The 110,000-nt window shown below is 46.0% G+C and overlaps 4 protein-coding genes across 10 annotated transcripts; 1 reads left to right on the top strand and 3 right to left on the bottom strand.

The window, feature by feature from the left end:
• Window positions 1–6,203: 6,203 nt before the first annotated feature.
• On the bottom strand, window positions 6,204–9,960 carry prdm14 (PR domain containing 14; the record flags this gene model as incomplete). The annotated part of the gene is made up of 8 exons (XM_083665161.1): window positions 6,204–6,379; window positions 6,551–6,770; window positions 7,377–7,478; window positions 7,762–7,964; window positions 8,209–8,479; window positions 8,697–8,857; window positions 8,945–8,998; window positions 9,342–9,960. 8 exons carry the CDS (start codon window positions 9,958–9,960, stop codon window positions 6,204–6,206), a joined length of 1,806 nt encoding a protein of 601 aa, XP_083521287.1.
• Window positions 9,961–12,147: 2,187 nt separating this feature from the next.
• On the bottom strand, window positions 12,148–67,198 carry ncoa2 (nuclear receptor coactivator 2). 7 transcript variants are annotated; one of them, XM_083680169.1, is made up of 22 exons: window positions 67,115–67,198; window positions 53,724–53,810; window positions 45,010–45,117; window positions 43,435–43,607; window positions 40,293–40,396; window positions 37,096–37,273; window positions 35,629–35,814; window positions 33,392–33,493; window positions 32,363–32,503; window positions 31,968–32,115; window positions 29,709–31,149; window positions 24,128–24,326; window positions 23,770–23,973; window positions 22,676–22,903; window positions 21,969–22,101; window positions 21,460–21,628; window positions 20,911–21,210; window positions 20,022–20,099; window positions 19,284–19,791; window positions 17,238–17,415; window positions 16,940–17,141; window positions 12,148–15,548 (listed from the first exon to the last, which is right to left on the bottom strand). In XM_083680169.1, exons 3-22 carry the CDS (start codon window positions 45,096–45,098, stop codon window positions 15,537–15,539), a joined length of 4,773 nt encoding a protein of 1,590 aa, XP_083536295.1. In that variant the 5' UTR covers window positions 45,099–45,117; window positions 53,724–53,810; window positions 67,115–67,198; the 3' UTR covers window positions 12,148–15,536. The 7 variants fall into 7 exon arrangements, with proteins under 7 accessions (XP_083536295.1, XP_083536294.1, XP_083536298.1 ...); XM_083680168.1 differs by having other exon boundaries at window positions 53,724–53,813; window positions 67,054–67,173; XM_083680172.1 differs by having other exon boundaries at window positions 19,521–19,791; window positions 53,724–53,813; window positions 67,054–67,173.
• Window positions 67,199–69,295: 2,097 nt separating this feature from the next.
• Window positions 69,296–76,488, bottom strand: tram1 (translocation associated membrane protein 1). The gene is made up of 11 exons (XM_083687584.1): window positions 76,215–76,488; window positions 74,705–74,768; window positions 73,545–73,666; window positions 73,267–73,383; window positions 73,094–73,152; window positions 72,537–72,621; window positions 72,291–72,361; window positions 71,961–72,065; window positions 71,462–71,605; window positions 71,071–71,222; window positions 69,296–70,837 (listed from the first exon to the last, which is right to left on the bottom strand). Exons 1-11 carry the CDS (start codon window positions 76,335–76,337, stop codon window positions 70,764–70,766), a joined length of 1,116 nt encoding a protein of 371 aa, XP_083543710.1. The 5' UTR covers window positions 76,338–76,488; the 3' UTR covers window positions 69,296–70,763.
• Window positions 76,489–78,979: 2,491 nt separating this feature from the next.
• Window positions 78,980–82,497, top strand: xkr9 (XK, Kell blood group complex subunit-related family, member 9; the record flags this gene model as incomplete). Its single annotated transcript, XM_083681781.1, has 3 exons — window positions 78,980–79,290; window positions 79,984–80,195; window positions 80,608–82,497. 3 exons carry the CDS (start codon window positions 78,980–78,982, stop codon window positions 81,228–81,230), a joined length of 1,146 nt encoding a protein of 381 aa, XP_083537907.1. The 3' UTR covers window positions 81,231–82,497.
• Between the last annotated feature and the right edge of the window lie 27,503 nt (window positions 82,498–110,000).

Below are 110,000 nucleotides of genomic sequence, written 5' to 3'. Positions count from 1 at the left end.
GACAGAGAGGGAGAGAGAGAGAGACAGAGAGAAAGAGAGATAGTGTGTGTGTGTGACCAGTATGAGTGAATGAGTTGGCATGTAAGTGGGAGAGAGTGTGTTTTTCCATCTGTATACAGAGCAGGGGGTCCTCCTGCACAGGTCTTCTCCACAGGCCAAGTCAGCATGTCGTTGTGTCTCTAACACTCCCAGAGGCCAGCAGTAACTAGCGCTCCATTCAGCCTGCCCCCCCCCCCACACACACACACACACCCCACCCCCCAGCACAGTACCTACAGTCCTACCACAGTTAGCTATCCTGCTGCTCGCTTTATCACACAGTGGAATAACAGTGGAGCACAGACAATGGCTCCGCGCATAGAGACACACCAATAGCACGCCAGGGCTCTTTGTATGGGGGTGACGCATGGGGAGAGAAGACCTTCTAACACTTTCTAACATCCCGAATGACAATACAGGATGTCAACCTACAAGCAGATTTATTTTCTCTCAGAGAGAAGAGGGGCACTCAAATCCACCTTAGAGAACAGCTCAGCGGTTTAACTGGCTTTTTGGTTTCCGTTTGATTGGCTGTTGATCGGAAGTGACACAACCGTTCTTTCATCAATCACCTCTCTATAGAACAATACAACAACAAAAAAAAACGAAATCAGAATCATTGTTGAAGAATCAAAGCCATTGTTGATTGGCTGATGGTTTGACTGGGATTTATGTTGAAATGATTGCCTTACACATGTTTTGCTCTGTCCTCCTTCTCTTCTTGCGAAGCGAAAGATGGGTGTAACTATCTCTATGTGGGGTAGATTGCGTTGGCCCACCCTCTCTGTGCTGGGGGGGGGGTAGCTGAGACTTTTACCTGAGGTATACTGAAAGGGTGGGGGTGAAGTGTGTTGCCCCGTGGGACAGGGCCACAGTGGAACCCCACACCAGCCCCAGTGGAGCAGGGTAAGACCATCTGCCCCCATGCATCCCCCAGTATACATACACACTCACACACACACACACACACACTCTAAACCCCCCCCCCCCCCCCCCCCCCTCCAAAGCCTCCCGTGTGGCAGTATGGAGGGGGCTTTGCTCTGTTTGATCTGCCATTCATTCAGTCAGCTGCATGCAGGGCATTGAGCCACTCTGTCCAGGCTGGAGATTAGTGGCGCCCAGCTACTGTCCACTGTCCCTATGGAAATCACCAGCAGATAACAACACCAACATGAGCCATGAGCCCAGGAGCTCTGAGCTCTGACAGGCTGTCCCCAAGCTGCTCAGCCATACCCCCAACAGAGCTACTGGGGGAGCCACTTCAGGAGGAAGTAGCAGAGAGATTCAACTTTATTCAAACTTTATTGATACAGTTGTTTATTTTTTTATTGTTTTTATTGTTTTTACCAATGTTGGCCAAAACAAACCATAGAAGGTTCTCCTTCTGTTATGAATGCATCCGACGAACATGTTCGCTTTTTATACGTCATCATGCTTACATCAGCAGGTCAATAATCAATCAGCACAAACAATTACATAGTGGAGTGTATTCTTCTTCTTCTTCTTCTTCTTCTTCTTCTTCTTCTTCTTCTTCTTCAAATGTCATTTTCCAGTGGCCACAGTGACTATGAGGAGCAGATGGAGGAATGGATGGAGGAATGGATGGATGGAGGAACAGAGGGCCCGATAGATGAAGGGAAGAGGGGACAGAGAGATGGAGGGATGGATGGATGGATGGATGGATGGATGGATGGATGGATGGGTCTGGTTATTACTGAGTTTATGAGTCCACTCAGCTAAGAGCCTGGGGGTAGTCTGGAGTGATGTAGTCTCTCTCAGCCTTAGTCTACACACACACTGCATACCGCCAGCTATTAGAGGATCAATAAGAGGTAATAGATCAGACCGCACTCAGCCTCCCTGCCCTACCACACACACACACACACACACAATGGTACAGCTACACTCACACACACACACACACACACACACACACACACACACACACACACACACACACACACACACAGACAAGAGAGGAGAAGAGAGGAGAGGAGAGGAGAGGAGAGGAGAGGAGAGGAGAGGAGAGGAGAGGAGAGGAGAGGAGAGGAGAGGACTGAACTGAACTGAACTGAACTGAACTGGGGTGGAGACTGTAGGAAATGATACTTTGTTGTTTTGAACACTGTCATGCAACTCTGCCCTGTATGAAAACAGTAATCCATTCCGCCATTAACAATGTCAATGTATTCTAAATGCATTCAATCAATCAAAGAGTCCATAAGAACCACATTCAATACTGTAAATGTCAATGCAAGCCTCAGCAATGCAGTTGATCAATTACAGCCCAAATTAGTTCCACTTCAATGGAAAAAGTGTAAACAAAAGTTTATTCCTGTAAATATTAGGGGTATTTAATATTCCTATCCAGCTTCTCTGCACAGTGTGTGTGCGTGCGTGTGCGTGTGAGCGTGCGTGCGTGCGTGCGTGTGTGCACATTTGGCTCAGTCTCCCTCCTCTAATGTTGGCACACTCCTGAATCCCTAAATGTCCGACAGAGATTCAGATGTTAATTATTAATAACAATATTGGATCATTCAGATTTAATCGACCTCTGATGGGGCACACAATATAGGGGTGATAAAATATGAAGTACATTGTGGTCCAAAATCATATTATGATTGTCTCTCGTATTTTGGAGTGAGTTATGACTCCACCTAAGAGAACATTAACCTGAGGTAACCTCAGCCATAAAACATCAATCGTCCACCAAAGGGAAGATATCATTAATATCACATTAATACAGATATCAATCTGACTGATAGCTCTCTGGAGCTTATAGTGGGCCAGTTAACGAGGTTTAGTGTGAAATCAATGCGTATAAACGACCAGATAAAAAATTCTGCCATGCGGGAGCCTCCGCGCTCTAAATCAGCCAATCAGAAAGGTGCTAATAAAAGCAGCCTTTTAGCACCGCTACGCTAACAGTGTAGTTTAGCCCTGGCAGCTCTCTCTCTCTCCCTCTCTCTCTCCCTCCCTCTCTCCCTCTCTCTCTCTCTCACTCTCTCTCTCTCTCTCTCTCTCTCTCTCCATCTCTCTCTCTCTCTCTCTCTCTCCCTCTCTCTCTCCCTCCCTCTCTCCCTCTCTCTCTCTCTCACTCTCTCCCTCTCTCTCTCTCTCTCCATCTCTCTCTCTCTCTCTCCTCCTTCTCATCCTCCCATCCCTATTCAACCACCCTTCAGTTCTATTATGAGACGGATAACCCATTCACTACCGCTTCATTGTATATATAATAATAATAATAATAATAATAATATAATATATATGCCATTTAGCTGACGCTTTTATCCAAAGCTACTTACATTGCAGTGAGTGCATACATTTCAGTATATATGGTCCCAGCAGGAATCTAACCCACAACCTAAGCATTATTAACACCATGCTCTACCAACTGAGCCACAGAGGACCACATTGACGTTCAAAGGTTGTATACACAGGGTGGGTTGACCCAATGAAGGTTGATTTAGGCCCACAGTTGTTAAAGATCCCATATTTCTACCATTTGAAGTGAGAGTGGGCTATTAAACAGTCGGCTGTAGGCTGACCCCTGACCCCAGGGCTGCCGCCCATCCATTACTGTGTGTAACCAGTGATGGAGAAGTTCCATGCCAGGGGTCCTATTGACGGATGCAGCAACTCACTCCCCCAATATCTCAAACACATCTTCTTCTCCCTCTCTCTCTCTCTCTCTCTCTCTCTCTCTCTCTCTCTCTCTCTCTCTCTCTCTCTCTCTCTCTCTCTCTCTCTCTCTCTCTCTCTCCTCTCTCTCTCTCTCTCTCTCTCTCTCTCTCTCTCCACCCCCCTCATCTTCTTGCCACGCTCTTTATTTTTCTGGTCTTGTTCTTTCTCTTTTTCTTTCACTCCCTCCCTCCCCTCTTTTCTCTCTCTCACACACTCAAGTAGAGAGAGAGATCTGCAGGACACCATAAACCAGTCAAACAGTGAAATGAACAGCAGCAGCGTGTCCTATGCTGAAACCCCACTCACACACACACACACACACACACACACACTCACACAACCACAGCCATCTCATTTCAGAAATTTAGGGGGTAATTCACATCAGTGATGTCGTGGATGGTCTCAATCACAGTACAGCAATACCAGTCAACTCCATATCCATCTCACATCTACTGTACAAATACACTGATCTCTCAAGACATCCACTTTCATTTTCCAGTATTTGATCAGAGTGATGTATGCTGTTGCTCCTGTGTCTACAGTCTACAGGCTCTTAGTGTGAGGGGATGACAGAGAGGTCAAAGGGGACATAGCAGAGCACAAAGACAAAGACTCTACACTGTGTCATCTGTCAGACCCCATGCTGCCACCTCCACAACCGATGGTGTCCCTCCTAATCTGTCTCTGTAACTCTCTCTCTCTCTCTCTCTCTCTCTCTCTCTCTCTCCTTCTCTCTCTCCCTCCTCAGCTTCAGGAGTACACATTTGGGACAGTTGGTGACAGTGAGGGACAATCAGAGGGCAGCAGATGTCATTGGGACAGCCTTTGTGTCTGAAGCGGCCCATTCTCTCCACCCACAGACCACCTCATTGCTGCACTCCATTGTCATTCATTTGGTGCTGGTTTGTTCATTTTCACTCTAGGGATAAACCCCTAACACATCACGCACACACACACACACACACACACACACACACACACACACACACACACACACACACACACATATACACACACAAAAAAACACACACACACACACACACACACACACACGAGCATGGGCACACACACACACACACGCACACACACACACACACACACACACACACACATGACAACAGGCACACAGACACACACACACACACACACACACACACACACACACACACACAAACACACGCAAACACACAGGCACACACACACACACACACACACACACACACACACACAAGCACAGGCACACACACACGGTCTTCAGTCAAAGAGCTTTTAACCAAATATATATGTTGGGAAGGACTACCCCTGGGCGCATCACATACAGTAGAGATCCAAGGATTGTTTAAACACTAGTAGCACCCTGAGGTGTGTAAAGTCACCGCTTACACAATTCAGGTAGAATTGCTAGATTTATGTCAAGGATTATTATGATCAGCTGGAGGAGTGCTAGATTATGCTTTAAAATAATTAACGGATGAAAGCCTAAGACACGTAAATACTAACGAATAAACATTTTTCGTTTATTTCCATATTAGTCGTAATAATTCTTACTTCGAAATATCCTGAATATTAACGGGTTGACAACAATAAAACGCAAAAGAGAAATAGATCGGTAATCTGCCCAATATAACCATCCGCTTGAATTTCGATGTAATTGGTCCTCTATAATATCTAATAATAGAGTTGTGTTCACATAAAATTAAACTATAAAGAAGCATCGTGACATACTTTCATTTGTAGATAAGGATGGAATCGAAAACTAGGTTTCTGTTTAACTGTAAATTAAATTTCAAATATAAATTATCCGTAAATACTGTATGATTTAGACTAGGTAATAAACATAACTTAATACTGCATAGTATCACTTCAAAATCAAATGAATCAGCGTTATTTTCATGCTCAGAATTTTTATTAGATAATTAATATTAATTAGAAAGCATATGCTTTTAACAAATACAGACACATACATCGACTGCTTTTGCAGCGTACTAGAAACCGTCAAAGTAAAAAAGCAGACGTAGGATGAATAGAGGTAGTAGGATTCACATTATATGCAAATAAAACATCACGTTTACAAAGACAAACACACGTTGATTTACTTTGAAAGCATTTTTAAATTCTTATTATTACACAGCATTTAGACAATAATAATAATAGCAATAATAATAATTCTAAAGTAATTGCGCTCACATAGTGTAGGCCTTTGTGAATGCGTTTCTGTATCATGACTTGCACAGGCTAATTAACTGCAATAATGTCCAAATATATTCAAATATGAAGAACAAAAGCTTTCAGCCACAAACACAACGTAAACGAAACCGACTCAAATAAATAGATACATTTGGAAAAACAATTTACAGTGTAAAATACATGAACGTAATGATATTAAATAAATATGATCGAAAACATAAAGCGAATTCTCTGGGAAGCTTCCTTGTGTAGCAGCGACTTTATCTTCACCAAATATTTACTCTGCATGTTGTTGACTAGTTCCAGGGCCGATATTCTGGGTTCAGAACCGCCAGTCCAGTGTAGGGGAAGTTCTCTTCCGCGAGTCTTTGCGTCCTGGAGCAATCCTTGCTCGTCGAAAACATAACTTTTTCATCCATAGAGCCATTCACAGAGATTGAAGGAGGGACCGCGGTTTCCACAAGTGGTCGTTCTGTCAGAAAACAACAAAATCTACATTTAGGACAAACATCGAGTAATGATGGTATACTTGTGATAAAATAAGTAGGCCTATCTTTGAATATTTCACTCCAGTATTTTTGCGCACACAATATGACTATACACGTCCTTTTAATTTAAATTGCAAACAATTAAATGTTCTTACTTTTGTGACTCTGCATGTGTAATTGGAGTTCTGGCAGTTCTTGGAATGTGTTTCCACACACATTACAGGGGTGCGGCTTGTCTTTGGCGTGAGTCCGCCTGACATGGCTGTCGTGGGCGGCGTGCGAGGCGAAGGCCTTCCCGCAGTGCTTACACTTGAATGGCCGCTCTCCAGAGTGCTGGCGGATGTGCGTGCGCAGGATACTTGAAGCAGTGAAGGCCTGGAGAAAGGAATACAGAAGTGTGTTTCACTTAAAGAAAAACCCCAGTAGAGAACGTGTTATTTTCAGCAGTTTTTTTTGCCTGAAATTAGTCTACTGTAGGCCACCATGACCCCATTCAATGGCAACAACATGTTGACTGTTGCACAAACAGACTGCCACCCATTTTTGCATGTCATTGAAATAGATGAAATTAGATTTTGTATTTCATTTGATTGAATTGTTGATGAATGTGTCAAAAGAGGAACGCACAGTGTCTGTTTAGCAGAGAATTTGGTTAAACAAACCATTCTTTGAGTACATAAAAAAGCGAGGAGAGAGCAAACCAACAAAGACAACTTCTGCTCCTTCTAGGGCCGTAAATTAAAAGTGTAATCTCGGTGAACAAAAGGGTGGGTGTACATCTGGCCATAATTAGCATGTAAGTGTCTCCGCGGAGCGTGCCTGCATCGGGCGATAATAATGAGGGGCTCGCGCCAAATGCACCATGAAATGAGGAAGCTCCTGAATGGGTGAGCTCGAGCTCTACTGGGTCTATAGGCTATGCGCGCGTGCGCTCCCAAAGAGAATACGTGCACAAGGACCGGCACGGGCACGGGCACTCACCTTATTACAGTAGACACACTTGTAGGGGCGCTCTCCGGAGTGCACGCGCATGTGTTTGTTCAGACTGGAAGACTGAGAGAAACTCTTTCCGCACACTGAGCACTGCAGACCGAGAGGAGAGAGGTAATACATATGAGCTTGTTGTACATATTGTGGAATTATATTGGGATACATCAATAAAACAAATGAATAAGGAAAAATAAGTATTTTTGTCAGAGACGAAGGCGATTTATCTGATAGCCCATGCGCAATGCTGCTTCAGCACCACCCAATAATTAGCATCAGGGCGCTGCTAATCGAACATCGCGCGCGCGCACACACACACACACACACACACACACACACACACACACACACACACACACACACACAGAAGAAGACATACCTTGTGTGGTCTGTGTTTCTCGTGAACGTGTAAGATGTGGATGCGCAGTCGATCTCTCTTCTCGAAGGATCTGTTGCAGAGGTGACATGGGAACTTCCGGTCGCCCTGATCCACGCAGCGCGTGTACTTCAGATGCTTGTCTCTGTAGTACCTGTAGGCGAATACTTTCCCGCATCGGTCACAGTTGAATCCCTCCCCAGAGTCTAAATAAAAGAAAAAGAAAAAGAGGGGTTGACTTAGTATGTTGTAATAGCCCAGAAATTAACACATTTGATAACTTGGATAGACTATAATATAATAGAATACAATTGAATAACCTAAACCCTGCTCGGGAGACTGCTGGTTGGGAACTAATAGTCCATAATGAAATGTCTATTTGATATAGTGTATGAATATATCAACATATAGGTTATCATGAACGACGTGCTACAGCAGAAATATTCTGACCTTCAGGAGGGAGCAGGGTGTTATTCTCATCTGTGGAGTCTTTCAGAGTTAGTGGGATGCCTAGGAACTGCACGTAGCAGTCCCCGTACCAGACTAGCAGCTCTTGGCCCGGACGGACCTCCTTGCAGGCCTCGTAGAAGATCTTGCCCTTGCTCTGAGCCGCGATCAGATTCTGCTCCTCCGGGAACCGAGCACATTTCACCAGGGACATCCAGTTCCCCGACGCACCATGGCCGTCCACAAAGTGACTCAAGCGGCCATTCTCAAATACCTACACACACACACACACACACACACACACACACACACACACACACACACACACACACACACACACACACACACACACACACACACAGAGAAGAGAGAGGGAAAGAAGAGAGAGAGGGAGAGTTATTATGTTATTATGTGAACTTTGATGTGGCTACAAGGCAAAATATAATTATTTTGCAGTTAATCAAGCTGTTTAATCGAGTCCAATAACTTACCTCCCACATCAGCGTGTTGTCAGCGTATGTTTTGATCTCGCTCGTATTGACAAGTTTTCCCTGGAACGGGCCGAACCGAGTACCCTTAGCAATGGTGCTTTTGTTTGCGAAAACTCCGTAATGTGACACACTTCCATAAGTTGTTTGGAGGATAGATAACTCTGCAAATAAAATCAAAGTCACATGAAACCTCACACTCTTGCTCTTATAATTAAACATGGTAACTCCTAAATAGTATAAGGACATACCTTCGGGAAGTTCGAGCGCTCCAGTATCCAGTGAGAGATGCTGTTTTTCAGAAACTGTAGGAGAATATTCAAGTTAATGACTGTTAAACATGACAAGATACACAGTAACGAGTTTGAGAAGGGCTGCTTTCACATAGCCTCCAGTCTAGACTAAATTGCACTTTTTACGCAATATCTAAAGGTTTTTGTCATGAAGATTTCATTAAATAGTTATTGTTTGAGAGTCATGATTTAAAAGTTGTACCCTGTATTCAAGAGGTAATTCCTATAGGCATGCAATCATATAACCTGCTCATATGTTCATGATAAGTTGACTATTAGACCATGAACTAGTGGAACAGTGAATCAACCGATTGTGAAGTTGCATAATAAACAGATACAAGCAACTCATGGTTACCTGAGTTCGCTGGCAGGGCTACTCCTGAGATTGCGTGGCCCGCACTCTCCTCCTGGCTCCTGGAGTAACCATAGAGTACCGTGAAGAGATCGTCCTCGCTGAAACTATAAGTGCGCGTTTTCTCCGGTGATAAGTCGGTGCCCCGGTGGCGAAATAAGCGTTCCTTTGGCGGTGAGGTCGAGGGAGCGGAGGACCTTTCGCTCGATGGGCTGCTGAAGTCTGAAAGTGGTCCAGTAGCATGTTCTGTCACCACCGCCGCCAGATCTTCATGCTTGGAGTAAACGGTATGTCCGGGCATCATCCGGTTAAAGTACGGGATGCTGGACACGTTGAAGATTTGCTCATGGAACAGGGACGCTTGATGGCTACTGTGGCCAAAGAACGAAGGGGTCCCGCCGGCAAAGTTGAACGGCATGACTGCTTGGGTGTCCGTGACCAGACGGCCGAGCGACTTGAGTGGATGGAGGAGGCTGTGAGTGCCAGTGAAGAGGTCCATGTAGTGCGTGCAGGGCAGCGGGGCAGGGTAGTAATTCGATCCGCGAACAGGGCTTCCTTTCAGAGGGTTGGAGTGGTAACTCTTGTCCTTCACCGCGGGGATTCTGGACAGGGATACCGACATCACAGCATGTGGGGTAGCCAATTTGGGATTATTCAAATGATAAGAGTTGGAGTTACCTTGAGAGAGAGAGAGAGAGAGAGAGAGAGAGAGAGAGAGGGGGGGGGGAGAGAGAGAGAGAGAGAGAGAGAGAAAGAGAGAGAGAGAGATTAGTTTCACATCAATTCAGAGTTCAATTGTCAGGACTGTATCAAGATTTCGTATAGGCCTACCGTAAAACAGGAGTATTACTTTTTTTGCAAATTAGTTAGGCATTGGACAAATTTCAATGGGCTTATAGGCTAGGGGAACAATTCAGAATGGATGTGTAAAATAAACATAGCCATACTGATGTTTCACACATTTTACACATGGGAATTAAAGTTAGGCTATTCCATTTTCTTACATTTATTATTTCGATAACATATATGACTATTCTATTTCTGAGTGTAATCACCGAACATTCCTGAACGAAATGTCATCCATTCAGAATTTCCACATTTAGGCTATGCATTGGATTATTTAACGAAAGATAACTAAGCTATACTCTTTCTCCCAAAATATGTGTCATGCCTTATTTGTTGTTGTTGTTTTTATAGATGGTATAGACCAATAATTGTATACCTTCATCGTTAAAAAAAATCATGACAAACCGTTTTGGCATTTTTTCCATTTGGCCGAACACAAACAACTAATGGTTCATCAATATCTTTAAATTGGTGTCCTTGCATCTTAACTAGCCGGATGACTTGTAGGAAGCGCTCCCCAGTACAATAGCCAACAACCGAGACAAATCAGGGTCATGACACTCAAATTAAAGAACACCGGGTCAGAGGCAAAGGTCAACATTAATGAAGCTATCATAACTCTTTAAAAAAAAAAAACAGTTAAAAAGGTTAACCAAAAATCAGTAGCCCAATTCAATACCAAAAATCGGCAGCCTATAGGAATAAACCTGGGAATAGAATATTAGCCTATGTCATGAATATTTTCATAGATAAACTTAAAGAGGATATAGGCTATATTTATATACGATATAAGCTACATATTTGTGCCTTAATTTAGACCATCACAAATATTTAAGTAAAAGTCCCAGTCATCAGTGAAATGTGTCACTTACCTCGAAAGAGATTCTTTATGAATATGAAGTATAGACAGTCAAATCCATCCCGTTCTAGAACTTCTCTTGTAGACAAAAGGCGAGTCGCCTGTTATAATGGTTGTTGATGAAAAACGAATGCAAACTATAGAAGAAAGAGGAGCAGTGGTGTCTGTGTTTCTTGCTCAATGTGTTACTGGGAGCATACAGCAACTGTACGCATTCATAAAATAGAGATGCGCGCTGCTCAAGCTAGTCTACTCTCTCGCGCTATTGGTCAGGAATCTACTCACTCCAAGAGGATTTCACCTTTTCATGGTACAATTACAAGCCCCCCCCCCCCCCCCCCCCCCCCCCCACACACACACACACACACCTTCTCTCCACCCACACACACACGATGATGATACAGGGTAATACCATCAAATTAAAGCTTAACAAAAATAACAATAGGGCCTACTCATAGGCTCCTACCGGTTTTTGATAAGAAACAACATTATCTAGGGTGGAAACAATAGAACATTCGATTCGCTGCTCTTTGATTAATATCTTCTAGACATAGGGGTTTGGCCATTCATTGAAGACATCGCTATTGTTCACAGAATTATATTGCGTCAATATGTTTAGCCAAGTCCGCTGAATTAAAATAGAAGCCTAAAATAGTCCACGAGAAAAGCACTTTAGATGTACTACAAATATAAACGTTCAAACGTTTAAAAATCAGTGCAGAAGGACGCAGTTTTCACAAAGATTCACATGCTATAGATCGAATACGTGAAAAGAAAATCCAATCTATTAGTTTCAAATAAAACATTTGCCGTTATACTTTCTGCACTAAAGCAAAACAGATGCACAAAGTTTAAAATTAAACAGACAGATAGGCCTGATGACACCTGACGAAGACTGTTTTGAAGTCGAAACCTTGTTGTTTTGTTCGGTGCAGAATTAATGCACTGGGTAGCGGACCGTCTTTCTGTCCGGACCGTCTTTCTCTACAAGACAGATAGGCCAACCATGGCCAATTTTATTTGGGAGCTTCACCCCTGATTAAAATACTGTAACCCATTATCGCGATTCACATCAAAACACAAGACACTCCATTAAATGTTGCAATAACAGAATTCTTTATTTACAATGGTATTATTCAACATCAAATTGCAAATAGCATCAGCGAAGCCATATTAGTTGACAATTTGCATAACTGTTTAAACTTCTCTCGGTATATCTAACTTTGCATAAAATGCTCACACTAAGATTACAAACATTAATGCGGGGTGAACAGTGTGATGTTTCATGTGAACAACACGGCTGGAAAAATACATCTCGGAGCGCGCAACACTGTAAGCTTTCTCCAGAAAGTCCATAGAATATATTACATATTGCTTCAATATCCCATTGCATCATCTTTTTCATACACAGCTCAACAAACAGTTCTGTGAGGAAAAAAAAAGAAATTATACAAATAATACAGCCTTCAACCGATCACAGACAGAACAGAGAAACTGAGCAGTGAGAGAGGGATAGTGCTAAGTCTTTCTCCAGCAACTATGATGAGTTGAGCAATGATACACCCATTCAATATTGTACACGATTCACTATACAAATTACTATACAACTTTTTTTAAATGTACAAGAAGAGAACAGACGAATCTAAGGCAATATGCTAGGTTTTTAGCATTTCAAGGTTCTTGCATTTAGCTCTAAGAAATTGGCAGACTATACAAAAAAGGACATCTAAAAATCTCCAAAATTAAAAGGTAAAGAGAGGAAATATTTAATTGTAAATGGATTCAAAGCCTGGATGATATTTTCTTGTGGGGCAAATAGTTGGTTTGCTCCTAGTCCTGATACAAATGCTAAAAAACACATTGCTACCGCATGGCTTATAGTCATTTCAAAATCTTAACAATCTTTGGAAATTTGCAAAGGGGGTGATAGTGATTACTTTAAAACGGTTCTAAAATGTGTGTTCATCATAAATGTCAATTTATTCTCATCAAAGACAGCGTTTATCAAAAGTGTGATCGATCAGTTGTACAGCAAAACAATGGGAACACATAATTTGCAGAGAGAGCCCACACACAGCCAAAGTGCTACTGTACCTCAGCGTTCAAGGAAGGACTTGCCATGAAGTGCAGATCTAGCCAGGTTACTCTACCCCAATCTTAGTTCACCGGAAAGAAACAATCAAAACTGACCACAAACCAGGTTTACGGGCAACTCATCCTAAACCCTAAACCCTTTTAGAGAGCAAGGCTGAGCACGTTAGGGGTCAGAATTTGCCTTGTGTCTGCTGAGATTAAACAATTCATTAAGAACTGGAATTTAAACCTATATTCCACACTATCAAAGACCAGCCCAGAGGCCAGTGATGTCAATACATTCAGATTGTATCTTAAATCTCTCATCAGATACAGTTATGCTGTAAACTCTGTAATCCACATGAATACATACTGATCATACACACAGTGAAGAGATATGGTGTATGTTTCTCTAAACATGACTCACTGTGTGGGGCAGAAAATATGCTGTTTAATAGGTCCTTTATCATTAAAATAATCAAAGGCTGGTTGAGAATTCAGAAACCCAATTTTACAAGGCATGGGATATTTGGCTTGTTCCACGTAATATCTGGCTTATCAGCAATATCAAAATTTCAGGATTGGAGGAAAATGAACTTTGCGGTCAGACAGTGACTTGCCTTTGACCCAACAAAGGAGGTCAAAATACCTGTTGGGGGCTAGGGAATATGATGTCATTGCAAATGTATCTCCTTAAAGTTTTACTGCCTGAGGTCAAAAATATGGCTAAGTGGCTGTCAGAGCAGGTCATAGGACCAATGTAGTCTTGCACTCTGAACTCTGCTATAGAACTGTGGCTGGAGTCAGAGGGCTTGTGTTAATAGAGGGGTAATACCCGAGGTTCACCACGTACTCCCGTCTCTACGCCTAGGCCAGCGCTGCATAATCAGAGAGGAACGTATGGATTTAGACTTTTTCAATACAAACTGCAATAAAAAAGTATTTGTGTTTTAATACTGAGTCCGACTGCGGAGCAAAATGTGCCTCCAGGAAACTGTACAAAAATTACAAAAACAAAAAAACAAACAAACAAAGATTCTCAAGTAATCATTATTGCTTGTTTACATCACACCAGAACAGTTTGTACCTAGCAGCTTGTATGAAGCACCTCACTCCAAACAACATAGAAAGCACACTTCCGTATTTTTTGAGTTACTGTATGGCTGTGTTGAGTTTGTCCTGTGTTTTTGTGGTGTTCTATGCTAAAGGCTGAGAAGCAAGCGATAATCTGTACACTGTATACACAGCACACCCCTCCACCCGCACCAGAGCCTGAGCAGAGCCTGACCATCCCACCCCCACCCCCCACCCAACCCATACCTGTACCATACCAAGGAACCTGAAAGGTCCAACTCCTTATCCTAAACAAACAACAATACTGCTCTCCTTCAAGACGCAGTTAAGACCAGACAGGAGAAAGAAAACCCAAAGAAATTAAATAAATAGGAAAGGAAACTTTTGTGTTATTGGTATGTACAATCTGTCTGCTTTCTTGAACCACATGAAAAGAGATTTCATATTGTTTTCTGAAACTACTGGACCAAAGTCAAATCCATATTCCAATGCAATAGAAGTCCTTTCAGAAAGAATACAGCCATTGAGGTTAAAATTACAAAAGTGCCTCTCACACTTTGAACCACTTCAGAAAATATTTTTTTCTCATTGCTACTACAATAAAGAATCATCTAAAATAATAAAAGGAAAATAAAAAATAAAAATAAAACTTAATTTAATACACTATAAACCTCTTGACTAAATTAGTCTAATCATACAAACCATTATTTCACTCAAACCATTCATCTGCAGTGTTTTTCAAGATCAGTTTGCAAACCATATCTTCATTCTACATCTTTATTCTCACTCATAAGAAAACAAACAAAAACAAACAGCAAAAAGGCAAAACCGGCTAAAAGTTGGAGGTCCGTCGAGCTGGTTTTTGCTGCCACCGTGGAACGTAGAATATGAGAGAAACCAGTAGAGGGTGGGAGGGGGCAAGAAGAAAAAAGAAAACAACAGTGTACATATTTTTGAGATGAGATTGCAAATGGCCGCTGTCCACTGAGAGGAATACATTCATCAGACGAGGGATCCCACTTCTGCCACCATTAAGAGTCACCCAGGGGGAGGCCCACAGTAAGTCACACTACGGTGAATGCAGCTGGACAGACAGACTGGCTCATGGGGCTCTCCTTTAGGAGGGTTAGGCGTGTTGAGGACTCCCATCCTTCCCCCCTCCCCCCTTGGTCCTGGGTGTTAGGAGGCACAGCTGATGCCAAGTGGGCAAGGATGGGCTGGGGGAGCAGGGTCAGGGCACTGCCAGGTCCATTCAAGGGGCCGTTGGTTGGTTGGTATGGTTGAAAAGCATGCTCCTTGAATCCTGGCTTTTAGCATCGAGGTGCTGGCTGAATGCTCCACAAGGGTCAACAGTATTTCTGCAAAGAGATGGGAGACACAAATTCAGATTAAATAGTTACAACAATAACTAATCTCTTAACCTACTGCTGTTACAACACAGCCAATTTAACATGGAGAGCATTGAGTACTAAAAACCAGTTGGACTAGTCTCAGACATTCACAGGTAAACAAGTGCAGAAGGTTTTAAAAGAGCACACTATCAAACCTAAAATGAGTCAGGAAAAATAAATCACCTCAGTTTGCACTAATGGCCATGGGTTAAATAATTCACATGATTTAAGTGCTAATCATTTCGATAACCTGGCATGGGAGTAAATCAAGTGACAGATATACTGGTACCTTTAGAATTATAACAACAGCTTGAAGTGCACCCAATCAAATGGCAGTACACCTTGGTTAAATATTGATATTGTTTTATTAGGCTTAAAAGCATAAGCAGCAACAGTCTATCCCACGTCTTTACTATGCTAATGAGAAAAAGGAAGAGAAATGAACCACATTGACGTGATGACAAAGAGTGTATGTAGATCACCAGTAATGGAATGCTGACAGTGCATGGAATTTGTTCAGATATCTTCCACTTACTGTTGGCTGAGTAGACTTGTGAAAGGTCTGTGTGTGTGTGTGTGTGTGTGTGTGTGTATGTTTTGCCAGGAGAGGAGGGGTGGCTTGTCTGATGAGACACAAAGGACACTGTTTTAAGTCTGCTACAATAGCCCTTGGATGTTCTTTAAGTCCACATAAACCTCCCCTTTGAAATGCAGCCTCCATGTGAGCTAATCAGTCTGGCCCTAAGTGCACACTACTAATTACATCATCGTCTTCTGAGCCCAGGTCAAGCACCAAAACTTTGGCTAGCAGAATTACATAAGATAATTAGACTAAATTATTCACAAGCTGGTTGTGAACTGCTCAATAAAGTATGCCTAGACACTTAGGGTCTTACCATAAAGGGCAATCGAAATGGGATAAGTAAAGAAATGCATTACTTTTGTATCTAGGCCCCATATACGCTTGTTTACTGCCCAAACCCCTATAGGTTGTATGTTGTGAACTTCAAAGTGCTTCATGAGTCATAGAAAGTTTGAGTTGAAAGTTGTCCCCCAGAGAGACGCTGATTTAAAGCCGGACTCTCTGCTGTCAGCTTTCCCACCATTACTGACATGTCCACTCGAGAGTGGTCTGGTCTGGCTATGGGTACGGAATGTTCTGCACTGCAGTTTGCCTATATACAGTACATCTAGTCTAGGGAACTCTACTGACCCCTCTCATGAATTTTGCATGGCTTCTTCTGGGTTTATGTATGGCTAGGTAGTTAACCTGTTCTTGTTCCATAGATAACAGCAGGTTTATGTATGTTCATGTATGTTGTCTGTATGTGTGTATGTCAAAGTATAGTTCTGTTTACCTGTTCTTGTCCCAAAGTGGACATGCCTGGTGAGGGCCCGGCGGACATGGTGGTGACGCTCATCTGGCCCGCCATCTGACCCATGCCAGTCATGCTGCTGGCGTTAGTCGCCATGGAGACGTTGAGGTTCATGCCGTTACCGTTGTACATGGCGCCGTTGGACTGCGGCGCAAACTGAGGCGGCGACTGCTGAGCGAACATGCTGTCAGACGGGGAAGAAGACGCAGGTTAGAACCCGAGGCAAAGGAGTTCCCCAAACGTTCCCACTGTCGAACTGGAGGGTCGACGAGCGTCTCACCTGTTCCCGCCCATGTTCCCCTGCGGCCAGCCGTTCATGTCGGGCGAGGCCTGGAACGAGGCGTTCCCCTGGCCCTGCTGCATCATGGGGGACTGGGCGTGGGCCATCCTGGGGGACAGCAGGGGGCTCTGGGGTGTGGCTGGTCCTCCGAAACCCCCATCAGGCTGCTGACTCATACCTGTGGGGGGGGGGCGGTCGAGGGCAACGTTGAGTGAGAGGGTCAGGGATCAAACTGTCCTGGACTAGGGCACAGCCTCTGACACTCACACTACAGTACATCAACTACCTGCTTTTTTTTATTATTTTTTTTAACCAGGGAACTGGGTTAATTCTTCATACTGATATGTGCTCCATGTTTTAATGTCTCATACATGCAATCTCTACAGCACAGTAAGTGTGATTGTACTGTCGTGTGTTATATATCCTGTATCATTAAGGTTGTATGTTCAAGCCTTAAAGACGGTCACACATTAGCAAAAGTCGACAAATGGTCTCAACCAAATAAAAATTAAACAAGTAAATAAATCACATACAATAGTGATACCCCACAAGAGAGGCCTTACACATACTGAAAGGTACGGTACAGAAAACAATCCAAAATGAATTCTAATATATAATATATAATATATATATATATATATATATATATATATATATATATATATATATATATATATATATATATATGTATATATATATATATATATATATATATATATACAGACATATGAACACACATGCAACCAGGTTGAACGTATAGCAGCTAATGATTGTAAATGATCAATCGACCGATTGATTATCATCTTGTTTCACAGAATCTAATGTTCCAACTAGGGACTGATGCTGTAAGTTAATGCATCTGACTCTTCATGACTCAATGTGTCAATGTTTAACGGTATCTGTCCCTACTCAAATAAACTATTGTTAAAAAAAAAAAAACAACTGCTGTTTTGATTAAATGTCAAAACAGTTAAATCGTCACTCCGTTGTCAGGTCCATCGCAGATGGTTAGGATTCCTAAGTGATCAGAAGTCATAAGAAAGGATGTTAGGGTTTGGGCTCAGGATGTTAGGGTTTAGGCTCAGGATGTTAGGGTTTTTGGGCTCAGGATGTTAGGGTTTAGGCTCAGGATGTTAGGGTTTAGGCTCAGGATGTTAGGGTTTTTGGGCAGGCATTAGGAGGGAGCACTACATGCACGTTAGTGTGAGCAGCCAAGGGAGTAGGGTAGAGAGTGAGGGAACGAGGTAGTGTGCAAATAAAGGAGGGAAGGGAGGGAGAGAGGGAGACTGGTCTCTAGAGGAGGAAACAGCTCTGAACCAACCCGCTGGCCAACACCATCAGCCAATCAGAGAAGGTGTGAGGGATTGATCACACACGTTACATGGCGCTGCAGGACAGCATTATCACACACAGGATTATCAGATTAACCTGGTATTATATGGATCATCACACTGGTGAGATAAAGGGATTATTAATTAGATTTACGCCTTTCCTGATACAAAAACCAGTCAGAAATAATAATTATAATAACAATAATAATAATTCTCTGACACATTAAGCTGCTAGAGTCGCTAAAATCTATTCACAAAAAGCACAGTAACCTACTTCAAGTATAAGGCACCACAGAATTAGATGGCATTTCTATGGTACGAGCATCTACTGCCCTCTAGGGGAACTGACGTGTTATGGTCTAATTCTGAAGAGACCATTTTGGAAAGGCTGTTGTACAATGATGGGGAGTAAGACAGTAATTCAGAGATGATTGATCACTGGAACCGACTGTTAATGATCATTTTTGTAGATCATTATTTGATTTCAATGATCGTTGTTGATACATTTAGTTATCAATTTAGTGCATCATGGTCAGATGAGGGTGAGCACTACTTTAAGCATGTAATGCTGTGCGACTGGACGCACGCGCGCACTCACGCACACACACACACACACACACACACACACACGAGAGGGAGGGGGAGAGAGAGGGAGGAGGGTACAGTAACAGAAGGGGTTACAGTAACAGAGGGGGGTGTGGGGGGGGTCCAGTACCTGAGTTGGGAAACTGAAAGGCACTGTGCTGCATTTGGGGGCTGACTACGGCCCCATACTGTCCGCCCATCATGTTTGTGTTTCCCATCATCCCCTGGTTAGCCAGAGACATCTGGGAGGAGCCATGCAGGGCGGCGTGGGCGTGGAGCTGGGGGTTGGGGGGGAGAGAGGGCAGGCTGGGAGAGATGGGGGAGGAGAAAGGGCTGGTGGGGGGAGGGGGTGACGCCAGGCCTGTACCGGTACCGTAGCTGGGCGGGTAGGGGAACTGCTGGGGGTTGCCCTGGGGGATCCGCGGGTTACTCATGCCTCCGGATAGGCCTGTGGTGGCGGCGGTGGCGGCGGCGGCCATGTTGGGTGGTAGGTTGAGGCCCTGGGCGCGCATCACCATGCTCCTCTGCTGCTGGACCTGCTGCTGCTGCTGCCTCTGCTGGTCCAGCTGTCTCTGTCTCAGGTGGTTACTGAGCAGCTCCCGCTGGCGCTGGGCCAACATCTGAGCATTGATGGTCCCCTGGACCGAGAGGGAGGGAGGGAGGGAGCGGGAAAGAGTGGGAAGAGTGGGGAACGAGAGAGAGAAAGAGAAATAAAGAAAGAGAGAGAGAGAGAGAGAGAGAGAGAGAGAGCAAATAACAAGTTAGCGTGAGAGCTCCATGAACACCGGCCGCGTGAGCGAGGACAACAAATTGTCGTCTTAAAAACCGATACACTTGACCACGTTGTTTCCCCGTCCGGGTGACCCACCTGGTTGGGAGTGTTGGGCCTTAGAGGTAGGTTCATATTTGACACGCCACTCATCTGATTCATCATTGGCTGGCGGTTCTGGGGAAAGGGGGTGTAAGGAGGAGAAGAAGAGAAAGAAGAAGATGGGTCTTTAGAGAACAGGGAAGCAGCAATGTGTTCAGACCTGTCCAGACATTCCCCTCGCTGGCCAGCAGATGGCAGCCAGAGCGGCATACCCCACCTGCGGTTCAGAGCGGTGACCTATTAGACCACACGTACGAGGGGACGAGACAGCGACCTGCCAAAATGTCATTCCCCCCCCCCTCCTCAAGTTCACACACACTATCTGTGTGTGCAACGCAACCGCTATCGATCAGCCTCTTTCTCTCTCGGTGTGGTTGCATCAAAGTGGAGAGGAGACATCTGGGATCAAGGTACACCATTGCTGCTAACACAGTGACATCTACGTAGGTCAGAGGTAGACCACCACGGGTCTGTGTGGCTCACCGTCACCTCGGATGACTCCACGCTTCTCTGTCTTGGTGCTTCTATGAATATGCTGTCATTTATACCATTAGCCTTGTGTGTGTTTGTGTGAGCTGCGTGTGTGTGTGTGTGTGTGTGGTAGCTGTGTGTGTGTGTGTGTTAGCTGTGTATGTGTGTGTGTTAGCTGTGTATGTGTGTGTTAGCTGTGAGTGTGTGCGTCTTAGCTGTGTGTGTGTGTGTGTGTCTTAGCTGTGTGTGTGTATGTTAGCTGTGTGTGTGTGTGTGTGTGGGTGTGTGTTATCTGCGTGTGTGTGTGTGTTAGCTGTGTATGTGTGTGTTAGCTGTGTATGTGTGTGTTAGCTGTGTGTGTGTTAGCGGTGTGTGTGTGTGTGTGTGTGTGTGTGTGTTAGCTGCGTGTGTGTACCTGCTGTGCCTGTAGCCTGTGCTGCAGCTGGAGCCGTAGTGTGTTGGGCTGGCTAGGGACCACCCCGGCGGGCCGCAGCCCGGGCCGGGGCTGCATCCTCAGCATGGGGTAGCCCGGCCGCGGGCCCATCTGACCGGCCATGGGGTGGAAGCCAGGGTCCTGCATGGGACCGGGCCCGGGGTAGCCCCTCTGGGCCAGGTGGGGGGGCAGGGGGCCGAACTGCTGGCCGTAGACGGGGGGCTTCTGGTCGAGCATCATGGAGGGGTCCTGGGAGAACTGCTCCTGCTCCACCGACTGACCCTGGAGAGGACAGGAATACATTACACACACACACACACACACACACACACACACACACACACACACACACACAGTAGAAGATACAAGAGGCTGAGAGGTTTAACAAAGAAAGAAACAGAGAGAGAGAGAGAGACAAGGGAGAGAACAAAGAGAGGAGAGGTAGGGAGGCAGAAGAGATTCAAATTGATAGTGGGTGAAGAAACAGAAAGTGAGGATTGAAGGAAGTGGGAGCTAGGTTATTAATCTCACCTGGCCTACCAAAGCAGGGATGCCCAGGGCTCGGTCGATCTCCTCCAGGCCGTCAAAGTCCTTGAGCACGGTGTAGAGCTGAGAGAGCAGAGCCCCTTCGTCTGACGGACCCCCGTCACCAGGCCCTGGCCCACACAACACCTCCTCCTGGGGGTTTGAATACACAGACCTGGGGGGGAGGGGGGTGGAGGTTAGGGCCATCCAAATATCACTTGTGGTTATAGTCAATAATTCAAAAAGAGAAAGAGTTAATAAAAAAACACTAAAATACCTATATCCACAAGTAGTGCTAGCCCCTTTATGTGTGTTTCTCTGTGCATATAGCAGTAGCATTAACCTTGTGTGTGTGTGTGTGTGTGTGTGTGTACCTGCTGCGTCTGTAGCCAGTGCTATACTGCTTCCACACAAAAATGTAGCCGATTTAGATTCCCGAATGAACCGACAAATGTGTCTAGTTTCTGTGCAGGCCAGTAAACACATACCTTTAAAAACACATAGAAAACATTTACCTGTTCTGGTTCCCGAAGGGGGTCTGCTCGATAGGCATCATGCTGTCTGGCCACGGAGCCGTCTGGTTGGGTGGAGCCTGCTGCTGGGAGAACTGGTGGGTGGCCATGCCCATGTCAATACCAGACTGGGCTGCTATGGAGATGAGGACCACTGGTTACACTTCATTTCTTAAAGGTTTTTTTTTTTTTTTTTTGGTAGGGCTGTCCCACTCGTGTATTTTATTTGTATTGGATAAAGATGGTATAGAAAGACAAGGCGGAGAGGGTATGTCTGGAGGGCATGGGCCGGTTTCGAACCCTAACGCATATTGTATGTGTGCGCTGCAGGTCATTGTGCTAGGCCACTGGCCCGTACCGGGCCACGAGACTTCATTTCTTAAGTGTGTCACGAGTCATTCCCTAGATGGCCTGCAGGTGGCAGTCATCGCATCTCTGTGAGTCACAGATTTTATCAGGTCACCGACTTTGTTTTGGTTTCCTGTGTGTGTGTGTGTGTGTGTGTGTGTGTGTGTGTTTCTATGTTCTCTAACAAGCCACACACACCCCCGGGGTGAAAGACTGGACTGTGGTTCGAGGCAGGGTTGTTTTAAACATGGTGACCTATGATGAGATGAGTAAATATACGTATAAACATTGCCGGTTGGCCGACACCGTTAAATAAAAAATAAAAAATGACACTAACGAAGTAGGGGCAGCGATTGGCTCACCATTGGCCATCATCTGGGACTGCAGCATCTGCCTGGGCCCTGGTTGGCTGTTGGACCTCATGGGGCCTCCGGGGCCAGCGTTGGGGCCCATGCGTGTGTGGAGTGCCCCCTGTTGGCCGGGAGCTCCCTGAGGAGGGGCAGAGGCGGAGCCGCTGTGACCCTGGGGACCCCAACCCTCCTGCTGCTGCTGCTGCTGCTGCATGCCTGCCCGAGGACCACCCATGAGACCTGGAGGGGAGGGAGGGAGGGAGGGAGGGAGAGATGAAGTGAGTGAGTGAGTATGAGAGAGAGTGAGTGAATGTGAGAATGAAAGTGAGAGAGAGAGAAGAGGAGAAGAAAAGCGGAAGAACAGGGGCAGCATAGGAAGAATTTCCCTCTGCACTTCTCTATCTGGAGCTGCAGGGTGGTGACCACGCAGACAGCATGGTAGAGAGCTGCAGGGTGGTGACCACGCAGACAGCATGGTAGAGAGCTGCAGGGTGGTGACCACGCAGACAGCATGGTAGAGAGCTGCAGGGTGGTGACCACGCAGACAGCATGGTAGAGAGCTGCAGGGTGGTGACCACGCAGACAGCATGGTAGAGAGCTGCAGGGTGGTGACCACGCAGACAGCATGGTAGAGAGCTACACAAGCGGGGAACCTTTGCTTAGGTGTGTACCCTTGTGTGTGGGTGACCCTCAGGCTTCCTGCCTCAGGAAGTGACTCACTCCTGCAGTGACGTGTCACAGCCCCCCTACCGTGTCAGAGTGAGAGTGGGTACGTAATGGATACCGCGTACGAACAGCACTAGTACGTCACATGGGTTTAGCGTGTCGGACCGCACGCAGATCTGAATGCATGAGGAGGCGGGTGCTGGTCTGCTCACTCTGGGGGACGGCTTTGGTGACGCCAGAGGGGGGAATTTAAATTTGAACTGATGACGAGAGAGGAATCGACTCGTTGAGGTTGAAGGTTCCTGATACGGTGGGAAACTCACCGTATCAGGAACGACTTTATGACAGTATGACTTTACTGTCATAACGCCAAACAACCCATTCACTAACAACAACCCCCCCCCCCCCCCCCCCCCGTTTCTCCAGCAGACTCCACCCACCTGCGTTGACCAGATTGGTCTGATTGGCCATCATGGTGTGGTTTCCCACCATGCCTTGCTGCTGCTGCATCAGTGTGTAAGGGCTGGTGGTCCTCATGGGGGGGTACGCTCCCGAGGGGGGCTGGGAGGACAAGTTCATGTCCAGGGACACACTCCTCACAGGCAGACCTCTGCCTGGCTGGCCTGGTCTTGGACCGCCAAAGTCTGGAGACACACACACACACAAAAAGGGTTGTACGAGATACAGTGACAATGTATCGTCATGGATGATAAAATACAAAATGGAAGGAAATACAAGGTCAAATAAACTGCACCAAAATTCTTCAGTGACACACAGTAAACCGTGTGTGAGACTCACTGCCTGGACCCATGCCGGGCATGCCCCTCTGCTGCTGCTGCTGCTGCTGCTGCGTTGCCATGGCAGGGTTGGTCTCAGCGGTGATTTGCAGGATGTCGTTGATGATGGTCTGCTTGTCCAGGGCGCTAGGCAGGGACACGGGCCGCGGCTCACAGAACAGCTGGGGCAAGTCCTCCAGGATGTCATCCAGCTCTGACGACTGGAGGAGGGGGGGAGGGAGGGGGGGGGGGGGGGAAGAGGGTGAGAACACACAACACAAACACAACACACAAACAATTATCTAAACAAACAAAATGTTGTGTGTACGGTAGAGGCACGCACGCACGCACACACAGACACACACACACACAGAAGAATATGACCATGACACAAGCAATAACAAAATAATTTCCAGGAAACAAACAAACTTTGAACAGGGGGGAGGTCAGACACGTGTGGCAGTAGCAGTAGCAGCAGCAGCAGAAAGCCCTCCTTTATCTGGGAGAGGGAGTGAGAGAGCAACAGCAGGGCTCTGCTCTGCCATGCCATTCCTACGGTCTCTCAATCTACCCCTGGCTGAAAATGCACCACTTTCACCAAATCTAGGCCAGAGACTTCACATTGACTTAAAAAGGAGGTTATCAGAATAACACACCACTCTCACTGCTTATCGCTGCCACTCTCTGGGCACAAAGAAAACAAGTCCATTTGCTTTTTTTTCTTTCTTCTCCTTCTTCCTACTCTTGGATATTTGAACAACACATATTAGGAGCAAAGCCTGATATTCGTACACACATTGTTGTCCCACATCTACCGACAGACACACACAGACACACAGCTAGTGACTGGAGTACAACAGTGACACTGGCTCCATGGTTTGACATGTTTTAACTTTTCTGTTTTTAGATGAAGAATACCAGTGAATAACAACGTGGTATGAAGTGGTTGGTTGTTGCCAAAGCTCCCACTGCCCCCCTTCCCCCCCAGTGCTACCAGAGTCTGTCTAGGGCAGATAACGTCTCTGCTACAATTTGCCCAGCTTTACTCCCCCCCCCCCCCAGCCCCCCACCACACTTTTCACTCTGTCGTCTCTGTGTCTAAAACAGAACAGTCTAGAAGATAGAACAGTCAGATGAGTCTTCATGTCAAGATAGGATAAAACATTTTGGGGGGGGGCTGTGAGTAAATAAGTTGCAGTGTCTGTGAGCCGCCACTAGAGGGCATTAGACTGGATGTCTCTGTTACAGCTCACTATGACAAACACAGGCACTAGCAGGGCTGCTAAATGGATTAGGAATGGAGGCAGGACTGAAGTAGTCCCTGGACCGGAACACGGTGAGAAAAGCCTAGACATGGCCAGATGAATAGAGACCCAAGGTGGTGTTTCAACAGTAAAGCCTCCTTCTGCTTATGCCGCAGCTTAACACACACAGACACACACACACAGGTATATCCAGTTGCTCTGTCCAGAGCCCTGTCTGCTGGCTGTGTTCTTACAGACACAGACACGCACACACACACGGGACACGCACACGGGACACGCACACACACACGGGACACGCACACACGCACGGGACACGCACGGGACACGCACACACGCACGGGACACGCACACACACACACACACACACACCAGTGCTTGCAGACAGGATGTGGGCAGGGAGAGGAGCCCTAATGAGGTCAGGAATGATGTAATGCTCCTGAATGCTCAAATCTCCCCCTCCCCTCTTCTCCCTTTTTCAATTCTCCCCTCCACTCCTCTCTTCTCTCCTCTATCCTCTCTCTCCATTTCCATATCCCTCTCCTCCTCTCTCCTGCTTCTCATCTCATTCATCGCTCTCTCTCTCCATCCTTTTTCTCCGCTCACCCCCCCCCCCCCCCCTCCCCCTCCTCCTCTCTCTCTCTCTCTCTCTCTCTCTCTCTCTCTGCATCTCTGTTTACAGCTAGCAGTAATGCACTATATAAACAGTAGCGACTCCTCAACTGAGTTATTGGTCCATTGGAGCATATAACATCATTAGAAACAACCGTGCATGCATACAATTCCCAGTTATTAAAAATGCATGATGAAAACACTGAGCAGATGGGATCCATGTTGAACTCCCTCTCTGGGAAGGTCGTTTCTTGATCTAACCGTTGTTATGCCAGTTAAGTAGGCCTATGTAGACCTTGTAGGCAAGCAGGCCTACGTCACTTTCTCAACAATGACTCCGCCAGTTAGGGAGATGTCATCCAAGACCTCGCTGTGGATTAACTCATCATTTCTTTCTATCTTTCAAGAATCAAGCTTTAAATCATTATTTAAAAATCAGGTCCCCTTCCCCTTCCCCCCCCCCAAATAAATGATTTTCTAATATTCATGTCCCTTTTCTGAAGGAGGACTGTGCCAGTTTGACTAGGGGGGTCATGGCGTCTCTGACCCAGACCGTGCCAGCTTACAGGAAAGGAGAAACGAGAGCGCAGCGGGAGGAAGCAGAGCTGGCAGTGAGTGACCAGCCCTCGTCCATTAAAAAACTAAACAACATCAGGGTGTTTTTTTCACAAGGGAGTCCCGACTCCTTCTAGTGCTGGTGACCCACCTAAAGCCTCGCAGATCGGATTCTGACCTTGAAAATAAAAAGACCTGTAAGGCTACGGCAACATACCACAAATCAGTGTATATAGTACATGGATCCAACCCAGCCACAGCACATTGGGGGATGGGGGGGAGGGGGGTGGACCGAGGTATGAAACCCATCAACTAGACCTGACCCGGTGTTTGGACAACAGTTAAAATGTCAGCTATGCACACACAGCCCTCTGGCTGTCTTGACAGAGTCAGGGAGGCTGCTCTAGGGGGCGCTAGCAGGGTCATAGAGGACACTAATGAAGTCCTCTTCCCACCCCCCAGGAACACCTGTCTCTGGCTAAGCTCCGAGCTCCGGATGCCAGGAGAGGTGAACATGTCACCTCTCCCTCCTCCCCCCCCCCCCCCCCCCCCCACCAACAACTGCTCTGTCTCATATGAGGACAGGAGGTCAGGGGGGTTGATAGGCCTGGATTTTGTATCGTAAAGAGACACAGAGGTGGGGGGGGGGGGGGCGGGGGCGGAGAGGGTGCAAAATATATATGTACAACCTTAAGAGGGGGACAACACAAATTTTTGCATTAGGGCTATCTAATCTAGAAGGACAAAGAGACACACGCACGCACACACGCACGCTCTTTTAAAGTAGGTAGGCAAAAAGAGGGGGGAGACCAGTACAGACTTGGGTGTTTCTGCTACCTTCTGCTCTCAATCCTGTTTAGGAGGCCTAGGATAAGTGGAGGAGCGCAGGCACACCCTGGTATCACAGAGATAACACTGTCTGTTACTGTCTCCCCAAGGCCCAAATGGAGCCCTCCAGGCCAGGCTGCTCAGAGAGGTGAGCTAGGCCCCCGGCTCCAGCCCCGGCTCCAGCCCCAACCTCAACCTCAACCACCACTCTCCTCTTCTCTCTGCTCTGATTTCTCATTTAGCTCTGCTCGATCCATCAATAATTCAGCACTCAAACAAAGACGGGGGGGGGGGGGGGGGGGGGGGGGGGAGGGCGCGGAGAAAGAGGGAGGGAGGAGGGCAAGAGAGGGAGAGGGATGATGGAGGAGGGGGGACGTTAACAGTACGCTTTACACACGTGGCCAAGCAGCGATTCTCCCATTAAGAGAAGACACCCAGACACCCACTCACTCACTCGCACAAGTGGAACAGCTTCTAATGAAGTCACAGGCATACTTAACGTCTAACAGCTCCCTCTTTCCGAGCTGACAAACAAATGTGTATCATTTCGAGGGAATATTTTTCTTTCTATTTTTTTTTGCCTGCCGGTAAATTGGCATTCACCAAAACGCCCCTCCCGCTGTAAAAATGCTTTTAAGTGCTTTAATCACTCTCCAACTGTGAAAAGCTGGGAGTCCCCCCCCCCCCCCCCCCCTTTTATTTTTGACGGTGGTAGTTTAAGACATGCAGAGGGGAGGATTTAACAGCACAGCGACTCGTACACCCTCTACCAGCGCTCTCTCCTCCTCCATTGGTTGTCTGCTCTAACCTAAGGACTTTGCTCTGCTTAACCTCATTCTGGCTCCAACCAGGAAGCCCCTGGTGAGTGAGCCCTCTTGGATCTAAAACCATCTTTGATCTGGACTCTCTCACTCTCTCCCTGGCTGCTGCTGCTGCTGCTGCTGGTGCTGCTCCTCCCCCTCCTCCTCCTCCTCCTCCCCTTCTCCTCCATCGCCATGGTAGCAGTGGGGCCATGCAGTAGCATATGGCTCATCATTTTCACTGTGCCTGCCGAGGCTGGACACTCCTGCTGGGGGAATCTACACTCCAATCATCACTCTTTCTTTCTTTCTTTCTTGCTTGCTTTCTATCCTTCTCCCTCTCTCAGCATCATCATCATCATCTCACTCTCTGTCTGTCTAATCGGCTCCCTCGTTTCCCTTCTGCATACGGACCCAGACAGACACACACACACACACACACACACACACACTCCAGTCCTCTCCTCCCTCCTCTGCCTTTCACATTCGATACCACCCCCCACTGTCTGCATGGGAAAGCAGAGCTGTTTCCAGGGAAATACGGCAGAGCGAGAGCGCTCAAGAGAGGGGGGGGGGGGGGGATGGGAGGGAGGGAGAGAAAGATGGGGAGGAGAGAGAGAGAGAGAGAGAGGAGGAGAGGGAGAGGGAGAGAGAGACTGGGAGTGAGTGAGAGAAAGAGAGAGAGAGGACGAGGAAAAGAGTTGTTCCTAATGGCTACAGTACACAGGCTTCTCTCCTACTCTAACCATGAGGGCAGAGAGGCTGCAAACGCCCGCCCCCACAGAAAAAGAAAAAAAAACTGGCATTGTCCACTTCCTCTGTTACCTGGCAATACCGAGTCTCTCTCTCTCTCTCTCGCCAATCCCGGCCGTGCCGGCCAACGCCACTGAGATCAAATACCCAGAGTGCCGCGGGGGCCTTTTCCAAATGTCACAGTTGTTTGAAGCCGGCTGATGGTCTCTCTGAGCCCGTGCTGCCTAGACAGCGGCCATCACAGAACCACGCCTAGGGTGTGTGTGTGCGTGTGTGTGTGTGTATACTGTGGACCATCTTCTGCAGTCTGGACCATTTATAGCGTGTGTGTGTGTGTGTGTGTGTAGCTGTACCATCGTGCCTTGATCTGGGGCTCTGTGGAGCCAGCATCAGCTCTCTAACCCAGATTAACACGCAAGCAGCCAGATAGGGAGACAAGGCAACCAGGGCACTCAACACAGGCCACAAAGTTTGGGGCTGCGCTCGGCCAATGGGAAGGCTGGTTACACAGGCCTCATTTAACAGCAAATGGGCCACAAAACATGCCCCTCCCTCTGTAACACCGACGGTCTCTTTTTCTCAATCTAGAACACAGTCCCGAGACCATCAGGGTAGATAGAGGAGGGTCATGTTGTCTAAATAGTCCAGGATATGACGTCACAAGTGTTAAGTGTTAAGAGTAAAAACCTAGACAGAGAGATGGATGGATACTCCATTGAGCTGCCCTGCCCTGCCTCCTGCCCTGCCCCCTGCCCCCTGCCCTGCCTTGCCACAGATCTTTAGAACCACCCACCTGCTCCGCCCGGTCGTAGCCCGCGTCCTGCTTCTCCGTCTTCACGTGGGGCATCTTGGCCCCCTCCACCTTCACCTCCCCGGGCTCCATCTTGGCCGCCTTGTCCTTGAGCATGGAGTCGTCCTTGTCCAGCAGGTAGCGTAGCAGGGCGTTGTCCTTCTTCTTGGGGCTCAGGGGCTCCTGTTTGGGGGTGAGCTCCGCGCCCACCGAGCTCCCCTGGCCTCCGCCCCCCCCGCCCGCCTGGTCCGTCTGGCCCATCTCCTTCCCCGTGGCCTCGGCCGTGAGCTTGGCCAGGTCCACGGGCGAGGTGCTGTTCTGCAGCAGCCTGTGGAGGATCTTGTGTTTCTCCTTCAGAGAGGTGGCGTGGCCGCCGGGGGTCCCCGCGGTGTGGGGTCCCCCCAGGCCTCCCGCCGGCCCCCCCGAGAGGTCCTTGCCGTCCCCTCCGTTGGGGGACAGGGGTGTCTCCAGGGGCTCCGTCTTGGTGGTGAGCAGCTGCAGGAGTTTGGTGTGGCCCTTGTTGTCGTGGAGGCGGCTCTGTGCGTCCGGACCCCCCTCTGCGGCCCCGTCCCTCTCCTCCTTGGGCTCGGCCAGGCCGCTGTCTGTCTGTCTCTGGTCACACGGACCCTGTCCTTGCTCGCTGTGAGCACCAAATGAGTCACCACCACCACCACCGCCGCCGCCGCCACCACCACCACCACCACCACCACCGCCTCCACCGCCTCCACCACCACCCAGTTTAGATATCATATGAGCGTTGGCTCCTGACCCTGCCGTGACACCGGCTGGGGAGCCCATCTTCCTGTCAGGTGACCCCATGGTGTTGGCGTGCGGGTGCCCATGCCCGTGCCCGACCCCGTGGCACTCGCTCAGGGCCTGCAGGGCCGACAAGGAGCTGCTGGTGTAACTGTGGCTGTTAGCATGACTGTTAGCCGCTCCACCGCTACCTCCACCGCCACCACCACCAGCCCCACTCCCACTGCCACACATCCCCACAGGGGAGGGCGAGTGCAGGCCTCCGACCACACGAGGGCTCCCTGCCCCCCCTGGGCTGACACGGTGCCTGGGGGACAGCATAGAGTTCTGTTGGCCCTGGTGGGGGCCTCCGGCTGGGCTGGGGCTGCCGCGAGACGGGCTGCTCATCCTCCAGTTGGGGCCCTGTTGGGGAGGCTGCATGCCACCGGGATGGCCGTGTGGCTGGGGGCAGCCGTAGCGGTAGCCCTGCATGTGACCCCCCATGGGCCCTGGTTCTCTTGGGCCTGGAGGGGAGAAGGGCGTGCTGTTGCTGCTGCTGATGGTGTCCTGACCTTGGGGTCCACCACCTGAGAGACTGCCTGGGGTTGGAGGGGTCATGGAGGGGGCCGACGTCATGGGTTTGGGGCCCATCCCTGTCCCCTGACCACCAGGGCCCATGTCCTGGCCCATACCGCATACGGTCTGCTCCCTGGAGACAACAACACAGAAAACGCATGTTATGTTTACGCATTAAGGCACGAGAGAGGCTGTGTTTTATGGTGAATAAAGTCACAGCTGAGGGGCGTTGTTCGGCCTGCTTTGTTTTGGAAACACTGTAACAACGGTTACAAAACAAAACAGAATTCGGACAAGAAAACAATGCTGGAAGTATTTGTTTTGTGATAGATGGTGGTAACAGAACAGGTAAAACCTGTCAAAGATGTTAATTTATCAGGGAATAAAGCATGGCTTCGAACGCCTCTCGGCCAATCGCAACGCTCGTTCTGATCAAACTGTTGTATAAATGTTGATTATATAAGTCAGACACAGAGACAAACACACACAGGCAGGGTTTAACTACCACACAAAGACTTCACTGTGGCTCCGAGGGTGTGTGAATACCAGTGAATCAGAGATGTCATGTTGGAAGAATAAAGACCCCCCCCGTGTGAAGACCCTGATTCCCCTCCGAGGCTCCCAACAAAGTTTATCCACCCCCTCACATGCGCGCACACACAAGACTCTACTGTCTCTGCTTCAGTCCCCCCGTAACACTCCTCTCCCATGACACAGCTACTCACAGCACTGATGGCATGCATGCAGTCACATGGGCGCACACTCATACTCACACAGGAGGTGTATGTATATGAGACCAATCGAGGAGGAGTGCTGTGGGGCATGAACAGGCACACACAGGCACACAAGCTAGCACATGCCTAAGCTCTCTCTCATTGTCTCTTACAAGACACAGACAGACACACACACACACACACACACACACACAGAGCTGTAGGTGGGCACACATACCTCTGTAGTATGTGTAGGGACATGTAAAGCTGGGGTTCATTGGTGGCAGGGGAGCGCACCAGCTTGCTCTTGGTGTGAGCCGACACGATGGTGCCGTCAGAGAGGGAGAACCGGTAGATGGGGCTGAACGCCTGGCCGTGTCTCAGCACTGCACACACACACACACACACACACACACACACACACACACACACACACACACACACACACACACACACACACACACGCCAATATGAAGGGTTAATAGACCACACACACTGGAATACGGACCTCTTCAGCTTTACGGGCACTTTAAAACATGGATGTGAAAGTCAACATGTTGATCATGTGCATTGTGTCGTATTTCAAGGCGATAAATGATATCCTGAGTTAAATATGGGTCAGGGTCGTCTCACCCTCCTGCTGGTGGCGCTTGGCGAAGGACATCTCCCCGTCGTTCTGCAAGTGGAACCTCTGGATACACCTCCTGACCAGGTCCTCCCAGCCGGGCTTCATGGACGCCCGCAGCAGACTGGTGTCCAGAGACGTGATCTTACCTACGCATGCACAGGGAAAACAGTCAGGCCACTGTGTGTGTGTGTGTGTGTGTGTGTGTGTGTGTGTGTGGGACGGTTGGTCTTGTTGGTGTGGGTGTGTGTGTGCGTGTGTGTGTCAAGAAAATGTAGCTGGCACGGTCGCTCTCCCCTACATGCTGTTCGACAACGTAATGTAGTGTAGTTCCCTGTCAGCCTCTTCCGGCATAAAAGGAGGCAGTGGTGCGTTTAAAGGGTTGACAGGCAGACTGCAGGGGAGAGTGACAGCCGCTGGGACTGACTAAAGACCTGTCACCTGAACAGACAGGTACTAGGGAACAAGAACAGTACTACACCTAAGACACACACACACACAGCCTCTATCCTGGGAGATAAGCTGAAGGACTATGTCTACCAGCGTGCGTGTGTGCGTGTGTGTGTGTGTGTGTGAGAGAGACACACACAGGCACTGCCCGGGCTGTACATCAAAGGCTAGGTAAGAGACAGACAGCTGTCTGCACCTACGTACATGCCAGCACTCCCAACATGTACTTTACCACCCAGTGAGTAGAAAGAGGAGGGAAGTACAAAGTGGTGGATTCCCTTCGGGCTTTTACCAAGGATATAATCAGTGTTCAAATTGTTTGGGCTGTAGTGTGTTAAGAGACTTGAGAAGAGGCATGGTTAAAAAAGAGCTAGCTACAGCTTTGGCAGTGCCCAAGCTGGTTCTTGGTCTTGATGTCTGTTCGGGTGGCACAGCACAGGAAAAGCAGGTAGGTCTAGAATAGGTTTTGCTTGCCTACACAGTATCAGCCGAAAAGACCTTGTGATTGGCTAATGCCGGGCCTGGTCAGATGATGTGGCGATAGAGCCTAGCTGCTGTGTGATTGGTTGGTTGCTTGAGTTGGTTACCTTGGAGGTCCTGGCGGGTGGTGAAGCTCTCGTGCGTGGGCAGCATGGGTCTCTCCTTCATGGGGACTCTGCGTGCCACACAGATTAGACACGACTGGAAGTCTATAGAGAGAGAGAGAGAGAGAGAGAGAGAGAGGGGTGGGGGGGGGGGGTGAGATGGAGGGAGGAATGGGGGGGAAAGAGATATAGGGCACAGGGAGCATGACGAATGGAGGGAGGGGGGGGAAATCGTGAGAGAGAGTGGGGGAGTGGGAGAGAGAGAAATTGAAATGTGTGTTATTGCCAGCCTGTGCTCCTTTGTGAGGCAGCAGAGCTGGAGCTGGCGGGGGGACATGATGAAGTGTGACCTTTGAGGTGTGTGTGTGTGTGTGTGTCACTTTGGCTGTGCTCCCATGCGGGGCCACCTCCCACTGATGAGCCCTCCCCTGCTCTCACATTAAAGGAGACAAACCCACACCAGACAGTCGACCGACACACGCACGCGCACACACACACGCGCACACACACACACACACACACACAAGCATGCACTGACTGACTGTCAACTGACAGTGACCCCAAAAAGTCTGCCAGCCAACTGTCTCTTGCCAGTGTGTGAAACACAGACACAAGCACATACACAGAGGGTTAGAAGAAAGAAAATGAACACGCACGCACACACACACACACACACACACACACACACACCTCACTCCCTGAATCCCACATCTCACTCCCTGAGTTGTAAACAGGGCCTCTTGGGTGGTCTGAGCCTTAGATCTCCAGGTCTCTGCTCTCTCTCCTTCCCTCACTCTCTCCCTGGCATGAGGAGACTGCTCAGTACACCCATTCTAACACAACAAGTAGACCTGCGCACACACACACACACACACACACACACCTCTGGCCTGTGTCCTAGGTGGTCTCTCTGCCAGGGTATGGCTGGCAACACAGCTGGCACAGAGAGAGAGAGAGAGAGAGAGAGAGAGAGAGACCAGCGGCCACAAAGGCTAGAGGCTTTAGTCTCTAACCACCTCTCCTCGCTCTAAGAGGGCCACGCTCTGCCAAGACACCAACAACCATCTCACCTTATTATTGATCGACTGTCTGAATCACCTGGTGATACTCACTTCAAGTGAGTAAGGTACGCACGATAGAACTTCAACAGCTTTACTAAACCACTTGCACCTGCTAAGCAAATCTTTGAGATTTATAAAAAAAAAAAAAAAAAAAAAAAAAAAAAAAGAGGCAAAAACCATGTGTGCCTGGTATTATTGCCTGGTTTATTCTTAATTGCATTTTTTTTCAGCGATTGAGAGATGCACCCAAAAGAGGTCAGTGTTTTGTCTGCTACAGACGGGTTCTAACCTGAGGCCAGACGTGAACCTGTTGAACTCTGAACCCGGGAGTAAAAGAAGGAGCGAAAGAAACAAAGCTCTCTCCCATCTCAATGTTTAATAATAATAATAGTAAAATAATAATAATAATACATCAATGAGGTGGAGGTTAGGAAAAGGTCAGGGAGAACAGGAGGGTTTTGCAGGCGGGGATTGGGGAAAAAGAGGGTTATGGACTCATGCTTTCTCTTGCTTTCTCCACAGATCACAATTAGTCCACAATCGTTCATTAGGTTCACAACCGTTCACAATTAGTCCACGAGCTCAAACAGCGTGAAAAACCACTATCAATTAAATGCTGTTGAGCTCGTAATTCCATATGTGGGGCTGAACAGAAATTATATACCGTGTGTCTAAAATCATTTAATTTAGTGTCATAAGACATTCATGTGGAATGTACATGAATTATGTATGGGCTTTAATGAAAGCGTCTCAGAATCAGGCAGCCATCCTATGCAGACATGTAGGGCGGTGGAAAGGCTTTAGGGGATGGGAGCTGTCATGAAATCCACATGTATACATTTCTAATGTACCTTCTTTGACTTTGGGCTCTGAGACGGCGAAGCACTGTGTGGGGGTGCTATATGCACACTTCACCCCCCCCCCTCCTCCTTCTCACCGCTTCTCCCTGTTAACCCATCCATTGCTCCTTTCTTCTTTCTCTTGCTCCCCCTCTCCTTACATACCTTCTATCAACCATATCTTCCTCTCCTTCCCTCTCTCCCTCCTCTTCAATGAACGTGGGCTCAGGGCAATGCAATGCATGGTGTTGTACCATACCCTCTTTCGACCCTTAAATCCATCCATCCTTCCTTTCCGTCACCCTCTCCCCCCCCCCCCTTCGCCCCCAACCCTGCGTACCTTCTCCCTCTTCCTTGATGGACTTGGGTTCGGACACGGCGAAGCACTGCATGGTCTCGTATTTCTGTTGGGCCTCGTGGTCGTGCTGCTCCTCCTGGTTGTCGCTATGGGGGTTCACCAGCATGCGACAGTTAAACGTGTGGCTGTTCCTCCGTGGACCGTCGCTGGACCACGGAACACCGTTCACTGGAGAGACGGAGAGAGAGAGAGAGAGAGAGAGAGAGAGAGAGAGGGGGGGGGGGGGAAAGTCATTATTGTGACTGAAACCTACCCTGGCGAAATACCCTGGGGGGGGGGGGGGGGGTATGGCTTCTGTTTTGAATTATTTTACTTCATTACTTCATATCCATCCTCATTTAGTTTAGTAGTCTTTCTCCTTGACTCTAAAGGGCACCCTTTTTTTTATTTTTGTTGAAAATACTGCAAGCACAGCACTGCTTCTCGTCCTTCCCTTCCAGTCATTAGTGTGTTTTTGTAAATACTAGACAACTTGAACTTCTGCAGAACGGTACTGGTTGTTCAGAGTAAGCATAACTGAGAGGATAACAGACAACACTTGCAATGAGAGACACAGCCCGAAGGAAGAGACAGGACAAGAGTGTGTGAGAAAACACTTGAGGGGTAAAAGATCAGTCTGATGAACACTTGGAACCTTGAGCTCTATGCCACGGAAGACCTCTAAAACGACCTTGCCGATCTCCACACACACACACACACACACACACACACACACACACACACACACACACACACACACACACACCATCTGGTTCATGATCTCATTCAGCACGCATTGATAAGCCCCTGTATCTGGGACACAGCCCCGCTGCTGATCATTTCCAGGGTGCTCTGCAGTGCCACCCAGCACAGAGACATGAGCTTCAGAGAAGCACTACAGAGACATCCTGATGGGGGCACTGACATACATTACCACCGCCTCTTGTGGGGAAGAAAGGAGGAGAGAGAGTGAGAGAGAGATGGGGGGAGAATGGGAATAAGAGAGGGGAGGAGAGAAGGAGTAAGAATGGGAGTGAGAGAGAAATATGAGTGGGGGGGGGGATAGAAAGGGGGCAGAGGAGAGAGCAATAAAGATGTAGGGGACAGGAGCGAGAGAGAGAGAGAGAGAAAAAAAGGCAGATCAGAGAGCCAGGGAGAGGGAACATGGAAATAAGAGATCAACAGGGAGAAAAGGAGGGCAGTACAAATAGAAAGCAAAATGGAGAGGGGAGGGAGAGGCGCAAGGGAGAAAGAGACTGAGAGAATAATACTGACAGGAGTGAGAGAAGCGGAAAAGGGAAGAAAATTAGAAGAAAAGAATGGGGAGCAAGAGAGGGACTGAGCATTAGTGCCAAATGGGAGGGGAAGACAGAGAGAGACACAGAGAGAGAGAGAGAACTGGAAGGAGAGCAGGAGGTGATGATGGAGGGAGAAGTAGAAGGAAAGAGGAGTTACGAGATGTAGACTGACCCAGACTCTTGGGCAGCAGGTTCTTGATGAACTCGGCGTGGTCTCCCACGTGCAGAACACTGTAGACGCTGGTGTTCATGAGCTCCTCCTGGTTGTAGCGCAGGTACTGGGTCACATTCTCCGACACAAACACGATGTTCCCCTCCATGTTCACCACGAAGAAGAAGCCATCCAGGGCCTGAGGGACAGAGGCAGGGAGACGAGAGGGTTTTTAGACAATTGTTTTCAATCGATTTCAATGGATTGTTTGGGCATTGACTCACAAGAGCAGATAGAGCAGAGAAAGAGAGGGCTTGACAGAGCACCTTGTGAGGTGTTGGAGATGAGTATGTCGAAGAACTACAAGTACATCTCCCCAGAGACACTGTAAGGCACACAAATCATACACATCAATACCAGTATCTGAATGTGTTCCCCCCCCTACGGAGGACTGTTTTATAAAAGCCTCCGAATGGTGCAATCTTCCGTTGAAAGGAAAACATCAGCTTTCAATGGATTGCTTTTTTTAAAATAAAATGCTGGCCTTTGACGTCGTTAGCAGAAGGACAGAACATTAGAAATTATTGGAAATGAAAAGTAAAAAAAAAAAAAAAAAAAAAGCATTATTAGAAATACAATGGGCATGATAATTGTTGTTTTGATATAAAGCCACGGGGGCTGAAGGCATGCAATGAGATCTCTGGTGAGTGCCGAAGCGCTGAGGCCCAGGAACTAATTGAGTGAGCTGTGTGACAATGGTGTGACACTAACGATCAAGCAGCAGTACATTGACTCTCTAATTCTGCTCATCCACAATGGGAGTGCTGTAATTACCACAGAAGAAAGAAAACGACCCGTTCTGTCTCTCAAAATCCCCATTCCTGGTGTTCCCCCCCCCCCTAGATTCTCTCTCAAACTAAATGCTAAGGACTCAAAATCAGCAACTAGAGGCCACCAAAACCAATCTTCTTCCACCGAGACCAATTGAAGAGAGAAGGTTTTACGAGGAGGGTGGTGGAGCGAAGCAGGTGGTGGCGTCTTTAATGGTCTAAGTAGGAGACACTGCACTCCCCTGCCAGCCTACAGACTTCAAGTGGTGTTGTGTTGAACGGAGGCAGCCGAGCTATGCGGAGCAGCTGCTCTTCCCCATGCAGAGCCGAGAAGGACCGAGGGACAACGTCGGGAGAAAACCTGGTGAGATTCCCCATTATTTCCAGCTTGGCTGCCACAGAGGCTTGGGAGCCTGCAGGCTGATGTTGGGGGAGATAAGGGCAGTATTTGCAGGAGGGGATAATTGAAAAAACACAGCCCCGGGTCAGCTATTAAAGACAAGATGGTGTCAATGAGGCCATCAAATGGCACTAGCCCCCTGGGGGTGGGGGGTGTTTGTAGCTGTAAAAGGCACACATGGCTGGCTGGCTGGCTGGCTGGCTGGCTGGCTGGCTGGCTGACTGGCGTCAAGATGGGAGGCTTGTGCCAGCACTTCTCCTCACGTCTCAGGAAGGAAGAGGAAATGAGAACTAATTCTGAACAGGCACTCCGGGCCTCCCTATTGGGCACAAACACAAACATGAGGCTGGAGCATGCCGAGTAGGGACTGATTAAAAGGCTCCTCCCGCTACTGCCTGTCTGAAAGGATGCTTTTTGCATAATGTTCGACTTAAAATGATGTTTATTTTTTGTCTCGACAACAATTCACTATTGCATTGGTCAAATGAATCCAAATGCAGAAGAGGAACAGGTCAGTATTTCTGTGAGGAGAGATCATGTAATGGACACGCAAGGCAAACAGATCTAGAGCAAGCAGTCTCCAGAGCCCACCTTTATTCAGACATTTAGTCTTATGTAACAGTGTAAACTAGCTCTGCAACTCTCTGATTTCAAATGCCCTGATTCAACATGCATTGCGACATGAATCAACATCGCTAAGCAAGTTGCGAGGCAAGCAAACACACACACTTTCTCTCCCTCTCCCTTTCTTTCTTTGCCTCTGACTCCCTTCCTAACTACCCCACTCCTCTGCCAGATGAGAGTGTTGCGTAACCCAGTGTACAGTACAGCGGGGCCCGGGGACTGTCTGTCTGTTTGCTTGCTTGCCTGGCCAGTCACAGCCCCTGCTGGGAGAGAGGTTGTTAGCTTCTCTCCCTCCCTTCCCCGAAGACATGCTAACAGCGCTAACGGAGACAACTGAGGGACACGGACTTAACCCTTTTTGAGTACACTGCCTTATAAAACAGGCCTTGGGCCTGGGGTTAAACCACAAGCATGCTGTTTTCACAAGGCCTTGTTTGTCAGTCAGTGTGACCAAAGCTGGCACAAGACCGGGCATGCCGGGGCCTTGGTGAGGGGGTCAGAGTGCACATGGGTGAGTTTCCTGCAGACAGCCTAGTGTCTGTGTGGAGTGTGGAGTTTTAATGAGCTCAGACGGAGGGGTCCGGGGCTGCGTGGGTGTGAAACCACCGGTCCCTGCTATCGTTTGTGGGCTGCTAACAGATGGGAAAGCAGGCAGGCAGGCAGCTACAGCAGCTATATTTAGGCATGAGTTGCATGTCGATTCAGTGACGCTGGACCTGGAGAGCTATAAATATTCCCTGACAGGACAGATCTTGCAGTGAACAGAGGGAAGAAGGGAGTGAGAGTGAGAGAGAGGGGGGGGGGGGGGGGGGAGTGGGGGGAGGCTGAATGGACTGATTCATCCGCCGGGCTGTTGCTTGCTTTGCCATTAGACGTCAGCACTTCAGTGGCCCTCCGCGGGACAACAGGGCCATTGCACAGCCCAGTGATTTACAGCCAGTCCAGGGCAGAAACAACCCGCTCTCCTCCTTTATCTCACACACACACACATACGCACACATACGCACACATACGCAACAACGACAATGTCGTCTATGATGGATTTACAGCGTGATGCTTTTTCATTTGAAAGCTTGAAGGGATAAAGAAAGATTCATGGAAGGGTATCCCTTTGATACAGGAAAATTCATTCACTGGAAACACTTAAGGTTTAGAAACGCCAATTGCCACGCTTTGAGGGTAGCATCCTAAAACAGTGTCTAGGAAGAGGAATAGGCTGTACAGTAAGTAGATACTTGAAACTTTCAAGTGTCAGTACTCAGTATACAGTTAAACGTCTTGTGGAATACCCCTTTATAAAATGCGTAGCCATTAGCTCGACATCGTTGCCATTTATCCGGCCACAGAGAAGAGACGCCACCCACCTCCAGCATCATTGGTCCCAGGGCATCTTTGTCGATCAGGCTTTGGCCCGTCGACGAGACATCAGCCTTCTGCACCTCCTCCTCATTGGCTGCTGCAGCTTTTTCTGTTGGAGAGATAGCCCAATCAGAATCACCAAACAAGATGACACAGACATACAGGAAACAGCATGCTCTTAAGTTAATAAAGGATATACATATATTCAAATGGGGAGGAAATATTCAATCCAGTTATGAAAAGCAAACATTTTTCCCTTGTGTGTGTGTGTCTGTGTGAAATCCTATTGCTACAGTTCTGACCTCAAAAACCTCCCTCTAACATCTCAGTTCACACCACACAGAGTTCACAATACATGCTTAAATGACCACACAAGCAGCCAACTGTAGCAGGCACAGGCACTTAGCAACTGGTGAGGTGAAAGGTTACGGTAAATGAGTGTGTGTGTGTGTGTGAGGGCGCACGCAGCTGCCACGCCGGTAGCAGCCACGAGATGGATGTCATCGTCACCGCACACAAAAAAAAAAAAGAGCCATTATGGAAAGACGGAGAACATTGGCCTCCTCCACAGAGTAAACAAGTCCTGTTTGAGTGGTTAAACAGGAACATCCATGCTACGCTGGATAAACCACTCTACGTTCTCAAAAAATACATAACCTAAAAAGCCTCATTATGGAACTTAGCCTATATCAAATCATGTTGTGATTTCCATGGAATAAGCCCACTGGGCCAAGTCCACGTCTTCTATGGGGGTCAGATGAGGTTTTTCCAGAACTCACAGAATCAGAATCTCACCTACAGGTCCAGCTACGTGTTTCTACGGTAGTATGTGTGGTATGGGGGTTTGCCCTCAAGGTAACACAATGGGACATACTGTACTGTACGTACAGTAGAACTACAGTGAATCCTATCCTCTACCTGCGACACTCCCCCCCATTTCCTCATGTGAGTGATTGGGTTAATAGCCGTGTGGTGCAGCCTTATGTTCAGAGCACAATCTGCCCTACTTCTAGAGGAGGGAGATGATGATGAGTCTATATACAGGGGGCCTGCGGGAGGAACGGCAGCGCCACGTAGAAGAGCGTGTCACACCGCGCCAGTGTGCCGTGCCACCATATGGTGGAGAGGGAGAGGGAGAGAGATTTAAAAGGTAAAAGCTCAGCCCCATCAGGAGGACTTGGGGCCAGGGGGAGTGGGAGAGAGGAGGAGGAGGAGGAGGAGGGAAGGAGGGAGGGACGAGTGGAGGGGTGGAAGAGAGGCGGCCGAGGGAAGCCAGTCGTGTGGTGACTGTGCGTTGCAAACACACACGCACGCACATTTTTTCGATGGAATCCGAGTGGGGGTGTGAGAGAATGGAGGTGGCGAGGGTGAGGCAGTGTGCTTCCCTGTGCTGCACAACTCTCACACACACACACACACACACACTCACACACATTCGTCTCTTTCAGTGTTAATGGTGTGTGTATCAGCAGGCCCTCTGCAGGCCCAGCGGGCCCCAGTCAACCAGCCCAGCTGCTCTGAGTACAGGCCCATCACTCACTGTCCTACACTGAGAGCACGGCCTCACTCCCCCTGTCTCCTCCTGACGCCCCCACCCCCACCCCCGCCCGTTGCCCCTCCAACTACCTCCACTGCCCCACTAGGGCTTCCCGCTTATTAAGAAGCACAACAGGCTCAACTGAACATGCCGATGCCTGAGAATACAGTGAACTTTGAACGGAAGTGCGTGTGTGTGTGTGTGGGCAGGGGGGGGGCTGGCAGATAGAGCCTCGGCATTTCCCCTGGCTATAAAATGCTCCGCTATGCTATTAAATAATAGACCACATCAAGTAATCAATTACCCTGCATACACTGTATTAAGACAGAAAGCTCTAGACAACTCAGATAAGTAACTCAGCGTAAGTGGAACACAAATCCACCATGATTTCAATTAGGTGAATGTATGCAGACAGCACGACATGAGCATACAGAACTAAATTAACCGCTGCCCCTAGGAGGGAGTTCTTTGAAAGGCCATCATCAAAGCGCATCACATCCTCTTGAAGAGCTCCAGATTAAACATTCAGCTGCTTGTTGTGCCACATTTGTGTGATTTAGGCTAAGTGGCGGGGGTGGATTCATACATACTAGTACGTTGACATTGGTTAATTCCAACCACTACATTCATGTTTAAGAGAATCCCATGCTCCAACATACAGGATGAAAAAACACTATTTCCACACAGCTCACCGTCACACACATGCACCCCTGTCCCTGTCCCCCCCCCCCCCCCCCCCCCACAAAAAAAAGGAAAAGAATAAAAAGGAGGTCCAAATGGAAGTTGAACAGTACAGCGGATAAAAAAGGTTTCCTTCTTTCATGGACAAAAACAACAAAAAAAGAGGTGAGGAGGAGAGGAACGGCTGCTACCTGAAGCTGTAATAAGGAGTTGGTTCTGGAGTGGAGTAGGGAACAAAGCAGAACACAGCACAAACCAGGGCTTATTTAGCCCTTTCCCTCAGTGGTCGATGTACAAACACACATTACTGCCTTCTGAGGGAGGCAGGGGTGTCACTCCAGCCTAGCATGAAGAGGGGAGGGAGGGAGGGAGGGAGGGAGGGATTGACAGACGGTAGCCAGTGTGCTGTGTGCGTTTTTGCATCACATTGCTCACCATTACATAACCAGGGGCCTGTGAGTCACAGACAACCTACACCATCAGCCAGTCTGACTCACTTACAGAGGCTGAACACTATGGCTAAATCAACCCAGCACCTACCTACCCACCCAACAATTAAACACAGCCTGAAATCAATCAAACACACACACACACACACACACACACAGTCAGGCTTGTAGGTCTCTATAGGTTTCAATCGAATATATTGATTGGCCCTTGATGTTGAACGGGGAGGCCTTTGCACTTAAGAGCACCTCAGCATGGTGAGGGGCCTTGGACAATACTCTAGGGGAAACGCTGCAAATTTGGTGGTGACTAAGCATCTATTTGGCTGGGAGATATGGCTTGGCGCTTGATGTCTTCATAGCTGATCCAGTGGCCTTGAGAGAGTAAAAGAAACGATGGACAGACACAGACACAAAACCAAAAGGTGGCCTAATAACGATATCGGCCAGAGTGGCGATGTTCAATAGTTCACTCCTAGGTACCTTGCTCCTTTATTTGCCGAATCTGTTTCACAGTTTCCTTCAGGATTGCACATTTGTCAGGCTTGACGTTGAAGTTGTCAATGTCGTTGAAGTTGGCGAAAATCAACTCAGCGAGCTCCTCGATGTATTTGTTCTCGTGCTCGCGGTTTCTCTTCTCGTTGCTTCGCTTGGGGCTGCGGAGACAAAAAGGAGAAGCCCAGTGTGAGACAGTTAAAAAAGAGGAGAGACAGAGAGGAGAAGTCCAGTGACACAACGCAAGGATAGAGAAAACAGAGACAGAGTGAGACAGAGAGAGACAGACAGAGAGAGACAGAGAGAAAAAGAGAGAGGCCAGCAGCTCCACATTCCTGATTCAGCTCACAGCAGGAGAGAGGGGAGACAGAGAACACAAAGGGAGACATCAAAGAGGAGAAATCTACAGGAACTACAGTGTTCCAATGTCATCACTCATTTCTGATCATTCAAGTACACAAAGAGCCTATGAATTTTCTGATCAAAACTAAAGCACTGGGAAAATGGAGCAACTTTGTACGTCTATTGGCAATTTTTCCGTTACGTGGAGTACTTATAAGTAGATCCTGTGGAGAAAAGGCTACACTTCTGGCTCATGCTGAGAAGTCATCATACAGTACCCACTCCTAACCTTGACTTGGGGCAGACAAAGGGGGGAGTCAAACTTTAACCACACACAAATCTAAATATACATCTGGCCCCTTCAGCATTTTTTTTCCTTTTCTGTTTGCAAGCATGGAAAGTTGCATCAATAAAGATGACACATCTCTGTTGTTCTATGAATGAATTATGTAAATGTGGAGTGTTCACTTCTCTCTGCTGCAGGTGAGAGGGTACAGTCAGCTATTCATAGGATCTAGACTTCTGTGGGGCCCTTTTGCTCTATTGGGTTATGAGTAACATGCTGGAATTGGAATGCATAAACAAAGGTGAAACCATCCAACTGAAGTCAATCCTGAGCGTGAGTCTAATAGTCCTGAGCTGTCAAACAGTGTTACTGGAGCAGTAACCTCATTGAGACCAGGCGTTCCTAGTTTGGAAAGCCTGGTGAAATCCTTTTTCGCAGAAAGGGGGTGGAAACCTGTTTGACACATCGCCACACGTCAAACCAATCAAATGCCTTCATCGACTAGATTTTGCACACTTCTAGAAAAGACAGAATTTGTTTTAGGTTTTGTTCCATTTTCTTACAAGCTAGCAAATTAAAGCTAGCAAACAAAATAGTCCTACTGAAAAAGAAGGAAAGGCAAAATAGCCCTCGGAAAAGAGGACGGCACATCACAACAAGCACTCAACTACAGGCATGTGGGGGAAGGGTTCTCGGAATGTAACATCCAATGAAAGTGCGACCATCTCCCATTGCTCCATCCTGGTTCAATCCAAGCCAAATCGGCTAATCTAAAAAATCTCCAGACCTCCAAAAGGAGGCGTCAGAACAACGTGATCTGGAGGAATGGCTACACGGGAGTACCAAACCAACAACCACCGACATGTGGCCGTCTCACCTTGCTCATAAGTACACTGTAGTGAAGGGTAGAGGGGAGGATATAAGAGTCTTCTTACCTGGGACCCAGTAGGTCGGAGGAACATTCTTTGCGTTTCCGAGACTCTGCCCTCGCAGGGTCAGAGGGGTTTTCACCGACTCCACTCATCCTCAATGCATATCAGCGTCTGTGAAGAAAGAACACACACACACACATTTTTAGACCGAGATAACGCAACAGGCGAGCACACAGTTGTTTGGCCTTAACTGGTTTCAAGAGATAACGTTGGTGTTGGCAGGCAGACCTGGATGCTGATTTTGGGGGGGGGGGGGGGCTGGGGTGTAGAGTCTAACATGGGCTAATTGCGGTGACACACACACACACGTTGTTACACAGACTGCTACACACACGCGTGTTCAGATGTGTGCCTGTGCTGGGGGGGGGGGGGGGGGCACTGGTTGATCCACTGCAGGAGAAACCAGTGAAAATGGAGCGGAGAAACGGATTCAATTATTTCCCTCTGATGGCACATCGCTCCCCAGAGAGACAGGAAACGAGAGCACAGTGAGACAGAGAGGAGGAGGAGAGCTCCCCACTCACCCCTCAAACTGTGTGCTCAACTACACAGGGAGAAAACCCACACTTAACCACACGGGGCTAAATCACAGCAAGGGCGGCCATGTGCACAAACAACACTGTCCACAAAACAAGACGTGTAGCCTACATTTATGACACAATTCTTCGTCTGCCTTCCCCATTTCAGCGAGGCTCAATATCCGCTCACTTGGGTTTGTTAATTTCACGTTCCTGTGTCTACCAATTCCCTTTTGTCCCCTTTGAAGAAAGAACAAGAGCATTCATTCACTACCCCTGTTGATCCACAGACACACTTGACTTCATTAGAGCTGCCTTGGTACATGGACCGTTTCACTCCTGCAACACAGGCCCATTAATCAGCATTTGTCTCCCTCTTCGTCATTTTCCTAGTAATAAAATGTCATGTTAACCATGGAAACGTCCATCTGGTCCTTTACCAGCACACTGTGCTGTGATACACTCTGAGCCTCACTCTCTTAACCATGGGAACGGCCATCCGTAGCACACGGTGTTCAGTGCTCGGCCGTTACGTAACGCAAGACAGCACAGCGCAGTGGCCGTCTCGCTACGGGGCTGGCTGAGCTAGCGTTAGCGTAGTGTAGCGACAGACAGCCTGCAGGTCTAAACTGCCGCTGTGCTGGATTGCAGTGGCCTACTTAAAGCCTAATGGCAGGGTCTGTGCTCAAATGGCTGAAATCAAAGCAGTGGTGAGGGAGGCAGAGAGGGGGGGGGGGGGGGGGGGGGGTGGCATGACTGTGAAGGGGAAACACATGCAGGGGGCTCTGCTGCTCTGCTTGGTGGCTTTGAATATGCCCAGTGAATGAGGACAGATGCTATCGCCGCTTCTCGGCCTGAGTGAACACTGTGCAGACAGAGAGTCTATGGACTCATTAGGGAACAAAGAGGCAGAACAAGATACTGATAAACAACAATAATTTGTCATCATGGATAGCGATGCTACATGAGGGTGTCTTGACAGTTTGGTGTTGTACAGGCCTGCTGTACAAGTTTAAATAGAGGATATGCAGGTCTTTGACGATAATGCAGAACAAGACTGTCGAGCTCACATACTGTAAGCAGCACTCTCAATCCAATTGGTTGTCTCCCGTCTCTTTCAGTGCGAGTCACGACGGGGCTGTTGAATCTAATAGGCACAGCCAATCCCCCCCCGCCCCCTTCAGCCTGCAGAGCTTTGGAGCTGTTGATGCCATTGGTTGCTCCGTTCTCCTTCACTTGGTGGCGCCCGAGTGGGGCAGGTGCTCATGGCAGGGGAGAGCGGGCCACCCCGACTGTGGCGACTGGGCACGTCTCAATGACAACATCAGAGACAGTCATGTGGTGGGGCCCTCTACCCTGTGATAGGCCAGCTCTAATCCTACAGTACGTCCTCCAGCCGTACTTACGTCCTAGTAAGTACAGTACCATTACTGCCCTGTACATGTCATTGAGTTAATCATCTGTAGGCCAGCCTATAGGGGAGTGTTTAACAAGACAAGTCATGGACCAGCATGACAGTGAACACAGTGATCATGTGTTGTCGTTCCCCGATCGCTGGAGATAAGCAGTGCATTTCTTTTTGCTTTGGTCTTCCTAGTGTCAAGGAAAAAATAACAGTTACACTAAAATTAAGATCTTTAATTGTCCCCTGTGGACCTTGAGCTGTTTTCTGTACAAAAGACTCATTCAATAGAGTAGTGCATGAGAGACTGTTCACAAAAAGGATTATGTCTCGCAAGATATGACCCAGAGGTATAGGCCAAGTACTAAAGGATGGTTCTGAGAAAAGGCATGGGAATGGTGCTTTCTGCGTCTCCTCTCTGCTGCTGGAACGGGATTGGTGGTCAGAGACTAGGCTTTACCATAAATGGCGACGGGGGGGGAACGCACAGCAGATTCGAGAAAAAAGCAAATAACCCTGCTAGCATGGGGAGGAGCGTGGAGAGTTCAGGAGATGTAGACTGTAAATAAAGCCTGGAGAATAAACCCATTTTCTCACACAATATATACTGGAACACACTTGAGATGGGACAGCTTTACTCATGAAGACAGATCACAGCTCTGTTCTACAGCTTGACTCATAAGCATGGAACTCCCAATGAAGGCGTGTCTAATGGGTGTTGCAGTCTCCATAATTACTAACTCAACACTTTTTAGTCAGGTAGGTCACAGGGACTGAAATTGAAACTGCAGTCAAGAGTGTACCGACTGCAAGTCAGCAGGTAGAAAATCAAGGAGATGTGCGTGCGTACAGCATCTCGATACCACGGAGTGGCTTCACGGTGTGCAGAAGACTATGCTCAGTGTAGTGGAGCTCATGGTTTCGACAGACGAAGAAACCGATTCCCTGCCTTTTTTTTCAACACACGCATCTCGCTCCACGGCTTATCTAACAAACAAAACAACAACCGCAATGGCGTCAAAATTGAGTCAGCACTCGGGTTGATGGTGAATAAATCAATAGTATGTCATGTTCTAACCAACATGACCGACTGACTGACTGGAGATCAGACTAACCGAGGTCTCAGGTGCTCGCACACACCAAATTCACTTACAGGCAGTTACTATGGTAATGGAGTCACCCTAATTGCCACTGCTGTGCACACACGTACATACAGTATGAGCGCACTCGGCCACGCAGACATTTACTACAGCGCTGACGTCTATACAGTCTCCCACTACTACTGCTGCTTCTGCTGTTGACGTCTTGAACAGCAGGGTGATGGCGGTGATGATGACGATGGTTGGCGTCTAGAGGCCCGGTGCCGCGTCCGCTAATGATACACACTGCTGAGAGTAATTAAAGACTGTTCTTATTGAACAGGTTAAGGGTGATGATGCTCAGTTTAACATTCTCTCAGGCATTTGGTGGCTATTAAAAATACAGATAAATGTGAACCCGTAGTTCATGCGACAGAAAAGTCAGACAAGGGAGACAGACTGTGCAGCCAGTGCACTGATACACTGCATTAATTATTCACACACACACACACACACACGAGAAGAGATGAGCAGACCAGCCCTCCACAGGGCTAGCAACCTTCACACACTCGCCAGAGAGACAGACTGTTCCAGCCTTCATCCACAGCTTCACATGCAGAGCCAGGTACTGCCTCCTCACTCTGGAGGGGAGGGGGAGGGAGAGGGAGAGGGAGAGGAAGAGAGAAGGGGGGGGGAGCTCAAAAACATCAAATCCACTCCTCAAGGTTTGTTCACCACACACTGCCACAATCTAAAGCAAGCCTAGTGCTTCCACAATGACCAGAGGTTTGAGTGTTGGTCATATTCAGCTGGCTCGATATCAGCCTGTGCGTTCCTGCATCAGTGACACCACTGAGGTGATGTTCTAATCACCTTAGGTCAGGCTTAGGGGTTAAGCCCCATCCATGGCTAGGCTAATAGAATTACACCTGTGGCCGTGTGCATCCACTTAACCCCGTTTCACAGGAGACGGGGGGGAAGAGAGAGAGAGAGACAGGTCAATGGAAGCATAACTTCATTAGCCTCCTGATGGATTGGCACCTCTTAAAGAGGCCTGCTGCCACTGACAGTTTATCATCGCGTCAGCTCAGAGTTCATTAGAGATTTAAGTCACGGCGTATGTCAGTGATAACCTTATCTCAGACTGGGAATTATATAGCTCAGACTGGGAATTATATAGCTCGGGGGTTAGTGGTGGCAGGATTCATATGACACGAGACGGGCCATCATTTCACACCGATAGTTTCTGAATGGCCTTTATTCAGAAGTCAATTGCCCCTATGATTATGCCCTAGTAGAAGCACACTAAATCGTTGAGTGTCATTTTTCCATCAATCTCTTGGTCACAAGGGACAGTAGTGGTGTCTGCTTTCGTTCTGAGTGGATATCCTCCCAGTAAAATTGTGACAAAGATAAGCAAAATACTTATCAGTCAGTCTTAGAATATAAAGTGAAAAACATAAGTAGGTAAGTGAGATTACCAAAAAAATGCATGACAAATAAAATGTAGATATTCCTCAAATGATATTAGGCTTCATGAGACTTCTACTCAGCTGGAGCTCAAGTCCATGGCTAGGAACTCAAGTAGCCATAAGCTAAAGGTTTCCAGTCACACAACAGACTACCATTTACATTAAAAGACCCAACCTTTCCTGCCCCCGCCCCCCCCCACTCTCTTTCTCTCTCTAAGCATTTCTCTCTTCATTACTGCCCTTCTTCTCTCCATCATTACCGTCTGACTGCTTTAAATGAAGGGTTGTTACGACCATGGACAGACACAGCTAGCCATGCCATGATCCCTGAGCACTCAACAAGCATATGTACTGTATAAAAGCTTTCAAGCAGTATTTTTTGAAAGCATAAAACAACAACAAACAATATTGAAATACCTGGTTTAGGAATACATTGGAAATTAGTGTAAAAGACAGACGATACAGAAATGTGACGCACACAAAGCCATCAACCATAATGAAATGAAAAAAAAAAAAGATTGACTTTGAGTGTCTGGGGTGCTCTTGATTGACATGGTTGAAGGTTTGTGCGTGCGTGAGAAGATCTTAGGTGACACTGGAGCAGACTTCTCTAGTCTGTGAGGAGCCGCTTAGTCTGGCCTGTTTGGAATGCAGTGAGAACTCTAGAACCAGGAAGAACGAATGCAAGAACCCTTCTGAGGAGGAACAGTAGAACTGGAAGCCTGTGGGGGGGGCGGGGGTGGGGGGGTTCTGAAGGGAGATACAACATCATGACAGCTCCGTCTCCTCACAGAACCTCCCCTGTCAGAACCTCCCAAACTACTCAACAGCCTCCACACTTGTGCTGGTTTGAGGTAATATTTGGGAATTATCCAGAAAGAACCAGTTTATCTAAACTACAATGGTAGCAGCCAGTTTCACAGATTTTTCAGGAGCCAAGTACAACCGCTTTTTTAACTGTCATTTAGGCCTAGGTTTATGTACAAGCCAAGTTGGACAAGTATAAAACAGCTAGGCCTACGTCCATCTGCCTCAGGGACTAGCACATTAAAACAAATACTTCTCGGTGCGCCTCCTAATAAGCATGTTTGACTACTTCTAAACCGTTCTGCTCAACTGAAGTTCAGCTGCCTTAACCACACAAAGACAGTGAGCTGAGCCAATAGTGCCGGAGGGGGGGGGGGTCTTAAAAGCACTGAATCACCCATTCCAGTCATACTACAACAGCCTCTGCCAAGGAGGGGGGCATGTGCCAATGTACCATGCCTGTAATCATGTGGGTTAGGCGGGCTTAGGGGCCCAGAGACACACCCTGTGCTTATGGGGCCCTGCTCCCCCGTGTGTGTGGGGCATGACTGTGCATTAAGCGGCATGTTAGATCAAAATCAAGAAGGGGGGAACCTTTTGAAGTCTTTACAAGGCACCGAGAACCTTCTTGAGAAAGCACTGTAAAAACTGCACTGATGGATACTGAACAATGTTCTTCTTACCCTGACCCCAAATGGCTCCTTCTCCCTCCATATGGGAATCGGGGAGGAGTGAATGACTTGTGGGAGCTGCATCACGGGCTATCATTTATTTTCCCAAATGGAGCGAGATCCGTCATGGGGGTCAGTGGGGCCCCAGCGAGTTCCCTGTGCTTCTCGTTTTACAGTTCAATATTTGCATGGGTGGGAAGAGCAGCGGGAAGAGCCAAGACACACAGAGACGTGTTGGGACACTGTCAGCTGGTATTAAAGACAAACACGGCTAATTAAAAACATTATCGATTTCCACAACAGGGGGGGGGGGGGGGGTGCACATAAACTCCCTGGCCTCGATTTGGTTACCCCAAACCAGATGTGCTGATATTAGCTCTGGGTGTTAGAGAGGAAAGGGAGGGGGGGAGGGAGGCGTAGCATGAGTTTCAAGTTTGGGGAAGCTTCTTTTTTAAGGGGGTATGGGGATCCTCCCCCAGTGAAACGAAATGTCAAAATTCTACACTTTTTGACATGACAACAATAACTGTAGGGGTTGTTTACAATCATAATCCATGAAATCCAAGAGAGTAAAATTGGGTCTATTAGAAACGCATTTTTATACTCATGCAAAATTACGTTGGTAAAGGAGATGAATGTGATTGTTGCAAGAATAAACGCCTCTGCTTAGTGTGAGAATAAATCATTCACTTAAGATTATAACCACAGGAGTAATTGGTACATTTATTTCAATTTATTTTTGGGGAAGATTAGCTATGGGACACTACGCCAATGGAGAATGCTTCAAGAGTATACAAACCTGACAACTAAATATATATTATAATTAATAACACTAAGCTGACTGACATGTATGCCTCAGTGTATGGACATGACATGTATGCCTCAGTGTATGGACATGACATGCATGGCTCAGTGAACAGACAGACAGAGGAGATCAATGAGAAATAGGTGGGGGCAGGTAATGAGAAAGGAGAGAACACAAGCGAGGCCGAGAGGGAGGAGAGGGAGGAGAGGGAGGAGAGGGAGGAGAGGGAGCAAGGAGAGGAAGAACAGTAGGAGCATAGTAAAACCAGGCCACAAGTCAAGCTTATCCATCTCTTGTCATCTGCCATATTGCTTTTTCATTTATATTGTCATTTCAGATCGGTACAGATGAAGGAGGACAGCAGGCCTATTTGAGATTGAGAGAGAGAGAGAGAGAGAGAGAGAAAGAAAGAAAGAAAGAAAGAAAGAAAGAGAGTGCCATACATACACACACACACACACACACACACACACACACACACACAGCTCCCTGTCTCCAAGCTCCACTCAAGAGCTCTCCACTCCAGAATCACTGTGGTATAATGGCCTTAAAGTGCCAGATTGCAACCCAGAGCCAGCCCCCCCCATTTACCGAAAGCTGATCACATTCATGAATCTTTAACACTGACAGTCACTTCAGGATGCCACAGGGGGAGGGCCTGCTGTATAATAAACACATTAAGCTGAGGAAGTTGGGGAGGTTGGAGGTTGGATGGGGGGGGTCGAGCAAGACAGAGTAGGGACAGCAAAATTGATTTTACTCCCATAATTCAGCGACTCTCCACAACAATAGAGTCACCAATTCATCCGAGGCTCAAAGGAGGGCAAGAGAGAAATACAGATGTCTTCATGAAAATCTAATTAGAGGAAAAGGTTAAACATCTTGGTGCCTGAAAACAAATGTGTTATGCTGTCAGTGTCAGGTATCATAGAATACATCATCCACAAACGTAGTGTGTGAAGCACTCTCCCACACAGGGCCCAGGCCAGGGCTATATGAGGACACTAGAGAAGATATTTCAGCTGCTTTAAAACATTTTTTTTAAAGATTTCTTAAGACAAATTATTATGAGAAAAATGCTGTGCCATCAAAAATCGCCGCCAAACTCTGGGCTGGCCAAAGATCATAACAACACCTCGAATCTTACATAATCTACATTCAGAGTTAAGTAACGTCCTCATGCGGCATCCAGATGCAGACTTCAAACACTGCATTCCACCTGGGACGGTCTAAATCCTGCAGAGCGCCAGGAACTCCTGTATCCATTACAAATTGTTAGAAAAAAGGTGGAGACTATTTCAATCATCTACAGTCCTCTAATAATGCAAGGAACAATTGGGGAGGGGAAGGAATCGTGAAAAAAAGAAGAAGAAAAAAGAGAGCGGGGGAGAGAGGGAGGGGTAGAATTCACATTAGCTACTATTGTGTGAGCTGTAATGTTTGCCATGCTGAGAGTGGGCAAGGAGCCTGTGTTAGTGTAACCAAGTGCAAACTGTCCATCGTCACTTGTCCACTAATGAGGCCATGCCAAGTGTGATCAGGCCCTTGTAAGCTGTAACTGAAGCACGCCGCCAAGTGTTTGCAGTGTAAACTGAGGGCCATGCCCACACACACACACACACACACACACACACACACACACACACACACACACACACACACACACACACACTCCCTCTGTCATCTGCTTCTAATGACAGCTGACAAACTACTAGCCCAGCCTCTGATGAGATCGACACTACTGATCCTCCCCCCCACCCACCCCGCCCCAAAAGCCTTCCCCTCCCCCCCTTCTGTCTCCTTCTCTCTCAAGGAAAACCACCACCAGTGAACTAGGAGGCAACGCTCAGCAATGCAGTTAGACACGGAGGGAGCAAATAAACACCAACACCCATGTGAAACCGGATCCTTTGGTGGAGCAGGATGGGAGGGGCCAGGGGTTACATAAGAGGAGCCGGCTCACCTTGGCTTCAGTCCAAAGAAGAGTCCCTCAGGGCATCGCTGCAGGGAGGGCAACGCTGGGAAATCTTTAAGCATCATCCACTTCTCTCTGCTGAGGAAAAGGGAGGAGGAAACAAACTGTCAGGTTTTCACATCTACGTTCAGGTTTCTGATTTTTGAGCACTGGTTTGAGTTGAGGAACCATACATTCTTCACCTGTGAGATAACAACCTAGGAGAGCTTACACACAATATTTCACCTACTGAGAGACTGATGCAGAACCAATACTCAGAATTTAATTCAAACTGTAGGCGAAGTTAAAGAAAATCACACTCATCTGTGTAGGCTACAGGGCCTGTTCCATCTCCCGCGAGAGCTGGCTGGCTTATTAGATCTTAACATGGAGCACGCCTTTTTAATTACCCCCGCCAACTAATTAGTGAAAAAAAAGGATTTCAATCATATCCCTGATCTGAGAATTAGCCGGAGAAAAATGCAACTTGCTCTACAGCACGTGGTCATTTGGAAAAGCTGCAGGTAGCTTCTATCGAACAGTTAACAGGGAAAAGCCTGCACTAAAAAAGTATTGACCCAAAACAACTTCTTTACTACACGGCAACACAAGCAAAATATCTGTTTGGGATGTTTTGCTCACATACCTGCCAACTGAGCAAGCTGGGGAATGTACTCATGTCATGTACTGACGTAATAGGAGGCAGAAATCCCCTTTTGAACTCGGCACAAGTTCAGTCAGAGAGAGCTATGAATGGCACTACGATATTCAGCATTCAGTACAAGAACACAACAACCAGAACTGATTGACATGATCCAATAAGGGGATATGAAAAGCAGTGGTCCTCATTCACTTCTGAAATGTTGCCTAAAAAACTAAGTCCCATGATGCACAATCAAATTCCGAACCCACACACCCCTTATAAGGGGGCAGAAGCAGATATGACATCTGGCTCAGTACTTGTCTAAAGCCTGTTGACCATGTTTAGAGACCGGCTAACACTGTTATAAGGAATCTGTTGAAAAGAGAGTTGCGATTTTGCCATGCCAAGTATCTCTCAAAACATAGTCAATGGGCTTTAGCTAGCTCTAGTACTGAGCCAGATGCCACTTCCGACTTCTGCTCCCTATGAATGCCACCAAGGTCAACCCCTCAGTCATGTGCAACCAATCGAGTGAAAGTGAGACAGGCTCTATTCCCGCCCAGTGAAAAAGAGGGTCATGAGTACTCCAACAAACCGTCCAGAGAGCTGTGGTTTAGGGAATGACTCATGCTGCTTTTCTGTTTGTTAGTATTTTCTATGAAATAGGCCTAGTACGCTTCAATGAATTAGCATTACACTTCAGTTTAATTCATCTATGGTCTAACAAAAACAGTTGTTCCAGTTCAAATTAAAAACCAGCAAATTAAAAATTTAATTTCATGTAAATGGCTGTTTGTTGTGTGAATTGGCATCTAATGATATTATTCCATCTGGTGAAAAGCTGTTAGAGGCTGGTTGTTTGTGAGAAGGGGGGTGGATTGGAGGGGGTTTCCCTGACTAAGCTTCCTATGATCTGAAGATTCAGTACGGTACCGGGGAGGCCCCACTTACTTCTACCATCACTAACATGCTCAGAAGTTCCTCCTATCAGACTAAATATCACTTGCATTCTGCTTCAATGCTAGTTAGGTCAACCCTCAGAGTAGATTTGCATTTAACTCAAATATAATTGACTAGCCTACATTCAAATCTGGTCCAGGTCATTGTATTTTCCCATTTTCAAAAGTGAAGGGAGAAAACTAATTCCCTGTTTTTCCCCTTCCCCATCTCTCATCCCGTCTCTCGACCTCATGCCCCCTCTTTCTCTTCTCATCCTATAGAGGAATTTCCTCCGCCTTGTCACATGCTGAGTATCACCCAGGCACATCTCACGGTCACTGCCATGATGAAGTTCCTGGCCCCTGGAGTGGGGTGGGGCCTGTCCTCAGATTTGCTCCTTAATCTGGAGGTGTAGGATCAACTTAACCTCCCCAAACACAAATCTTAGATCAGTGTTCAGTAACAACTTGAACCCTACTCCTGTCAGATTTGAAGCACTCCAAGAGAAGGCAGAGAGCTCCTTTACTCTTCAAGAGCTCCCTCCACCTCCTAAGCTGCAGCACACTTGGCTGAGGCGCAGAGAGGTGTGTTTAACACCAGGTTTAATCTCAACAACCACAGACAGCGCTGCCAGATCTGACACGGAACTGAGCTGACTCACCTTAACCGTTACACTGAGGTGGGCTTCACGTCAAACTTCAGTGCAGTAAACAGCCTAGGCTGTATTTTTAAAGAATATTTCCTATGAAATGATAAATGGATCATTGCTTTCAATTTGTCTTTGTTTTTTTTCTGATTGATTTGCCTAAAAATGAGTTATATTGATTGTTTTGATGGCACTCAGATTTGAAGATGCTTAGCCTATAGTTGAAGATTTAAGAATACACTGCAATATCAAAGTATAGCCTACTAAATAGTTATATCAGAATTCCCACAATGGTCATTCCCTGTAGCCTACCTCCCTGCCTGCACACGCACACAGTCGGTTTAAAGCGCTGACCAATGTGCTCACAATCCTGCCATCTGTAGGTATTTAACTGGAGGTCTAAGTTCAACAGGCTTAAAAGTTCAAAACCCCTTTCTACACCAGCCAATTAAAACACAGCTCTGAAGAGTTGCTGTCCATTTTCACAACCGTGTCATGAAAGCTCATAAAGGAAATTTGATTTATTTTTTCCCAGATGCTAAATGTACTTTTTCTCTACATGTCAAATGCACCTGGCTCAACACATAATTACACTGGCGATCCTCATGTGAAAGTGATACTTTGACTTTCTGAGGAAATGAAACTAAACCACATCTGGGCTCACGTAAGAAGGCTAGAAGGCTCATAAAGACAAAGCCTATAAGCCACATACAGCAGTGATACCCCAAGAGAGTCCTCTGTCGAGCCCAACCATGCCGAAGGGGATGTCACTTCAAAACCCCGCGTGGCTGTGTGTGTGTGTGTGTGTGTGTGTGACTTTTGATCAACATGTTCCAGCTCTGTCGCTTCCTCCCTCTGACAGCTCCCATGTCTCCAGTCAGATTCACTTAGAGGGGATGTGATTGAAGGTGAGCAGGATTGTCCAAAGCCAGAGCCGGCTGGGGGTGGTGGCTGTAATCCTGTACTTTCGCCTGGAGCTAGAGGAGAGACAGCAGGTGCCGCGGCTTCTGACCGGCTCTGTCACTGAGGGCTCGCTAACGAGGCAGCCGGCTAATCGGCCCACTCAAGAGGCTGAGGATTAGACTGGGGTGGGGGGCCAGCGGCAGATATTTCACCCCTGCAAGAAATTGACCATAATGGCCAGGTCACGGGGGCTAAACGCCAATGGAGCCCCCAATGGCTGCCTTTTCAATGGCGCCCTAATGGCCCTCAAATTCAATAAGACGTTGGAGCTCTGACGTCCAGCCTAATAACACTGGCCTGCCCTGTTGCTTACCAATCCCTGGCCCCCGGGTCATATCGAGGCTTCTACTTCCTGGCTCTAATCAATAATCAATACTTTCTACCTAGGGGGCCTTACACAGTAATCACAGATTGGAAGGTGTTGTTGGATACAAAAGATCTGTCTATAGCTAAAAGGTTAGGCTATGTTAGCTTACTGATATAATCTGAACTAGTTCTCAGCTGGGCCAAGGCAGCATGGTGTAATAGCACATAGGTATGCTGTACGATAGTATGCTACTACAGTACGCTACTACTGGCTTCCAGTCTTTGGGTTTCAACGCTCTGCTAAAACAATTGCCTCATTGCTTTAGCCGTGCTAAGTCGAGCCAAGTGCCTGCACATCTGTTGCTCCAATAGGAATGGAGCCAGCTCATTTTGCCTTGAGTACAAGGGAAGGTAAATACAGTGTGTTAACAGACAATGTGTGTGTAAGAGCAATTACAGAACCAGACCGCTGATAAGATGGCTCATAAACAGCGAGTCACAATGACTGGACTGGGCGTTAGTTTCTGACTGAACAGAAACGGGACTGAAATTCAAGCACATCATCTCACTGGGGAATTTGTGACTTTGCTTACAGCTTTCCTTTTCAGATGTTGCACAACTCATCTTATGACCAAGCACTCCTGCTCAGTTTTAGAGGGAAACCGCGCGTGCGCACAAACACACACACACACACAATTGTTGTGCTCACACTTGTGTACTGCACAAAAGCCCTACACATTCACATGAATCAAAGTCAAAACTCACACAGCCAAAAGCAGTGATGCTCTGCCTCTGACTACGTCTGGCCTGTTAATGCAACAGGCTTGTATTGAAGCAGCCAGTAGGGAGAGGAAGGGTCTGAAAGGTTTTCCGCTCCATTGAAACAGCATGCTCAGTAATAAGCTGTGGAGCATGTTCAGGGGATGACTCAACTCCAGCATTGCCTGATTAGGCCTACCACTGCTCTTCTCCTGGTACACATAATTGAACCAGACAGAGCAAAGTGAGGTACTCTCCTCTCTCTCGCCAATGTTCCCTGTGCCACATTTACGCGTAAATAGTCCTGCAGACCTTTTTTCTAGCCAGGTGAGACACAGAGAAAAGAAGATGTTTTCCTCCCTTAGCTAAACACCGTTGACCCCAAATGGAGTCACTGTCATCTGTACACTGGTGTTGAGTTTGATAGCTGAATTTTCCATTTATTTTGTTCTCATATCAGTAAAGATGCAGGAGAGGAGACTAATAGAGCCGGACATAGCCCAATATAGCAATGTCTGCACCAATCTCTGTGGCCAGAGTCCAGAGAGGCTACCTCAGCCCCTGTAGGCCAGTACAGCACCAATCTCTGTGGCTGTAGTGAACCGTCATGGCTACTGCATCCCCTCTCTATCGCGTGCTGCATTTGTTTTACTCTGCTGCCAGATTAGACCTAGCCGGGTTTGTTTTGACGACCCATAATTCCAGGTGCCAAAACCACAGATCTCTGGAGCAGAGGGATGAAGTGAGGCTTTTGTGTGTGTATGTGTAAAGAATTATGGGTCACGTACTAGTGTTTGAAACATGACTTTACTAATGAGGCCAACATATATTGAATCAATCATTAAAAATCATCCATTAGAGAACACTGCCTAACTTTATGCTCAGATAGCATTCAGCCTTTGTGCAGTACAACAGTGAGCCATAAAATAACCCAAGCACCAAGCCGTCGTAAAGATGTCAGTTCATAGCAAAGCATAGTTTCAGCAAGCTAATTCATTGAGCCTGCTTTGTGAAACGCGCTCGCTCCCCCCTCCCTCCTCTGCTCTCTAGCCCTGCGCAGCCTTAAGGCCGATTCATGCTTCATCGACAACAACGCAACAAGGGGTCTGTGTAGGTTTGAGAAGGTCATGCAACTGTTGCAGAGGAGGTTGCACAGGTGGTCAGGCACCTCTCTCTCTCTCTCTCTCTCTCTCTCAGATGTTGCACACCATTAATTGGTTGGTTAGTGAATGGAGGCGGGGATGAAGTACTTCTATCAGTAGCTTGCTGGCATCATTGAAGATCGAATTCATCGTTCGTTCAATTCAAGATGGTGAAACAAGTTTGTGCGAATGAAAAGAAAGTTGGAGTAAACAAAAGAAAAGTGGAACCGTGGCTGGAAATCAAACAAAGCCCACCTTCTTCGTTCTGCTCACCTGGCTGGGAGTATTCATAAAGCACGGGGAGACCGAGACAAACTCTCCTGAGGTAAATACAGGCAGCCTTTGTTTACTACCTAGCTTTGTTTGTTAACTAGCCACTTCTGCTACCCTACTTTGACTGCAGCTGTTCTCAACCATTAATTATGTAATCGGTAATATGAAAGCCAAATGTGTGTTCCATCTAGTGAACATGACACCACTGCGCACAGGCTGCGTGTAGGCCACGCAGAAGTATGAATTACAGAGGGCTTGCGACAGTGTTACGCAGCACGAACCGCGTACTAGTCGCACAGGTGACGAAGAAGCATGTAGAGGCCCTTTAAGGAGGCATAATAACTGCCGGCTAGTTACCAACCCGCGGACAGATACTAGATCAGTCAATCTGCAGCAGGAAGGACGGAGCAGGGGAAGTGGCCCCGTGTCATCAGGAGAGCTGGGAAAGACCATCTCATATCTGGGGGGCAAAATGACAGGAAACCCACTAACAAGCCAGTCAGAGGCCATCGTTGGGTTCTTGGTTTGTTGTCATAATGTCATCGCTCTAATTGAATAAATTCAACCAAACAGAGACAACAGTTGCTTACAGCGTCTTGTGTTTGAGCCACTGGATGAACATGCCTCCTCCACTGATGTTTTAAGTCTGTTCAAAAGGACAACCGGCTGGCCTTAAAGACACTTGATCTGGTTCAAAGCAGGTAAAGTCTGACAATCGCTGACGAGACTTGTTCCCTCTCTCTCTCTCGCCCTTTATCACACAGACACACCTCTCTCTGCTTGACAGTGAGCATACATAGTGTGTTAGTCAGAGGAAAACCTATAAAACATGTCACTGTAGGAACACCGTCAAGTCAGCATGAACGAGAGAGAGAGAGCGCTTGTGACTTTTGCAGTCCCACCTGGTATAGTGGTGGTCAGAGTTTGACCCTCTCACTGTGCACGGAGAGGAAAGCCTGAAACTGAATCCACACATTCCTCCGGCTTTATGACGTGAGAGAGAACCACCGCTGTTTCCCCTGGCAGCTCTACCTCAAACTCAACCTCAACCCTACAGCCAGCACACTGCAACCTGGCCTCACTGACTGACACACACGCACACACACACACACACACACACACGTACACACGTACACACACATACCCAAACACACATGTAAAAGACAAACAGCCAGGCAGCTTCCTGAAGCCCGAGCTCTCTGTGCCAAGGATTACACCCTGGGAGCGTTGCCAACCACATGCTAGCATCCTCACTGGCGCCCAGTGCCACAGGCAGACGGCAGTGGAGGGCACACTGGACGGGACTACGTATCAATAGTAAAAGGAACATTTGTCTCCACGACTTAACAGCAAGTTATTAGTTGTCTAAATAGTCAGGAAATAGAAACGAATTTGAGCAAATAATCAAGAAAAAAGCCTTTCACCATACCAGGAAGCAATAGTCGGAATGATGAACTTCCTACAACGTCCTTAGGGCTTTGCGCCTCTCAGCCAGCAATGGAGGCACGTCTCAGCTCAGAGGCATGTTAGTAAACACAACTGATGGATGCATGCGCTAGTGTGGTGCTCATGGATGTAAACAGACCAGGCAGTAGCCAATTCTGAAACAGTAAGCTCACTCCTCCCTGAAGCTCCTGGTAGTTTTCGAAACCAACATTTACCCCCAAATACATCACTCAGGGTAAATCCTCAAACTAGCGACACCTAGCTTTTGATCTACAGAACGCATCTGGAAGCTGTTTTTTCACTTGCCCAAACGTTTGTACGGTGATCTGAAAAGAAAAGAAAATTGGGAGGTGAAGTGTCCCTTTAAGAGAGAGGCTTCCTTTCTTCATCTCCTTTCCTTCCTTGATCTCCCCCTATGCTATATGAAAACAGACTACGGCTTTGAGGCAAGCTGGCTGTGTGTCAGTGAAGTTAAGCCACTACCTTTACTTAAGACGCATAAGAGAGATAGCAGAAGCAGCAGCAGTCGTGTTCTTAGCTCAGGCACGTGACCTTCATAGCCTCCTCGCTGCAAGTCAACCTAAGGTAAGGGCACCTTCTTAGCAAACGAACGAGACGACGACAACATAATATCATCTGCCCTAGAGAAATCAATATGCACTTTACTGTGGCTGACCTGAGTGGGGGAGCCTTGGCCGCCCCTGTGAGTTTCAAGATCAACACATCAATGGTTAGTGTAGCCTCCCTGTATCTGTTAGCATACTTGTACCACAAGGCCCTGGCAAGATGTTAACTGCACCATCACCGCAAAAGGTTCCTGGTTCAGAGCCCACTTTCGCCTCAATTGAAAAAAACACTTGGACGGTGTCGGTAATGCATTGCCTCCCCTGCCGTAGATCTTATACCTCTGGCGAAATGCACCCCCCCCCCTCCCCCCCTCCCTGGATGAAATGAATCCAAGATGAGGTAGTGTAGGCAGTGGAACACAACAGCTTCAGCAACCCTTCCCTCTGCGCTAACCTGGGTGGAGAGACCGAACCAGTGTACTGACAAATGGCACAGGCTGATTCTGGGTGAGTTTACAGGCTTTATTCCCCCCCACCCACCCACCCACCCACCCACCACCACTGACAGATGGGATGGCTGATTCCGGGTCAGTTACAGTACAAGCACAAGCGTGTCTGATTGGAGGCGGAGAGGAAGTGGAGCCCCAGCCTCTTCTCCTCTTTCCTTCTCCTCTCTTCTACCCTTCCCTCTCCCCATCTCTTCTACCCTTCCCTCTCCCCATCTCTTCTCCCACCTGCTCTTCTTTCTTCCTATCCTCCTCTCCTCTCCAGTGTGAAACCCGGTCATTACCCCCACAGCTCATCCCTCACGCCCACCAAGGGCCTGTCACACTGTTGTTACCATGACAACACACACAGACACGGCGCGAGCACTGGGTGAAATGCCCAGCGAGACAAGACTGTGAGATACAAGAAGGGGAGGGGTTTAGTGTGCCTAATGTAAATAATACACCACGGGCTACTGTCAGACAATATGCAAGAGCGACCACAACAGCCTTAGGCTACCTGTTTAAACCCTACCATCTATACTGTTTATATATAAAGTGTTACATGATAGGCTAAAATACTGGGTTATAAATACTATTTTCCAAATCTACATTTACTTTCAATCATATATTGAGTTGTACTCGATTATAGTGGGGGGTTTAAAAGAGGAGTAAATTATCTGTATCATTAGGGGCCAAATCAATTTCAATCACTGAAGTGTGTAAGGCTAGGGGGCCTGCTTTCCTCTGATCAGGGTTCATTCTGTCTCTCCTTACCAAAGGCCTCAGCAAACAGCAGGAGCTCAAGAGTCGGAACATTGGGCCTTTGTGTGGAATGTATAGATTTGAGCAGCGGCAAGTTGCAACATCATTTTTGGAACTCCAGATTTCCTCTAACTGCTGCTGACTGGTGTCATTTGACACCACCTCTTAAAGGGCCCAGGGCACATGAGCCTCCCTGTGTGAGAGACTGGGGGTATGGTCATGTTCAGTAGCACACACAGCTAATCACTGCCGACAGGAATGTCATCATTTTCCAGCCTGGCTCCAATGAGTCCAAGTGGTGTTAGACTTGTATTTTCCTCCAACCAGCAACGCTGCAGAGAGCTTACAGAAATAGGCCTAGTGTGTCTTGATGATACCACAGTAGCAGTATGATTCAATACACCCAGCCCATCGGTAGTCAAGTCTTGAATGGTGTGTGACGATGAAGTGTCATATGTTATCTCTGGTGTGTTTGCTTTTCTAAGCTCCATGCAGGACACATTTAACAAAGCTACGTCTGACACCAACGCTTACGCTGCCTGCTGCAATTACAATCAAGACAATCTCCCGCTAATATGGAAGCAATCTTCTGGCAAATGAAATGGTCCCTCAGAGCAATTAGCCGATTTAGGCTAATTAGATGGGTTTCAATGAGCACGAAGATTTTTAATTTGTTGAACACACACAAGGAGGCACCGTTATGAACAATTAATTGAAAAACAAATACAGGCACCGTTGTGGTATAATAGTGGTAACATGGTTAAGAGAGCAAAGGTCACATGATTAGAGTGTCACTCAGACGTGACGTAACACAGCAATCAATCACAGGGGAAAGGTTATCTATTACAGGATGGATCGAAGCACACTGAGAGAGAGAGAGAGAGAGAGAGAGAGAGAGAGAGAGAGAGAGAAAGAGGAGGGGGAAAGCAAAGATGAGCAAATAGCAGAAAGGGAGAGAGACAGCAAGAGGAAGAATATCAGGGTGACAGAAGCAGGAGAGAAAGGGAGGGACAGCGAGAAAAAGACAGAGATAAATGTGAGAGGAAAGGGGGGTGGGGGAGTGAGAGACCAGAAGAACAGAAGAGAGCACGAGTGAGAGAGATTGTCCCAGTCATGTGATGAGCTCAGCAGTGCTTTGTCACACAGGCCTGTTGCTAGCATTCGGTCGCTAGGCACTCAAAACCACACTCACTGGTCCCAGGTAATCACTCTCTAACACACAGAAAATGTAGTGCTGGACAAATGCAACATCTTCATTTACTGGACATTTAAGAAATGTACCACCCACGGTGCTCAGAATTATGGTAATTCATCTAAACAATAGAAATTAGCCTGTGAAGTTGTAATGAAATAAAGCCGAATGATGTTCTTACACCAACAACATGACATGTTTGATTGAAAAGAAAAATAAAGTTCCTCATATTAAAAAACAATACTTAAATAGGAAATAGTTTAGCTACAATGTTAATTGAAAATAGCCCCTCTGTGCTCTGCAGTCATTTTGCTGCCATCAAAACGTTTTGCGGGGCATGAAAATATTCAAGACGGGCGTTTGAAATGATCTAACCAATCCTAAGCTTCAGTTTGAGACATTTGACAAGAAGGCGATTCATGCGACCTTGTCATAATTTTCTGATGATGGTCACAGTTCATTGTCTTACAACTGATTTCTTACACACTGATATTGTTTTTTGTCTCCCTGATCATTTGGCCGACAACAATTTTATATATCGTCTTTTCATTATTGTTACCGGCCAAAAGCCTGTGTTTGCCGGCTAAGGGAAACCCTGACGCGCACGCACACGCTCGTGAATAAACACACCAGTAAACTGATTGCTATAGGCCTGCAGCCTGGCATGATACAAAACACATCTGGATACACAACCTTCACAAAGAATAGGCTTTACAAACCATTTTAAACTGTTACACTGTAGCCGATGTAGGCTAACTAGGTGCCTCTGTAGCGTAATTGAAACCAGCCCTGTTAACCTCAAAAGGGCTGCCGCAGGGCTCATTAGAACACTCCCCACCATGTCCTCAACTAGTGCTCTCTACATGAACATAATAAGGTCACAAAGAGAGACAATCCCTCCTTGAGCTATCCTAGCTCACACACACGTTGACATGCACCCACACGCAGGCATGTAGGCACATTGACACGCACCCACACACACACACACACACACTGACAGACACAACTATCCTATCGAACGCAAAACTCACAACCTGGGTCTACATTACTCCGACCACACAGTGGAGTCTGTGGGGCGGAGGGTTGAGTTCTCCTCTATCTTAAACCACAAAGGGATACTAACAGCCTCAAGCAGTGTGTAAGAGGAACATTACAGCCAATCCAAGGCCATTCAGTGGGGAGTGTTTTGGTCTATAAATAGAGATAACACACAGGAGGACACTCACCAGTCATCACCACATGAAATAAAAAAACAAATAAACAAAACAATTACCTATCCATCCTGCTAAAGGGTGCCTTGTTTTTGCTTTTTCCAATCGCAAAGACATAATGGAGCATCATGTTGCTCTTGAGCAGAGCATAAATTTAAAAAAAGGGGTGGGGGGAGTTAGCATGCTTAAGCCTAATTAAGAGGAAGCCTACTTCATGATTTCCTTGCATCGCCTGTCAAAACTCCACACCTGCCTCAGTTGTTCCCCAATTCAATTAGATTTGAGCCCTGGGAATTGTTGTTGCCTACTCTGACCGACTAACATGGAACATCTAGCCACGCACATTCAGTTAGACAACGCGTCATGCTAAACTTCATGCCTGTGATGTGACAGGAGCCCTGTGCACCGTCAGGTGGAGGGAGTAACAGACACTGCTCGACTAGTTCCACAGGCTGCGTTCCACAGCGTTAAGGGAGAGAGGAGGGTTGATACACATCAAAGTGACACCAGCTGTCTGGCAGTATAGTCCTGGATCAGCCAAGCAGCAAAGCTCAGAGAGAATGCATTCACTAAAGAGCACAACAAGGCAAGTCAGACCTTAAAATCCCACCACAGCATTACATCACTACTGAGAAGACATCAGTGAGTGTGAGAGCTGAAGTGTGGTTAGGAAGAAAACCTCCATTCATTGAAGCCTCTGCTGCCCAAGGTCCGCTTGAATAGTTATGATTCTGAAAGCCAAATTAATTTATAACAACACCAGCAGGGGTTGCTATGCTGACCCTAAACTGCCCTTTGACTTTATCTGGGCATTTCATCTCAGTTTAGGCTACTAACACTCAAGGACAGTGTTATTCCAGCAAGGAAATCCCAATACGGATTACACATTTACTGTAAAGAGATCAAGACACATACTAAATAATTAACAAGAGAACTGAGATCAAGCAAGTATTTCTTCTGACAGTTGTTTTATGATACATGCTGAGTTACAATTTAAAATGTTACCACATACTGTATTCAGCCCTATAAATATGAATAGAATAATTGTAAATGCATTGCCTGGGGGGTGTACGCCGCTTTCATTAAAAAAATAAAATAAGCCCACGAATCCCATAACATTGAGGCGCTACCACCAAATCACTAAACGTCATGTGCTCGTCGAGATGGGCAGTAAACCTGACATTCAATAATAACCAACTTCTTCCTCATCTGTCGACAGCCTCCGTACTTCAGAACGTTTGAACACTCGATGAGGATTTGTCAGGGATCGAAGCCATCACGAGACTGATACCGTGAGATGCCAAAGGAACTCAATGTTACTTTTGGGCTATTCACACAGCCAGAACGCGCTAGTCTTGCATTACAACTTTGCCACCGAGTAACATTGTAGCAACCATGATGGTACTGAAAGAAAGCTGACTCACTAAACTCGCTGATATAGGAAGCAGAACGTAAACAACGTTGTTTATTTGGTGGTAGCGAGAAGGAAGATTCGAAACATCAGCAATACTATACCAGCGCTAAATTTAAAAGCCCGCTCAAAACATAGTTAGCTAAATAGGGGGTCTTCTCTGAAAACATTCACTCTCGATGTCCGGTGTGGTTGCTAGCTAGCTTAGCTGTGCTAGGTCGCCCGAAAGAATCGGTGAACTTCAGTCACTGACATGCACACTCAGAAAACAGCAAAGTATTGCAGGTGCATGGAATTAATATCTGAAGGCAAAGCATATGTTGACCCCCGCCCTGTAGTACACGAGTAGCGAATTCAGGGCACACGCATCTAGAATAATACAATTTACCAACAACTCGCCAAAGTGGCAGGCAAAAATGTCTAGCTATCCCTGTGCAGACGGACAGGCAGCAGAGCAAGCTTTGCTTAGCAAGCTAACGCGCAGTGGTACTGACACACAACCGAGATTGAATCCCTCGCAAATTAGGGCACACATTTCACATCAAAAACACCGTAGACTACCCAAGTAATGAAAACCCACATGCGTACTTACAATTTCAAACTTTCTGAAGTCAGTACTTTATTAAATCCCGTTTGTTAAAACCAGCTCTGACCTTCGGATTGTTGAAACAGCATTACTGCTAGCTAACTGTGCCGCCGCCATGTTCCTCCTGCTCCCTGAAAACCCAACGCTGACTGGCTGCTTGTTTATCTCGCTAGCAATCCTCCCCCACACATCACGGGCACCAGTGTATCTACTCAGTTACCGGGGGTCTCCAGCAACCCTGCGGCGAGTAACCTCAAAGTGATGACATGTGTAGCCTATGCATTATCATGAGAACCCGTGATTTAGCAGAGCATACTAGATTATAACAAAAACAGCTACTGAATTGACATTTAGTCAATCAAAAGGCGTATAACCTACTTTACAGCCGCAATAGACATGTATGTATGGCCTGCCATAACATAATATTTTCTGCTGAAATCATATTCAAATAGAATGTTGAACGAATGGATTGAAATTGTAGGACTGTCCAATAGGTTAAGCCTATAGTGGTTTTAAATATGGAAAATTGCACCATGGGGTAAGAATGCATATCAGACAATGACCATTGCTGCGATTAGATAAAGCGATGAGCAAAGCAGAAAGACCAGGCAGAGCATTCTGGAGCCTGACTCAGGCCTAGTGCCAGAGAGGACTGACTGACATGGTCTCAGAGTGCCTCTGTTATGCAGGGTCCCTTTCTCTCTCTCTCTCTTTCTGTATCTCTTTCACTCTCTATTTCTTTCTCTCACTCTCTTGCTCTCTCTCTCTCTCTCTCTCTCTCTCTCTCTCTCTCTCTCTCTCTCTCTCTCTCTCTCACACACACACACACACACTGCAAATCCAGAGGCATAAAATGACTCAATGCCACTCAGTAGGCTATATGATAGTCATAACAGGAAGAGCAGACAAAATGAGTAAATTAATCTTATCTCAATGAATGTGCTAACAGTCAGTGTCATAGCAGAGTAGACCTTGTACAGGAGATGGCAAAACATACAGCCTTCTTTGATAGCAAGAAGCACATCAACACAGGGAAGACAGTTTTTATAAACATCGGATGTCACTTTATCTTTATCCTGCGGAAAAGACAGAGAAACATACTGCTTACACACAACAAGCAAATGCTTTTAGTCTGTCATAAATACTAACACATCAGTTGTACGGCCATGTCGGCAACAGATAAATCTACAGTACAGCATCCTCCTCCCACCTTTCACCCACCGAACAGCAGAGTGAGACTTCAATTTGTGTGCCTGTATAATACAATAGAATACTTGTACATCTGGGGTTTTACTGTAAGACTGTTTTATGTTTATCTGCATATTGGTGTGTTTATCTATCTCAGGGGATCTCCAGCAACCTTGCGGCGAGTAACCTCAGTGACGTTAGCATAATAAAAGTCCCATATTTTATTGAAATTCATTTGATTCCATTATGTTTTCTTTTTAGGAGCACAGGCAAATGAGTGTGCAGCAACACATAAGGAAGGCAACTAATATTTCTCTACACCAAATTAATTAATAATAAATTGACCTTACACGTTGTCAACAGGGCATGCTGTTTAACATGTGTCTAGCTCTAAACATGTGGTTAAAAAGTAGGCTATGTAAAGAAATCATTCAAATCAGTAGCAGTATAGTGCAAACCCCTGGCCTACAATACAACTATAATTGTGTTTATGCAATTGGAGTCTCTGTTAACTAACCCATTAGGTGACATACATACTGTATCTTGCTGACATAACTTAGAGTTAGGCCTCATTTTTTTCAGTTTGTGACTGAAAAAAAAAAATAGTAGAGGATGGATCAACATTGCTCCTGGGCTGGTAGCTAAGTAGGTCACTTTGTTTCCTACAGGTTCTGCTCTGTTTGGCTGATTTATTCCAACACATCTAGCCTCACTGTTTACAGGTTTCAACCACTTACTAAGATGGAAGATAGTCCGATGACACCATAATATCAACACATTGATATCCTGCTCTAAACCAGCATGAACATCTCGGGAAGGCCACCACCTTGTTTGGCCAATTCTGTATTTCAGTTACAACTCACTAATAGATGAAGACATTTTTAAGATAAAATGCGAACCATGGCGCCATCGTGTGGTTTGCAGTGGTTTACACTCTTGGAGGATTTGTGTTGATCGTAAAAATACCACCCTTTACCGATATGATTGTATACACAAACCTTCCATTGTCAGTAACTATATTTTTGTATAATAGTGTCTGAGATCAATTAACGAAGAATAATGTCTGTGTAAATTATTTTAATAGCAACAAGTGAGCATGTTAAAAGGAAAAGACCAGGCGTGTATTTATGCAATGTCATGCTATAGACCTCTCATTTGGCACGTACTGTGGCGGGGACATAAAACAGAACACACAAGTTTTCCTCATACATAATCCAATATGTTTTTACGACAAATTATATTCTTGTGGACATTTTCAAAGGAGACAAAATATACAGGGCAAAGTACACAACAAACCATTCCTACTGGGTTGACCATAAACTGGGCCATGATTTAGCATAACCTTTCCTAAAGACATGAGCATCAAACTCTGAGATTATTGTGTTGATAAGGAAATATGCTTCCAGCTTTACATGGTCTCAAGTAAAAGCAGCTAGTGAAGGTAGAAAGTGGAGCTTATTCACCAACATTCTAGAACATTACATCATCCTGAATGAGCTCTATTCTGCAACAGGGTACCCTGACATCTTTGCTGGCATGCTTCCTTTGTCAACATTGCTCAATGCTGGGCAGAGAATCTACCTACCATAGCCATGCCCCTGTTTAAATATCATGAACATTCAGTCAATCCTCCCTTCCTTGGAGTAATCACTGCTCTGGCAGTGACTGGGTTAGCGTAAGACATGTGAAGGCTTGCTTTGACCTATCCAACGATGGTAGATCAGTGATTACTTCAACAAGGGAGGAAGGAAGCATGCATGTTAAGAGTATTCAAATGAGGCCCTTAAAACATTCACAGCCTGAAGCAAAGATTATGTCAAAGTACTGGATCTCTATCCTTCATCCCTTTATTTCATGCTCATTGTCCAAAAAGCAATTGATAAGTCACAGCATGTGGTGGATATTACAGTATCAATGAGCGTGAAATAAAGGAGACAAGGAAAGGTATAAATGTGCAACTAAATTCCTAATACAGACAGGGTTAATTAGCAAATAAACAAGGGCCATGGCATGGGATTCTGTGCTAATGACTCCATGATGCGGATGAAATCGAGAAGCCCTTTGCAAGTGAAATGGAAACACAGTGTTACACAGCATACAATCTGATAAATATATCTGACAAAATGCATGAAACGTTCTGACTTGGAAAAACACTGAATTGTCATTATTATCATTCCTGAAATCTGTACACCCTGTACAAAACAATTGGTATCAATAGGCACTTTTAAATACGTTCTTTTTTTATGTTGTTTTTTGTCTTTCATTTTGTTTTTTTTTACTGTAATGGCACAGCAGAGTCATGATTCTGAAATCAAGAACACTGGATATTGGCAACAAGCGGGTAAAGCTAAATGCATTCTGGCCCTTGTAGTCCTGCGGAGAGGATTTGTAGTCCTGTGGGAGCTGAAGATGCAGATAGAGTAGATAGAGCTGTGGGATGAGATGGCTGGATGCAGCCACGGGAGGGACAGGAGGAAAAGGGGTCCTCTTTTTAAAGGGGTGAGGGATCGAGGGTCTAAGGGCTTCGTTTATGATGACTTCTCTTTCCGTGCTCTTGGTGAATCAGCTCCGTTGGCGCTCACAGATCCATTCACTCCATTAGCTGCAAACAAGAGAAAATAAGGTCAACATCATGTGAATAAACCGTTTTGCACAGGATATATATATATATATATATATATATATATATATATATATATATTTTTTTTTTTTTTTTTTTTTAAATGATTATTAAAATGACCATTTTAGTAACGCATGATAACATTTGAAAACGGATATGAAAAAAAGCTTATGACTACGAATATCAAACCACTTCATTGTTGATTCCATGCTCACCTTTGTCTTTCTTCGACTTGCTCTTGGGCGCAGCTGGTTTCTTCTTCAGGGTCTGCGCCTGTGCATGCTCTCTCCATCTGCGCAGCTGGAAGTTGATGAATTTCCACATCATGAAGGCCTGAGTTACACAGATGCCAGCCAGAACTGTGATCCTGTGTGTGGAGAACAGGGTTAGCAACACTCCCTCAACGCCAACCAGTGGTTAACTTCAGCAATCTCGTCCCTTCAAAAATGAGTGGTCCCAATTGCCATTTAAAAGTACAGGCACACATCCTCTGGTTAACTGAAATCACTTTGAACTCCATCCGTCTCATTCGATGATACTCACAGTCTAGAGTCACTCTTAAGTGTTTCTCCCTCCGCCCACTTGAATTTCCCTACAAACACTTACCGAACTAAGAGCACATTGAAGTTTCCTGCAGCCAGATCCACACCTTGTTGCTCAGCGTTGGCGAGGCCGAAGCCCACAGTGAGAACAGACAAGGACAGGGTGAGCAGCCGCCCAAGGACGAACAGTGTGGCCCATATGGTGAACCTAGGAGACACACACACACACACACACACACACACACACACACACACACACACACACACACACACACACACACACACACACACACAGTTCAGTGACTCCCTTTTCCAATTAACTGCCTTCACTCTGGGAGGTCTCCAATAGAGCTTTGGAGACATAGTTTAAGCTGGTCAGGTACATCTAATTAACGTGACAATTATCCAAGACATACACATCCAACCACAGGACATACCAACACCATCAGACGTTGGGGTTTAGCATCGTAAGCTAGCATCCATCATCCATGTCAAAAAAATGCAGCGGCCAGTTCCTTGCACGGCATCTACAACAACAATAACTGGATGTAGTGGAATCTTACCCGGTCTGTCTGGTTTCGTTGCTGAAGTAGACCAGGCGGGACACATGGAACAGAAGCTCCACAAAGTAGTGGAGAACCAGCAGGACCAGACCCAGACGGTTCAGGCTGGATGGAAGACACAAAACAGCCATAGTTAGTCCCCTCTGTTATCACAACAAAGGTCTACAGTGAGATGGTTTGATGCATTGGGTCTCCCTTGCTTTCATCTTTGTCCAAAAACACTTTCAAGCAATATCGTAACCTTTTATCTGTCACATGACACACAGGAGAGGAGACAAGGGAAGGAAGCCATTTGGGACTTTATAATGTGTGCCAGTGATAAACTCTTACTTCAGGGTGTAGGCTCCTGCGATGTGGACCAGGTAGAGAGAGATGTACACAAGCTGACGTGGAATATCCTCCTAAACAACAAACAGAAGACATGACAACAAACACCATCACAATGTTAGATTGAGATGAAGATAAGTAACGTCAGTCAAATGTTGTCAACAGAATTCCCTGAAACAATGTTAACTTAAACAAGCAGGAAGCATGAACTCAAACAGGAAGTCCCAGAAACAACTTGCATGTGCTCACTTTCTTGGTCTTTTGGAAGTAGAGCTCAGGGAGGGCATGGAGCCAGTAGCCCAGCTGACAGATAAAGTAGAACTTCATCTGGAACCTGCAGCACCAAATACATAATTTCAAAATCAATTTGTCCAATGAAACAAACTTACTACAGCATAATCAGACAGATTGGTTTGTACAGGGGCTCTTATGAGCACTTATGTGATGTGAGTGATGTGATGGACGCCATACAAATGCGTTTGAACAGTCTCATCTCATTCCATTGTGAACGTCTATGCAAATTGTAGCTAACACAGGCAAATGAGAATGACTTGTAGAGTGATGTGTCATCAAAAACAAAGCTCCAGAGACATGGCTATCAGCAATGTTTGTCTTTGGATTTTCTTTACATTTACTGGCTCCCTTTTGAAACCTCCTCTCTCTTATTTCGATTACAACCAAATGTTACAAAGAGTTATTTGGGAATTGTGCGCACAAAAGGTATCCAACCTCTACAAGGACATCCATCAAGTCTAAATTCTCACTACATTTCGAACAAGGCAACAGCGTACTCCTCCAGTACTTACGGCATTAAGGTGTGGGGGTAGCCTTCCCACAGACTGACGGGATTGGACAGGAAATTCTCCTAAAGTGAATCGAAGTTTTGATCATACGAGTGGACTCAATCACATGCACAAAATGTATTTCTGATACACAGGATAGTTGAGTCAACTGTAGAGCCTGGCATAAAGACACTTACCGAGAGCAGGATGCTTGCTCCCCAGCCGAAGGAGAACAGGTAGAAGGCACTGAGCTGACCAGACTCGTTGAACTTGCTGTGTTTGGTCTTAGAGAAATGCATCTTCCTATTGATTTTCTACACATAAACAAATGAATGAAGAATCATTAGAGGCAATACTGATCATTATACTCAGCTGCCAAAAGACACTGATTACAGGCCTATGACACTAGTTGTTTGTGATAAGAGTATGACGATGAGGAAACAGTGTGTGAGCGTGTGTCTGTATTCTCACTTACGTCCAGCACATACTCCTGGATGATGGCATGCATGATGATGGCTACCAGCATGTAGAAGAAGATGGTAGCCAGGTCCTTGAGGCCATGATGGAAGTAGTTCACTGCTGTCTCTTCTGGGCCCTCTGACACACACACGCGCGCACACACACACTTAGAATCATACATTGAATTTTGGGTGTGCACTGAAAATAGACAGCTGGACGAAGGTGTCAACATTAGATGCTAATGGGGGTTCCCTGATTTGTTATGAGAATGCCCAGATGTTAGCCATTTAAAAATGCATGAGCAGTGTCCTATTGAGGAAAGGGGCTGTTTCAACCCATCAGGGGAAAACAAGAAATTGCCTCATTTTCCCTCTGCAGCTACAGTACATATGGATGATGAACTACAGCAACAAAACTAGGCCCAACATCCTAAGAAATAATCTTACAAAAACACCGCAAAAAAAAGTGAGTAAGTTTGCGAATTCCCTACTGTGATATGTAGTGCTACTGTTAGTAATTCATTGTATACATTGCCATGCTGTTAATGAGTTACAGGGAGCTGCTGAAAATGGAAACTCTCTCAGATAAGAGTGCATGCTGCTCAAACACAATCCAACACCATGATAAGGACAACACACTCCATCAGCACCTGGGACATAGGTTGATATGACCAGACCGCTAGGGACTAACAGTTAAAAAACACTGTTCACCTTGAGACGAACAAGGCTTGAATGGCCTGTATTACACCTTAGCCCCGATTCGCCTAGAACAACCTTGCCACAAGAGAACTTTATAAATCAAGCGGACTAAATATAGCTCTATGGAAAAAAGTGCTTGTGGAAAAAAAGAGCTTCTGGAAGGCCATACGAGAAGAGCTCTACAATCCTAATTAGATACTTCTTGTGCTATAAATTCAAGAATGATATACCCATGTGTCTTCATTCAGAGCTGACTATACAAACTGGTTCAAAACACACAGTCAAAGAGCTAGAAGAGATGTCAAAAGAGAACATTTTCTTGTCATTCATTCCATTCAAAAATAAAAATGAAACCTAAGAATCTCCAAACCAAAAAAAAAGCCTAGCTGTAGTGTTATTACTGTAAAACTCCAGACTGAACCCAGTTCATTTCAACATGGCCATCATTCATTTAAAATAAGGTCATATATAAACTCACCATTGGCTGTGATGGTCACGTTGTATTGGACAGTTATGAATAACACGGCAACCTTTGAGGTAACCTACATCACAAAAGGGGAAAGTTAACATGGAACATTGTCTACAATATCATGTCTCTTGCACTGGTTAGATGTCAAACTACATTTCATTGTCTCAGTACTTGTACTCTGTCCAATGACAATAAAGTTGAATCTATTCTAATCTAACATGGGGAGTTGTTGACTTGGGCATCTGAGTCATTGACTTGGGTAAACCACAACAATTTTCTCATTAGCATGTCCTCTCTGTGGGAACTGTGGTGTGTTATACATACAGCATCAAGTAGGCTATAATCATCTACTGTGCAGTAGCCTGTGAACAATGAAGATGATCAATTATCTCAGTCTGACATTGAATGTAGGCCAGGGGAGGCAAAAATCTGAGGGCGTTCTTATTGTAATGCATGGAATATAATGAAGTATGGTATCAAACATTTGATACCATTCCTCATTCTGTTCCATGCATTACTATGAGCGCATCCTCAAATTTCTATCTCCACAGCCTCCACTGATGTAGGCCTACTAGGGTCTTCAAAGACTATTATGTCTATGGTCGAAATTATTGATATTCTCTTGACATAATTAATGTGGGCAAAATAATGATAAGATTGATATGGAACTGCATTGTGTGTAAGCCTGTTTGAGATGCCCGCTACATGGGCTTTAGCACATCCTGCCAAAAACTGCAACTCCCATGATGCGTCGTCAACTCAATGTTGGCGCTGATTTTCAGTAAGGATGGACCATGCCAAAGTCAAGGAAAAAAGATACATTCAGTACAGAAACAACACAAAGTGAATTTAATGATGTAAAAAAGTGATATATACAATTTGTATAAACTGATTGGTTGTAGGCTAATCTACGTTCCAAATCCAACTTTCGTTTTTCGAACGAGCGGGTTTCTACGATGACAGCGCTCTCAATCGCTCAGTGATTGCCACGTAACACTTGATCTGCGCATAAAAGTGACCATGCTGAAGTGTAAATGTGAGTGTTTGCAGCATCACCACTACAATGTAACAACGTATGCAGTGTTTTAGCTAATTACATATTTGCCCGCAGACTACTCTCATATGTTCAGTGCATAATATTGAAAGACTACACCGAATTAATCAAATTAACAAGTAGCTTGCCTTGACCAGACGTGAACAATAAGGCAACCCAGGTCGAGATGGGTGACCAATCTTGAACATGAATACCATACGCGGTTTCCTTCATGGAGAGAGACTATGATGCCGTTGAATACCAAAACGTTTATGAATAATAAGAAGACTAAAAACAGAAACTTTGAATGTGTCACTATAGGAAGTAGCACATAGAAGAAGACATCAGCCGTGTCCATTTTCAAGAGAGATGGAGAGTATTCGGCGTCTTCTCCACAATTTGACACATTTGATTAGGCTATCCATAAAAGAACAACATTCTGTTTTAACATCAGAAACCTCCATTTAACCTGTAGACCAGACTTACCTCAAACATCAGTCCAAGAAGGAACACCATAGCAACACAGGAAACAATATCTGCATGGTTCTGGATGACAAACTCGTGGCTAAGCACCGGCGGGTTCTTGTTGGTCTTTTTTCGGATCCCCATTTTGATGTATTTTAAAGCAACCTTTCGTGGCGCGACTCAATCTGAAAGACAATCTGATGACCACGTATTCAGTATTGTTATCTGCCCGTCATAGAACGCTCCAGGCCCTCTCCTGCGTCTCACAACCACGGGCCAGCAAATGAATAGCGAGTCACTCTTCTTCTTGTGGGAGGTTCCAGCCGACGCGCTTCAGCGAGGGAACAGTTTTACGCACAGAGCGAGACATTGTCTGTTCGGTTTACCGCCCCCTGCGTGTCTGGAGTGCGGACTAGTAGACTGTTGCAAAAGCCTCTTCCACGGCCTCTGTGCTCGATGCTTTTGATTATAGCCATACACAGGCTATTATTATGGGCCATATTCAATCAAAACCGGTGGCCGCAATAATCAAAAGGGACAATACTATGTCCATGCACAGAAAACTTTGTGTTGAGTAAGCAAGATGACTCAATCCAACCATGTGACATGTTTGATTCCCACAATCTGGTTACTGCTCCTCACATGCAGGACCTCTGAGTGACATCTGATGATAATCTGTGTTTCCCCTGTGTGTGAGCAGAAATAGTCCTTTGAGTATCCCATGTCTAGAATGGGAGGGTATAGAATAGCTGTGCTGAGTTGTGCAATACTCTTTAATTTTGCTCTTTAATTTCCATCATGACATTAATTTAGGTCAGAGCCTTAGAGAGTCATATCTCTCTCCCCTCTCTTCCCCCCCCCCCCCCCCCCCCCCTCTCCACGGCTTTAGGCCACACACACACACACACACACACACACACACACACACACACACACACACACACAGGTATTCACACGCCCACATACAGACTGCTAACTCTTGGAACAGTTGCTCACCTATGAGGTGTAATCTCAATAATGTTAAGAATGTGTTCTTCAGCTCCTGTGGCATGCAGAGGCGATCAGAGACATGACAATTAACAGTGTGTGTGTGTGTGTGTGTGTGTGTGTGTGTGTGTGTGTGTGTGTGTGTGTGTGTGTGTGTGTGTGTGTGTGTGTGTGTGTGTGTGTGTGTTCTCAACTATCAATTATTAAGATGATGCCCTATACTCTAGGTGAGCAAGTTGAAGTCACCACTAATTCTATATGCAGTGCTGCTTGAAAGTTTGTGAACCCTACAGGGATGGTCATTATTTTTGTATAAAATATTAAAATGAACTTCTAAAATGTAAATGTAAATCTAATAAAGACATTCCAAATAAAAAAATATGATATAGTTTCATTGTTTATTTAACAAAAGTGGTTTATTTAATACTTGCTTTCGGAAAGTATTCAGACCCCTTCACTTTTTCCACAGTTTGTTGTGGTATAGACTCAATTTAAAATGGATTAAATTAAAAGAATTTGCCATCAATCCACACACAATACCCCAGAATGACAAAGCAAAAACACGTTTTTTTCAAAATTTCAGTAAATTTAAATACAGAAATACCTCATGTGCATAAGTATTCAGACCCTTTGCTATGACACTCTTAAAATTAGCTAAAATGCAAAAATGTCATCAACAAATCACTCGATAAGTTGAGTCCATAAGTTGAGTCCATCTTTAAGCAAGGATAATAGTTCATGTAATTTTGGAATTACTTTGTTTTATAGGGTCTCTGATTTGCATAGGAATTTGATTTGCATAGGAATCAATTACACACTCCATTCTTGATGGCTTCTCTGATGGCTTGACATTCTGTTCAAGAATCTACTGGTATACTAATAGCACAAGGGGTTTACATACTTTCAAGCAACACTGTTTACATTATTTCTATTTGTTCTGTTTCTGTTTGTTTGCGTGCTTGCTTAGTTAGTCACTGTAGATGTACTGTGTTATGTAATGCTTTCCAGCTGTCAGTTGGATGTGTGTTCTACTCAAAGGTGGAGCTTGTCACATGATTTTCAATAAAGACTTTGAGTGCTGCTTTCCTTTCTGACTGTAGAGTGAAGCTGTATGGATGACTGACACTGGTAGGTACAAATATGTTTTATTATTTGTACTGTATATAATGAAATGTGATTTCTGGAACAAAGAATAACTTGCCATTGAATATGATTTCTAGAAAGTCTGTTCATTCATTAAGCAGTTGAACATTCTTGCCTTTATGGACTCTGGAGGAACTGAAACTACCAAGAAACTACATGTTTGGGATGCAGTCTCACAGTCTAGCAAATGAGACAGAAATGTATTTCATTAGAAAGTAAGAATGAATATCACAGACCGGAGCAGTGGCATCAGTAGGTTATGTAATTGACCTGTTGATGAACTGAAATTGATTATTTGTTAAGTATGCAGTTCACTTATCAAGAGTTTGCTTTATCTCATAAAGAGCAATGTGAGCTCTGGGACAAAACTCTTCTGACTGCAAACACAAATCTGTCTGCAAACAGTTACAATGATTCACTCTCACAAATAGAAATGAGGTTTTGTTTTTTCTGTAAAATGCTATATTTCTGTAACTGCCGATATAAAGTATATTGTTGCATGTTTTTACAGGTGACAGGCTTTAAAAGTCATTCATGGGGACAGCCTCTTCTTGTCCAGGACAACTATCTCACAACAGCAACTCTACTGACCCCTCAACCAACTGCCTACAGTAACACATCTACCTATAACACAAAGTGAAAACTGACTTGCAAAAATGACCCACTCAGATTCTGGATACACTAAACTGCGAGTCATATTCAGCATTTTTGGGCTGGTACTTTACGTGGTGGACATCGGGACGGACATTATACTAGCAGTGCGATATTTCCAAAAAGGAGAGCTCCACTGGTCAGCATTGACCATTCTGTTTGTGTTTGTTGGAACATTGGGCACACAGATATTCAGCTACATATGGTACAAGGATGATATGAACAATGTCTTCATCAAGGGAGAACCATTCATATCCGGGATGTCCAAGAGTAGACTTATTGGCCTCCACGTTATGCAAATAGGAGTATTCACCAGGTACGTGATGATGAGGGATTATACAGTACCTGACATGTACCTTACCGGGTCATTGGTTGAGATCTTCTAAGATCAGTCTGGCTTTCTGTCTTAGTGGCATGATTTAAGATCACTGAGAAGATCATATATCAAAGAAAATTTGAACATCATCAAACGAGTGTGTGTCCTCAAGATGAAACACTCCCACTAGAACCATCAGTGAGGGATTTTAAGCTGTCATGATTAAACATCACAGTCAGGAGCCCTGATGGACTCATGGACTTAAAGATAAGAGGACACACTGTTCTACTATATCTACCCACACTCTCTTGTGTTGGAATGCAGGAACTCCATACAACTGTGTTTCTTTGTTCAACACTTCTCGTTTACAGGAATTCAGAGGAAGGTGTTGATGTCCTACGGTTGATAATGAATGACTTCTGAAGCATGTGACAGTGCAGAGTGGTGGTAGAATTATGTTCTGTACTATACAGACCGGAATTACAACATAGGGACATTATGATAAATATATTGAGGCTTGTGTTGTCTTATGAATATCTAAGAGGTCCATGTGCATAGTGCATTCATACTGTTGCCTTCAGCAAATAGTAACATATTTTCCATGTCAAATAGTAAAAATTGACCTGGAGGGTAATGGTTTCTCAACTATGTTATCTAATCTTTCTGTATTCTATCTGTCTGTCTGTCCATTAGGTATTACCACCTGTTGAAGAGGAGTTACCAGACGGTTTGGTCTAATCCATCTAATGCTGTGGAGGGTAACAGCGATGTCCACTTGGAGCTGTTTCGCCTTGCGACCGATCTGAGCATGCTCAAACTCTTTGAGACCTTCCTGGAGAGTGCCCCTCAGATCCTTCTTCAGTTCTACATCATAATGGGGCCCAAGGAACAATCTATCATACAGTGTGAGTAATGTGTGTGTGTGTGTGTGTGTGTGTGTGTGTGTGTGTGTGTGTGTGTGTGTGTGTGTGTAACTTAGTTGTGGTAAATTCAGTTGTAAAAGTGGTAAATTCAGGATTAAATACCCCCACTAGCGCCATCAAATTGCTAGCTTTTCAGTGGCATAGCTGGTTAACATCCGGTGTTTCAGAGAATGGTAGTGGAGTCACGGTGTGAGCTTGTGAGTGAGGAAGTGATACTGTCCCACCGCAGAGTGATGCTCAGACACATGTCTGAGCACTTGTATGCACTGCATACTGTACATATCTGTCCGTGTGTAAGAGCATCAACCACAACCACAAGTATGTCACACAGTGTGAATGTGACACACAGTGTGATCTATGAGACTCAAGATCCTGACTGTCACATTTTTTTCAGACATCACCATGGCGTTCTCCTTCTTCAGCATCTCCTGGGCCTTAGTGGACTACCGACGGTGTCACCGCAGATCCCTGCTCCACATCAATGTGATGCCATCGGGCCTCCCTACAACCATGTACCTCCTCTACAAACTCCTCACCATCACCACACACATCATGAGCCTGAGTTTGCTCATAGTGCTGAGTTACTACAGTTTGTTAGCCATGACCTTCATCTGGGTCCTGGGGATCATCTGGGCCTACTGGCTTCGGACTGACTTCTGTACATCCAGAAAACAAGAGTGGCTCTACAGGGCGATCGTAGGAGTCATCCTCATCTTCACCTTTTTCAACATCAAAGGCCAGGACACAAAAATAGCCATGTATGTGTACTATGTGTTCTACACCTTTATAAACATTTCTGGTCCACTGCTCCATTACCTGTTGAGACCGGAGGCAGTGGAGATTCAGTTTCCGTTCATTCTTGTGATAATAGGAGGCACTGTTTTAGGGCTGTCCTGTCTTATTGTGTATTACACCCTCTTACACCCCCGAGGGAAGTGCCAAGAAGCAGACGAGGTGGATGGACTAAAGAATGAGCCAGAGACAACCACACGAATGAACAGTTTCCTACAGCTTTGACATTCTTATGTTTCAGACCAATAGAAGACAGCATATAGGATGAAAAGACTTGAAACATTTTCGTACTCTTATAGGAAACTTCCCAGAATGAAGAAAGATAAGAGCACTTAGTTGTCTGCATGAGACCACTTTCAGACCACTTATTTTCAATGTTAGTTAGTTAGTTAATTAATTGTTCAGTTGAATGAGGACCACTTGCTGTATAGAAAGACAACAGTGACTGGTGGATCAGTCTGGTAAACAGACATAATACGACATGGTATGACATACTTTACCTCTATGTATAACTATCCATCCTCTCTTACTGTCACAGTTTGCCTTTTATGCATCTCTCTTTCCTTCTGCCCTCGTTCTAATCTTATCAGTTCTCCCTCTCACCTGCAGACTGCTCCCTCCTGCTCCCTCCTCCTCCCTTGTAATCTGTTGACCCTTGTCAGCTGTCTCTTGGATCCACTCGTTACATCACATGTTTACCCACCATCTGGAGATCAAAGTCCCAGACTATTTTACAGCTGTTTTTCAAGTGACTTCCTTTATTCATCTACTTTTCTGTTTTTAGTGGTGATTTTAAAGAATTTAACAGGGGGAGGTCAGCCCAATAATGGGCCCCTTTTCACCCACCAAGTCTCAGTGCAGACGAAGGAGAGGACACAAGGAGAGGAAGTCACTGAACACCATTGAGACACAGCCCCTCCCTGTACAGTAGATTCATAATGTTCAAGATAAATGCTGAACACAGGGTGGCACTGTTGTCTTGATTGACTATTCTATTCTTCATGGCCATTTTGGGGAAGTAGGAGGAGGGACATTCCTTTAGACTTGCTGAAGTGTTACCCGAACTCACATGACGTCACCCACTGATAACTGAACTGAGACATGACCAATAGCAGACAGAAATTATTTGTAATTTTAAAATACTATAATATTTATCACGTTCTTATTCAGTTCAGGTATTGCATAGTACTTGAACTAACACAGTTTTGACCATTGTTTATCAAAGCGTATTCCACGGCCATTTAGGTGAAGTACTCAGTCAATTTACACTTTCTGAAGAGTAACTGTTGAACTTTGTGTTTGCTATGTTTGTGTTTTATATCCTGAGCAGTGTGTGTACAGTAAAAAGTTAACCCTAACCCTAACCCATATTCAGAAACAAAAAAAAGTGTGGGCCTATTATTTATGTATCACAATTATCATTGGGATTAAAGATGGCAATAGAACCTTGACCCCACCCCAGAAATATTGAACACTCATAAGGGTAATTTCAGAGGTAATTAGGAATAACAAATACAGGCTAATTTTGTTTTGACTACCATCAAAATATTGTGCGAGCCAACTGAGAGAGCTGAGCATGGTGTTTCCTCTAGACCGGGGCTGAGGTTGACGTGTGCCGTGAGCGTTAGCTCACCTGAGAAGAATGCTGACAAACCACAGAGGCCTGAAACGGTAGTTGGCTCTCAAATAAACACTGACGTTTTTTCAGACAAACTCGAGTCTTCTCGACTTTTTGTTTATTTAAAAAAAAAAAAAAGGCACTTAACTTTCATCTGACAGTTGTCCCCTGTCAGGGGCACTCTATAAAACGACACATTTTGTATTAAGTAATTGCGCTGTTGAGGAGGTACATTGTGGCCAGGTAGTTACGACACAGAGTTTGGTTTCAGTGTATAGCCCACACTCTGCAATGGATGGGCCAGAGCCGCCATACTTTCCGCTGAAATGTCTGCCATGAAAGACTAAATCGCTGCTCTTTTTTTATTCCCTTCCAGAAAATCTGGATTTTGCTTCCTCTCTCTCTTTCCACCAGAGCTGTTGTGCAAGTATGTGAGCTATGTGTACTTAATCCAAGGTTAGGATTAGGGGTTAGATGTGGGTCATGGTCAAGGGTAGAATTATGGGTTAGGTGTAGGTTATGGTCAAGGTTAGGATTAGAGGTTAGGTGTCGGTTATGGTCAAGGTTAGGATTATGGGTTAGGTGTAGGTAATGGTCAGGTTACCCTAAATTCAGAAAGCAATGGAACTCAGAAAGCAATGGTACTCTGTCCCTCAAACAAGGCAAGATAGTAACACCAATGTTCCTTATAGAACACTCTGGCGACAACCATCTCTATCTGGCCATGTAAGGAACCAGAGTCAGGAACCTCTAGCACCCGCAGGGAGGATTCTCTCTGTTGCTCTTCATTAGTGGGACAAAATATACGACTTCATCCCCTTCAGATGATGGATGTTCTCCTCTTAGAGTACTGTGTATTTCCATGATTTCAGCAAGCTAATGCTGTATAAAACCCACCAGGAACACATTTTATTGGGCAGAGAAGATGCATGTGTCTGGTGCTGGAGTTATACTCTGCTCTAACTCAGGCCTCATCCCACTGATGGGCCACACAGTCTTTGGCTGTGCTCACCATGACACCAGCTCCGAGTCACATCCCATTCAGGGGAGAAGAACCTCTCTATTTCTCTCTCTCTGATAGAGAACCAGCAGAAAGAGAGAGAACTCTGGCGTTGCCAACACTGCTTGGTCATTTCCACTTCTGGCATTCAGAGTTTAATAGCCTGTAATCTCTCGAGGTGATCTTACTCTTAATGCACTCTTCTACAGGTCCCTGACAGCACAGCGTGAACATGTGAGAAACCAATAGGAAATCAAAGATGATTACACACAGCAGGTTTAGAGGAATGCAAAATGTTTTTTTTGTCAGCACTATAGGCCTACGTTTAACTGAGAAACCATAGAGACTTATGTGCTTAACTTTGAGTAAGTTCATGCATATGTATCAGTTCTCCTTTCTCATTACTGTAGGCCTATTGGAGAGATTATCCTTGATGGACTGAGGTAATCACTGAACCTTTAACATTCTGTAGTGGACTTGTCATGTTCATCATTCAACTGTAAATATGTACTAAAGATCAGCAATAGCATCCCATTCTCACTGCACTTTATTATCTCAAACAAATGCTTCGCATATTCCCAAACACTCTGCAAATTCTCTCCACTGTCAACAACTCAGTTGTCTCTGAATGAATCACATTCACGGTCTAAATAAACAACAGTCACAACCCCCCTGCCAGTCTGTGACTGCTGTGTAACCACTGCTAGGGCTTTACTGCTTTTCACCAAATCTTATCTTTTTGTTTTCCATCACCGTTTCCTGTAAAAGCCGGTCAGGAGTGTGGCATTCCCGGCGCGCGCCGTGCCCACAATTTGTACAGACACAATAAACCCGGAGAGCCAGGCTGCTTTTCATTAGGGCTTCAAAGTCCATATAAACCATGATTAATGAAGCCCTGAGATGCAGTATGTCTTTAATTATTATGACTTGACTGCCACAGCACCGCCTCAGATGCATTAGCGCTGCTGCAGATCTGTAAACGTCTGCTAGACTAGGCTCTGACATCGGCCCTTTGCCTCATTCCTGGAGAATTCCCCAAATTTGGAGAGGATAGATGGGGGAGGGGGTTACGAACCACGAGACGAGGGCACCGAAGGTTCTTTAATCACAGCACACACATGCTAACAAATTAGCTTGGGCAGTGACAGATTGGGGACTGAGTGGAGGCTAATTAAATGCAATCCGCTTGTTAGTGATCAGAGGGTGGCACTACGTTACCCAGAAGGTTTTGTAAATAAAGTCAACATACAATGAATGAGAAATAGTCTGTTTTGTTTTACTTTTACATTATGTTGGTACTGTATATTCAGGCCTGAGCTGTAGCCACTATAGCACGGTGATGGTTGCAGCTGGGATTCTTAACCCAGAGAGTACTTAGACCAATGCTGCTGTTGGCATAGTATGAGAAGGTTTGGAGGAGGGAAAGCAATCTGGGCTGTTGCAGAAATATGGTGATGAGGTCAGTCATTACTAGAGACCTGACACTGACTGTTTTGTACCTGCCAGAGAGGCCTGTGTTTGATCGCATCCAGAGACACAATGTAGGGCACGTCACTAATCTCTTTCTACACAGTGGGCTGGGCCCATGGATCCGCATACATCCACCTGGTTGTCATTCACGGGGAGGTTTAAAAGGGCACTCGCATATACGCGCGCACACACACACACACACACACACACACACACACACACACACACACACACACACACACACACACACACACACACACACACACACACACACACACACACACACACACACACACTTGCATGCACACTTTTTGTAGAGGTATTCAGAGCAACTTGTGTGATGTCTCTGTAAATGGTCATATTCATGACCTTGAGTCAAAGGTTGGGTATTCTATGCCTGTTTTTAGAAACTTGTAAAACTCCTCTATCATTTTCCAAATGAACAAATACATTCCCACACAGCTAAACAGATGTCAAATTAGTACTAAACAGATTACCTGTTAACCAAGCTTTATTATTCCAAAGTAATGAACAACGCAACATTTTCAGCTTGATAAAGTGGTAAGTATGAGAGTAATTAATTAATGATTCCATGAGCTAAGATGCTGTGTTGAAGCCAACTAAAACTCAGAATATGTTATTACAGGTTGATTAGATTTGAATAACACAGCTCTTACACATGGAAAATCGAATGATTGTGTCTACTTAGATATGTCCACTGTAGCTGTGTGTATAAAAGTGTGATTATATGTTTTTTAACCATAGCGGGTGCAATCAGGCTTATCCTTTCCACTGAGTCTCCAGGGCCCAGTATTTCAAAACTTTGAATCTAGAATAATAGAATAGAATAATCCAGATTATTTTTTGCAATTCAGGATCAGATCTATTTGTCAGATTTTGATTAGTATAGGGGAAATCAGCCAGCTCGATCTGATCCTGCATCTCCAAAAAGAATACGGATCATTCTGATCCAGATTTGGTTCCTTACCTTCCTCTCCAATACTGAACATACCAGTTACTCTTCAGTTGGCTCAATTGAAAGCCCAGAGGTTGACTTAAAAAAATACTAAAAGGAACCAAATCTAGTATGGACACACTACTGTACATCTACACTAACTTCAAAAGGACACAAACAAAGGGAAGTGTTCTGGGAGGGAAGCTGATTTGTATAGTCCTAATTTAGGGCAGGTGGTTTTGTGTTTCACAGTCATGGACAATCAGTGAGTCTGGACCAAGCATCCTGCTACCCATCCTGCGTCTGTCCCATCCCGGCCCTCACACAGCCCCTCTCATAGATAGAAAACAGAAGCCATGTTTATGTTGGGCATGCTCCCACAGCACACAGGATGATGGATTATAGAGTGTTTCTGTTTATTTATGCTGGGCCGTGCTGAGGGCTATGGGCTTTTCATGCAGTCCATGCATAGCCTATACAATCAGCGGGAAAATAAGATTGCATATTATGAATGAGCAATGGGCTGGCTAGAGATTGAGCAACACACACACACACACACACACACACACACACACACACACACACACTCACATGCACGCACAGCAATGGACTGGAGGGAGAGAGCAATGTGTTTACATGTGCGCGAGCGTGCACACACACACACACACACACACACACACACACACACACACACACACACACACACACACACACACACATACACACACCACCCACAAGAGGAAGCTTGTCTTGATTAACCTGGCCAAGGGAACCCAACGTGTTTTTCCCCTTACATCATAGCCTGTTCTCAGAGTAGCCGGGCCACGGAAGCCATCAATCCTAGTTTTTCTGCACTTTTGAATTTACACTCCAGCATCATATCGATGGCTAAATCTAAATGTGTTGAGTGATTATTATCATAGAATGGAAATTTCATGTTCCATCAAAGAAAACATTGGATTTATTTTGTATTAGGAGACAGGCTAAATTGGATTCCTACATGATTTCAGGGATGTGGTTTAATGCAGACCTCTGTAAATGTATACAAAAAAAGAGTATTCAATATTTGATCTAATATATCATCATTTTGCATAGGATTGTATTGCTTGCAAACTATGACTCCAGTGAGGTAACTTCTAGTATAGGAAATTGTCTACAGATAAAAGATGACAGCGGTAAAGGGCCATGCAGAAACATGAAAACAGAAGGGAAGAAACAAAGCATCTGTAACTGTTTTTAAAAAGAATAATGCTTTTATTCATCTAATAGTGCTCTATACACTTACCATAATCCCCTCATGCCGATGCTCTCTCTTTCCGCAATGTCAGTAGGCCTTAAAGATATTGGATGAAGAAAAAGATGCTACGCATGATTATAACACAAGGTCAGGCCTTTGATGTTGGTCCGGTGAAATTTGTTATACGTTAAGCCAGTGCTAATGTGATTATGGACATTGATCCATTAAATCTACTGTAAAAATGCAGCCTGCACTAGTTTTGAACTCGATACTGGACCGAAACGTGAGAGGCACTGTGGAACATTAAAGCCTCTTTGATGTAATATTTAACCCATCTGCAGCGGACGGGGGAAATGTCCATAAAACGCATTTTCGGCCTTGGCGAGAGGCGTAGGCGGTGTGAAAAATGGGATGCGTGATTTTCTCTCTCGTCTCGCGCGGTGCCGCCGCAGCGGGCATGAAAAGAGGCGACTGCCTGCCACGATTATCCCGGAGGACTTTTTTATCGGGCAATAAAACCGAGCTTTCTGTGCCCCGCCGTGGAACGCCCCCGCCCGACCCAGGACAAATCTGTAATTCTAATGGGACCATGGAGAAGTGCTTGCCTGTCACTCCCTTCCTTCCTGCCACAGGTAACAAGGGCAAGGCTTTGTATTCTTCTTACTTCAGGCATGTGTTGTTGTCGATCATGCTCTCCTATGCCCTTTACCTGCAACTCAGGTAGGGCAATGATGATGTTCATTGACTGGTAATGTATTAAAATCTGAGTTGTCTCTGTAGACAGAGATGAGAAATGCGTGTTCAATGGATGCTTAAGTAATGATTATAAGTTTACTTTTGTATGCTGAATGACAACACATATTCAACACATAGTAGAGGATGATGGCTAGGTTTACATCTCAAAGTGGCCCCAGCCAGGAACCCAGTTGGTGGAAGCAATTGCCTAGTCATTCTGCTTCAAATGTAAACTTACTGAATCACTAAACCATATTCCAAAACAGCATGTAAGCTGTCAAAAGTCGTGGGACATGTTTGTGGATAATCTGAACCAACCAATACAGCAGAACAAAACAGTGTGCATGTTTCCCCTCTCGCACCAAGGTTTATACTCAGGGCAGAAGTTGATCAGCTTACCCTCCCTAATTCCTAAGGTAGGAAAACACTAAACTGACCTTAGATCAGTGTCTAGGGACAGTCTGGGTTCTAGTGGGTGTCTGAGGCTGTCAGTACAGGGTCTCCCAGGGATGTCTGCAGGGAACTACCTCTCACTCAGGGCTGTAATGCAACAAAGATGCTGTGACTGAGTAATCCCCTAAAACAGGCTCCCTGCTAAAACCCAGGGTTCAGAGGGAGGCCCTGGAGTTACTACCATTACCCACAGAGGGGAGGAAACAGAGTGCCGCTGATCTGAGCTCAGATAAAGCGCATGGATGACATCATCATACCCCCCTCTTCCTGTAAAAAAAAAAAAATAAGAAAAAAAAAAGAGAGAAATTCCAAGTGGTTCCTTATTAGCATGTGTAATGTAGCAGGCAACAGGAATAATAAAGTGTACTCTCTCTCTCTTACACCGGGCTATTTGGGTTTGGACCGCAAAGCCCCAGCAGCCAAATAAAATAACAGTCAGGAGGAAGATGGTCAGAGGACCACAATTAGACCGGGTTTGTTCATGTGTTGCAGATGCCAGAACGGGCTGAGGCTATAATTTACACCAAAGACGTTGGAGAGTTTATGTTGTTGGAGAGAGTCATGAAAGCTCCGGGCTCCATCTAGAATGCCGTCTACCCAGCCTTGTCCGGTGTATGAGGCCGGAGAAAGATCCATGTTTCAGAAAGATGGGGTATTACATGAGGGCATGTTTAAAGGAGAGAGTGTTTAAAAGAGCTGTAGAATTTCTAGTAGAGCTATTGACACACACACGCACGCACGCACGCACGCACGCACACACACACACACACACACACACACACACACACACACACACACACACACACACACACACACACACACACACACACACACACACACACACTACTCCCACCTCCTCCAGGTGTTACTCGTGGGTATCTTGTGGAAATGGAGAGCTTGTTTTTTAAAGTGCACAGGGGGCACTCCGACAAGCTCTCCCCAGGGCCCCAATACTAACAAATTACCCTGTGATAGGAGCTGTAACTGTGACTTATGATTATTATTTATCATTTATGAACCCCTCCCTGAAGCCCAGGTATGGTTAATCCCACCCTGGGGTCCACTTCAGGGCCTGCTTGGCCATACGAGACCCATGGAGGGCCCTGGGTTCAGGCAGGCGTAACTAAACCCCCACCTCTCCCTGCCGCTGGGTCATTACTGGAGCTCCCACAGCACCTGTATAGTGGGCAGTACCCCTCAGGGATTCTGGCTTATTTATGTGGCTTATAGGGCCCTGTGCTGTTACAGGACACACGTTTGGTTGGACTAAGGGACAGTTCCCAGGGATACGCAGCACATATACAGTGCACAGGCACTATGGATGGCCATTGGCCCCCAAGCTTCATTAAGGAGTGAAACCGAATCTGCGTTACGCCAAAACCCTTCCCCACCTTTGACTGAAATACTGTTGATTGTACACTGTGGTATTTGGCTCCTAAAGGACAAGTTAAACAGCCACTCAAATACCTGTTGGTGCAAAAATATAGGAAGGAATAAAGACTTTATACATGGTGTACATTTCTAGATGAAGGCCATTTCATGTATCTGTTCTAGATTAATCTATTTGGGTGGTTTCGATGAAATTAGCAGGGCTTTATGTGAGTCACAAAGAAGTTTGGGAACCGCCACTTAAAAAGAATGCCTATCTTTGAACACTTTTTATGCCCTTGGCGTTTCCTCTACGCGGCCAGCAGATGGCGCTGGATGTGCGTGAAAGTGGAATTGATGCCACTTCAGGGCACAGAAGAACAGTTTCTGATATTCACTGTCCCTCACCGAGCAGCGACACTCGATACCACCTTATTACCGTCATCACCACTCCTGGCTAATTACCGACCAAGGCTCCTTTCGGTGAAGTCTCTAAGCAGTGTGTCTCACACGGAGGTAAACTCCCCTTTGCTAAATTGGTAGGCTACTGTTGTGGAAACAAATAAATTATAACATTAGGCTACGATTCATTACAAAGAGCATTGTTTTAGTAGAATTGAATTATAGTTTTGTTATGATATTTTCTTCGAATTACAATGTTGGAAAATAAGTCTTTGCAAAATGATCTAATAATCCCCCAGGAAACCCAAAATGTGTGATATCAGATTAGACAAATATCCAAGGTTAACATGAAAATAACCTAGTTCAAATAATCTACATTAGAAACACCCATACATATTTATGCAATGATGTTAAGACGAACGGTAACATTCCTAATTCTAAAATCTGATTCTAAGAGTGAAAAATCAAAATCAAAAACTATTCAGACATAAATCTTGTGTCGTCTTTTATTGATTTTTTTCATTGCATATTTCGACCGTTTAAAGGTTAAGAACACCTGGCAATGCAGTCAGAAACTGTAGATTAGGTTTACCTATCTCACGTGAACGTTTGTGCCTGCACCGCACGCGATGCCTAGTCCATCGACACATGAGAAGTCCTATAGTTTAATTGTCAAATGTGGATCACACATCCAAGCTTGATTGAAATAATACAAATTTTAAGCATTTTAATTTCGCTTTTCTTATTCTATAATGTTGATTGTAACGGAACTCATTTTAAAGAAGTTAATTATATGATTGTTTATAACTGTTTTGTTTGGCTACATTATAGCTGCATGATAGGCCATGATTTTATTTTATTAAATGTAGGCCTTATGGATTTTATCTTAAAGATTATAATAAATTAATTAAACATGAATTATGAAATCTATTTTGCTTATTGGTCTGTTAATATAAATTAAATATGGATTTAAATTATGCGTTAAGAATGTAATTGTATTTATAATGCACACATGTAGTGACAAATAAATATCTGCCGGGAGATTGTTTTATTTTTGCAGTCATCTTGAAGATCCTTTTACATGATTTATCAAATTTCCATGTCAAAAACCTACATGTGCAGATGGTACAATTTACTGCCAATTGTGCGCAATTGTTTTCCGTCGTGTTTCTTTTGTCACTAGACAAATATGGAGTTTTATGACAGAGAAGTTCCGCTTTGTGGTCTATGGGCCATGCTTGAACACTGTTCTCTGTGTAACTGCCACACACACTGCACCAGCACGCAGTGATCAATAATCTCGGCGGTTTGGGACAAACGAAGCAAATCACATGACGGTAGATTCACATGAGTGGCAGCGGAGCTAGGGGGAATCTTGACAGTAAAAGGAATATTGTGTTTCAAGGAGCCTGATTGAGAGAAGTTCAAGTTTCCAACCTAGCAGCACAATGAAATAGCCAATAATAACCCACGATTAATGGAAACCTTCAAAAAGAAAATGAGCTTTAGGCCTATATACAAAATTAAAGTAGTCTTTCAACAAAACTATTTTAGGAGACGGTTTTCCAGAGAAATAATAAGTGTGATTATTTGGTTTGGCCATAAAGAAAAGTAGTTCTCATGCATTTCCCAAATTTCCCCCCAAAAGTCTCATGCAGCTGCACATAAATTATGCTTGTTCCATGATGCTTTTTACATCATATTTGACCTAAGATATATTCTACTTAGGCCTATACATACTGACTATATCTTAAATCGGTAGCAACCTGTCACTCTCTTTCTCAGCTTCTCGAGGTCAATGCCCTATATACAATTACATGATCCAAAGCATAAATAGCATCAATGACTTAAACCTCTATCATTCAGTCTGATATCAAAACTCATATCCTCATTCAGTCATCCAATAACAACGTTTTCACCGGCCACCTGACCTACAACTAGATAAACCTCATCTCACTCTAGCACTCAACCAGGAAGTGACGGCCTACTGCTCGTATTTAATGATTTCCACAGGAGAGCCGGAGCATGACAGACGCCAGAGAATCAGCCCTCATCTTCCAGTCATCCAGCCCACCCCCCCGCCCCCCCCCCCACCCCCCAACTTGACCCAATCTATCTATCAGAGGGATACTAAGGCCAGAGCGTCCCGGGCCGAGCCTGTGTTTGTATAAGCTTGATTTTCACAACTGGAAAGTGATAGCCATCTGCCCAGGCAGGCTGGAGGGGTATCGGATGTGAGCAGGTAACTGACAGCTATTAAAAAGACTCCAGACTTCATACCCTGCCCCATTCACACTCACCCTACAGCACTGCACACTCAACCAGAGAGAGAGAGAGAGAGAGAGAGAGAGAGAGAGAGGCATGAGGTATAAAATATGGTGTTGAGCCACAGGCGCCAGACTGACATAGAAGCCCAACATCTAAATAAGGTTGATGATGATCACAATGAATTTCACACAGTATGTCATCCACAAGAATACAACCAAACCGACATGACCAGACATCCCAGGTTGCTGAAGAGCAAGATGGAGAGTAAGACAGTTATCTGTCCTTTATCAGGGAGAGACAATGACAAAAGAAATGCAGTCATATGTGGAATACGTGCTCTATTGTTTATCTCGATTGTGGAACATTGGACTTCTCCTTTACTGCTTATGAAGCTTGTTTCAGTGTGACAGGTGAGCCCATGAGAGAGCAGACAGACAGAGAGACAGACAGATAGGTGAGCCCATGGGAGACAGCAGACATACAGACATACAGACATACATACAGACAGACAGACAGACAGACAGACAGACAGACAGACAGACAGACAGGTGAGCCCATGGGAGGCAGCAGACATACAGACAGACAGACAGGTGAGCCCATGGGAGGCAGCAGACAGACAGACAGGTGAGTTCAGTCAAGCCCAGGTTAGCGTCAGTTCCCAGGCCCCTCTTCTCTCATGCTCTCTAGGTAGTGTGGGAAGGAGAGCCCCTCGGCCCCGTCTCAAAGGGCATGTGCGACCCCGTGATGACATATGACCCCTTCAATGGCCCTCCCGAGCCGCATCTGTCATTTCCCACAATCCCTCTCTTATTTTCATCACGGGTAATCTTGAAATTACAGGAAAGAACCGCGGAAGCTTCCTCCATCCGCCAGACTAAAACAGGCTTAGTCATGTAAACTTAGGATTTATTCTTTGACGAAAAACAGGAATACATAGTGTGTTATTATAAGGTACAGACGCAGATTGTATCAACTCCCACAAAAGTTGCTTTTATAACTTTTGCCCAATTTTCCAATTAAATTAACTAAACATTTTTGGAATGTAACTTTTTTGTGTGGTGTGTGGTATGGGTGTCATTATTTTAATTAGCATTTCGAATTCATAGACAAAATCAGAAAAGTATGAATAGGACACATTCACGTTTTTACATGCAAGTATTTGAATGGATCAAAAACTAGAATTAATAAAAACAGCTTCAAAGAGCATTTTTACTGTATGTAAACTGAATTGAGCATCGTAGTAAAAAAAACTAATTTGAAGACCTGATGTTCGTACAGGGACCTCGGCATTCCCCCAGCTATCTGTAATGGTCTAATTACCCTCTAAAAGCTTCTCCATTGGCGTCTATGTAATGAGCCCCCCCCCCCCCACACCCTCACCCCCCCTCCCCCAACAAGCCCAGCCTTTAGGGCCCATTGCGGACCTGCACTCTCCATCTGCACGGGGCCAAGCGAACCCAGACGGAAGCCCATTGAGGTGGAAAATACAGGAGAGGTCCTGACAAGATAAAGATATCAGGAGCAGACAAGGGCAAAGGAACATATTGATGGAGAGGGCCTCTCTCAGGGCAGACTGACACCAGATACCTGCTATTTAAAACAGTGGTTTCGCTTGCTCATGGATTTGTCCACGCTGCAGTGCCATATCCGAACTGGGAGGGCTGGTGAGGGCTCTCTCTCTCTCTCTCTCTCTCTCTCTCTCTCTCTCTCTCTCTCTCTCTCTCTCTCTCTCTCTCTCTCTCTGTCTCTCTCTCTCTCTGTCTCTGTCTCTTTTGCTCTCTCTCTCTTCATTCTCTCCCTCTCTCCACGGCTTAAAGCCCGGACCCTCTTTTTTTACACAGTGTCAAACAGACAAACACTGTCACCTCTCTAACTCCTGCTGCCGGCGTATGGCTTTGTCATTGTGCTCTAATGAAACTGAAAAATGTGTTACAGAGTTCCGAAGCTGGATCATATGAAACAGATACAGCAGTCCCTTCCTCTGATGCGTTTCGCTTCGTACTGTGGTTAACCATTAAGAGTTGGTCCTATAGCCGTACACGAGAGGGGGCCCCTGATAGCTCTTTGGCTGGGGGCCAGTGCCCCTTTGTGGATGGGGTCTGAGATCCCTCCCCTCATTGGTCATCCTGTGTGTAGAACAGGGTGACAGTGAGGCCTAGGCAACAGCTGAAGGAGCTTGGCTGTATGTGGCTATATGGGGAGGGTTCACCCTCTCTGACTTATCAGTTCTCAGTCTTAGGGTATTAAGATGATTTCACAATAGGGGAAACAATAAAATGGCCAACTATAATGTTTTAAGAGGGGGAGATGGTTGTTAGCACACACTCATGTTCCCACACACGCTCACACGCACGCTCGCTCGCACGCACGCACGCACGCACGCACGCACGCACGCACGCACACACACACATTACAGACTCACCTCTGTCATTGTGTGTCCCCATTCAGACTTCCCTCTCACCCCATTATCCCATTCCATCCTTCTACATTCCCCACTCCATGTCCCCCCCCCTCCCCTGTGACCAACCCCTCCTGTCTCATGTCCCAAACTTTCAACCCCATTATAGCCCCACAGTCCCTTTCCCCCTGTCACCCCCCCCCCTCCTCCCTCTCTGCCCCCCTTGTCACCCCCACCCCCCCTCCTGTCACATACCCCTGCTCCTGCCTTGTCACACCCCCTACTCTGATGGATGGTCGGGGTCAGTGGTTCAGCTGTGGAGTTCAAGCCCGCGGGGCTCTACAGACCCGCCCCCCCCTTTCCCTTCCTTACCCCCCTCCTCCCCGGGCCCTCAAATAGCCCCAGCTTACAGGGGCCGCATACATCACACAGAGCAAAGGAGAGAAGAGCAGAGTCAGGCCTCTCCTCATATAGGATGGATAGAGCCAGGTCACTCACTGTCACTGCATGATGACTAATCTCTTTCTAATGATGCCTGTTGGCTGTGTGTGTGTGTGTGTGTGTGTGTGTGTGTGTGTGTGTGTGTGTGTGTGTCTTAGCCAAGGCTCTGTTGCCATTGAGGGTTAGGTCAGGTGTTATTTGTTTTGTGTGCATATGTGTGCTGCCATGTTCTTCTTCCTGTGTGCGTTAGCCGCAATGTTGGCTGTGACTGAGCCACGGCGTTAGTGAAGTGAGGTGTTGTTTGCTTCATTCAATCATCCCATCATCAAGATGTTAGCATTGGGTTTTGCAAAGTTGTTTTCCGCCTGTTTCAGCGGAGGTGTTGTTGGCTGTGTTACAGCAACAAAGCTAATCTGGGCTGTGTGTGTGTGTGTGTGTGTGTGTGTGTGTGTGTGTGCTTTCTGTGGTGCTGTTTGCTGAGGGCTTGTTTTGGTCCCCTGTCTCTGCACCTCTGGTTGTGTAACCACTGATCAGCCGTGTGTCCTAACTACTGCCTAGCTGTGTGTGTGTGTGTGTGTGTGTGTGTGTGTGTGTCTGCAGTTTCTCTCCCTCCTAGACCTGAACTCAGACTGACACATGCTCTGCTCTTATGCTAATCACAGCATTTAGGAACACTGAACCCCGACAGGGGGGCGGGTGGTTGGGACAGGACATGATGGGTGCGGGGGTGGGGGTGGGGGCGGGGGCGGGGGCGATGGCGGCGGCGGTCGACATATTCCAGTAGTTTTGAAACGCGCCAATTATCAGCATTAGCCTGCTCCCCTGTCCGACCCCGTGAGAGTGGGCGGAAATGGCAGCAATCAGGCCCGATTTCACTCAAACGGGGCTGGACGGGCCTGGACCCACATCCCAGAGACGCAGCCCCACGGCCGGGGAAGGGAGAGAGCAACACCAGGCCCCCCCTCTCCCCTGACAGATGGAAGCAGAGTGGGGCAAGTCTGGGGCTGACAGCAATGTTGCCAAAATTGCGCTCGGATCGACTAACAATTAAGATATCAAAAGAGATCACGGCAGCTTACTGACAGCTGCTTCAATTGTTTGCACCTGCTCCTCTGGTGTTCCACACATGTCTGGCACGGATTAGGCCCGACTCGTGCCGGCCACATTTCACCTTCCACAAGTGATTTACTCCAGAATCATCCTTCTCGCCTGGCTAGCACGCTGACGGCCCTGTGATAGCTGCTCCCTGATAAGTGGGGGAGGAAGGGGGAGGAGGGGGGGGGGAGGGGGAGGAGGAGGAGGAGGAGGAGGGGAGGGGGAAGTGTGACAGTTAATGGCATCATTATCATTGTCGCTCCTCTCTCTCTCTCTCTCTCTAGTCTACCCTCTCTCATTGCCGCTCGACTGTCTATTCTGATTGCGGTCCCGCCTCCTCATCCCAGAGAAGGTTCTCTGTATGTCAGTCACTGTTGGTTATATCAACGAAGCCACGATTTCATATTCAAAAGATGCTTCTGTAACATTGCTACTTTAAAACAGAGATGCTACTGCTATCAACTTGGCCTACGAACTCAAATCTAGGTGTATTAACACATGAAACGGATTTTCGATCCCTGCTATTGTCTGCTAATACCTCTTTCCGTCAATCCCGTTGGCTAACTATTAAGAAGTGAACTGTTCATACCAACAAAATAAACACTCGATAAACCTTCTTCACCATCCTACAACCATTCTGCATCGTGTGTCCAGAGAATAGGTGGCCTGATGAATCCCAGGGGTGTTTTTTTACGTTGCATGATTGGGTTTTCAGCACACTTGCAGCAGATCTTGATATGCCCGTGAAAGCTGAACTCTCAGACTGAACCCTGTGTGATAAAGGGAGTCTTTGTCCGCAGCACTGCCGGTACCCAATCCCTCTGGAAGCTGTCTGGATCCTGGGTCCATGAAGAAGAAACAAAGTAGACCCTAATAGACCAATCCAAGTCCAGCACAACAAACCTGCTATTCTCTCTCTCTCTCTTTCTCTTTCTCTTTCTCTTTCTCTCTCTCTCTCTCTCTCTCTCTCTCTCGCCCCACCGGAGGAAGCACACCAACTAACTAACACACACAGTGGCCTGGAAATCAGTTTAGGTGTGGTTGTGGTCAGAGAGTTAGAGGGAGGGAGGGAGGGAAGGAAGGAGGGAGGGAGGGAGGGAAGGAAGGAGGGAGGAGGGAAGGAGGAGAGGAGGGGAGGGAAGGAGGGAAGGAAGGATGGAGGGAGGGAGGGAAGGAAGGAGGAAGAAGAGAGAGAGAGAGAGAGAGGGGGAGAGGGAGGGGCGGGGTAGTGAAAGAGACAATGCAACCATGTTATGGTATACTTTAATTGTCCATACAATATGAACATGTACAGCCATAACTCTCACTAAGGTGATTCTAATGTTTACCTCTAGACTTGATACCAGATGGGATTCTCAATGCTCTGTCTGCTTCTTCTTGGGTTTCCTTAAAGTGTGTCATAAGTGTGCTAGGTGAAACAAAGGCCAGTGTGTGTGTGTGTGTGTGTGTGTGTGTGTGTGTGTGTGTGTGTGTGTGTGTGTGTGTGTGTGTGTGTGTGTGTGTGTGTGTGTGTGTGTGTGTGTGTGTGTGTGTGTGTGTGTGTGTGTGTGCTACAGACAGTGTATATGGACAGGTGGTGAGCATCCATGGCTTTTGTCCTCAGGCATCTGTGTGTGGAGAGTTCCAGCTGGACAGAGTAGAGGCACCTGGGTGAGGGACAGTGCGTCATAGCCAAGCTGATCACTGTCTGCAGCAGCATCTGGCCTCCTGCTGTATTTGTATGCTTATGGGAGTGTGTGTGTGTGTGTGTGTGTGTGTCGGGGGGTGGGGGGGGGGAGAAAGATGGCGAGAGAGAGGGTGAGAGGGCGAGAGAGAGAGGGTGAGAGAGAGAGAGAGAGAGAGAGAGAGGAAAGGTAGAGTAAATAGGAATATAATAGAAAGAGGGATAGAGAATCACGACAGAGCAGGGCGATTAAAGCAGAGGATGAGGGGGGGAGAAAAGGAGCAGTGTGAGAGAGGATGTCTGTCCTCTTAGTGCACCTAGTTTGTCACTACCGTCTCTTCAACACAACTCCTTCATTATCTCTCGCTGTCTTTCCATCTGAATTAACCTCCATTAAAAAAACGGCCCTCCCCCTTCAGCACACAATACGGCCAGTATGCTCCCCTCTGTGTGCTGTCATTGTCCAGGGTTAAGGCATGGTTGTCCCGCTCTGCTCGGTGCCCGACGGATGGCTTCCTGTGTGTACCTGAGGACAAGCAATTACCAAAGTATGTCCCCCCCCAAAAAAACGACAGGAAGGATGTGGAGGTGGCGCTGCCCATGGCTCCCCTCCCTCCCTCTCTCTCTCTCTCTCTCTCTCTCTTCCCCCCCCCCCCCCCCCACCCCCTGGTCTGGGTTTGGGTCTGGCAGAGGGGAGATGGGGTCAGTCCTGCCCAGTGCCAACCCCTCTGGAGCGGGCCCAGCATCCCCCAGGACCCCCTGGATCATATTCTAGTATGCCCATTGTGGCTGCTGTGTAACTCTAGCCAGGCCTCTGACACTGTACAGGTATGTCCCCTGTGGCCCAGATTACCCCGGACGCTGTGTAAACAGCACTGGTAATCTGGAGGAAGTATTCTGTTGGCATATTTGTGAGGGAGGCATAGGAGAGATGTTTGTTATTTTGGTTTTAGCTGCAGTGTTAGCTGCCAGTCAGAACAACAAATGGGTTGGTGGCCAGAGGTACCAAAGTTCTCTTATTTCAGTTGAAATATTTATATTTGTATTGATTTCACAGCATACGTTTTACATTCTTTGAAATGTACTGTAGGAGGAAATGTTTGTGTGTGAATGTTTTTATGTTTTTGCCACTTTTAATGTGTTTATGATCATAGAATCCTTGTATCAAAAAAGTCTAAAAGGTGCTAAAAGTCTAAAAGGTGCTAATTCCAATGGCTGTAAATGAGCTTGCTCTCTATACAGTACATTGCGTAACGTCTGTTGTGAAATCTATGCCCGTGTCTTTAAGGAACATTAATCTCCTAACAGGTTGGGCTTGGGAGACTTGGTCATTTCTGGGGCCCTCTTTCCATTGTCCTGTATGTCATCTCCAGGCAGACACTGTTTACATATTAATGTCCTCATGATGAGATGGTCTCCTTACAAGGCTGCCCTTCCTGGGTAATTGATCATGTAGTGACTGACATGTCACATGGTTCAGGTGTTGGGCTAGGACTGCTTCACACAAGGTTAGTCAACAAGTGAAGAAGTTGACTCTATAGCCCAAACCACCGACTGAGTGGCGAAGAGTTCACAAGAAGGCAGAGTTCACAAGAAGGCAGGTTCATTAGCCTAAATCCACTACATTTAAATGTATGACTATGTTGTACCTTAGCTAAACCGATAATAAAACGTTCTTAAATGGACAATTTATGTCAAATTTGTAGACAGACATAAATGCAACCCCTTTATGATATGCAAGCCAAGGATCTACAGATGTTATTGCTGGAACATTTTAAAGGGACCAAAGGGGTAGATTAAACATTTGGATAATAATTCTTGCTGTGGAAAACAAACAAGTTGGAAAATGGCGAGCCGTAACTATGACAATAGTGCAGTTATGAAGTAACCAATCCACAGGCTAAATGAGAAAAGTAATCGGCATTCTTTTCTGACATGGCCTTGTTTATAAGAGCGCAGCTCTAGCATGTAAAGAGAGACGCATGGAAGTACTTCTCTTCCCTGGAATAAAGTAATTAAGGATCTCCCTCCCTCTCTCTCTCCCTCCTCGCAACCCCCCCCCCCCCCCCCCACACACACACACACACCCCACCCCACCCCACCCCCAATCCCCTCCCCCCTCCGCTTCCCACATGTCAGTCGATCATCGCCACAGCTTGACATCGTGACCCGGACATTTAATGTATTGATCTTCATTTTATTCGGATGTAAGGACCCTTTGCTCCTTTAAATTAATCCAGGTTAATTTGGCCCGGCCCAGATCCCACCCAGCATGAATGGGGCCTCTGTTGGTCCGGCCCAGGCCCCGGCCCTGGCCACCCACTTTTATGGGAATCTGCAGTGAATTAGAAAATCTGTCAATGCGAGAGGGGCTGCAGTGGCGCGGATATGCCGTGTCACTCCACCTGTAAAAGAAATGCTCTTTGTCCATTATCTCCCGGGCTTACCTGACGAGAGTTAACCTTGAGGTCAATAACATCTCCATGGCGTTTCATGACTGGCTGGGCGCGGGCCGGGGGTCTGAGGGGAGCCATTGTTAACCAGGACGGGTGGTAAGACCCACATTTCATCCTGTGCCTCTCTCCCAGTCAAATACCTCTGGGAAACAAACCTGTAAAGAGTAGGGAGAGAGGTCATAACCATGTAATAAAGCTGTAATTACTTTCACACTGGCCATAGTATGTCGTTTTATAACGGCAATTTATTTGTTTTGGTGTTTTTATTGATACGTTATGTTATATCCAAATTCCATGGAAAGCTATCACCAACACTGTTAGAATTCTTCAGTCACCATATGCTCAGTTCAGTTCAGCCCCCTCTGGCAGTAATATGTTTGCAACAGTAGCAATTGACAGGTGTCATGGATGACTGCCATTTACTTTGTCATTGACCCTTTTATTTGCATTGAGAGCTGATGTGTGTCATCTATCCACTGACTATAGAGTCCCTAGCAGTCCATCTCCATAGACCTCTGTCTATCTCATATGATCCGTGGAGCTCCCCCCGTGCCCTACCGTGAGTGTATCCAGGGATGTGAAACCATTGGCTGGGCTCTCTCCTCCCACTGAGTCCCCCCCCCCCCTCCTCCTCACCAGTGTCTTTAATGTTAAGCATGTTGTTATTCAAATCCAAGCAGCACAAATTGGGCCAAAATGTGCCAGTGCATATCAAGTGCTACATCCATAACTACACAAATATTATTATTATTTTTTTTTTTTTGTAAAATTGTCGGAAAGTTTGGACGTCTTGCCAAGGTAATAATAATAATAATGTCAGATAGGAACAGGGCACTATTTCTCTCAAGTGTGTTGCTGTGACTAAAATGGAAGGTATTTTTGTTTGCAGTTGACAAGAATAGTAAAGATAAACAGAAGACATAGAAACCTATTTTGAATCTCAGATATGATTTGGATTAATTGTTAAAAACCCCCTGAATGACGCAAAGTATGATTCATACCCCTTAACAACAGGTGCCTTCATGACAGGTTTGACTGTGGCATCATTTGTATAATTTAATTTTTGCTTCCTTGGAGAAAATATCCAAATATAAACAACACAAACAAGATTGATTTGAGGGTTTCTGTTTCGATGAGCTCCCATGTTTAGTCACGGTGATTTGAATAGCATTTGACCTGCATGTAAATGGAGCAGTGAGAGCTGCACAGTGAGGTCTGGGAGACAGGTGCTGTGTACCTAGCCTACCTAGCTCCAGGTGTACTGACAAAGATCCCCACATTGTTGCTGTTTGTTTTTCCCCATGTAATAAAATGAGATAGATTAGGGGTTATTTACCTTGTTTGTATTTCAGTATTTTGTTCATTTCTCATGTGTACTGTGCCTTTGTTTCTGTCAGCAATACAGCGGGTGAGGAAGAGAGGATTTGACTAATTTGTCCGGATATGTTTAAGTCAGTCAAGCATTTGTCAACAAAGCCCAACAACCCGAGACAGACAGCTATTCTACGCAATCTGACTGTAAATTAAACAACTTTGGACTGATTAGCACACGCCGTGTGTGTGTCGTCCAAAACGGATGATTCATTTCTACAAACAAAGCAAAACAAATGTCTTTTATGGAGGCGATCACTGGAAAACAAGTCGTTTTCCCATGTTAAACACAACCATGCGTGCTGCGGCGGTCCAATGCAAACCCTACGCTAATCATGCATTGATCTCTTTATGGCGTAGGCCTCCTCAGCCTCGCTCCTTTTCTGGAAAACTATGTTGTCACCGCATTGGCTAACCCCCCCGAGGGGCGGTGGCAGGGAGGCTGGGAACATGTCAGGCCAAGCAGGTCACCTGTTCTCCTCACCAAAATAGGAAACAACTTGAGATTCAATTTTAGCAGCGAGCGGAGTGGAGCGGGGGTGTGTGTGTGTGTGTGTGGGGGGGGGGGGGGCAACGGGCAGCGGCGACAGGGGTGAAAGGACTGAGTGACGACCATGAGCCTCCACTCACAGTCTGCAGTCCCCTGTGGCCTCGTTTCACTGTACCTGCCCCCCTGCCCCACTGCTCTGCCCCCAGCCACGGAGACTAATTATAGGACAGGATATTTGCATTCACATTTGTATTCAGGCCTTATCCGTACTATGCTGTAAATCAGGGGGATTATTAGTCATCTAGGAAAAGTAGGTTAGGTTGGATGAATGTGTTTTCACAGTGCTTGTGGATCTTGCCCTTTTTTTTACCCATTTGTCCACCCATACCTGAGGTTATCAAAATAGCCAGTATTGAATTAGGACAAAAAAAATGAAGAATATCAAAATACTGTATTCCATGGGTTCTTTCCATGAGAAAGTTCTGTCCTCTCCAGAGTATGTCGAAATATACAAAGACAAGACACTGCTTTCATTAGCCTTTGTAATCCAGGATTGAGGAACATAATCAAAAGATTACAACCTCAAAGAATCAAGATGTGCAATCATGAAAATATCAAAGCGACAAAGGGAAAATAAAATCAGATTCATGTGAATACGTGGCCAGACGGAACCTTTTCTTGTAACCCTATTTTTACTTTCTCCTGCATTCAATTTGTGACTCACCCCGCTGCCATATTAAAACACAATAAACCCAAAACAAATATTTGTTTTTGTTTCTTCCCTGGAAGTGTAGACCTTTGAAATCCATACCAGCCGGCATGCAGTTCATGCTGGCGCTGTGAAATCTAAAGTGACAAAGCTGGGTTTGCTCTTTCTCTCTGTCCGGGCCCAAACTCCTTAACCTGCTAGGCATCGCAGATGTTTCACTTTTACACCATATGGAATATATATACAGGCCTTTTTTCTCCTGTTGTGTGTTTAATGCGTTCTGAAGGCTCACAGTAATTTGGGGTTCTAATTAGGCTGTTTCCATTAAGGAATATTACCCCTAAAAGGATCCATTACTCAAGACTTGCTTCATCATCTCAAGGAACCTCGACCACCTTGTACGCTTGAGGACGCCCGGTCTAAAGGCTCACGGTGGCGTGGGACTCACACCCGGCCAGGACAGAGACCACAACGACACTGACACATCTCCTGATCGATGTGCTCATTACGCCTTCAATGTCTCTGTTATTCATGGAGGTGATTCTATTGGGATTATTTTACATGGGAGACCGGTCCCAAGATAGCAGTAATGGGGGTGTGGATATCAGTTGATATTATGGTACGTAGTGGGTTCTTTTTTTGCGGCAAGGAACTCATTGAAAGAAAGGTCATCACTTTTCCCAACAATTCAAGGTGTTTAGAAACCGTTGTGTTAATTCCCACATTTTGGTGTGGTACATATATGCCCACATGGACCGCGATCATTCTATCCTCACATCCAGACATCTATTTATGGAACAATCAACCCAGTAAAACAGCCGCACATCCATCAGGAGCTGAAAGAGGGCAACATTCAACCACGCACAATAACAGGCTCCTTATATAAGAAAATGTATTGTCTCCTAAAGGTCTGTGTTGAGATGTTGAGAGTACTTTCCTCCCTGTGTGGATTATGACAGCATTGCCCTACATCCCCCAGCTCATTGTGACACTGATACGGCTATGCTGTCCCTTAAATGGGTGACACTGACACTAAAGTGTCACCCTGACTTTGTTTGGTAGCGTGTCCCCACCCCTCCACCTCGACCCCCCCAGGCTGATTCCCAGCCTAGGCTCCTCTCACCCCTCCCTTTGTATTGAGAGGGGGAACAAAGGCCCCCCCATGCCCTCAAGACTACTTTTACACCTTCAACCTTTGTTTGTCTTCGTTGTCTTCGTCTTCTCCTTCTTCTTCTGACATGTTCAAAATGACAGGGCTGATCAATTTGCACAAATATTTAGGAAACTGTGGAATAAGTGTGAGTGAACGAGGCCCCTGGCGCTGTTTCCAGAACAAAAGACGGAGCGTCTTATTGTTGTTGTGTGCCATTACGATGGCAACCCCCCGGTGCATAGCGTGACAGCACTCTGACAACAGTACTTTCAGATTTCATGTTGAGGGACGTATTGCTTGATAATTATGAACAGACCCTGATCCTCCATGCTGGTCATATTATAAAATATTGCAGTTGCCATCCAAATTACACAATAGAACCATACCGATTCATGGAAAATTACGGGTATTATTATTATTATCTTCTTTTTTTAAATGCATGATTTGGTTGACAGGAAGGGCCCCTCTCCAAAATAAAGTATTGCTGTCTATTTATCCTAGACTTAGCTTTGTTCAATAAAGGGACATGGGTTGGAACAGTTCTTGGGCAGTCTTTTTTACTGGTTGTTGTGTTCTAATGAGTGTCGTTTTACACAGAGAATTGTTGGGCTGTATTTGTGAATACCCAATTCGCTAGGATCAAATTCCGTTGTTTTATATAAACAAAATCCAAGCTACAAAAAGTTGAGTCACTGTCGTTTACGTGTAACATGTCAGTGTAACTGTTTGGCCACCCTCTCCCCAACATTTCGTTCTCTCAGTGAAGCGTGTCTGTGGGTCTGATTCTTCATTGTTATTAAGTGCCTTGTATCCCTTCTCTGGTCTTAACCGTGATGACAATGCTTTCCAAATCCCAATCCTTTAAATTCCTCTCAAAAGACCGCCGCTTTAATGTGAGCACAAACTACACAGTGAATACCGTCTAATAGTGCATATCAATGGCTATTAAAAAAAGAGAAACCAAACAGGGGGGTCCGATTATCACTGAGTCTCTAACAGGCCAAATAAATAGTACCATGTGAGTGATTTGGCCCAGATGGGCCCCCGTGTCCTAGGGAGTTAGAGCGGTCCAAAAAGCATCAGGGTTTAGGGGGGATGTCAGCATACCTGCCCTACCTCAGGATCCCACTCTCATTATTGGCTTAGTGTCCCAAATGGATTTTACAGTCACTGCTCTGGGATGCAGGCAGGCTGGGCTTGGAGCTCCGGGCTGGGGAGCTCAATGAGAAACACTTGTGTGTAGAGAGAGAGAGGGAGAGACAGCTCTCTCAGACAACACACTGTGTGAGCCGTCTTGTGACTGGAGTTCAACGCTCACAATTAATGTGGACGGTAGGGCCAAAAAACAACAGAGAAGCATTTATTTGAGGATTGAGATCGAAGGGGAAGAAATAGACTATATTCATTCAGCAAAATAAAATGAATGGAGTCTGTCGTAAGGCCTACAAGCCTGCAGCTACCGGAAAACATTTGACAGGTGAGAGTCTGTCTGTCTGTCTGTCTGTCTGTCTGTCTGTCTGTCTGTCTCTCCAGCATCAGCCTCATTTGTGTTTGTGTAAATAAGCCATGTCCACCACACTCTCCCTTGCACATGGAAATGGGCCTCAACAGAATGTCAACAGAAATAAAGGGGAGTGTCTCCATACAAACTAGTGAAGCCAGTCCAAGCTGTTTTACAGTTTGTAATGCCAATGTTACAATGGAGGTTTATTATCTCATTCTTTTATTCTTCATGTTACTCCATGTCACACAACTCATTGAGATCAATTTTGATGTTGTTTTTTTTTATGTCTCATTGATGTTTTTTTAAAGTGACACATCAGCAATCAACTGATGTTGATGGTGGGTATGTGATTATGTGCACCATGTGTGCTGTTATGTGTGTGTGTGTGTGTGTGTGTGTGTGTGTGTGTGTGTGTGTGTGTGTGTGTGTGTGTGTGTGTGTGTGTGTGTGTGTGTGTGTGCAGGGAGAGCCCTGTGCGCTCTGGGCCCTCCCTCTGTAACCCCACTCCTCTGACAGTTACTCTCATCACTCAGGGAACAATGCAGGGTGGGGAATGAAATCAGGAGAGGGCATTTTTAGGGCTAGCTGTGTGTGTGTGTGTGTGTGTGTGTGTGTGTGTGTGTGTATGACTGTGTGTGGAGCGTATGAGTTTATGTGTATGTATTGTTATATGTTTGTTTCTAAGCCTGTGGTGACCTTTGATTACTATAATGCGATTACTAAAATAACTCCATGTTTAGTAATGACATCACAGGACAGTTAACCTTTTGTCACACTGTACTCATGAGTGTTGCAAAACCAGCTCAGTAGATGAAACCCAGTCGTGTCCAGGCTATGGTCCCTATTCATTGGCCTGTATGTCTAAATGCAGCGCCACATGGTAATGGTTCCAGTGCAGCTGACCCTAAGCTGCCCGGTCAGTCCCATTTGTGAGAGATGGAGCCTGTCTTTTATCAGTGCCCATTAGAGGGGACAGGGGACCCTGTGTGTGTGTGTGTGTGTGTGTGTGTGTGTGTGTGTGTGTGTGTGTGTGTGTGTGTGTGTGTGTTTGTGTATGCCGCCACATTAATCTCCATGAGTGAGCGCTAGCAGGTGTGAATCTCTGCCGCTCCTAATCGGCATGGCAACAGAGACGCAGCACCTGGACATGGCCATGACACCTGTGGGTCGTCCTGAGCGCCCCCCCCTGCCCCCCCACCGCCCTCCTCCCCCATGTGACATGTGAGGGTCATCTCTCTAACCTTAACCTCTCTCCTCTCTCTGTGTTTGTCTCTCAGAGGGGATATCTCAACATGGCCTAGATACTGCCTAAGGCCACACCTCACCTGTGTGCTTCTCCTTTGTATTGTATATGTGTGAGCGTGAATGTATGAGTGTGTTTCTGTGTGTTTCTGTGTGTGTATTATATATATGTGTTTATATATGTAGTGAGTGAGTTTCTATATGTATGTGAATGCAAAGACTAAAATATATGGTATCTTATGATGGGAAAACGATGCACATTCACTTTCAGTAAGAAACACAAGTATGTTTACCATGCAATTAGAAAAATATCTGACTTGTGGTCAATATAACGAGTAAGAGATAATGTATTATAAACAGAGCTGAAACCTTACACCTATCTGGTTGATGATAGCCTTCCCTAAAACCAGGCAACCAAATATAATAACTGCATCATTTTCCTCAAGGGTACCCACTATTCATCCTCCATAGTCTCTTAAGCGCAAGATGAGACTATCTTTTGGGATCAACTTCAAAATGTCTGTCTTTACAGAGTAATTGTTTCAGCTGAGGTCAAGTACTGATGGTTTTTGGGAGAGCGCTCCTAATGCACTCTTAAGTCCTCTGGCTCTTCGGCTACATGTGTCTGGCAGACATAAGTAAGCGATGGCTTGTGGAGGAAATGCTGGAGGATGACTCCGGGCTGGAATGTGCCGGTGTTCTTTCTCCCAGAAGGCCACAGTGTTGAGGCTCCAGAAGCGGGTGCCACACGCTGTGATTGCCAGGGGTCACTGCCAACCTCAGCCCTGGTGTCCCCCCCCTCCCCACCCCCCACCCCCCCCCACCCCGTTTTGAGAAAGATTATGAGATACAGAACGGAAGATAAAGAGAAAGACAAAGGGAGAGGAGAGGAGGAGAGGAGGAGAGGAGGAGAGAGAGAGAGAGAGAGAGAGAGAGAGAGAGAGAGAGAGAGAGAGCTAGTGTTGCAGCAGTGTTGTTTACCTTACGGTGGAGGTGATGCTGAACTAAAACACTGCTACCTAATGTCTGATGGCAGCTCCCTGAGCCCTGACGCTCCTGGGCCCTCCACTGCCCGGGCTAGCTGTCATCCTTCTAATGATTTCTTTATTTTGCAGGAAGAGCTTGTCACCAGGGGAAATGCGCCACTTCCGGCCCAGGGGAAACCCGAAGCTGGGGCCGGCCGGCGCTGGAACCGGCCGCGTCTGCAGCCGCATCACAAGGGACCCGCACACTCTTTCATCCTGCTTGTGTTTCTTTGTTTTCTTTCTCCCTCTATCCACACAGTCATCAGTATCACCCTCTCTTTCAGGACTGGGCCTATTCCGAAGGGGGTTCACTTTACTTTTGACTATTGAACAAAAAATGACCCTCAGATGAAAAAGAGAATATTTGTTATTTCTTCTTTGTACACATGAATGTGGCTTTTGAATGTGAATGTGACTTTTCACGTGACTCTTGGATGAAATGATTTCAGCATACATTCCTGTGTGAATTGAAAAAAATCTGTGATGTGTCTGTAATGGTAACAGTATATTACATACAGTACTGTATGCAGATTATTTTGTACTGTTGACATTTTACTGTATTCAATTTCTATAGATACTGTAACAATAGATCCGTTTGATCATGTTATCTTATCAATACATATATGTAAAAACTAATCTGTCTAATCTGGCTATTTGGATAGAATATTTGTGTTTTGGTACACTGAACTATGTATCAATGTCCTTATTGCCCATTTTCATCATTATTTAATATATATGAAATAAAGACACATGACTGACCATGGTACAGTATGATGTTATGACAGATAGTAGCTGTAGCCCATGAAGGGTGTTCTGTAGCTGTGGCTAAGGGTAGTAGAGTTGAGCTAGCAGGGGTGAGCTAGCAGGGGTGAGCTAGCAGGGGTGAGCTAGCAGGGTGAGCTAGGAGGGGTGAGCTAGCAGGGGTGAGTGGGGTTGGGGTGAGGGGGTTGGACCTGTAGTGGGGGTGACTGAGGTTGGACTAGCAGGGGTGAGTTTTGTCTGGCTCCTCCATCTATATGCTCATCCCAGCCCAGTGAAAACAGCTCCCTCTGAAGGGTAACACAGATCCCGTGGGTCCGTCCCTACAGGAACAGGACCTTGAAGAAAAGAAAAACACTGTTTCCCCCCTTCGTCTAGCTGAGCGTAATCAGCCCCAGCCTCCCAATCATGAAACCCAAGTTGAGCGGGACTTACAGCCGTTGCCTGTGTTTCTCTCCAGGCTCTGCTGATTGTTCCAGAAACAACAGATGGAAATTGTGATCGTAAACATGTAAATATTGCAGGAGTCATGGCTGAGAGCGGCGGGGAGCAGAGGTCCTCTCAGCATCACAGGGAAGACATTACTATGTGAAACTGAGCAAGGCCATCAAACACAACCGTTTGTCAGAAATGATTGTTGTCAGAATTCAAATTAACACACACAAACACAGTCACACATGCATGCATGCATGCAGGCTCGTATGCACGCAAGCACACACACACACACACACACACACACACACACACACACACACACACACGCATGAACGCACACACACACACACACATACACACACACACACACACACACACACACACACACACACACACACACACACACACATACACACACACACACACACACACACACACACACACACACTGAAATAAGGAAATGAAGCATATATGATTTTCAAATCAATGGCCGAGAGGCACAAAAGAGAAAATAGTTTTGTTGTTTGATCAATCGGATATTGGCAGAGAATCTGTTATCATTTTTCTCAATCAAAAACATTTTCATAGCAAATAAAAACATTGTTCCACATTTCTTTCAATGATTAACCATGCATACTTTGGTATGTTCTATCCAAAGACAAAATCATATCATCAGATTACACAAATGGAATGGCTTTTAATGTGTTCTCCAACATAGTGTGAGTGAAACTGTGTATGTGTATGTGAA

Source organism: Argentina silus, assembly GCF_951799395.1.
Source record: "Argentina silus genome assembly, chromosome: 1".
Classification (NCBI taxonomy): domain Eukaryota; kingdom Metazoa; phylum Chordata; class Actinopteri; order Argentiniformes; family Argentinidae; genus Argentina; species Argentina silus.
The sequence above is the reverse complement of the archived record's forward strand: the minus strand, read 5'-3'. Positions and strand labels throughout refer to the sequence as shown.

Excerpts from the sequence above, each read along its gene's own strand:
- ncoa2 (XM_083680169.1), bottom strand. The coding sequence starts at position 45,098 with ATGAGTGGAGTCGGTGAAAACCCCTCTGACCCTGCGAGGGCAGAGTCT. Across the intron at positions 32,504-33,391 it reads CACCCGCCAGGACCTCCAAG|GTAAGATCACGTCTCTGGAC; the intron begins GTAACCAACTCA and ends GTGCATGCGTAG. Across the intron at positions 20,100-20,910 it reads ACAGGCTACAGGCACAGCAG|AACCGCCAGCCAATGATGAA; the intron begins GTACACACACGC and ends CCCTTTCCCCAG.
- tram1 (XM_083687584.1), bottom strand. The coding sequence starts at position 76,337 with ATGGGGATCCGAAAAAAGACCAACAAGAACCCGCCGGTGCTTAGCCAC. Across the intron at positions 72,622-73,093 it reads TACCCCCACACCTTAATGCC|GTTCCAGATGAAGTTCTACT; the intron begins GTAAGTACTGGA and ends TTGGTGCTGCAG. Across the intron at positions 72,066-72,290 it reads GCAGGAGCCTACACCCTGAA|CCTGAACCGTCTGGGTCTGG; the intron begins GTAAGAGTTTAT and ends TCTTCCATCCAG.